A 144179-nucleotide genomic window follows, 5' to 3' on the forward strand; every position below is an offset into this window, starting at 1 on the left:
ACAGATAATTTTTTTTTAGGGATTAAAACTTAAAATTTAGAAATTTTATAGAGACCAAAAACATATTTAACCTATATTTTAAAAATAACACTGAAAAAAGAAACAAATCAATAAATATATCGTATTCAAGATAATTTACTTTTTCTTCATTTAAATTATATATAGAAAATATATATAATTAAAAGTACGAAGCTTCCTAGAAGCTGCACTACACAGATTCACATGCAACACACCAAAGACTTCCCCTTATAATAATAATCCATGTAACATGCCACATTGCAATTGTAACATATATCTTAGTGCCTCTTTTTTGTCGTATATTATTTCACAACAACACTACCAACATAGATTTTCATCTTCATCATTTGAAAAATGGATTCTCATCATCATGATTATGAGTTTGAAGCATGTTTCTTAGAGAATGGAGGAAACATTAAAGGAATTGTGAGCAAAGAAACTATGAAACATGGTAGAACAGCACATAACATGTCATCATCTTCATTGCGTAAGAAATCTGACCTAACTCTTGTCTCCAAAGTTCGCTATGGATTCCTTAGAAAAGTTTTGGCCAATTTCCAAGAGGTTATTCTTGGAACAAAACTTTCAATTCTGTTTCCAACCATTCCTTTTGCTATTATAGCTCAATGCTATGGATTTTCAAGAGTAAGTATACTATATACTTTTTGCATGTGTGTTATGATTTTAAATTCTAGTCGAGTTACGCTGCAAACTTTGATATTGCAATCGATGAGTAGAAATTGCAACTTTGATGTAATTTTTTAAAATTTTTAAATTTTTTATATTGTGATCGCAATTGTAGCTGAATTATGTGTGTTATATCGCCATCTAAGTTTTAAATTATGGTAGAAAATGCTGCAACATGTATCCAAGTTTCTGAATTATATAAGATTGTGGTAGCCCTGTTGGAATTGTATATAATTTCTTTTATTATTATCAAAGGTTTTAATGTAATCGTGATATAATGTTATTTGGAGGGAAAGCTCCGTGTAAATATTATAATAGATATTAAATATATTTTTTATCTAAAAAAATATATAAAATTTGACTTTTGTTTAGTAAGTATTTGTTTATTTTAGTCTTTGAAATATATAAAAATTTAAAATTGTGTACTTTCGTCCTTGAGTATCCTAAAAAACAAATTGTGTACTTTCGTCCTTAACTAGAAGCTAAAAATATAGTATTTTAAATAAATCTGGAGACTTTTTTTTAAAAGAATAAATCTGGAGACTTGATTAAAATATATTGAATTTTTATAAGAATTAAAATCAGATTATTTTTTCTAATTTTATAGCAATATAAACATAGTCAAAATCTTTTTATTATAGCTAATGATTTATTTTATTCCATACATGCAGCCTTGGGTTTTTGCATGGAGCTTACTTGGTCTTATCCCTCTGGCTGAACGAGTCAGTTTCTTAACAGAGTAAGCAGGGCCGTCCCTGAGAATTTAGAGGCTCGGCTCTGGGAATGAAAAGAGGCCAGTGATAAAATCAAAACGTTTTTTTTTTTAGAAGAGCGATATTCTATTTATATTTTTTAAAAGATAAATACAAGGTGCCGTATATATGCAGTGCACCCAGAGGTGAAAATGACTACCGTATACATGAGGAACCTCCACCTAACACCAAAATCAATCATGAGGAACCCCCACTCTTGAGGCCTATCCTTGAGGGAGGCCCAGCTCGTTTGAGCTGTTTGCACCCCCTCAGGAACGCCCCTGAGAGTAAGGACCATGACATTTATTATTATTTATTACTATACTATACTATTATTTTCTATTTTGAATGTTTTTTTTTTTTTTTTTTTTTTTTTTGTGACAAATAGTTTGAACTTTGAATGCTGATTCTATTTTTTTTTCTTCTTCTTTTGGTATAAAATTTGTGATGATTCAAATATTGCAGACAGATATCTTACTACACAGGTCCCACAGGTATGTGTATTAACCCCACAAATTACATCCCCTATATTGTTAATTATCAAGGTTTTAAATCACGGTCGCATCATTCCTAAAAAAAAATCACGGTCGCATCACGATCGTTAGTACCACAAAATATCGTGCTAAAATACAGCTGACGCGACTTTGATTGCAATCCGTGTGATTGCATTTACCGAGACATTAAAAACATTGATGTTGCAGTCCAAATTTCATTAAAAAAATGTTGATTATTCAGACTAAGCATATGATACATGTCAATTCATATTATTTGAAATAAAAGTTCTATATAAATTATAATTGCAAATTTTCTTAAACGCTAGCTTATGATACTAAAGTTTTTAATTGTAATATTTTGAATCATAGTGGGAGGACTTTTGAATGCAACATGTGGGAATGCTACAGAACTCATCATTGCAATATTTGCACTTAGCAATAACAAAATTGATGTGGTCAAGTATTCTCTCCTTGGTTCCATACTCTCCAACCTTCTTCTTGTTCTTGGAACCTCTCTATTATGTGGTGGCATTGCAAACCTAAGAGCAGAACAAAAATATGACAGAGTAATTCCCTGCATTCCCTTTGTTAAAATTTTATAATCCTTGTTACTACGGAAAATTGTGGATAAATGCAGTGCTCGTTTGGTTTTGCCGTAATGAAATTTGATTCTGATAGAATTGATTTTATGAAAAAAGATTTTGGTCGAAAATGAGTCAAATATAAAATGATTTATGTTTAGATACATTTATAATTATGCCACAGTTACGGTGGACCGCGGACTATGACTACGCCACTGTCTTGTTTATAGTAACTAGTGTTGAGGATTGAATGTTTTATAACTTTTTCTTGGTTGTTTAATTTGCAGAGACAGGCAGATATAAATTTGCTTATGCTTCTTGTGGCATTGTCTTGTCACTTAGTGCCATTGCTGTTCCAATATGGTGACGCTTCATTGGCTGTCAATGCAAACTCATCTCTGCAGTTTTCGCGAGCCGCTAGCATTGTGATGGTGATTGCATATTTTGCATACCTTTTCTTCCAACTATGGACTCACCGACAATTATTTGAAGCACAAGATGTATGTTTTTCTTTAATTTTGAAATGGTGAAGCTAATGTTGATTATATATATGTTTTTATTAGTAATAATCAATTGCATTAATTCATTGTAGGAAGATGATGAAGATTGTGAAAATGCTTCAGAAGAAGCAGTTATAGGATTTTGGAGTGGATTTGCTTGGCTTGTTATTATGACTGTGTTCATTGCTATTTTGTCTGAATATGTGGTTGACACTATTCAGGTAACTGATTTTTATTTTTAATGATGAAACTAAGGTTTTAAATCATATTACTGATGTCGCCATAACTGTGATCGTGATTTGGTCGCCAAGATGTAAAATATCTTAGCGTCATAGTCACAGACGCGGTCACTGACTTTTTTTTTTATGTGAATCTGAACAGGATGCATCAGATTCATGGGGTCTATCTGTCAGCTTCCTCAGCATAATCATGCTACCTATAGTTGGCAATGCAGCTGAACATGCAGGAGCAATCATATTTGCTTTCAAGAACAAACTGGTTTGAATTTTAAGTGTTTATTTTTCATATGATTTCCACAATTCCAATTTTCTAAGACAAGTTTCTTGAAACTAACTTATTGACATTATATTAGGATATATCTTTGGGTGTTGCTTTAGGTTCTGCAACTCAAATTGGAATGTTTGTGGTAAGAATTAATACATTATCCACATATAAAGATAAAAAATTGATTTATGAAAGCTTACATAAAGGACATTTAATTACAATATAGGTTCCCTTATGTGTGATTGTTGCTTGGATTCTTGGTATCAAAATGGACCTCAATTTCAACCTCCTAGAAACAGGTTCTCTTGCTTTGGCAATAATAACCACAGGCTTCACATTACAGGTATACTTAGTCTTCCTTTGGCAATTATTTCATCTTGAGAACTTCACATATTTGAACTTACCTATGTCCATAAGTTGTTTTCAGCTTATTTCCATAAGCTCTCCAGGATAGCTTTTACATGAAAACATTTTAACTTTATTTTATCTTTTGTTATATAAACAACTTATACATAAGAAATTTTGGGATAATCTCTTATGTTATAACTGCTTAACTAAGTTGATTTTCCAAACAAGGTCGTAGTACCTATCTCTTGATTTAATCTTTCAATGATATATAAGTCTTTTTTGGTACATATTTCTATAGGATGGAACTTCTCACTACTTGAAAGGCATTATTCTCTTGCTCTTGTACATTGTTATTGGTGCCTGCTTTTTTGTACAAAAAACAGCCTCCGGTAAGCATGATATGTAATAACATATTCAAATATAGATTCCGTGTGAAAGTACGCAATTGTCGTACCAGCAAATCAATTTTCTTAGATCAAGATAAGACAACTCATATTCAAATTGGTAATTTTAAATCATATTCACTAAAGTCAACACGTGAGGGGTCCGATCTTGATCCGACATTGTTGATTTGTTGATTGTGGCAACCAGGATTTGAAATAGAAGTTGTGGTAACAGTTGTGGTCGCCATCTTTGATGTTGAAGTGAATTGCGGTCAAATGGCAATAATGCAGCCTCATTCACGGCTGCATAACATCAAAACATGTTAAGTTGTTGTTTAGATCGCAACGGCAAACCTTTATTTTTAACTGTGATGACGACTGCTTTCATTTACAATCACATGGAATCCAAATCCAACATTCTCTTGGTGTTACGTAAATAATCAAAATCTACACATACGCACGTCATGAAATTATAATTTATATCTAATATGTGATCACCTTTTTTTTTCTCAGACCATGCTGATATTGCTAACATAATGCTTCTTCATTCACCAACTGATGCCAAATTTAGAGCTTAATAGGTAACTTCATGTTACCTATTAAGGCTATATGGAATGAACTGCATGAATATGCTTGCAGGCTTTGGCACATAATAATTTTCTTGCACTAAATTTAGAGCTTACTTACTATGGTCTTTTGGAGGTGAAACGTAGCTGCAGCAAGCAAACTAATATGATAATAATTACTGTATTTATTATTTTGTAACTTTTGTTCCATTAGTTATAGTCATCTCTAGAAAGATAACTAGTTTGTGTACATAGAACTTTTCAAAAGGCTCCTGTGAAAATATCTAACTCATTCAAAATATGAGTTTTTGTTTTTTGTAATTTGAGGTTGTGAGTTAGAATTATGTTTTTATTCATGATATTTGAACACAAGAAATTCCCTTAAACCAATTCAACACTTCATTTGTTAGATATTCATTAAATACATACAGTTTTTTTGCAACTAAAACTCCTTGATTTTTATACTTGGCCCAAAGGATCAAAGCTAAAAGGAGATGTCTGTTCATACCAATAAGTTGACACAAATCATTTAGTAAATTTGCATTACATTTATCTAATAAGTAAATTACAGCTAAAATACATTCAGGATAAAGATTCGAGCATTATAGTGCACCTAGAACAAACTTGTGTCCTACAAAATTTATAGTCCCCTTCTGAGATATCTCACTGCTAGCAAATTGGCTAAAGCAATTCCCACAAGTTCATTAATGGATAATTTTATTGCTAAAATAATTAATATGAATCCTAAGTTAACCATCATTGATTATGGGCATTTTGTTAGTTTGTTGCGGTTTTCCTCTGCAATTGTTTGAAACTCCTTCTCACTAGCAGCAATCAGGCGTTTGACAATGTCATATGTTGTAAGCCTGATGCTGCAAAAACACAAGGTAAACAATCACAATCTGCTTCAAAGTAATATAAATTACCATTATCAACTAAATATATCGTAGTTGTGTTGTGTGTTCTTAGTAAGTTGGGAATAGTAATCTTAAACAAAAAACCGATTTCAACAGGATTTTATCCACTTCGCAAATTTACTGGTCATCACAAGATGTTATTTATGTGTATCAGCAAAATTAGAAATTAAGGAGGCATGGTATGAAGATTAAAATTGAAATCGAGTAGAAATAAAAGATCACAAGTACCTGCTGTTTGGTAGGTTTTTTAAAGCATTGGGCACAAATCCTCGGTACAAGCCAATAACTCCATCTTGTGCCACAATACCTTCATCAATCAAAATATTAATGTGCAGTTATACGATAACACTCAAGCACTTATGCTTCAAATATTCTCCATCAATGTGTGCTTAAATATAAATATGCTCATAACTTATTGCTATAACAGCTAAAAGGAATATCGCAAGTTTTGCACAGATAAAGGGAATTAATCTTGTACATTTGTAACTGTGTCAACTATAATGCATGCACAAAAAATGATTCTAAAAGGAGAAGCTGAGCAATACCAACTAACCTGAAATGGCATCTAATACTGTCTTATAAGGTGTACCATTCAATTGCATCTGTCTTCGAACTGTGTCCAGAGGATAGCATGTAAGTGTGGCAAGAGATGCTGAAAGCACGGCGGTGACTAGAGATGTTTCAGTTCTCTTTTGATATTTCTCTGGCAACGACTTCTTTAGTCTATTACCCATACAAGGTTAGGATGTCTTAATTTCGATGTCAACATCCAAACAACAATGCACTTAAAAAGATAAAGAGAATACTAATGAACTCACAAGTCAAAAACACAAAAGTTAACTGCAATATATGGAGCTATTCCGATAAGAGAAGGACCAAGGCCGTAGTAGAAAGAAGCAAAACCTTCCTCTCTTACCATGCTCAAGGCGACCTATAAAAGCCACAATTCTGTTCATTAAAACGGGAAAGATATAAGGAAAATGCTTAAACTAGCCCCACATATACCTCTGTCATTGTTCGACACCCAGGTTCAACAGCTAATCGTAATCTCAGGACATCTAAAGGGTAAGTTACCTACATAGACTTAAACAAAGTAAGATACATTGACATCAAAGGTATGAGAAAAATATAAAAAGTCACTTTACAAAAAAAATTACTGGAAGTGTTAATAGAGTTAATATGAGCACTAAACTTTTCAATGAAAACATTAACATTATGAAAGTATTTGTAAACCATACAAGGATTGGTCTCATAATGAACTTTTACTTACAAAAGTTGATGTCATGCCTGCAAAAGCACCTGCTGCAAGTCTTCCCACAACAGAGAGCTCATCATTTTTTCCCTTGAATATTTTCTGAAAATTAGAAAGTATAACTTAGACCTGAACATGCAATGTTTGGTACAAGTAATTCTTGAAAGATAGTTAGCGGTTAACCTTATAAATTTCATAAGCAAAGAGCTGAACAGCACTATAAGGTATAACCCTAATCACCTGAAAAGAAACACTAAAACAAATAAAAAAGACTACTCAACATTATAAGAAGATATACACGCAAAAATACTAACCTGTGGTAGGTTACCCTTCCAGTAACCTCTAATGCCTTCTTCCTTCCCTATCATTGATATGGCCTGCAAATCTTGTCAATGTAAGCTCCAATAAATTTATAGGTAATGTTCTGATAAATCAGCAGAGAGCCAAATCCATCTAATATGGGTAAAAGTTATTGTCAAGGAGTTTGGGGAGGCCATTAACTTACACATTTAGTACCAAAAAAAAGTAAATATAAAATCCTTGACCAGGGGAGTTAATTAGTGACAAAAAGAAAACTACAGGAAAATTGATGGCTTATTTACCCTTTAGAGTGCAAACTGGATTACCAATTACAGAACTAAAACAATTACTAGTCAGAGGCAAGTTGTACATATAGAACTTAAACCATGGAACGCATGTTGTGCATGAGATACACAAATAACTTTTTAAGTTAAATAAAACATGGGAAAACCATATCTACAATATAAAACTTATATTTTTAATATAATATAGCTTTATACATGAGATATATGACTGATTAATATATTTACATTTTTTATCTTCAAAGAAGTTGCATCTACAAGATGTGAGCTAAATATTTTTTGTAAGGCAGAAGACATACTTTTGTTAACTTTAAAAAATAAAAAAGAAATCGCAAGACTTGTATTTCAACAAGTTGAGGGTTTAAAAGGATCTGGCTAAGACTCAATTGGAATATTTCAGCAAGTTGAAGAGATCATAATGGCATATTGCAAGTTCATCCGTCAGATAATAGCTGATCAATAAATTTCACAGTCTCTTGAGTGCGTAATATTCTAAAAGACACAATCACTGGATGTTAGGTTCCAAGAGAGAAGTAATGAATGTGTACACCAGACAGTTAAACTGGAGTTACAATAATACACAAGGGTCCGGTTGAGATAAATATAGACGTGGCTCTAGAAGGAGGAGAATGTTTGGAATCTATTCACAATAAATTGATATTTGAGTAGGGCCTATTCACAATTCCGTCACCAAAGCATGCTCTGAGTAATAAACAGTTTTAGCTCTTGTTGAGATTGTCTTCAAATTTGTGGCTTGGAAGAACAGGGAAATCGTGACACGATTTTGGTATCGTGACGCGATTTCGGATGCCGTGAGTTAGGGTTGCAGGGGTGCAAATCGTGTCACGATTTTGGGAAAATCGTGACACGATCAAGAAACTTGCTCGTTAAGTATCCTTGATAAGGACCGGTCGTTCCTTGGGACGGACGCAAATCGTGACACGATTGGACAAATCGTGACACGATTGGAACAGAGGAAGACTAGTACTTAAGTGTTCTTGTGCAGATTTGAAGAGAGAGGTTGGAAGAGAGAAACTTGGGAAATCAAAGGGGAAGCTCTAGGGTTTAGGGTTCTTTGATTAGAGTATCTCTTGGGTTGAAAACATGGGAAATACCTTGTAGAGAGAATCATTGAGTGTCTTGGTGAGATTGGGAAAGGGGTAGAAATTAGGGTTTGTTCATAGTGAACATTGTCAAGCTAATTTCTTGTAACCTCTTGTATTCCTTTTGTAAAGAACTCATTTGATAGTGGATTGGAGAGTACAAACTCTCCTCCAGAGTAGGTCAAGTTTGGACCGAACTGGGTGACCAATCTCTTTGTGTTTATTGTTTTCTTCTTCCCTCTCCTTGTTTATCTTGTGTTTTGGTTGCTTTGTTTCACACTTGGTTCCTAGATTAGATCTAGTGATGTTTTGTTGTCTCTTGCTTGCTCAATAAGCTTTGTTTGGTGGTTACCACTCTCCGTCGCTCCACACATCATTATTCTTTGTATTGGTGTGGTTCGATCCGGGTCTTGGAGGTCCGGGGATTCACAACAATTGGCGCCCACCGTGGGGCAACGGTAGTGATTTGGTTTAGTGTGTACCATGGGTTCAAAGTGGGATATTGAGAAGTTCACCGGGCTCAACGATTTTGGGTTGTGGAAGGTGAAGATGCAAGCGGTGTTGATTCAACAAAAGTGTGAGAAAGCTTTGAAGGGTGAAGGTGGTTTGCCGGACACCATGTCACAAGAGGAGAAGACCGAGATGGTGGACAAGGCGAGGAGTGCCATTGTCTTGTGCCTCGGGGACAAAGTTTTGAGGGATGTCGCGAAGGAACCAACCGCGGCATCGATATGGTCTAAGTTGGAATCGTTGTATATGACCAAGTCGTTGGCTCATAGGCAATTCCTTAAGCAACAACTCTACTCATTCAAGATGGTGGAGTCAAAGACCGTGATGGAGCAATTGGCGGAGTTCAACAAGATCCTCGACGATTTGGAGAACATTGAGGTGCAACTTGAGGACGAAGACAAGGCTATACTCTTGTTGTGCGCACTACCGAGGTCATTTGAATCCTTTAAGGATACCATGCTCTATGGCAAAGAAGGCACTGTCACCTTGGAAGAAGTTCAAGCGGCTTTAAGAACCAAGGAGTTGACCAAGTCCAAGGACTTGAGAGCGGATGAAAACAGTGAAGGCCTTAGTGTGTCAAAAGGAAATGGTGGAGGTAGAGGCAGCCGGGGAAGCTCAAAGAGCGGAAACAAGGATAAGTATAAGTGCTTTAAGTGTCACAAGTTGGGACACTTCAAGAGGGATTGTCCGGAGGAAGATGATAGCTCCGCGCAAGTTGTGTCCGAGGAGTATGGAGATGCGGGTGCTTTGATGGTGAGTTGTTGGGAGGAAGGAGAAGGTGAGGGGTCTCATCTTGGTATTGATTCCTTGTAGATGGTGTGGTTCGTCTGGAGAGACGTTAAACACTCAACGTCAGCCTGGAGAGGCGGTGGTGAGAATACTCGTGGTTAGTCTGGAGAGGCGGTGGTAACAATACTCATGATCAACCTTTGAGGTGGAGTGGCAAGGCGGAAGCATAGTGGAAGTACTCATTTGGAAGTTGAGGTAGAGAAAGCTCAACTTGAGGTGGAGTTGGTGACTCCGGGAATGGTACGGCTATGGAGGCTTTGGGAGTTTATGCTCTAGTGGTGAGCATGTGGATTCTTCATGAGGACGGATGGTATTCCGGGGTTTGAAGAATGTATGGAGTGGCTTGTGTGATTGCCTAAAAGGCCAAGGGTGATCGGATGCAAGGTGATCTTCAAGGAGGCGGGAGACGTTCCGTGGTTGAAGATGGTTTGGTGAAAAATGAAGACTTGTGGAGCAACTTGGTGTAGAGTTGGATGCAAGGGAAAAAGGAAGATTGGTGGTTGATGGTTAAAGTGGCATCATCACCAAATTAGAAGTCAAGGTGGAGAAATGTTGAGATTGTCTTCAAATTTGTGGCTTGGAAGAACAGGGAAATCGTGACACGATTTTGGTATCGTGACGCGATTTCGGATGCCGTGAGTTAGGGTTGCAGGGGTGCAAATCGTGTCACGATTTTGGGAAAATCGTGACACGATCAAGAAACTTGCTCGTTAAGTATCCTTGATAAGGACCGGTCGTTCCTTGGGACGGACGCAAATCGTGACACGATTGGACAAATCGTGACACGATTGGAACAGAGGAAGACTAGTACTTAAGTGTTCTTGTGCAGATTTGAAGAGAGAGGTTGGAAGAGAGAAACTTGGGAAATCAAAGGGGAAGCTCTAGGGTTTAGGGTTCTTTGATTAGAGTATCTCTTGGGTTGAAAACATGGGAAATACCTTGTAGAGAGAATCATTGAGTGTCTTGGTGAGATTGGGAAAGGGGTAGAAATTAGGGTTTGTTCATAGTGAACATTGTCAAGCTAATTTCTTGTAACCTCTTGTATTCCTTTTGTAAAGAACTCATTTGATAGTGGATTGGAGAGTACAAACTCTCCTCCAGAGTAGGTCAAGTTTGGACCGAACTGGGTGACCAATCTCTTTGTGTTTATTGTTTTCTTCTTCCCTCTCCTTGTTTATCTTGTGTTTTGGTTGCTTTGTTTCACACTTGGTTCCTAGATTAGATCTAGTGATGTTTTGTTGTCTCTTGCTTGCTCAATAAGCTTTGTTTGGTGGTTACCACTCTCCGTCGCTCCACACATCATTATTCTTTGTATTGGTGTGGTTCGATCCGGGTCTTGGAGGTCCGGGGATTCACAACAGCTCTCTTTCTTTCCAATTACTCAGGAATGCTCTGGCATAGGACCTATCACAGGATCAGTAGCTGCAGAGCTTGCAGAGGAATTCAAGACTTCATTTGATCAGTCTTTGAACAAGTTCCAGAGCTATTTGAGGAACTCTTGGATACATGATGTCAAAGATGGTAAAAAAAGCTGTACATGCCCATGATGAAAATGTTCTTTTTAACTTCTCTTAGCATTTAACATGAAACAAACAAATTGTACTCATGCATGACTTGCAATTGCAGATTTGTGTTCTAAAATGAATGTAATGGCAATATTTTAAAATCCACACTAGCATCATACTCATACTTAATCAAGATCAAGTAATGCATTTTGAAGAGGAAACACCGAAATGGTATAAACAAATTCCTCAACCAATTAACTACTAACGAGAAACAGTTGTTAAGCATTTACAAACAGATAACTCAACTTTGAGTAATGAACTTCACGTATAACCCAAGCACGGCATAACCGGCAGTGTAAAATAATCATTATTCACTTCCATTAAAGGAATATGTCAACTTATCGGTTTACTTCAATATGCGGTTACAATATACACCGTTAGTTTAATTTTTATAGACAGACAATGAAAAACTATTTTACACATGCAACCAATGATATGATATCATGTCAATTAAGGAATATGTCAACTCATCAGTTTTCAACCACATTAAATGATGCGGCATCACCTCATTATATGTATGTGTGAAAGTATTCTACACAAACAGTGTATACCAATTAAATTCTATTATATTATGAGTTTAATTTATATACAATGTCAGTGTACACAACTTTTACACATGGATCAATGTGTTGCCTCATCAATATATCAAGTCATGTGTAACTCTTTTACACCGACGGTGTATATCAATAAACTCTTATATTATGATACCTCAATAAAACCAATTGTCTTCTTGGCACTTTCTTGTCTAATTCGCACTCCATGAGTCTGCAAAAATCACAATGTCATTTTCATAAACATACGGACGGAGCCTAAAATCTCTCAAAACAGAAAGAGAAAAACAATGCCGTTACCTGCATGAGAAGCTTGATTCGATCGAGTGGAGCAGTAACGGTTTTAGCAGCAGCTCCGGCAACAGCACCGGCGAGAAACAATGCAGCATCTTTGGGAACAAGTGCGACGACGGCGATCGGGTGGTTAAGAAGCTGAGCCGGCGTAGGCGCGAATTCGTTGTTCGGTTTGGTTTGGGAGGCGGAGACGGTGGCGAATTTGGAAGGAATGGTGGTGGTTGCGTCGGTGAAAGTGAAGGTGGAGTTGTTGAAAAGGTGGTTGGGTGAAACGGCGTCGTCGGAGATGGTGGTTAAATTAGGGATGTTACGCCACGTGGCGACAGTTTTGTTCGTTGTGTCTGTCATAGGGATAAGTTTGATGGTTTTGGTATACTGCGTGTGTTTTGGTTATGCTCACATCAAGATTGAATTTTTACCAACTATATTTCAACAATTTTTTTTTTTTTTTGAGCAATTCAACAACTTTTATTTTTCATACACATTCTTATTAATTTTTTTTTTATCAGAAAAGAAAAAAAAAATAGTGATATTTGAACAACATCTAAGACAATTTTGGTACTTAATTATATTTTCCACTATAATATGATTAAAATGTTCCTTCTAAACCATGTCAAAGCTCAAGTATAATTTCCACATCTCAGCATGTAACACATTGTAGACTCCAGTTTTCATAGCATATCATTTGATAGGTCGCTTTGAAAATGTTCTCCTATCTTTGCAAGCACCATCTCCATTGAGCTTGATTCACCCCTCATGCGACCACTTCTAATCTATGTGGACAAAGTTTCAATTTAATCGCACCTATAACAATACAACTAGTTGTGAATGGGCAAAAATAAAATAAAATAAACGAATTAGTGGATTTTTTTCAATACAACTTAAACTTTAATGTTATTTGATTTTGGTTAACAAAAAAAAATTTATTTAATGACCGATTTTGGTAGTTTTTTTTTTTTTTAACAGAACCGATTTTGGTAGTTAATTACTTTAAAGTTTATTAGAGGGATAAGTTGAACAAATGACCACTTTACCATTCAAATGCTTACATTCAAACCACCAAACTAAGACTCCCATAAGGTTACAATATTTTTGTTTTGAAAGATAAGGTTACAATATTGAAAGCAACAACTAAACAACTAATGCTCACATACGTATTAATTGGATATCATGCAAAGATAAGTTTAGCATCTTTCTTAAATGTCATCATCTCTAGTCAACTCCAAGTCTTTCTTGTGCTTGGTGGAAGTTTCTTGTAATAGATAATATCCCATAATTTTAGTGTATATAATATATATGAGGTGATTATAGGATTCGGACCAAAACTGCACACAATATACATACATTTCTAAAAAATGAAGTTGGGTTTGATAATTAGTTCCCTTTTATATTTTGTGACATTGATGTTAATGCAAAATCAAGGATGTAAGGGATGCTTAGAGAAAGAGAGAATAGGGCTGTTGGAGATCAAGCACTACATCGTAGAAGGATATTCTTACCTTAGCACAAAAGGGTATTCTTACAATATCAAAGAATTGGATTCATGGGTTGATGATAGAGATAGCAATTGTTGTGTTTGGAATAGAGTCAAGTGCTTTTCTGGTCAAATAGTTGAATTATCCATCTATAGTTTAATAAATGATTTCCCTGATCCTATTATGTTAAATGTTTCATTGTTCCGTCCGTTTGAAGAGCTACGCCTCCTCAACTTATCCTCCAACCATATTCAAGGCTGGATTGGCAACGAAGGTACTACTTTGGTCCCTATATAAGAGTTCTTTAACAAATTTATACAAATTAGAAAAGTTGGTTAATTTTTATTTATTGTGTTAAATTTGTTAAAATTTTAATTTGGTCTCTAACATAGTCTCAGATACTATTTTTTTGTTGTTGTGCAATCTCATATATTAATTAATACTATGAAAGAGTTTTTAATTGTACCATGATTTTAATCCACTTGGGATGGTTTGGTGGTGTTGACTTAAGACTTTGGAGTATGCTCTTTAGCTTCATAAAAAAAATGACAATTTTATACATTCTTTAATTTTAGGATCGAACTCTGTAATTTTTTAGGCCAATTAAATGATTAAGTTTTCTATTTTGTTGTTCTCTTTCATTTGTTAATTTTTCTATTTCATGGTTCACTGTTTTTTTTGTTCTCTTTCATTTTTCATGACTTTTGTTTCCATATTGTAACAAATTTAAAAATAAACCATTGACATAAACATTTTTCATTAATCAAAAGATTGTGTAGAAAGTACTGGACGTCATCTTTCATAGCTAGCTTCCTCTGTTTCTTTGAAACTAACTTATTATGCTTCTTTTTATGCTTTTTTTGAAGGTTTTCCAGGACTTAAAAAGTTGGAGACACTAGACCTTTCAACCAACTATCTAAATAGTAGCATCTTGTCAAGTTTGAATGGATTAATGGCTCTAACAACTTTGAACCTCGGTTATAACATTTTAGATGATAACTTCTTCCCTCAAGGTACAATTTATTCCTATAATTTATTTATTTTTCAATACAAAAGATGAATATGACTGCTTGTTCAAATCATGTATGTTTTATCGATCAACAATGTTACCTTAGTACTTATTTATTAGACTTAGTTAACAAATTTAAAATTTTGTTAATTTTGATTTTTTTAGTTTTAAATATGCTAACATTTTTATATTAATTTTAAAAATTATAAATAATTGACGATATAAAAATAGATATCGGTATTTAGTATTTACAATAACTTGCATATGGATGAATGAAATATATGAATTCTTTTTATCTTTATAGTTATCTAGTATATCAATAGGTCTTATTAAATTTGGTGGGATTAGTATAAATTTTGACCAATACAAAAACAAGTGTTGTAAATAGTACCCTAAATGTTTTTTTTTGAAGGAAGTACAGTAAACGTTATGTCACTAGCATAATTAATACAAGAGAGATAATTTTAACGAGGCCTTTTATAAAGGGAGAAATATATAAATGTTTCCATAAATGTAACTTAATTGGTCAGAACATTGTAGTATGTTAGGGTCGGTGTTTGAATCCTTATTCTTCATTTATTTACTACATTGCAGTATCTCTCTTTCTTTTAATTAACATATTTCTTAATGTTTGTGTGTAAAAATATTAAACGAATTTTTTTTTTTTAAGAAACAAAAATGGAATATATTACTATGAACACCGTTATTGTTGAAGCACAAGACGTGCCATAACAATTATGAAAAGATCAAAATTCTGTCAAAATTACATCAAAGTCAATCGATACCCATACATAAAAGCGGGCTCGACCACCAATTATGTGTACCAAAATTAAAGACTTGTTGTGAATTCGTGACAAAAATCAAACCAATGAATAACAATGATGTGTGGAGCAAAGGAAGTGGTAATCAATGTGTAAAGTGTCTCCAAACAACAACAACAAAAACAGACCTAAATCTAAGTGTAGAACAACACCACAAACATAATCAAAACAATAGAGATAAGCAATGAAAGAAAGGAACAAACACACTGAGATTGTTGACCTAGTTCGGTCCAATATGACCTAATCTGGGGGAGAGAGCAGCTCTCCAACCCACTATGATGAAAGTGTTACAAAAAATTTACAAGAAAATAGCTTGCAAGCATACACAAGAACAAGACCTAATTTCTACTCATTTTGTGTCAGCCACTCTCAGAATATGAACCCTAAAGAGAAAACACAAAAGGAAGCTTATGATCCTTCCAATGGTGAAATCTCACTACCTAAGGTGTTTACAAAGTTTCCCAATCCAAGAGATCCTCACTACAAAGACACTCAACCCTAAAGTTACCTCCTCTGTAATCCAAGTTTCTCTTACTTCAAGCTCTCCTTCAAAATCTGCACAAGAACACTTATATAGCAGTCTTCAGTAGATAAAATCGTGTCACGTTTTCCAAATCGTGACACGATTGGTGCGCACAACCCAAGGTGCGACCAACCTTATCCTGAAAACGTACCCAACAAGTTTGAAAATCGTGTCACATTTTCACAAAATCGTGCCACGATTGGTCACCCTGCAAACCAGCTCACGACATTGCAAAATCGTGTCACGATTTCTCTGTTCTTCCAAACCACAAATTTGAAGCCAATTTTCAACATTTCTCCACCTTGACTACTAATTGGTGGTGATGTTAGTTTACCCATCAACCACCTTGCTGCTTTCTCCAAAAGGGAATTACTCTTCAACGAACTTGATCAATTTCAAGCAATGCTTGAACCTTGATCTAGGCAATGATTTGGTAAACACATCCGTCGGATTCTCTTTCGATGCCACCTTTACCACCACGATATCTTTTGATTTAACCATGTCTCTGACAAAGTGCAAGCGAATGTCAATGTGCTTTGTCCTCTCATGATACACTTGATCCGATAGAGATTTTCTTGTGTCCACATTACCCGCATAGTCCGCATCAACATACCCCCTCCAAAGCGTCTTCCTCTTGTGTACTTCAAACCGCCCTTCAAAGACCCATTCAAATACCTCAACACCCACTTCAAAGCTTGCCAATGCACAATACCCAGATTTGCCATAAACCGACTTACAATGCTAACCGCATAAGCTAAGTCTGGTCTACTACAAAACTTTCCATACATGATGCTTCCAGCCCCACTTGCACAGGGAGTACCTTCCATCAATTGTTTCTCATCCTCGCATTGAGGACATTGTTTTATGGACAACTTTGTGTGGTGGCCCAAGGGAGTGCTCACGGTTTTAGAGTTAGACATTCTAAACCGCTCCACCACCTTCTTCAAATAACTAAGTTGAGATAAGAAAAGTTCGCCTTTGTCACGATTCCTCAAGATATCAATTCCAAGAACTCTCTTTCCCGGACAAAGATCTTTCATCTCAAATTCACCATTTAACTTTTCTTTGAGCTTCTTAATCTCATCCTTCCTAGAGCTTGCCATCAAGATATCATCCACATATAAAAGAAGGTAGAGAATGACTTTCTCACCCTTCTTCAACATGTACACACAAGAATCTTATCCGCTTCTCACAAAACCGGGCTTCAAAAGAAATTCATCAAACTGATGATACCATTGCCCAGGGATTTGCTTCAACCCATACAAAGATTTCTTTAAAAGACATACCTTAGACTTGTCTTTCACAAAACCTTCCGGTTGCTCCATGTATTGTCTCTTCAAGGTCACCATGTAAGAAAGCAGTCTTCACATCCATTTGTTCAAACTCAAGATTGAATTGATTCACAATAACCATAAGTATCGTTATGGAACAATGTTTCACCACCGGTGAGAAGATCTCATTGTAGTCAATCCCCTCCACTTGAGTGAAACCCTTGGCCATAAGTATTGCTTTGTACCTTGGACCTTCAACACCCGGAATACCTTTCTTTTTCTTGAAGATCCACTTGCATCCAACTACCCTTTGGTGTTTAGGTAGCTTCACAAGTTTCCAAGTTCGGTTCTTTTCCAATGAATCCATCTCTTCATTCACCGCATTTAACCAATACTTACCCTCTTTGCTATCAAATGCCTCTTTGAAGTTTCTAGGCTCCGAGTCTTGCACATCTTCAGCCGCATTTAGAGCAAAACAAACCAAGTCCGCATAACCATATCTACTAGGAGCCGTAATGGTCCTCCTTTCTCTATCTCTAGCCAAGAGAGAATCAGGATCCACTACCGGTTGAGTTCCACTTGTATCTGATGTCGAAGCTTCATCTTCTACATCATCTTCTTCTTCACTTGGAAGCTCCACCTCAAACTGAGTTTCCTCCACCATTGTTTCCGGTACCAAAGTCTCTAGGTCTTTACACTTCATCCCTATACGGGTCTCATCAAAGGTAATATCCCTACTAATCAAGACTTTTGATCCTCCACTAGATTCCAATTTCCACAACTTGTAACCCTTCACACCTTCTGGATAACGAATAAAGACACATTTCAAAGCTCTAGTCTCAAGCTTGTCTTTCTTGATATGCGCATATGCCAAAGCTCCGAAAACCTTCAAAGATGAGTAGTCTGCCGGTTTCCCATTCCATACTTCCATAGGTGTCTTGAAGTCTATTGTCGTTGATGGACATCTATTGATCAAATAAGCAGTAGTTGTCACTAGTTCACCCCAGAAACTCTTAGGAAGCCCAACTCCTAGAATCATACACCTCACACGCTCCAAAAGGGTCATATTCATGCATTCAGCAAGACCATTTTGTTGCGGTGTTCTCGGTACGGTCATATGCCTCTTGATTCCTTTTAACGTGCAAAACTCATTAAATTGCTCTGAAATAAACTCCAAGCCATTGTCAGTTCTTAACCCTTTTAGATTAGTTCCCATTTGATTTTCTATAAGAGTGTGCCATTCCTTAAACTTCTCAAATGTGTCACTTTTGTTTTTCAAAACAAAGACCCAAACTCTTCTAGAATAATCATCAATGATGGAAAGAAAATAGGAACATCCCTCATGAGTAAGAGTCTTGGAAGGACCCCAAAGGTCCGAATGAACATACTCAAAAGGCCTACTAGAATGATGCATACCACTACCAAACTTTACTCTATGTTGCTTGCCTAGTATGCAATGCTCACAAAATTCTAACTTGTCCAATTTATCTTTTTTTAGCAAATCTTGTTTAGCTAGTTCAACTAAACCTCTTTCACTAACATGCCCCAATCTCAAATGCCACAATTCAGAATTATTGAGATACAACACTAGCCACCGATGCATTACCAATTACTATGGAACCATCTAAAATGTATAAACCATTCATTTTAGACCCTAACCGTAATCAATGCATCATGCTCAATTTTACAAACCCCATGCTCAATTCTAGTGCAATAACCTAGACTATCAAACATGCTTAGGGAAATTAAATTTTGCTTAAGTGCGGGAACCAACCTCACATCCCTTAAAAGGATTTCACGGCCATCAAACATCTTTATACGAACGTTGCTCGTGCCTTGGACTTTGCACACTTTGTTATTTCCGAGTCGAACAACTCCTCCTTAATTTAGAGCCAAATCAAAATATTCCTTCCTAGGACACATGCGATAAGAGCATCCTGAGTCCAAAAACCGACTCTTCTCCAGTTCCCAACTTGTGACCACTAGTGCACCCGCACTCTCATAACCATCTTCATTTGATGCCTCCGCAACTTGAACGGACGGACTACCATCACCCCCTTTATCCGGACAATCCTTCTTGAAGTGACCTTGCTTATGACAAAGAAAACACTTATACTTTTATTTGTCAAAGCCTTTGGACCTAGACCTGGACCTCGACTTCCCCTTGCCTTTTCCTCTATGCTCATTCCTTCCTCTTGCAACATTCAAGCCTTCACCACCTTCATCAACCTTCAAGTCCTTGAACTTGGTCAATTGTTTGGTTCTCAAAGCCGCTTGGACTTCCTCCAAAGTAGTAGTGCCCTCCTTACCATAAAGGATGGTATCCTTGAAATGCTCAAAAGACTTTGGTAATGAACAAAGTAACAACAAAGCCTTATCCTCATCTTCCATATTAACTTCAATGTTGGCCAAATCATCAAAAAATTTGTTAAATTCCGCCAATGTTGGCCGAAGTTTTTTTTTTTTTTAAGAAACAAAAATGGAATATATTACTATGAACACCGTTATTGTTGAAGCACAAGACGTGCCATAACAATCAAGAAAAGAACAAAACCCTGCCAAAATTACATCAGAGTCAATCGATACCCATACATAAAAGCGGACTCAACCACCAATTATGTGTACCAAAATTAAAGACTTGTTGTGAATTTATGACAAAAATCACACCAATGAATAACAATGATGTGTGGAGCAAAGGAAGTGGTAATCAATGTGTAAAGTGTCTCCAAGAAACAACAACAATAACAGACCTAAATCTAAGTGTAGAGCAACACCACAAACATAATCAAAACAATAGAGATAAGCAATGAAAGAAAGGAACAAACACACCGAGATTGTTGACCCAGTTCGGTCCAATATGACCTAATTTGGGGGAGGGAGCAGCTCTCCAGTCCATTATGATGAAAGTGTTACAAAATAGTTACAAGAAAATAGCTTGCAAGCTTACACAAGAACAAGGCCTAATTTCTACCCATTTTGTGTCACCCATTCTCACAATATGAACCCTAAAGAGAAAACACAAAAGGAAGCTTATGATCCTTCCAATGGTGAAATCTCATTATCCAATGTGTTTACAATGTTTCCCAACTCAAGAGATCCTTACTACAAAGACACTAAACCCTAAAGTTACCTCCTGTGTAATCCAAGTTTCTCTCATTTCAAGCTCTCCTTCAAAATCTGCACAAGAACACTTATATAGCAGTCTTAAACTGATAAGATCGTGTCACGTTTTGCAAATCGTGACACGATTGGTGCGTACGACCCAAGGTACGACCAACCTTATCCTGAAAACGTATCCAGTAAGTTTGAAAATCGTGTCAAGTTTTCACAAAATCGTGCCACGATTGGTCACCCTGCAAACTAGCTCACGACATTGCAAAATCGTGTCACGGTGATAAAATCGTGTCACGATTTCTCTATTCTTCCAAACCACAAATTTGAAGCCAATTTTCAACAAGACTACATTACTAGCTTTCAACCACCACAAGGTATGTGATTTTACTTTATCTAACAATAACTGTATAGAACTTTGACGGTTCCGAAATAACATGTCACTCCGTTCATTCCATAAAACCTAAACACATTGAAGCCAAATCAAATGAAATAAAGATCGACGGGATTTCAAGCCACCTGCATATTCAATAAATTGCACAGAATAATTTGAGATAGCCCTTCGACATCAAGCCATGCCCGCACCATAGGATTATTTTAAAATGAATGAGTATAAGTTTATCCTTCAAAAGAGAGAGTTTATTTAAGTTCCCATGATGATATCTTTGGGTGCCAACTGGAGTCAAAGATCTTAATTACGCAGCGTTAATCAAAAAGAAAGAGGTAGTACTTTAGTGGTAAATTGATAAAGAAATATTATTTAATGCACTTGAAAATCCAAAGATGGTCTTATAAAGAAAATGACAAGAATTTTTTTTCCAAATGGGATGTATATTTTTTACATAATTTAAATACTTGATAATCATTGTTTTCTCTGATATCTAATATTTTAGAAATCATCTCCATCATATCGAAATTTACACTAGTGTTTCAAATTGTAGACCACATTGCTTACAATATTACAGTTGTTACAGTGTAATGTAATCAACCACAACATACTAAAACCAGTATTCAAACTTGGTAACAAAGTGGGTACAAAAACCACATTAGACTGCAACAAACTATATAGTGATCAGGCAAATCATTTTGATATCTTCCTTTCTTTATGTAAAAGGGTTAGAGATATTTTAGGGTTCTATAGAGAGAATATGTGTAAATTAAAACCATAATTTCTATCACGTTGTTATTTATTTTTGACAAGTTCATCACATGTCATTACCCATAATACCAAGGGAATCTCTTTTTATATATTATTCTTCATAGGCCATAAATGTCTGAAGGTGCATAGACATTAAAATGGAAAAAAAGTTAATATTGAAACTTTTTGTCGGTTTAACTATATATAACTGTAATCATACTTGACTATGATTCAATATTGAAGGCAATTACACGTGTTTGTACAAGTGTTTAATTGCATGCATGATAAGTTTAGCATTTTTGTCAACTTTAAGTCATTCCATGTGCTTAATTAAAAAATTATTAATACAAGAGAGATAATTTTTTTTTTAAGATACAAGAGAGATAATTTTAACGAGGCCTTTTATAAAAGGAGAAATATATAAATGTTTCCATAAATGTAACTTAATTAGTCCGAACATTGCAGTATGTTAGAGTTGGTGTTTGAATCCCTATTCTTCATTTATTTATTATACGAGGTGAATTTAATAAATTACTTGATAAAAAAAAATTGTTAATATGTCACACGCACTTAGTCATTAATTTTTTTTTTTTTTGACAAATAGTCATTAAAATTCATGGAACCCACGTTCATGAATTTTTTTTTAAAGAGGTTCACCAGTTGATTTGGAGAATTTGAAGATATAAGTCTCATATAATAATATTATGTAGGCGTTAGACTATTTTTTTTTTTTTTAAGCAAAGGGAATGCAACCAGGGAGGAAGCAACCCTAAATATATTCAAAACAGAGAAATAAGAAACCAAAAAACAAGAGGAATGAGGGGGGACAAAAAACCAAAACCCTCAAAAGAGCTTAGCAAAACCTAAAATTAGGAAAACCTGTCTTATTCTTTACAAATTCAACATTAACCTGAGAAGGTACATTGTTGAACCAAGAATAAGAAGGCAAGGTTAAACCTAAGTTAGCAAGCTGATCTGCACAACTATTACCTTCTCTATATATGTGAGAAACATTAAAATTAAACATAGATAAAATGAATAGACAATTGTCCCACCTATTTCTTAGAGACCAAGGCACTATTTTAGAAGACTTGAACGCCAATAAAACTAGCATGGAATCCGTTTCCAACCATAGGTTGTGCCAGTTCTTAACATGAGCAATTTCAATTGCTACCATAGCTGCTATAAGTTCAGAGTGAAGAGCAGTAGAGACTCCCAAGTTAACGGAGAAAGCTCCTAGAAAATCTGCATCTGAGTTTCTAAAAATTCCTCCACAAGCTGCCAAGCCCGGATTACCCTGCGCTGCCCCGTCAGTGTTACACTTAACCCAATTAAAAATTGGAGGAGACCACATGACTTCTTTGATGATATGAGATTTTGGAGGATTGATTTTTACATCAAATTTTTTGAGAATAACAAATTCAGAGATAGAAGAACTAGCTGCTAGCGTGGAGCTGTTACCTGAGAGGTGAGTTCCTGCAATAATAAGATTGATAGCTGAGGCAACCTGGATTGTCTTATCATTAAACCTACTTTGGTTTCTGCAGTGCCAGATTATGTTGAAGCAATAGATGATGGCAGCCAGAATGACAAGTTTACAATGTGGGGACCAATTTCTTTCTGAGATTCTAATGATGTCCATGAAGGATGTTAAGTTACAATTTAAGTTGAGCAAGGAACCGAGCCAGTGCCAAACATCAGATGCGAAAGGGCATTCAATGAACAAGTGAATAGAAGTTTCCTGTGCAGCACCACAAAGATTACAAATGGAAGGTAACATACATCCTCTTTTAGAGAGATTGTCATCGGTTGGCAATTTGTCATGTAATAATCTCCACACTAAGAAAGATTTGGAAGGGGGAATAGCAGCATGCCAAATCATTTTGGTCCAGCTAAGAGTTTGAGGATGATTAGAAGCATGAAAAGTGTAAGCAGCTTTGAAAGATAGGGACCCATCATGTGAATTTTTCCAAATGAGTTTGTCATCTTTTGGAATCAAAGGAATGATAGTTGAAGAAAGTTTCTGTTTAAGGATGGGGTAAGCAGATATGAAAGCTTGAGGCACATTCCATTTGGAGTCCATGATATAAGTGTCAAGGTGAGATTGGAGAAGATGGTGGAGGTGTTGAGGGATGTTAAGGGCAGTGATTAAAGGATCTCCACACCAAGGGTCCGTCCAAAACTTGATAGTTTGACCATTACCTATTTTCCACAAAACATTGTCCATAAGAGTGTTAAATTTGTGCTTGGCACCACTCCAAATTGAAGATGAGATATGATGGTTGATGGGTTTGTTGTTTCTTAAAACCCTGCTTCTGATAAGTTGAGTCCATTGTAGCTCGGATTGAAGAATGTCCCAGCAATTTTTGAGGTTTCCTGCTTCATTAATGTAACTTAGCTTTCTCAAACCTAGACCTCCCTCCTTGAGTGGTGTACAAACTTTATGCCAGGCAACTGTTACTAACTTTCTTTGATTTACATCACCAAACCATATGAAGTTTCTCATCCATTTTTCCATATCCTTTAAAAGTTTAACTGGCCAAGAATAGATGGAAAGACTGTGAAGAAGCATACTTTGAATTACACTCTTTACTAATTGCACTCTACCAATAATGGATAGAAGAGATGCTTTCCAAGCTGAGAGCTTGCTTTTAACTTTATCAGCAAGAGGTTGAAAATAAGCATACTTTGCCCTGCCTTTGAAAATTGGAACACCTAAATAGGTAAATGGAAGAATTCCAACTTGAAAACCTATTTGATTAGCAATTTGATTCAATCTTGAAGCAGAAATAGAACCTGCATACATAAAGGATTTTTGAGGATTGACCATTTGCCCAGAAGCTTCAGCATAATCCATAAAGGCTTTCTTGAGAACCTTGATGTTTGAATTTGTTCCTTTACAAAATATCATCATATCATCAGCATAAAGAATGTGTGAAGGAATTTGAATATCTCTGGTACCATTGATAAGCTTGAGCTTTCCCTCCCTAACCAACTTGGTTAATCTCCTGCTTATAACTTCTTCTGCAAGGCAAAAGAGAAGAGGTGATAGAGGATCACCCTGTCTCACCCCTCTAGAACAACTAAAGTATCCATGAAGCTTACCATTGATTGAAACTGATAGTCTAGCAGATGAGAGAATGGAATGGATCCAGTTGCAAAATTTACTACAAAACCCAAAACTTTTTAGAACTTTGAGCAAGAAATGCCAGTCAAGAGTGTCAAAAGCTTTAGCAATATCTATCTTCATGGCCAAGTTTCCTCCAAAAGACTTTTTGTTCAGAACATTGATCGCTTCAGAGGTTAGGCAAATGCAGTCCTTGATGCTCCTTCCTTTGATGAACCCTCTTTGTTGTGTAGAGATGATAGCAGGCATGATTTTGGAGAGCCTATCTGCCAGAATCTTGGAAATGAGTTTGAATTTGAAGTTTGCAATGGCTATTGGCCTATAATCAGTCACCTTCTCTGCATGGTTAGTTTTTGGAATAAGAACAATATTATTTGAATTGAAATTTGGGAGAATCCATCCATTTTTAAAAAAATCCAGAACCACATTTAAAACATCAGTTTTGATGATTTCCCAAAAAGTTTGATAGAATAGAGCTCCAAATCCATCAGGACCTGGGGCACTATCCTTGTTCAAAGAAAAAACAGCACTATGGACTTCTTCCTGAGAAGGAATCATAGTGAGAATGTTGTTTATCCTGTCAGTGATAAGAGATGGAATTACATCTTCAATCATTCCATTGTCAGTGGTATTTGATGTTTGATTGAATAAATTTGAGAAATGAGTGACAAAATGATCTGAGATATCTGAGGGATTAGTTAAGAGTTCATCACCGTTGTGTATGGATGAGATAAGGTTAGAGGCGTTTCTGATTTTGGTTATTCTATGAAAATAGGCTGTGTTTCGGTCCCCTTGAGCATGCCACTGAATTTTGGATTTTTGTTGCCAGTAGGTTTCTTCAATGTTTAAAGCATGTTCCAATTCAATCTGTGCAGCTTTTTCTTGATCAAGAAGATCATCAGTAACCCCTAGAATGTCTAGTTGATCTTGAATAAAATCAACTTTTTGAGTAGCATTTTTGACATTAGCATGCACATCCCCAAAGGTATTTTTGTTCCAAGATTTTAGGGCTGTTTTGAGATGTTTGAGTTTTTGGTTAAGTATAAACATGGGGCAACCTACTACAGGGGTATTCCAACTATTCCTAACAAGGTCTATACAATCAGGGTGGGAGAGCCATATTTTGAGAAATTTAAATTGGGAAGTAAAAGAGCAGTCATCATTTTTAAATTCTAAAAGGATTGGAAAGTGGTCTGACCTAATTTTGGTTAAGGTGGAAGCAAGAACCAGGTTACAAGAAGCATACCATTCTTGGTTACAAATTGCTCTATCAAGCCTTCTTTGTATGTTGAATCTCCCTCTTCTTCCATTGGTCCATGTAAAGTCTGCACCTCTTGTGTGAATGTGAATGAGATTATTAGAGTCTGACCATTCTTGAAAATCTTTCATGGCACTATCAGGAACTCTATATCTGCTTCTTTGTTCATGGGCCCCCAAAATTGTATTGAAGTCTCCTAAACAGCACCATGGAGTATGGATAGAGTTTTGAACTGATTGCAGCTTCTCCCAAAGCTCTTTCCTTTTCAACTGACAATTTGAAGCATAAACTCCAGATAACGTAAAACACATGGCATTTAGGGTGATTTGAATAGTAATATGTTGATCATCCATATTAATAAGTGTAGGGGTTAAGGTTTTAGAGCAAAAGCACCACAGATTTGGTGTCAAATTTCCTCTATCATTAACACAGAAAACTTTCATTCCCAATCTATCCAACCAAAGCTTAGAAAAATTGTCAATATGCATCCAGGGCTCAGCAATAAAGCATAAATCAGGCCTATGCAAAATTAAAAGTTTTTTAAGTGCTAACTTAGTTGGGGAGTTAGCTAATCCCCTCAAATTCCAGAAGAGGCACTTCATTGGGAAGGTTTGGAGGTTCCAACCTTTGATCTGGTAATGTAACTGCTCTTGAGAGCTTTTTGCGCCTTCTTAGTGCCTTTTGAAATGACCTGCTGAAAACCATCATCATCCACATCTGTATTTATCAATAGCTGCATGTTCTTTGGAGATGTAACTTGATGATTCACGATTTCTAACACTGGATTATTCACTTGCAATTCAGTATGATTAGACTATTTTCTTCTTAAATTAACAATAACTAAAATTAATCTGTGAAATGAATTTTTTTTTAAGTCACGTTTGTTTTTTATTGACCAATTCGGTCTTTAAGATAGTTTCAGATATTGATTGATACTAGGAAGTATTTTTAATTTTATAATGATTTCATAAATTCTTTAATTTTAGGATCGACTTATGTAATTTTTTAGACAAATTGAGTGGTTTGTTTTTCTATTTCACATGGCTCACTGTATTTTCCCTTCATTTTTCGCGACTTTTATTTCTCTTTTGCAACAAGTGTTGAAATAAATTGTTAACAAGAAACTGTTTTCATTAATCATGTTTCTTTTGAAGGGTTTCCTAGACTTAAAAGATTGGAGACATTAGATCTTTCAGGGAACGATCTAAATAGTTGCATTTTGCCAAGTTTAAATGGATTGACTGCTCTAACAACTTTGAACCTCGGTGATAATGACATGGAAAACTTCTCTTCTCAAGGTACGTTTTGTTTCAATAATTTATTTATGGAGTTTATGTGATGAAGTGAATGAATTAGAAGACAATTATAAGATCCCAAAAAAATATTAATTATTAACGATAATAAGAGACTTTAAATAAAATGAAAAACTGGTTATAAATCATTGGTAGGAATTGAAATTAATTAACAAAAGCTTTTCATTATGTATATTGTTGAAGGATTTTTGAGATCAAAGGAGTTGGAGGTCTTAGACCTTTCCTATAATGGGCTGAACTGCAATATCATAACAAGTTTGCATGGATTCACATCATTAAGGAGTTTGATTCTGAGATACAACAACTTCAATTGTTCTCTCTCCACTTTAGGTACACATCTTCAATTCTTATATTATGATGAATGTTTTTATTTTCATTTTTTAAAAAGAACTATATTATGTCCTTTCAACAGATTTTGCTAAATTTAATCGGCTAGAACTATTGGACTTGGATGGTAATCAATTGATTGGTTCACTACATGTTGAAGGTACTTTTACTATTATTTTTATTTCAACTACTATTTATGGTTACAAAGAAACAAAATTTATTACCACTATTTATGGAAAAACATTTTATAGGAAAATTTATTCTGTTTGAGAAATTCAGAATAGGGTTATGCTCCCTAATTTTTGAGAATAGGGTTATGCTCCCTAATTTTGCTTTCTTGAACTTCAATTTCACCTTCCTCGTGGTTTTCCCCTTTCTCACTACTACAGAAATGACATTTCACATCAGTGGAAATCGACATTTCACATCGGGTCCCAACCGATGTAACTAAAGGTGAGGTTGTATGTCCGTAACATTTCACATCGGGTATGGGACCGATGTGAAAATCCATTTTCCACATCGGTCTTTGATTCAACTGAAGGGAAACCGCTTTTTTTACAAATCTGAAAATGTATTTCACAACGGCAGATTTGACATCCCCGAAGTGAAATGTACATATTCCACATCTGCTTTAATTGAACCCGATGTGAAATCCGTTTTTATTTAAAAAATTAAAAAATTTTATTCATTGACTTCATTTTCCTGATGCGACAAAATTCATATAACAAAATAACTTAAAAAATTCAATGAAAAACAAGAAAATTGTCTTATATACACTCTCACAAATGCAAACTCCTAAAGAGTTTTTGTTCAATAAAAAAAATCCTAATGAGTTCATATCACAAATGTCGGCAAATATCATAATTTTGAAATTCAAGTATTCTATTTCTATAGTTCCAATCTCTACAATAGAATAAGCAGGCACAACCTAATTTCCATTAACATGTTGGGAAACCAAAGAGGAACTATTTTTCCTCTTTTGACATTCTTTAATATCTTAATTAACACCGTTAACACGAAGCTTGGTCAAACACACCTTATCAGAGCCCTCACTCTTCCTCTCAATTGCAGGAATAATATTGAGATCCTTAAGTGCCGTCACTGACATCCCTGTCAACTATCATCTGAAATAAAACAGGAAGACAACTAATCAAACTCAACACTAAGGGCTACTAAAACCACCATTTATATAACTTCTAAAAAACAAGTACAACGACAACAAAAAGTTATATAAAAACATAAAACAAAACTTTTAAGTCAAGATCTGCAGTCAACAACAAAGACCATGTCTCTCCAAATTACGATTGCAAGACATTGTTCTTATTTACCGGTTCTAATTTGAGTTATCACAAACATAGGCACGCACATTCAAATTAAAATTGAGCCTCCAATTCAAAGACAACAATCTTAAGTCAAACACAAATATATATTGAAGTTCTAATAAAATCGATAATTGAAAAAGTCAGTTCCAATCTTAGAATTGAACTTCCGCTTCAAAGCATTATTACACATGATCAACATATTTTCAACTAAAAAAAAATCAAAGTGATTCAATCACAAACTAAAGAGTCTAGTTATTAACAAAGTGATTCTGACTTTAGATCTTTTATAAATAATAGTATTAATATTTTATTTAATTATTATAAATTAAATTAATATGTGTGTAGCAGTGTCGATGTGTTTGTATCGATGGCAACTTCTTTAATTGTGCAGTGGCAGCATCAACAAGGCCTTGCTCACTTCCACCTACAAAATAAAATGCATTCTAAATCCCTTTCATTCACACACAAAAATTAACTGATATATATATATATATATATGTATATGTATATGTATATATATATATATATGGGTTTGCTAGAACACACCCATTAGTTTTTATGTGAAAGTGTTTTAGCAAAGCTACACCTTAAGGTGTATTTAACCACTTTTTAGTTATTCACTTACTAAAATACTCCTTCTAAAAAATAAGTGGGTGTATTCTAGCAAAGGCCTATAGGATTTGCTAGAACACACCCATTTGTTTTTTTAGAAGGTGTGTTATAGCAACATACACCTTAAGGTGTATTTATTAATTTTTTAGTTATAACTTGCTAAAACACTCCCACATAAAAACTAGTGGATGTGTTCTAGCAAATCCCATATATATATATATATATATAATTTACATTTGCTACAACTTTCCTATGTTAATTAATATACACCTTTGTGTGTGTTAGTATCTGAATGTAAATTATAATTAACTGATAATATCGTATACTACAAGATGCTTTTCAAATATTACACTATGCAGTATCATATATTATCAAAATTGCAAAGAAATATGAGCATTAATGAAAATTCAAATTTACAGACAAAGTTAGTACTCTTATCTCTATGTAGAAATAGTGTGGCCAATCAGCCAAACAGAGAACTATAAGGTATAGAATCTTGAGATGGCAGCCGTAAAGGAAAAACACACCAGAAAGTTAACCACTAATATTGGCTGGAAGCATGCATAGCAGCTATAGGTTGAAAGATAAATAACTAAATAAATAAAAAGGCAGAAATAAATATCATATATACCTAGAGCGGTGGACCATAGACCAGCAAGTGGGTCAAGATATTTCTTCTCATTTATGTCATATACATAACTTCCCTGGATTCGTTAATCACGTAAATTACTTATATCAAAAAACAAATTAAATCCGGTAAGTTATACACGCAAAAACTGGTTATCTTGTGAATAAAAACAAAATGAAAATATAATTACTAACATATTTTATAATGAAGTAATTCAATAAAAATCAAAGAAACGTAGCATGGGAGTATACCTCAGACTTTTCAATAATCAAAGGATTCAACTCATTAGTCTGCCACCCAGCAGTGAAAGGGGCAAGCATATCATGGCTCTTGAACCTGAAATAGTCAAATATTTCTGCAGATTTACACATGGTAATCATATCAAGCTTAAACTTAGATTAATTTTAAATTCTTTTCTGTTTAAAAAACAAATAAACTTCATGCATGGGCCCTCCCCCAGAATTGTTTTTCCTTGACCTATGGTTACTTAAAGCTGTTACAAAACTCAATAGGAATCTAAAGAGAAGAGAAAGGAATCAGATTATGTATCCAACTACATTCGTGAATGAATCTGAATTACAAACACATGTTTAAAGAGGTGATTGTCCCGATCATTCAATTCCCCCATTAGATAGTAAAAGGGTTTTTACACCTCTGCCATAATACAATTAGTTTGTTGAAAATCTCAACATAAAAGGTGCCAAATTAGATAAGTACAAAATAGTGCTATGTTTAGTTCTTAAAAGCATACACACAAAAGTGGTAAACAGTTAGCACAGAAGAACCATATACCCTTAGCCAGTTTTCGCATCAGAAGTTGAACTATCCTTTGCCAAAGAAGATTGTGAACTACTTGTCCTCGACCATAAAGGAGCCTGAAGTAGAGTTTCCTGAAAACTTCTGGAAACTGCTGCAGATGCTAAAGCTGAAGCAGACTGTAAATAAGAAAAACATAACCATAGTAAGACAAAAAAAACTAGTGACAGATAGGGTTGCTTAACATATTCAAATTGCTTCTTTTTTAGCATTCGCAGATGCTCAATTTCTTGTATTTATGGAGAATGATACCACCGCAAAAAAGCCTAACATTTAGTGTCGAACACCATCTTTAAAAAAGCCTAACAGTAGATTCATATAGTGTGGTTAACTAAAGTTTGAATCCCGGCTAAAAGCCTAACATTTAGTGTTGAACACCATCTTTAAAAAAGCAAAGACCAGCCTCATCTCTGTGACGATGCGCCCATTTCATTATTTTTTCCCAAACCACTCATCCATTTTCCATTATTTTCCCAAACTACCATCTCTACTTTGCCTCTCTTACCTTATATACCCAAACCAACCTATCAGTGACCTCATTCTCACAAACCACTACATGTCCCACCCACTCTTAATCTATCAATGAAATGAACTACCATCACTTCATCTAATGCGTACAATTCTCCATTCTACATTTAGAATTCTCCTAACATAACACAAAGACTTAGTCTCTTTCTTTGAAAAAATGTGTTTTGCACAAACCTGTATTCTCATCCAAAGATGGTTATCGATTTTGTCTAGTCATTTTCTCTTTGACGCGATAGGTTGCCAACTTCAATGAGTAAATGCCATCTTTATCATATTCCCATACCAATTTGTCATCTAGGATTCTCCAAGAATTTGAGACTTCATCTTCTTGTTTTGTCATATGCACTCAAAAAAAACTTGAAATTTTTTAAATAGTCAAACATAATTTGTAAATTTTTTTGGGGAATAGTTCTTACAGATTTATTTATTGAAAATTATATCTCTAACTATGTACTCTCTTTTTTTTCTGCAGATGTTCAACATTTGAAAAACTTGAAAATGTTAACTTTAAGCTATAATCAAATGAACGGCTCAATTGAAGGTATGAATACTACCAAACACAAATAATTAATTCATAACTGCTTCACGGGATGGATTGTTACAATGAAGATAACTTTTTTATTGATTTTAAATTTTAAATAATTAACAAAAACAATGAAATAAGTTAATTAATGTATATATTGACGCCATTGGAAAAACTTTAAGATTTTTATGATAATGTCAATTTTTGTAAAGATGACAGGACATAGTTAATTATGACAGGACTATGCAATTTGAAGGATTTGGTAGAACTGGATATCAGCCAGAACATGTTTAGTGCTAAATTTCCTGAGTGTTTAAGCAACTTAACAAACCTCAGAGTTCTTGAACTTAGTAATAATCTGTTCAGTGGAAAGTTTCCATCTTTCATTAGCAATCTCACATCACTGGCATACTTATCCTTCTATGGAAATTACATGCAAGGATCATTTTCATTGAGCACTTTGGCTAATCATTCCAATCTTGAGGTTCTATATATTTCATCAAAAAACAATATTGGAGTAGACATTGAAACTGAAAAAACAAAGTGGTTTCCTAAATTTCAATTGAAGTCACTCATTCTTAGAAATTGCAACCTAAACAAGGACAAAGGAAGTGTCATTCCTACTTTTCTTTCTTATCAATACAATTTGATGTTGGTGGACCTTTCCGGAAACAAAATAGTTGGCTCATCCCCAAGTTGGTTGATACATAATCATAACATTAATTATTTGGATATATCAAACAACAATTTAAGTGGGTTGCTAACAAAAGATTTTGATTTATTCCTTCCAAGTGCTACACAGTTGAACTTTTCATGGAATAGCTTTGAAGGAAATATACCTTCATCAATTGGTAAGATAAAAAAACTTTTGCTCTTGGACCTCTCTCATAATCATTTCTCGGGTGAGTTACCAAAACAACTGGCCACAGATTCTGATAGTTTACTATACTTGTCCGTCTCCGACAACTTTCTAAGTGGTAATATTCCCAAATTTTGTAATTTAGGGATGAAAAATTTATTTCTTAATAATAACAACTTTAGTGGAACACTTGAAGATGTATTGGGAAACAATACAGAATTAGCATTTCTATCCATATCCAATAATTCATTCTCAGGCACAATTCCTAGTTCAATTGGGACGTTTTCTAACATGGAAGTCCTTATCATGTCTGAAAATCTATTAGAAGGTGAGATCCCTATTGAGTTTTCCAACATGTTCAGTCTTGAAATGTTGGATCTTTCTCAAAACAAGTTAAATGGATCAATCCCACCTTTAAGTAGTTTGACTTCTCTAAAGTTCTTGTATTTGCAAAAGAATGATCTCTCTGGATCTATACCAATTGAACTGTCTGAAAGCTCAAAACTACAACTTCTGGATTTGAGGGAGAACAAATTTTCAGGTAAAATTCCCAATTGGATTGATAATCTCTCAGAGTTGCGTGTTCTTTTACTAGGATGGAATAACTTGGAAGGAGATATTCCAATTCAATTGTGTCGATTAAAAAAGATCAACATGATGGACCTATCGCGGAACATGTTCAATGCTTCAATACCATCTTGCTTCCAAAATTTGACATTTGGTATAGGACAGTACAATGATGGACCTATTTTTGTAATCTCAATAAGTCTGACACAAGATATTCCAAATGGTGCACCTCCTTTATTTGAATTATCTCATGGCGAACTACACTTGGAAGTGGAGTTCAGAACAAAGCACAATGATTACTTTTACAAAGGTAAAGTCCTAGAGAAAATGACTGGATTGGATTTATCATGCAACAAGCTAACAGGTACTATCCCTTCTCAAATTGGGCACCTGCAACAAGTTTTAGCCTTGAACCTATCACATAATCACTTGTCGGGTCCTATTCCAATTACGTTTTCAAATCTTACCGAAATAGAGAGCCTTGACTTATCATACAATAACTTGAGTGGTAAGATACCTTATGAGCTAACCCAGTTGACCTTTTTATCAACCTTCAACGTGTCATACAACAACCTTTCTGGAACACCACCTAGTACAGGACAGTTTGCAACCTTCGTTGAGGACAGCTACAGAGGTAATCCCGGTCTTTGTGGATCACTCCTCGACCGAAAGTGTGAAGGTGTCAAGTCTTCACCATCATCACAATCCAATGACAATGAAGAAGAGGAAACAAATGTGGACATGATAACATTTTATTGGAGTTTCACAGCATCTTACATAACAATATTGTTGGCCTTCGTAACAGTGTTGTGTATCAATGCTCGTTGGCGTATGGCTTGGTTTTATTACATTAGTAAGTTTGCACGTATTTTTTTTCCAACTTTTCCATTGTACTGAAGAGTGTACGTAGTACCTGTTGAAACTTTACGTGGAGTCTCAAATATTTGGATATTGTAATTTTTATATTTATCGTTAATTTCAGACAGTTTGATGCTGGACATGATTTTAAGCTCTTTTTATTTTTTCATTGTTTTTTGTGTGATGTACTTGTCTGCAGTTGTTTGATTTGAAGCTATTGAATACATTATTATGTTTTTTTCTTTCTTCATATTAATGCTTATCTAATTACTCTGTTGTCAGACTCTAATAGCAATCAGAAGAAGAATTGTTGTTGTTTTTTTTATCTTCATATTAATGCATAATCAATTAGCTAACTGTATACATTTGTCATAGAATATCAAAATTATGCAGACTCAGAAATATTGAAGACTTCATTATGAACTTAATATCATGTTAATAGTCTCATTGAAATGTGGTTGTACTTGTACACTTGTACTAGTTAATTATGTTATCAATTATCTTAGTACTGGACCTCGACTAAGTATGAGAATGATGTTAGTTTATTGTAACACGTATTATTATCAAATCTCTTATTATTTGTGGTTTCTTTCATCCTTTTGTATTGAAACCATGTTGTTGAATCCAATAGCAGCGATTTCCGATTAAGTTGCATACAACTTCTGTTACCATCTTTGTCGTCATATCATATCCAAGAGTTCCTCAAATAGCTCTGAGACCTGTTTCAAAGATCCATCAAATGACGTTCTGCAGCCATTGACCCGGCAGCAGCCATTGATTCTGTGACAGGCCCTATGCTAGAGTATTATTGAAAAGATGAAAAGAAAACGAGCAAAAACTGTTTTTTACTCGAGAGCATGCTCTGTCGATGGAATCATTCCCTTCTAGAGAGCCTTGTGTACAATACTAACTCCAATGCCATTAATATTTGCCTTTAGTTTTCTTTTGTCATTAATTAATTCTTCAACCACCAAATCGGGTCATGTCTTTATAAGTCAATCTCAAATTAGTCTCTAACTCTATTAATATTTCAAATTAGTCTCTGTCTTTCTCAAAAGTTTCTAAACCACATTCCTCGACATGTGACAAAAACATAAAGACAAGGACCTAATTAACAAACTTTTAACAAAGTGCTTTTGTAAGTAATTCATTATGAGACCCTATGTTTTACGGTTTCTTTCATAATGTTATTGTTTTTCATTGAAAGGTTTAGCTCTCATATTTAACACTTTTGTTGTTTTTTGTAAAGTAACTTCTTATATTTTTCTAATACCTCGAATGTCAATGTATCTTACTAATTTGTTTATATCCATGAGATTACAATTAGTTGTTGAACCTTGTTTAAGCGTTTTCGTGAGATCTGTCTGATTTAATGAACAGAATGGCTTTTCCAGGTCGCATTGAGCATGGTATGAGAGGAAGGTTTTGCATCTTTCTACTATGGCCTTTGGCCGTCACTTATTGGAATAGCTTCATATATTCCAGTTAACTTTTGTGTTTTTGACTTGCGATCGAGTTTGAGTAATTGTTTTTGACTAACATTGAAATTAAAACATCATAACCATACCAGAGAAGTCGTCACCACCATGCTTTAAAAATTCAGCATCACTTGCAACACAATGATGGGAAATATTTGAAGCTCAAATGCTTCAGTGTTCACATATAACTGCCATATTAATATTATGGTCGATGCAGGTAATGGGAAACACATGAATCAAAATTGGCAAATGATCATATACTTGTTTTTTCATTGGAAGATCTTTCTTATGATCTGAATGGCAACTTTACCCATTCTAGCTATGGGTAATCAACGGTGCAAGGCTGCCCCTGATTGTCTTTCAAATTCAAACGAGAATGAAATGTAGAAAGAGTTTTTCATTTTTATACAAAAGAGCTTATTACGCAGTTGCTTGGTTGGAATTATTCACAAATAATATAAAATTTGTTTTGTCATTCTACTTATACTAGTTATTTTGCAAAAACATATTAAGAAATGTAATTAATATTGTATATGAAAGAGATATTATCAGTAGTTTTACACATTTGTCTTAAAATGATTGAAATTAATAAATAGGTAAGAGTATAATAGGAAAATTAACATTAATGTTACCGTAAAACAACTTATAATTTGGGACAACTTTTTTTTTTTTTTCTTTTTTTTTTTTCAAAATTATAATTTGAGATGGAGAGAGTATTAATTAAACTAGTAATGTTAACATACGTACGTATATTTAGTCTTGCAAGCAGCAAGATAACATTAGCATCTTTGTCAAATGTCATATTCTCTAGTCAACTCCAAGTCTTTCTTGTGCTTCAAGGAAGTTTCTTGGAATTGAAAAGTCCCATCTTTGTGTATACATGAATTTGGGGCAAGACTGAAAAGTCCCAACATAATGATTCTTGCCGGAAAGAAAGACACTTACAAAACTAAATGATATGTTATCATAATTTTCCGGTAACATTTTCCACTTCCTATTAGTTTAATTTATATGCACAGCCAATTTAAAGATTTTTTACACTTGCAATTGTCATATCATTGAAATCATTTAACTTCAATGATAACTACTTCTAAAGTTGTACATATAATTAATTGTGATTTGTTAATAATATAATTTTTTTTTTTTTAAATTGACGGTGTATATCAAAATTAACTATGGCTACATCAAGGTTTGTTATATCATAGTTTAAAAAGTGAATACTTTTTCCTCTCCTCACTGATTCCTTATATTTTTCAATGTAGGCAGGAACCGAAAGTTTTCAGTTTGATGAGAACATAGAACAGGAATGGAAAATTCAAATACAAAATTTAGGCAATGGCTAAAACAGCATTTTAAGTATAATAGATGGAAAAAAAAACTTATAATAGAAGGAAAAAATTAAGATTTATTGATACTGGAAAAAATTAAGATTTATTGATATTGCAAAATGATATATAAATTGGGAGAAAAAAAAAAGTAAATGGGAGAATTTTACTTCTTATAACTTTAAACTTATTTGACGCTGGTTAAACTATTTTTAATGACCGATGTTAGTATACTTAATTATTACTTACTATCCTATTTGTTTGAGGGAGAAGTTGAGCAAATGACCTCTTTACCACTCAAATACTTACATCCTTCCGTTAAACTACCAAACAAAGACCCCTATATGGTTACTATATTGAAAGCAACAACTAACTACTAATGTTCACATACATATTTAATATCATGCAAGATAAGTTTAGCATCTTTCTCAAATGTCATCATCTCTAGTCAACTCCAAGTCTTTCTTGTGCTTGGTGGAAGTTTCTTGTAATAGATAATATCCCATAATTTTAGTGTATATAATGTATATGAGGTGATTATAGGATTCGGACCAAAACTGCACACAATACCCATACATTTCTCAAAAATGAAGTTGGGTTTGATAATTAGTTCCCTTTTATATTTTGTGATTTTAATGTTAATTCAAAATCAAGGATGTAACGGATGCTTAGAGAAAGAGAGAATAGGGTTGTTGGAGATCAAGCACTACATCTTGTCACAAGACGAAGGATATTCTTACCATAGCACAGAAGAGTATTCTTATAATATCAAAGAATTGGGTTCATGGGTTGATGATAGAGATAGCAATTGTTGTTCTTGGAAAAGAGTCAAGTGCTCTAACACCTCTTCTGGTCACATAACTGAATTATCCCTTTACTTGTTACTATTTGAGACCCCTGATTCTAAGATGTTAAATGTTTCATTGTTCCGTCCATTTGAAGAGCTACGCCTCCTTGACTTGTCCTATAACTCCTTTCAAGGTTGGATTGGCAATGAAGGTACTACGTTGGCCCTTATATATAAAATTTCTTTATTAAACTTATACAAATTAAAAAAGTTCTTTAATTTTTATTTGTTGTGTTAAATTTGTTAACATTTTAATTTATATTAAAATTTCTTTATTAAACTTATACAAATTAAAAAAGTTCATTAATTTTTATTTGTTGTGTTAAATTTGTTAACATTTTAATTTATATTATCCCCGTGAGCTTAACTCAGTTGGTAGGGATATCGCATATTATATGCAGGGGCCGGGGTTCGAACCCCGACACTCCACTTCTCCACAATTTAATTGTGTGAGCTCTTGCCATTAGGCTACTTGCACTACAAGAAACATTGCATTTTGCCAGGGGCAAAATCCCTGAGAAAATGACAGAATCCCTGAGAAAAGGGACATTTATGAGGGAATTTGCCAGGGGCGGAAACCCTGGCAAAACAGCTCATCGCTAACATTTTGTGAGGGGTTACACCCCTGGAAAAAAAACGAGGGGCTAAACCCCTGACAAACTGCGTCACTTAAACCCTGTCTTATTCCCTGGCAAAATTCGTCACTTTTGTCTGCAACTATGCAGGTCTGCTCTGACTTGACTGCTGACTGACGGAATGTCAAATCAGCAGGGTAACTTAAGCCAAGGCCTTTGCGAGTGGTATAACCCCTGGCAAATGGTATATTAATTTTTTTAAAAAACTGGTTTTATTTTTTAAACTGATTTTTTAATTATTAATTAAATGTTTTTAAAATAATTTTAATTAATGAAATGTATTTAAATTAATTAAAAATTGATTTTTTTGTCAAAGTTGTTTTTGAAAAAAATGTATATTTAAAGTTGTTTTCATATTGGCATATAAGATCCTTCAAAAAAATATTGGCATAAAAGATATTTATAAATTTATTAATTAAATTGAGTTAATTTTATCCACATGTAAAAATTGTATTGTCTGGTTGTTAAAATGAACGAAATGTTAAGAAAATCATAAGGATTGATATAACACACATTTTAATATAACAACTACATTTACTATAGATTGAATTTTCGTTATTGAGTCTTAACAATTTTATTTTAAAAGATGGTTTTAGTATTATGTAGTCATTTTATGACAAAACACAATTGTTATCAATATTGGGCAAAGATAATAGACAACCGATTTTTTTCTTTCCAGATCTAAGAGCAACACTAAAAAGATCACACAACAATAAGACAAGAAAATGATTACAAAAAATGCCATGACCATCATCTTCCTTTTGAACCAGTAATCGCTATGAAGGTCATGCTTGTAATAGGAAAGAAAAAATGCAGCAATATAAAGAGAAGTTCATGGGTAAAAGTACTAGCTTGACACCCTAACTAGAAAGATCACGTGTAAAAGAAGGAGCATGAAGAAGGTGCTAAATTGAAAATAGAAAGAAAAACAAGAAGAAGCTTTCATGAGTAAAACAATGATTAATGGAAATAGAGTGTAAGAACTAAGAACCATAGCAGCAACGTCTTCATTAGCGGTTTCAGACTTCAGAGTGATTTTCAAATGGATATGATGCATATGGTGTGTTAGTGGTAATGGTCACCAAATGGATAAAAACATAAGTTGTGGACATATTTGGTGATATATAAAATTGAAGGTACACGGTTTGGCAATGGTGCAGGAATATGCCACGGCCGTACAGCAATATCCGAGGGGTAAAACCCCTGGCTTGCTGGCAGCACAGTTTTTGCAGCAGGTTTTGTCAAGTCAAAACAGCAGGTTTTGCAGGGAATCCCTTCTTTTGGCAAGTTTTTTTTTGAAAAAGCTGCACAACTAGATTTTTTGAATTTCAAGTTTGGCGCTCAAATTAAAGACAGGGGTTGTGTCTTTTTGCCCGGGGCAAACCCCTGTCTTATGGTAAGTGGTCCTCGCATTTCTTAAAGTCCATTTGTGAGGGGTTTCCTTGACATTTTTCATGGCAAATTTGCTAGGGGTTTTATGTCCCTGGCAAAATTCTTGGCAAATGGTCATTTTTCTTGTAGTGTTGACCAAAAAAAAATAAATAAATAAATAATTCATATTGTCATAATTAGCAATAATTGACCGGTGAGTTTAAGTTTTCTAAATAAGATTATTATTTTACAACATAAAAAATCAATGTACAAATCTCAATTAAGAGAGATGTCAGTACTTTCTATTTACAATATCTTATATACGAATCAAAAAAAATATATGAATTCTTTGTCAGATGGTCTTACTAAATTTGGTGGGATCAATATAAATTTCAACCAATACAAACATAAGTGTTGTAAATAGTACTCTCTCCGTCCCTATATGTAACCTCCTTTTGCATTTTTCATATTTTTTAATAAAGTTTTCGGTGTAATTAATATGTCTGTTTTGTGCGTTAATATTACTAAATTGTCATTTGTTTGTATGTGTATTAAATTTAATTTTTCATATTTCAATACAAGCTAGTAGTATTAATTAAGGGTATGTTTAGAAAAAAAAAAAAAAATGCATCTAGTAATATGAAAACGGGTTTACATTTAGAGACAAAAATAAAATCAAATTGGTGCTTAGATATAGGGACGGAGGAAGTATATCACTAGCATAATTAAAAGATGGTCTCATAGCTTTCTCTGTTTCTTTCAAACTAACTTACTATGCTTCTTTTGAAGGTTTTCAAGGAATTAAAATGGTGGAGACATTAGACCTTTCAAGGAACCATCTAAATAGTAGCATCTTATCAAGTTTGAATAATGGATTAACGGCTCTAACAACTTTGAACCTCGGTAATAACAAAATAGATAATAACTTCTTCGCTCAAGGTACAATTTGTTTGTATAATTTATTTACGGGAAATGTTAATAAGTGCCCTCAAGACATTTGATAAAAAGACTAAAGAAGAAATGTTATCTTGGAAATGGTGCATTCAATGTATTGAAATTTTAAAATATAATTTTTTCTACTTAAAATTCATCAATTATTTCTATTTATGTATTCTTAAAAAGTGTCCTGAGGCCATTTGTTAACAAGGATTTTTATTCATTTTTGTACTACATACGATGGATATGACTGCTTGTTTGAATCTTGTATGTTTTATCAATCAGCAATGCAACTTTAGTACTTATATATAAGACTTAGTTAACAAATTTAAAAAGTTTGTTAATTTTGATTTTTTTGTGTGTTAAATATGCTAACATTTTAATATTAATTTTAAAAAGTATAAATAATTGACAATATAAAAATAGATATCGGTAGAACACAAAAAAGAAAATAGATGTCTGTATTTAGTATTTACAATATCTTGCATATGGATGAATGAAAGAATTCTTTTTATATATGTGATTGAAATATATGAATTCTTTCTATCTCTATATTTATCTAGAATATCAATAGGTCTTATTAAATTTGGTGGGATTAGTATAAATTTTGACCAATACAAAAATAAGTGTTGTAAATAATACGGTAAATTCCTTAAAAAAAAGTAAATAATACGGTAAATGTTATGTCATTAGCATAATTAAAAAATAATTAATACAAGAGAGATAATTTTAACGAGGAGTTGCCCTCCGTCTGGCATGAAATTTCTCATTCTAAGATATAAGCTTGGAATTTAATTTCGAATCTTCCATTTTTTTTCTTTTTCTTTTTTCCCCGTAACATTGTAACACTATAAATTTTTTGGGTTAATAGGCTTTTACCCCCCTGCCATTTGGGCGTCTTTTGGTTTACCCCCCTACAAAAAAAAAACTTGGAGATTCCCCCTTGCAAAATGAAGATTCTTTGGTTTTGGACCCTGAGTCCATCTGACTGTGTAATTTAGTTGATGTGGCGTGCTGACTGTGTAACGATGGATGAAGTGGCACTGACACGTCATAATTTTTATTTTTTTATTTTTAAAATTATGTTAAAAATGTGAAATACCTAAAATACCCCTAATGATAAATTAAAAATTCCAAATCTTTTTCTCCCCTTCTTCTCCTCCAGCAGCGACCCTCTTCTTCTATTCTTCTCTACTTCATCATCTACATCAACACAACAAACACAACAACACAACAATTCAACACAACAACAACAAACATCTTCTTTTCAAACTCACAACAACACATCATCAACAACATCCCAAATCACAAATCACAAACATTCATCTTCTCACCCATAAAAGCAAAAGAGTCTCAAAATAGGTCTGAAAATTCTAACCCATAAATCCGAAGAAAAAAATCCGAAAAATGTTATTGATGTTGTTTATGGGTCGAAAAATGGGTTTGATAAAAAATGGATTGTTGTTGTTTGAATCTCAATATGTTGTATTTGTTTGTGTGTTATTGTTGTTTGATTGGATCCAAAAGTTGTTTTGATTTGTATTGTTTATGTTTTTGGCTATGTTTTTGCCCAGAGAAGAGAATAGGAAGGAGGAAATGGGAATGAGAGAGAAGGGAGTAAAAAGAAGAACATGGAGAGAAGGAAGAATGGGGACGAGAGAGAGAGAAGGAAGGAGGAAATGGAGGAGAAAAGAAAAAATATATTTTTTTTAATGTTTTTAATTTATAAAATTAAGTTTTTAATAAAAGAAATTCAAATAGAGAAAAAAATAATTGGAAAAGAAATAAAAAAAAAGCCACGTCAGCATGCCACCTCCTTAATTATGCACAATCAGCGTGCCACATCATCCCATTAATCCAGTCATATGGTTTGGGGGGCGTAAACCAAAGAATCTTCATTTTACAGGGGGGAATCTCCAAGTTTTTTTTTGATAGGGGGGTATACCAAAAAACTCCAAAATGGCAGGGGGGTAAAAGCCTATTAACCCAAATTTTTTTTGAGAAATATATAAATCTTTCCATAAACGTAGCTCAATTGATCGGAACATTGCAGTATGTTAGGGTCGGTGTTTGAATCCTTATTCTTCATTTATTTACCTCAAGATGTGAATTTATAGCTAATAAATTACTTGACAAAAAAAAGATAAATAAATTGTTAATATGTCACACGCACTTGGTCATTAAATTCTTTTTTTTTTTTTTTGACAAATAGTCATTAAAATTCATGGAACCCACGTTATGAAGTTTTTTTAAAGAGGTTCACAAGTTGATTTGGAGAATTTGAAGATATAAATCTCAAATATTAATATTATTTAGGCGTTAGACTATTTTCTTCTTAAATTAACAATAACTAAAATTAATTTGTGAAATGAACTTTTTTTTAAGTCACGTTTGTTTTTTATTGCCAATTCGGTCTTTAAGATAGTCTCAGATATTGATTGATACTATGAAAGTGTTTTTAATTTTATAATGATTTCATTAATTCTTTAATTTTATAATGATTTCATAAATTCTTTAATTTTAGGATCGACCTATGTAATTTTTTAGACAAACTGAGTGGTTTGTTTTTCTATTTCACATGACTCGCTGTTTTTTTTTTCCCCTTCATTTTTCGTGACTTTTATTTCTCTTTTGAAACAAGTGTAGAAATAAACTCTTAATTAACAAGAAACTGTTTTCATTAATCAAAGATTGTGTAGAAAGTAAATGGCATCACTATACAACATATTTGTTATCAAATGTAAACTTCTCATAGCTTAGTATGCTTGTTTTGAAGGTTTTCCAAGACTTGAAAAATTGGAGACATTAGACCTTTCAGACAACTATTATCTAAACAGTAGCATTTTGTCAAGTTTGAATGGATTGACTGCTCTAACAACTTTGAAGTTGGGTTCTAATTCAATGAAAAACTTCTCTGCTCAAGGTACATTTTGTTTCAATAATTTATTTGTGGAGTTTATGTGATGAAGTGAATGAATTAGAAGACAATTATAAGATCTCGAAGAAAATATTAATTTTTAACGATAATAAGAGACTTTAAATAAAATGAAAAACTGGTTATGAATCATTGGTAGGAATTGAAATTAATTAACAAAAGCTTTTCATTATGTATATTGTTGAAGGATTTTCGAGATCAAAGGAGTTGGAGGTCTTAGACCTTTCCCATAATGAGCTAAACTGCAATATCATAACAAGTTTGTATGGTTTCATATCATTAAGGAGTTTGATTTTGAGAGATAACAAGTTCAATTGTTCTCTCTCCACTTTAGGTACGCATCTTCAAATAATATATTATGGCAAATGTTTTTAGTTTCATTTAAAAAAAAAAGTATTATGTCCTTGCAACAGATTTTGCCAAATTTAGTCGGCTAGAACTATTGGACTTGGATGGTAATCAATTTATTGGTTCACTACATGTTGAAGGTACTTTTACTATTATTTTTGTTTCAACTACTATTTATGGTTACAAAGGAACACAAAATTTATTACCACTATTTATGGAAAAAGATTTTATAGGAAAATTTATTCTGTTTGAGAAATTCAGACATTGTTTAGGAGTTAGCAGTTTGTTTATAAATCATATTCTCAATAGAGGCTCTAAGTTAATGAGTTTACAATCTTTAATTAAATTCAATAAAATAATTCTAATTAAATATGTTTTGCCACTCTCCACATAATACTCTTTGCACACTCTAGCGCCTTAGCTTCTATTATCTCTTGGGAAAGAAGGAAGATAATAGAAGTTTCATAAATTTTTTTGTAATGAATGGTGAAGTTTCATAAGGTTGATCACCAATGTGATATTGGCTATTGTTGAAACCCAATGGTGAAATGAACCGGAGCTTTTGTATTTCCTAACATAGTATGCCGAGCTGAATGATTCCCATATACCAATTTGTCATCAAGGATTCTCCAAGAATTTGGTCTCCATGTCAATCAGCTCTGACACAAAGGCCTCTTCTTTAAATTTCTTAGTTCTTACAGATTTATTGAATATTATATCTCTAAATATGTACTTTTTTTTTTTTTTTCTTTTTTGCAGATGTTCAACACTTGAAAAAATTGAAAATGTTAAGTTTAAGCTATAATCAAATGAACGGCTCAATTGAAGGTATCAATACTATCAAACATAAATAATTAATTGGTTTGATTTGTAAATTAATATATATATATATATATATATATTGAGTCCATTGGAAAAACTTTAAGATTTTTATGATAATGTCAATTTTTGTAAAGATAACTGGACATAGTTAATTATGACAGGACTATGCAATTTGAAGGATTTGGTAGAACTGGATATCAGCAAAAACATGTTTGGGGCTAAACTTCCTGAGTGTTTAAGTAACTTAACAAACCTCAGAATTCTTGACCTTAGCCATAATCTATTCAGTGGAAATTTTCCATCCTTCATTAGTAATCTCACATCCTTGACATTCTTATCACTCTATGAAAATTACATGCAAGGATCATTTTCACTTATCATTTTGGCTAATCACTCCAATCTTCAGCATCTACATATTTCATCGAAAAACAGCACTGGAGTACACATTGAAACTGAAAAAACAAAGTGGTTTCCTAAATTTCAATTGAAGTCCCTCATTCTTAGAAATTGCAACCTAAACAAGGACAAAGGAAGTGTCATTCCTACTTTTCTTTCTTATCAATATAATTTGATACTGATGGACCTCTCTAGCAACAATATTGTTGGCTCACTCCCAAGTTGGTTGATAAATAATGATGCCATACAATATTTGGATCTATCAAACAACAATTTTAGTGGTTTGCTTCCAGAAGATATATTCCTTCCAAGTATTACCTATTTGAACTTTTCATGGAATAGCTTTGAAGGAAATATACCTTCATCAATTGGTAAGATGAAAAATCTTGAGTACTTTGACCTCTCTCATAATAATTTCTCAGGTGAGTTACCTAAACAACTGGCCACATATTGCGATAATTTACAATACTTGATTCTCTCCAACAACTCTCTACGTGGGAATATTCCTAAATTTGTGAGTATGGAAGTTTTATTACTGAATAATAACAACTTTAGTGGAACACTTGATGATGTATTGGGAAAGGGAAATAATACAAGAATACTAATGCTATCCATATCCAATAACTCGATCACAGGCAGAATTCCTAGTTCAATTGGGATGTTTTCTAACATGTATGTCCTTCTTATGTCTAAAAATCAATTAGAAGGTCAGATCCCTATTGAGATTTCCAACATGTCCAGTCTTTATATTTTGGATCTTTCTCAAAACAAGTTAATTGGAGCAATCCCAAAGTTCACAGCTGGATCTCTGAGATTCTTGTATTTACAACAGAATGATCTCTCTGGATTTATACCATTTGAACTCTCTGAAGGCTCAAAACTACAACTTCTAGATTTGAGGGAGAACAAACTTTCAGGTAAAATTCCCAACTGGATGGATAAGCTCTCAGAGTTGAGGGTTCTTTTATTAGGAGGGAACAATTTTGAAGGAGAAATTCCAATTCAATTTTGTTGGTTCAAAAAGATCGACATAATGGATCTATCACGGAACATGCTCAATGCTTCAATACCATCTTGCCTCCAAAATATGTCATTTGGAATGAGACAATATGTTCATAATGATGATGATGACGGTCCTATTTTTGAATTCTCAATGTACGGAGCTCCTACAGATATTTCCTTCAATGCTAGTTTGTTGATTCGACATCCATGGATTGGAAATTCGTTGAAAGAAGAACTACAATTTGAAGTGGAGTTCAGAACAAAGCACAATGAATACTCTTACAAGGGTATAGTTCTAGAGAATATGACTGGATTGGATTTATCATGCAATAAGCTAACAGGTGTCATCCCTTCTCAAATTGGAGACCTACAACAAATTAGAGCCTTGAATCTATCACATAATCACTTGTCTGGTCCCATTCCAATCACTTTTTCAAATCTTACCCAAATAGAGAGTCTTGACTTATCATACAATGACTTGAGTGGTAAGATACCCAATGAACTAACCCAGCTAAACTTTTTGTCAACCTTCAATGTGTCATACAACAACCTTTCTGGAACACCACCTAGTACAGGACAATTTGGAGGCTTTGTTGAGGAAAACTACATAGGTAATCCTGGTCTTTGTGGACCATTCGTCAATCGAAAGTGTGAACATGTCGAGTCTTCAGCATCATCACAATCCAATGACGACGGAGAAAAGGAAACCATGGTGGACATGATAACTTTTTATTGGAGTTTCACAGCATCTTACATAACAATATTGTTGGCCCTCATAACAGTTTTGTGCATCAATCCACGTTGGCGTATGGCCTGGTTTTATTATATCAGTAAGTTTATGCGTAGATTTTTTCCAACTTTTCCATTGTATTGAAGAGTGTCCATAGTTTAAACTTTATGTGGAGTCTCAAATATTTGGATATTGTAATTTTTACCTTTAGCTTTAATTTTCGAGATGTTGAGACTTGAGAAATTGAATGTTCAGTTCCTTTTGTCAACTTTATGATCATCGTGTTGTTTGTGTGATGTATTTATCTGGAGTGGTTTGGAGGCATTGTTATATATTATTGTATTATTTAGCATTTTGAACCTATGGGTCGTGCATGATGAAAACATTGCTTAGTCTATAAACAAAATGAACAATAAATATAGAGAACGCAACATTAGCAGAACCATATTTTTTTGGCCTTGGTATCCTTTCGTCGTCTCTGTATTTCCTTAAGGAACATTAAGTTTAATCCTAAATAGATTTTTTGTGAAAAACTACGTGCAATGTTTGATGTTCTTGTATGAAATTGAATGATTCTACAGCTAAGACCATAATTAATTTGACGATGCTTTATGAAATTTGGTACCTTGATCTTGTGGTTGTCACTTGTGGTTAATGTTTCTTTGAACCAATAGCAAACAACACAATTCATTCCAAATTCGCCTCCGCTTAACAAACCGAACAACGAACTTGCGACGACGGCTCAGCTTCTAAACCGAACAGCATTGTTCTTTTTGCCATTTATGAAACGACATTGCTTTTGGTAGATTCACGGAGTTGGAATTGGACAATGCTTAAAATTGAACATTTTAGGGACCAAATTAAGTATTGGCAGTTGAATTGAATTATGTAAATGCTTAATAAAATAGGTTTGTTTCTTGTCAGTGGTTAATAAGTTGTGATCACCCCTTATGCAGATCTTGTTATGTTAATAATCTCAATGAAATGGGGTTGTACACTTACTATTTATGCTTTCATAATACTGGACCTTGATTAATTTAAGTATGAGAATAATGATGTTAGTTTACTCAAATTGATGTTTTAATTTTAAAAGAATTTGCAAATACTTGCATTAAGTTGCATACAACTTAAGTATTTTCAGCCATGAACCCGGTAGCAGCCATTGATCCTGTGATAGACCCTATGCTCTGTCGAGGGAATCATTCCCATCTACAACTGAAAATCAGTCTATCGATTGTGAGTAAATATCCAGAACGTACCCCTCCTTCTCGAGCCACGTCTATTTATATCCCAAGTACACCCTTGTGTACAATAGTAACTCCAATTTAACTTACTAAAATGCAGGTCTTGCCAAACTTTTTTGAAAAAAGTTAACAGAAGAACAACTCTGCTTTACGAAAAAAATACTTTACTGTGACTTCTTTTGAAGATAAAAAATACATTATAGTCGAATTATTTGAATTATTAACAAATGTATAAGATTAATTAATACCCTTATTTGTGCAAAAACTGCAACATTCCTTTTAGTTGTTATAGTAATCAGTGGTAAGCACACACTGGGGAATAGAATAGTTTAAGTTTATATGCTTCAGTGTTCTTGTGTGAATACCATGTTAAGTTTTTGGTTGATGCAAGTATTGTGGCACAAGATGGAGCTATTGGCTTAAACCGAGGATTCATGCCCAAAACATTAAAAATCCGATTATGTTTCCTTAAATTCCGATTTTGTTGATATTTTATACTTAAATTACATCTTAAAAAATAAGCAGATAAAACTCTGTTTCAAACAAGAGATTGCTATTCTCATTCCATTAAGAACAAATACTCACAACAACAAGAGATTGTGATTAGTTACCTGGCCTATGTCTAATTTATTTTTCCGTACTACATATGACATTGTCAAATGTCTGATTGCAGCTAGTGAGAAAGAGTTTCAAACAATCGCTGAGGAAAACCGCAACAAACAAAAGAAAAACACATAGTCAATGATGGTGAACTTAAGAATGATTTTGTTTTTGCCATTTTTTACTGCTATTATTTGTGGGAGTTACTTTTGCCAAACTGCTACGAGTGATATATCTCAGAAGGGGCTGTAAAATTTGTAGGACACAAGTTTGTTCTAGGTGCACTATTCTCTTGAAAATCAAACAAATAATTGAGCATAGTTGTTAAAATCGTTCAGATACAACCCTCATTGTTAATACAAGACACATGGCTTGATTATTCATTGTACTACTAATATGACTCCATACCTATGAAGCATGGATATAGACGGACACGACACACAATGACGCACCAACATTGATAATATTTTGAGAAAATAACATAATTCAATGTAATAATATATGCGTGTCAATGTGTCCTACTTCATAATACACTTAATCCCATGAGTGTTTGTGCTTGATAGCTCTTTACATCTCTATGAATTAGAATATGTAGATAGCAAATGTCTTTTAAAGATAATGAACATGTTCGTACTATATATAATCTGAATCGGGAACAATTTGTTTGGAATATATAATACGAACGGGTTCAGCATTCATAAAAAAAATCAAATCAACTAATTTTTTTTATAAGGAATGAGATTTTACCTTGTGCTTGGTGTTTGAAAAAGCTTGAAATGGTATCTTTGGGTATAAGTTTACCCTTCAAAAGAGAGAGTTTATTTAAGTTCCCATGAGGATATCTTTGGGTGCCAACTGGAGTTAAAGATCTTAATTACGGAGCGTTAGTCAAAAAGAAAGAGGTAGTACTTTGGTGGTATATTGATAAAGAAATATTTAATACACTTGAAAATCCAAAGATGGTCTTATAAAGAAAATGACAAGAATTTTTTTCCAAATGGGATGTATATTTTTTACTTAATTTAAATACTTGATAATCTAATTGTTTTCTTTGATATCTAATATTTTAGAAATCATCTCCATCATATCGAAATTTACACTAGTGTTTCAAATTGTAGACCACATGTTCAAATTGAAAGCAACTACACTAAACTAATGTTCGTACAAGTGTTTAATTGCATACATGATATGTTTAGCATTTTGTTAATGTCAACTATAAGTCATTCCATGTAGCTTCGAGGAGGTTTCTTTGTAGTGAAAATTAATGTCTCATCTTTTAGTGTATATATAATAGGAGAATGTTAAGGTGCTCTTTAGGGCATTGGTTAACCAACCAAAACAAGTAATTTTTTCACATAAGATGTAAAAGAGGCTATAGATATTTTAGGGTTAGAGATATTTTAGGGTTTCATTCCATGATATCTTCCTTTCTTTATGTAAAAAGGTTAGAGATATTTTAGGGTTCTATAGAGAGAAGATGTGTAAATTAAAACCATAATTTCCATCACTTTGTTATTTATTTTTGACAGGTTCATCACATGTCATAACCCATAATACCAAGGGAATCTCTTTTTATATATTATTCTTCATAGGCCATAAATGTCTGAAGGTGCATAAACATTAAAATGGAAAAAAAGTTAATTATTGAAACTTTTTGTCGGTTTAACTATATATAACTGTAATCATACTTGACTATGATTCAATATTGAAGGCAATTACACGTGTTTGTACAAGTGTTTAATTGCATGCATGATAAGTTTAGCATTTTTGTCAACTGTAAGTCATTCCATGTGCTTTCGAGGAAGTTTCTTTGTAATGAAAATTAATTACTCGTATTTTAATGCTATATATAATAATATAGGGTTTTTATTGTATTGATTGTAGAAATTTGAGGTAAAACAAGTAACATAATATAAAAAAATGAAGTTGGGTTTGATATTCAGTTCCCTTTTATATTTTGTGATTTTAATGTTAATGCAAAATCAAGGATGTAAGGGATGCTTAGAGAAGGAGAGAATAGGGCTGTTGGAGATCAAGCACTACATCTTGTCACAACAAGACAAAGGAGATTCTTATAATAACAAAGAATTGGGTTCATGGATTGATGATAGAGATAGCAATTGTTGTGTTTGGAATAGAGTCAAGTGCTCTTTTGGTCACATAGTTGAATTATCCATCTATAGTTTACTATATTTGTTCCCTGATCCTAATATGTTAAATGTTTCATTGTTCCGTCCATTTGAAGAGTTACGTCTCCTCGACTTGTCCAAGAACAATATTCAAGGTTGGATTGACAACGAAGGTACTACTTTGGTCCTTATATAAGAGTTCTTTAACAAATTTATACAAATTAGAAAAGTTGGTTAATTTTTATTTATTGTGTTAAATTTGTTAAAATTTTAATTTGGTCTCTAACATAGTCTCAGATACTAATTTTTTATACATTCTTTAATTTTAGGATCGAGCTCTGTAATTTTTTAGGCCAATTGAGTGATTAATTTTTCTATTTTATTGTTCTCTTTCATTTATTAATTTTTCTATTTCACGATTCACTGTTTTTTTTTTCTCTTTCATTTTTCATGACTTTTGTTTCCATATTGTAACAAATTTAAAAATAAACCATTGACATAAACATTTTTCATTAATCAAAAGATTGTGTATTCTTATTTCCATATTGACATAAACATTTTACGATGATTTTATAAATTCAAAAGATTGACTTTTGTTTCCATATTGTCATCTTTCATAGCTAGCTTCCTCTGTTTCTTTGAAACTAACTTATTATGCTTCTTTTGAAGGTTTTCCAGGACTTAAAAGTTGGAGACATTAGACCTTTCAAATAACTATCTAAATAGTAGCATCTTATCAAATTTGAATGGATTAACGGCTCTAACAACTTTGAACCTCGGTTATAACAATATAGATAATAACTTCTTCTCTCAAGGTACAATTTGTTTCTATAATTTAGTACTTATTTATAAGACTTAGTTAACAAATTTAAAATTTTTGTTAATTTTGATTTTTTTGTTGTTTTAAATATGCTAGCATTTTAATATTAATTTTAAAAATTAGAATTAATTGACAATATAAAAATAGATACCGGTATCTAGTATATCAATAGGTCTTATTAAATTTGGTGGGATTAGTATAAATTTCGACCAATACAAAAACAAGTGTCGTAAATAGTACAGTAAATGTTTTTTTTTTAAGGAAGTACGGTAAATGTTATGTCACTAGCATAATTATAAAATAATTAATATAAGAGAGACAATTTTAATGAGGCCTTTTTTTTTTTGTCAAGTAGTCTAGTGTTAGAGCTCACACAATTTAATTGTGGAGAAGTGGAGTGTCCGGGGTTCGAACCCCGGCTCCTGCATATAATATGCAATATCCTTACCAACTGAGTTAAGTTCACGGGGATTTAATGAGGTCTTTTATAAAGGGAGAAATATATAAATGTTTCCATAAATGTAACTTAATTGATCGGAACATTGCAATATGTTATGGTCGGTGTTTGAATCCTTATTCTTCATTTATTTACTACAAGAGATGAATTTAATAAATTACTTGACAAAAAAATAAATAAATTGTTAATATGTCACACGCACTTAGTCATTAATTTTATTATTTTTGACAAATAGTCATTAAAACTCATGGAACCCACGTTCATGAAGTTTTTTTTTAAAGAGGTTCACTGGTTGATTTAGGTGTTAGACTATTTTCTTCTTAAATTAACAATAACTGAAATTAATCTGTGAAATGAATTTTTTTTTAAGTCACCATTGTTTTTTATTGACCAATTCGGTCTTTAAGATAGTCTCAGATATTGATTGATACAAGGAAAGTATTTTTAATTTTATAATGATTTCATAAATTCTTTAATTTTAGGATCGACTTATGTAATTTTTTTAGACAAATTGAGTGGTTTGTTTTTCTATTTCACATGGCTAACTGTATTTTCCCTTCATTTTTCGTGACTTTTATTTCTCTTTTGCAACAAGTGCTGAAATAAACTGTTAACAAGAAACTGTTTTCATTAATCATGTTTCTTTTGAAGGGTTTCCTAGACTTAAAAGATTGGAGACATTAGATCTTTCAGGGAACTATCTAAATAGTAGCATTTTGCCAAGTTTAAATGGATTGACTGCTCTAACAACTTTGAAGTTGGGTTCTAATTTGATGAAAAACTTCTCTGCTCAAGGTACGTTTTGTTTCAATAATTTATTTATGGAGTTTATGTGATGAAGTGAATGAATTAAGAAGACAATTATAAGATCCCCAAGAAAATATTAATTTTTAACGATAATAAGAAACTTTAAATAAAATGAAAAACTGGTTATGAATCATTGGTAGGAATTGAAATTAATTAACAAAAGCTTTTCATTAGGAGGAAAGAAATCGGAATAAAAAGTGAATGCAATACTTGTTTGCACACTTAAAACTACTCATCATTATGTATATTGTTCAAGGATTTTCGAGATCAAAGGAGTTGGAAGTCTTAGACCTTTCAGGAAATAGGCTGAATTGCAACATCATATCAAGTTTGCATGGATTCACATCATTAAGGAGTTTGATTCTAAGTGATAACAAGTTCAATTGTTCTTTCTCCACTTTCGGTACACATCTTCAATTCTTATATTATGATGAATGTTTTTATTTTCATTTTTTAAAAAGAACTATATTATGTCCTTGCTACAGATTTTGCCAAATTTAGTCGGCTAGAACTATTGGACTTGAGTATCAATGGATTTGGTGGTTCTCTACATGTGGAAGGTACCTGTACTATTATTATTGTTGTTTGTTATTTTTTTGGGCACAGCAGATATATAATGTCACTCTCCACACAATACTCTTTAGACACTGTGGAGCCTTGAGCTTCCATAAATTTTTCCACAAACCTGCATTCTCATCCAAAGGTGGTTATGGACTTTGACTAGCCATTTCCTCTTTGACGCGATAGGTTGCCGACTTCAATGAGTAAATGCCATCTTTATCATATTCCCATACCAATTTCTCATCTAGGATTCTCCAAGAATTTGAGATTTCATCTTCTTGTTTTGTCATATGCACCACTTCATTCCCAAATATATTCATTAAGATCCTAATGCATAATTTGGTTGGTAACCAATATGAGCAATGAATTCTCAGTGGAAACTAGTCTTCAACGCTATTCTCTAACTATGTACTCTCTTTTTTTCCTGCAGATGTTCAACATTTGAAAAACTTGAAAATGTTAAGTTTAAGAAATAATCAAATGAACGGCTCAATTGAAGGTATCAATACTACCAAACACAAATAATTAATTCATAATTGCTTCACGGGATGGTTTTGGGGATGGATTGTTACAATGAAGATAACTTTTATATTGATTTTAAATTTTAAATAATTAACAAAAAGAATGAAATAAGTTAATTAATGTATATATTGACGCCATTGGAAAAACTTTTAAGATTTTTATGATAATGTCAATTTTTGTATAGATGACAGGACATAGTTAATTAATTATGACAGGACTATGCAATTTGAAGGATTTGGTAGAATTGGATATCAGCTATAACATGTTTAGTGCTAAACTTCCAGAGTGTTTAAGCAACTTAACAAACCTTAGAGTTCTTGAACTTAGTAATAATCTGTTCAGTGGAAATTTTCCATCTTTCATTAGCAATCTCACATCACTGGCATACTTATCCTTCTATGGAAATTACATGCAAGGATCATTTTCATTGAGCACTTTGGCTAATCACTCAAATCTTCAGCATCTATATATTTCACCGGAAAACAGTGGAGTTCTCATTGAAACTGAAAAGACAAAGTGGTTTCCCAAATTTCAATTGAAGACACTCATTCTTAGAAATTGCAACCTAAACAAGGAGAAAGGAGGTGTCATTCCTACTTTTCTTTCATATCAATATAATTTGATATTCTTGGACCTCTCCAGAAACAATTTAGTTGGTTCATTCCCAAGTTGGTTGATAGATAATCATAACATGAATTATTTGGATATATCAAACAACAATTTGAGTGGTTTGCTTCCAAAAGATATTGGTATATTCCTTCCTAGTGTTAAGTATTTGAACTTTTCATGGAATAGCTTTGAAGGAAATATACCTTCATCAATTGGTAAGATGAAACAACTTGAGTACTTGGACCTCTCTCAGAATCATTTCTCAGGTGAGTTACCTAAACAACTGGCCACAGGTTGTGATAATTTACAATACTTGAAGCTCTCCAACAACTTTCTACATGGGAAGATTCCAAGATTTTCAGTGAATATGTTTGGGTTATTTCTTAATAATAACAACTTTAGTGGAACACTTGAAGATGTATTGGAAAACAATACAGGATTAGGAATGTTATTCATATCCAATTACTCAATCACAGGCAAAATTCCTAGTTCAATTGGGATGTTTTCTGATATGCAAGTCCTTCTTATGTCCGGAAATCTATTAGAAGGTGAGATCCCTATTGAGATTTCCAACATGGCCATTCTTCAAATGTTGGATCTTTCTCAAAACAAGTTAAATGGATCGATCCCAAAGTTCAGTAGTTTGACATCTCTAAGGTTCTTGTATTTGCAATAGAATGATCTCTCTGGATCAATACCATCTGAACTCTCTGAAGGCTCACAACTACAACTTCTAGATTTAAGGGACAACAAATTTTCAGGTAAAATTCCCAATTGGATGGATAAGCTCTCAGAGTTAAGGGTCCTTCTATTAGGAGGGAACAATTTTGAAGGAGATATTCCAATTCAATTGTGTCCTTCTAAAAAAGATCAACATAATGGACTTATCACGGAACATGCTCAATGCTTCAATACCATCTTGCTTTCAAAATATGTCATTTGGAATGAGACAATATGTTGATGCTCACGGTTTTGAATTCTCAATGTCCGAAGGTTTCACAGGTGAATTTATTCCAAATTTGAATTCTTTCTTCAATGCTAGTTTGTCTATTGGGCAGTTTTTTAATGAAAATTCGTTGGATGAAGATCTAGAATTTGAAGTGCAGTTTAGAACAAAGCACTATGATTACTTTTACAAGGGTATAGTTCTAAAGATCATGACTGGATTGGATTTATCATGCAATAAGCTAACAGGTGTCATCCCTTCTCAAATTGGAGACCTACAACAAATTAAAGCCTTGAATCTATCACATAATTACTTGTCTGGTCCTATTCCAATAACTTTTTCAAAACTTACCCAAATAGAGAGCCTTGACTTATCATACAATAACTTGAGTGGTAAGATTCCTTATGAACTAACCAAGTTGACCTCTTTAGAAATCTTCAATGTGTCATACAACAACCTTTCTGGAACACCACCTAGCACAAGACAATTTGCAAACTTTGATGAGTACAACTACAGAGGTAATCCCGGTCTTTGCGGACAACTCCTAAATCAAAAGTGTGAACGTGTCGAGTCTTCACCTTCATCACAATCCAATGACAATGGAGAAAAGCAAACCATGGTGGACATGATAACATTTTATTGGAGTTTCATAACATCTTATATTACAATACTATTGGCCTTCATAACTGTGTTGGGCATCAATCCACGTTGGCGTATGGCCTGGTTTTATTACATCAGTAAGTTTATGCGTAGATTCTTTCCATCTTTTCCATTATATTGATGAGTGTCCATAGTTCCTGTTGAAACTTTATGTGGAGTCTAAAATATTTGGATACTGTATTTTTTATATTTACCGTTAATTCCAGACAGTTTGAGACATTGGCTTTTAAGCTCCTCTTGTCAACTTTATGTTCATCATGTTGTTTGTGTGATGTACTTATCTGGAGAACTTTGAAGATATTGTGATATATTATTTTTGAAGATCCAAGAGTTCCTCAAATAGCTCTGAGACCTGTTTCAAAGATCCATCAAATGACGTTCTGCAGCCATTGACCCGGCAGCAGCCATTGATTCTGTGACAGGCCCTATGCTAGAGTATTATTGAAAAGACGAAAAGAAAACGAGCAAAAACTGTTTTTTACTCGAGAGCATGCTCTGTCGATGGAATCATTCCCTTCTAGAGAGCCTTGTGTACAATACTAACTCCAATGCCATTAATATTTGCCTTTAGTTTTCTTTTGTCAATAATAATTCTTCAAGCACCAAATCGGTCCATGTCTAAGCCACTCAAATTAATCACTAACTCTATTAATATTTCAAATTATTCATTTTTTTTATCAAAAGTTTCTGAACCAGATCCTTCGACATGTGACAAAAACATAAAGAAAAGGTTCTAATTGACAAACTTTTGACTAAGTGCTTTTGTAAGTAATTCATTATGAGACCCTACGTTTTACAGTTGCTTTCATAATGTTATTGTTTTTTCATTGAAAGGTTTAGCTCTCGTATTAACACTTTAGTTGTTTTCTATAAAAGTAACTTCTTATATTTTTCAAATAACTGGAATGTCAATGTAGGTTGAATCTGGGTGCAGAACTATGACAGAAGCGATATTACGAGTAGATTTACACATTTGTCTTAAAATGACCGAAATTAATAAATAGGTAAGAGTATAATAGAAAAATTAGCATTAATGTTTTATTGTTACTGTAAAACAATTATTTTTTTATTTGTCCTCGTGAGTTTAACTCAGTTGGTATAGATAATGTATAATATATGTAAGGTCCAGGTTCAAATCCCAGCCAAAAAAAAAAAAAAAAACAATTTCTTTTTTCTTTCCTGAATTATAATTTGAGATGGAGAGAGTATTAATTAAACTAGTAATGTTAACATACGTATTTAATCTTGCAAGATAACATTAGCATCTTTGTCAAATATCATCATCTCTAGTCAACTCCAAGTCTTTCCTGAGGTTCCAGGAAGTTTCTTGCAATTAAAAAGTCCCATCTTTTTTTTTTAGCAAAGACAAAATTAATGCATTTCATTCAAAAACAAAAAGTACAAAGTTGAAGGTACACTATAAAAAAGATGGGGGCTAAGATGAGATAAGGAAGCTCTAGCTATACTATGAGCAACCCTATTAGCTTGTCTCCTAATATACGACACTTTAAAGTCGGTATTTGTAAACAAGAGACCTCTACATTGAGAAATAATGTCTCCAACTTCATTGAGGTGAGCGGAGGTAGTGTGAATGGCATCAGCAAGGGTCATACAATCTGTTTCAAAGCGGACAGTTTGAAATCCCAAAGAGATTGCCAATTTTATCGCCTCCGACAATGCAGTAGCTTCAGCTTCTAAAACAGTCATCGAGGATGGAAAAAATGCAGATTTTGCAATTAAGAGTTTCCCCTCCGAATTTTGAAAACAGATTTCATATCCAACAATTGATTATGGTGGAAAATTGCTGCGTCAACGTTGCATTTTATCACACCGGAAGGCGGTTTAACCCAAGAGATGATGTGGTTTGAATTTTGAACCTGTAGTTTAGCTCTTTACATACAAGTCCATTCGTGGAGTGTATCCTTTGCTCGAGTAATAACAACAGTGGCTGGTGTATTGGAAGACTCCCAAAGTCCCATCTTTTAGTATAAGGTGAATACAGGAATTTGGGGCAAGACCGAAAAGTCCCAATATAATTGATTCTTGCAGGAAAGAAAGACACTTACAAAACTAAATGATATTCACCGTCAATTTACAGATTTTTTACACTCGCAATTGTCATATCATTAAAACCATTTAACTTCATTGATAACTACTTCTAAAATTACATAAATATGATTTGATTGTGATTTGTTAATAATATAATATTTTTAAATTGACAGTGTATATAAAAAATTAACTATGGCTACATCAAGGTTTATTATATCATAGTTTAAAAAGTGAATACTTTTTCCTCTCCTCACTGATTCCATTTTTTTTCTTCCGATGTAAGCATGAATCGAAAGTTTTCAGTTTGAAGAGAATAAGAATTTTGGGGAGTTCTCTGATTTTCCTTACCCTGTTAGCTCAATTTCACTGACTTAGAACATAGAAGAGGAATGGAAAATTCAAATACAAAATCTAGGCAATGGCCAGCATTTTAAGTATAATAGATGGGGAAAAAAAGTATTTAGAAGGAAATAATTAAGATTTATTGATATTGAAAAAAAAAATAAGATTTATTGATATTGTAAAATGATATGTAAAATGATATATATAGTTTCTAAACTAATTCATATAGTTACTATTATAGTATTTTTGAATCCTCATGAGGACATTATTGTTCTTCCTATCAATCAAGTTAAGAAATTAATTCATATTGTTTAAACTCAACACCCTCGAGACTAGGGTTTCTAGTGTCATAAAGAATTGACTGAAAAGAGAAATTTTATTTGGTTTAATCGAAAGACTCTATTAGGACAGTCATGATACTAATTTGCTTATTATAACTTTGTAGCTACATAAGATGGATGACAATACAGTGTTTCTTAATGACAACATTAATGATACAATATGGTGCAACTGAAGAAAACTTTCGTGTCAATTGATATAAAAGTAGATGATTTGCAAAATCATGTAATCCACTTATGAGTTAAGAAATTTGTCTCTTTAGTGTTACCATAAATTTTGATAAAGTAATTGTCTCATTTGGTTTTGAGATAATATTATGAAGAATTGTGGATTTAGTAAGCTCAGTGGGGGTAAACTTATATTTCTAGTTTAATGTGCCGGTTTTATTTTATTTAGTCAACTATGATATATGTTCGTTGTGTGAAACCAAGAAATCTCTAACAAAAGTTTGGTGATGAAAGATCTTAGGGACACCTCTTTTGTTTAAGCATTTTTGATACTTAGAGATACTTCTCAAGGTATCCTTCAGATGATGTCACAAAAGAATTATATCAATAAAGTTGAAAATGAAATGACATAATTTTTTGGATGATCTCAATCACCGAGAGAGACTTTTCAGTCTCAAATATTGCCCATTAAAAAATTTATGAATTCATAAATTTAAGTATTTTCCTACATTTTACCTATAGGATTTTTATGTATGATTTTATTATACACATTTGGAAATAGCGTATTTAATGAGATTGAAATATGAGAGGGGAAAGGAAAAGGTTAGAAGATGTAGGGTAAAACTGATTCTCATTGATTAACTACATTGATACATGGCATATATAGAGTCGTATGAAAAGTTAGTTGATAACAAACTAGCTTACTTGCCAAACAAGTAAGTCCATAACTAACTAACAGACTAATGAGAATAAAACAATGTTATATACCTAACAATCACTCCCCTTGTTTGAAAAATACTTCTAGCTTCAAAGGTTTAGTCTTGATGTCTGCTGGTTGATTAATGTTTGAACTATAATAAGCAAATTCCATAACTCCTTCTTTTGTTAAGACCCTACGAAAATATATGTGATATCTATGTGCTTACATCTTCCATGCATTGAAAGATTCTTTGACAATTTTCCTGATGAATATATGTACTACAGATCAGGGCTGGCCATGGACCTGTGCAAACAGTGCTACGACACAGGACTTCAAAGTTTTGAGGGCCTAAATTTTAAAGGTCAAAATTATGAGTTATGATCTTCTTCATTTTCCTTATTTATTACTATAGCTTTGAAGATTTTTAAAGTATATATTAAATAATAGAAAATGTTACGAATGTCCACGAAATATTCTTTAAAGTCTTTAAATTTGTGTATTCAATTATGGTTTGAAAATTAAAGTATTTTATTTTTCTAAGGAATAATTTCTTAATTTGATATTCTTAATGAGGACCTCGGAGACACTCGTTGGTCGTTAGTAGAACCTTTAAATAATTAAGGGCAAATTACACTCACCTCTCTTGAGGTCTCTTTAAACAACACATATACCCCCTCTAGTTTTCAAAAACACTCACCTCCCCTCTAAACTAACTCTGCTAGCCTAAAATGTTGATTCTTAACAACCCTGATTCATTCCATTACAGAAAAACTCCACTACAATGAAATCTTTATCTACCGTGTAAATTTATAGGTTCGTCACCGGTATTCATACATTCCACCGCTATGGGCAACTCCAAATCAATTTCACCATTCTCTAAACAATTCTTAAAAGTATATCACTTTTAAAAAAGCGTACCGCACTAGCTAGATGTACATAGAAAGCAAGAACCAATTTTTGACTTCAAGCAGGGCCCAAGTAAAAAGCAAAGCATTGAAATCATTGCAAGAGCAGAAACGACCCTGCCAACAATCAAGATTTAAAAATAATTGCTGTTTTCTTTAGTGATTAGTTACATAATGGAGTGTAGAATGGTTACAATAACATAGATTTTCAAATCACTTAGAATTTTATAATATAGTTTAGGCACGGTCATCACATACCTAATTAGTGATTTAAATTTGATTTTTTATAGTGAAAGAATCTATGTTTCTTATGATTTATAATTTTTTAACGAGTAAACAACAATTTTGTTATCTGAATATGTGACAAATTATCACCATAGTCTTTGATGTATCGAAATTACAAATGCATCTTCAAGTGTATCTTTAATTAATCATTATCATCTTCAAACATATTTCGTCGTTTATCATTTTAGTCCTTAAAATGTATCTTTAGTGATGATTTATTAATATTATAAAATGTGAAATAACTGGTACAAACTTTTTTACATCTCAATCAACCAACAAATCCGTCCAAAAGTTAGAATCTCTTCCATCTCTTATGACCTTTCTTAAATTTCCCTCAAATCACCCCGGTAATGATGATATAGACCTTAAATCCCTCCACCAAACTGAACCAATGTTTCTTACCAAATTCAAACTATCATCATATTTGGCGTTTGTCTTTTAGCCCTATTTTCTAAACAAACAAACAAACATAAATAAGTTGTAAAAAAGAGAGAATTGAACTTAAAATCTTAAGATGAGTGTACTTTATGATCTCAAATCAATACCACGAGACACACTCAAATGAGTTTCCACTTTCTATTTCTCATTGTTTCTAATCTATCCATCCATGAAGCACAATACTCCTCGGGTTAAGGGTGTGTCCCGGTGTGAAATATGTATCGTGTCCCACACCAACACCGACACCGACACATATCTCCGTGTCGTAACTGCATCTGAGTTTGTGCTTCACATCCTTCCATCAACATCAATTCTAAGAGTATTTTACAGATCCACATCCTATGCAAGAAATCACCCTTTCATTGACCTTGCGAGTGTATATCCCCTCAATTCTATCCCAAAGCTTTAAAACAATCAAGGAGCTCAATTATGCTTTGAGAAGACACTAACTAATAGTAACTAAGGTCATGGAAATGGGAAGTGAAGTCATTGAAACTCAACAAGACATCATTAAGTTGCTCCCACAATGAAATTGGATCAAATTCAAAACAATCTCCATCATGATCGTAATATGGAATTAAGGATGTGATTTTGTGATACAATTTTTTTTGTTTCTTTCTTCAAATTTACAGTAACTCTTTACAACTATTACACACATATTTAATAAAATTTTACAAGCTTGTTGAATTTCAAAATTCAGTTTTAAGATGAAAATCATACCCATGATATCAATAAAACTTCACTCCAATTCAAAATTAACTCGATATATACACTTTTGAAATATATAAAAAATAAATAAAAACATCTTATTGTAAACTTATTTTTGATTAAATCTTATAAGATTTTAACATAAAAAATCAATGTAAATAGTTATTCTAAAAATATCATATTATATCTAAAATTTATACTATATATAAAGAAAACTACCCCTTTCAGCATTTTAGGGTTGTATTTTTTCTTCCAAAAATACCCTAAATTTTCAAATACAAATAACACATGTAACAAACAAATAGATAAAAATAAATTTAATATTAAAACAAATATAACAAACACGATATGAATATATATATATCTTTGGTTTTTTTTCTTTTTCATTTAATAAGTGTAACAAACTAGATGAGGATATTTATACTTACTTTTACATTATTTCAATTAAATCCTCAAACAACTTTTTCTATAATAAATATTGTTATTGGTTTCATTAAAATAAAAGAATTTTAGATTATATTTTTTTTGTTATATTGTTGGTGTAATTGAAATAGATAATCATGGTTAGATTGCTTTGTTATAACTTGAAAATAACAAACATTTATATTTTTAATTTTAATCAAAATAAAATTTCATAAAAAACATCGTTCATAATTTTCAAATGTTAGCGCAATAAAAAGAGCGGAAAGACAGACAGGTGAGTGCCCGTCTTTTCGCTAGTCATCAATAATGTAAGTGTACTGAAGTTTTATCCATTCTCAAGTTATATCACTGCCACAAATTGTTCTAAACAATTGTTTCATTTAATTAAGAAATGTTAAATAAGTCCCTTAATAAAAAATGAGAATATTTAACTGAAAATTGATTGGCGGTTTCACTCGCTATCGGCATTTGGTGGAACACCTTAATCTTACTTATCGGTAGACCTTTCCGTGGTCCAATTCTTAATTAAAGTATCGATTATTAGGACTTAAGTCCATGAGAAGAGCCTCATGGTTTAAATGACGCATCAAGCACTTTGGTCTACTTGATTTGGGACTCCTAACATATTCTTTGCAGCTATAACAACGTTTCTTCGCAGCTTGATAAGATTTTGTGGCGGTAGTTTACGTGATTTTTTTCTTCGATATATTAAAACGGAAAACAAAGGTATCAGACACTACCTATACCTCTTTGCCATATCCATTTTTATGATTACTGATTGTATTTTTAGAACCTTGGCAACTACTACCTCTGTCGTAAATTATAAGTTGTTTTGGTCATTTCACACGTATTAAAAATTGAAATTAATTTGTATATGAAAGAGATATTATGAGTTGCTTTACACAATTATCTTAATAAATAGTATCAGAAAAATAAATTAAAGAATTGAAATGAGTAATATTAATAAATAGTTAAGAGTATAATAGAAAAATTATTACTAATGTTTTTATTGTTATTGTAAAACAATTTATAATTTGAGACAACTTTTTTTCCATACTTATAATTTGAGACAGAGAGAGTATTAAACTAATAATGTTCACATACGTATTTAGTCTTGCAAGATAACATTAGCATTTGTCATATGTAATCTTCTCTAGTCAACTTCAAATCTTTCTTGTGCTTCGAGGAAATTTTTTGCAATTGAAAAGTCCCATCTTTTAGTATAATAATATAAAGTGAATACAGGAATTTGGGGCAAGACTGAAAAGTCCCAATATAATGATTCTTGCTTGAAAAAAAAGACACTTACAAAACTGAATGATATGTTATCATATTTTTCGGGTAACATCTTGCAATTTTTACGAGTTTAATTTATATGTGCCATCAATTTAAAGACTTTTTTATGATAACTACTTCTAAAATTATAGATATGATTGAATGTGATTTGTTAATAATTTAACTTTTTTTACATTGACGATGTATATCAAAATTAACTATGGCTATATCAAGGTTTATTATATCATAGTTTAAAAAGTGAATACTTTTTCCTCTCCTCACTGATTCCTTATTTTGTCCGATGTAGGAAGGTCCCGAAAGTTTTCAGTTTGAAGAGAACAAGAATTTTTGGGAGTTCTGATTTTCCTTTCCCTATTAGCTCAGGAATGGAAAATTCATATAAAAAATCTAGGCAATGGCTAAAACAGCATTTTAAGTATAATAGATGAGGAAAAAAAGCATAATAGAAGAAAAAAAATTAAGATTTATTGATATTGGAAAAAATTAAGATTTATTGATATTGTAAAATGATATATAAATGGGAGAAAAAAAGTAAATTGGGAGAATTTTACTTCTTATAACTTTAATAATCTTATTTTAAACTGGTTAAACTTTTCTTAATGACCGACGTTAGTATAGTTAATTACTTACCATACTATTTGTTAGAGGGAGGAGTTGAATAAATGACCTCTTTACCACTCAATCCTTATTGAAAGTAATACGTATTTAAATATCATGTAAGATAAGTTTAGCATCTTTCTTAAATGTCATCATCTCTAGTCAACTCCAAGTCTTTCTTTTGCTTGGAGGAAGTTTCTTGTAATAGAAAATATCCCATAATTTTAGTATATATAATATAATAATATGAGATGATTATATGAGGTCGGGAAGAACTGCTCACATTCCTAAAAAAATGAAGCTGGGTTTGATAAATAGTTTCCTTTTATATTTTGTGACATTGATGTTAATGCTAACTCAAGGATGTAACGGTTGCTTAGAGAAAGAGAGAATATCATTGTTGGAGATCAAACACTACTTCTTGTCACAAACAGGAGATCCTTACAATAAATTGGGTTCATGGGTTGATGATAGAGATAGCAATTGTTGTTCTTGGAACAATGTCAAGTGCTCTAACATCTCTTCGGGTCACATAATTGAATTATCCATCCGAAAGTTACTATTCGATATACCCTTTGATATGAAGTTAAATGTTTCACTATTCCGTCCATTTAAAGAGCTACGGCTCCTCGACTTGTCCTACAACTCCTTTCTAGGCTGGATTGGCAACGAAGGTACTACGTTCGTCCTTATATATAAAATTTCTTTAATAAACTTATACAAATTAAAAAAGTTCATTAATTTTTATTTGTTGTGTTAAATTTATTAACATTTTAATTTATATTGTCATAATTAGCAATAATTGACGGGTGAGTTTAAGTTTTCTAAAAAAGATTGTTATTTTACAACATGAAAATTCAATGTTCAAATCTCAATTAAGAGAGATGTCAGTACTTTCTATTTATTACAATATCTTATATACGAATTAAAAATCAATGATCTTATAAAATTTGGTGGGATCAATATAAATTTCAACCAATACAAACATAAGTGTTGTAAATAGTATATCACTAGCATAATTAAAAAATACATAATACAAGAGAGAATTTTTCTTATAGGTACAAGAGAGATATTTTTACTGAAGCCTTTTATAGTGTTGTAAAAAGTGTGGTAAATAGTGTGTTACTAGCATAATTAAAAAAATATTGTTATATTTGTCGTTGTATCCATCAATTTGGTCTCTCTAAGATAGTCTCAGATACTAATTAAAACTATGAAAGTGTTTATAATTTTACGATGATTTTATAAATTCTTTAATTTTAGGATCGAGCTCTGTAATTTTTTAGGCCAATTGAGGGATTAATTTTTCTATTTTATTGTTCTCTTTCATTTATTAATTTTTCTATTTCATGGTTCACTGTTTTTTTGTTCTCTTTCATTTTTCATGACTTTTGTTTCCATATTGTAACAAATTTAAAAATAAACCATTGACATAAACATTTTTCATTAATCACTGTATTTTCCCTTCATTTTTCGTGACTTTTATTTCTCTTTTGCAACAAATGCTGAAATAAACTATTAACAAGAAACTGTTTTCATTAATCATGTTTCTTTTGAAGGGTTTCCTAGACTTAAAAGATTGGAGACATTAGATCTTTCAGGGAACTATCTAAATAGTAGCATTTTGCCAAGTTTGAAAGGATTGACTGCTCTGACAACTTTGAAGTTGGTTTCCAATTCGATGGAAAACTTCTCTGCTCAAGGTACATTTTGTTTCAATAATTTATTTATGGAGTTTATGTGATGAAGTGAATGAATTAGAATACAATTATAAGATCCCCAAGAAAATATAATTTTTAACGATAATAAGAGACTTTAAATAAAATGAAAAAGTGGTTATGAATCATCGGTAGGAATTGAAATTAATTAACAAAAGCTTTTCATTATGTATATATATTGTTGAAGGATTTTCGAGATCAAAGGAGTTGGAAGTCTTAGACCTTTCAGGAAATAGGCTAAATTGCAACATAATAACAAGTTTGCATGGATTCACATCATTAAGGAGTTTGATTCTGAGTTACAACAACTTCAATTGTTCTCTCTCCACTTTAGGTAAACATCTTCAATTCTTATATTATGACGAATGATTTTATTATCATTTATTAAAAAGAAATAAATTATGTCCTTGCAACAGATTTTGCCAAATTTAGTCGGCTAGAACTATTGGACTTGGGTGGTAATCAATTTACTGGTTCTCTACATGTTGAAGGTACTTTTACTGTTATTGTTGTTTCAAATATTACAAAGAAACACAAAATTTATTATTACTATTTATGGCAAAACAATTTATATATAGGAAAATTTCTTCTATTTGAGAAATTCAGACTTTGTTTAGGAATTTAAAATCCACATTATAAATCATATTCTCAATAGAAACTCTAAGTTAATGAGTTTACAATCTCTAATTAAATTCAATAAAATAATTCTCCACACAATTCGCCACATTATAAATCATATTCTCAATAGAGGCTTCCATAAATATTTCCACAAACCTGCATTCTCATCCAAAGGTGGTTATGGACTTTGTCTAGCCATTTCCTCTTTGACGCGATAGTATGCCGACTTCAATGAGTAAATGCCATCGTTATGCAAAATTAAGTTCAGGAAAAACGTGAGTAATTTTGGCAGAATAAAAATAACAAAGACATCAAGCCTCAATTCTATCAATAATATAACCTTATCGTTTAATGCTAATACTTTGACACCAAGTCAAACATAATCTGTTCTTCAAAAATAATAGTCAAACATAATTTGAATTTTTTTTTGGGGAATAGTTCTTACCGATTTATTTATTGAAAATTATATCTCTAACTATGTACTCTCTTTTTTTTTCTTCTGCAGATGTTCAACATTTGAAAAATTTGAAAATGTTAAGTTTAAACGATAATCAAATGAACGGCTCAATTGAAGGTATCAATACTACCAAACACAAATAATTAATTCATAATTGCTTCACGGGATGGTTTTGGGGATCGATTGTTACAATGAAGATAACTTTTTTTTTTATTTTAAATTTTAAATAATTAACAAAAACAACGAAATAAGTTAATTAATGTATATATTGACGCCATTGGAAAAACTTTTAAGATTTTTATGATAATGTCAATTTTTGTAAAGATGACAGGACATAGTTAATTATGACAGGACTATGCAATTTTAAGGATTTGGTAGAACTGGATATCAGCAAAAACATGTTTAGTGCTAAACTTCCAGATTGTTTAAGCAACTTAACAAACCTCAGAGTTCTTGAACTTAGTAATAATCTGTTCAGTGGAAATTTTCCATCTTTCATTAGCAATCTCACATCACTGGCATACTTATCCTTCTATGGAAATTACATGCAAGGATCATTTTCATTGAGCACTTTGGCTAATCATTCCAATCTTGAGGTTCTATATATTTCATCAAAAAACAATATTGGAGTAGACATTGAAACTGAAAAAACAAAGTGGTTTCCTAAATTTCAATTGAAGTCACTTATTGTTAGAAATTGCAACCTAAACAAGGACGAAGGAAGTGTCATTCCTACTTTTCTTTCATATCAATATAATTTGGTATACTTGGTCCTCTCCAGCAACAATATAAATGGCTCACTCCCAAGTAATTGGTTGATACATAATGATGACATGATATATTTGGATATATCAAACAACAATTTGAGTGGTTTGCTTCCAAAAGATATCGGTATATTCCTTCCTAATGTTACCTATTTGAACTTTTCATGGAATAGCTTTGAAGGAAATATACCTTCATCAATTGGTAAGATGAAACAACTTCAACTCTTGGACTTCTCTCAAAATCATTTCTCAGGTGAGTTACCTAAACAACTGGCCACAGGTTGTGATAATTTACAATACTTGAAGCTCTCCAACAACTTTCTACATGGGAACATTCCAAGATTTTGTAATTCAGTGAATATGTTTGGGTTATTTCTTAATAATAACAACTTTAGTGGAACACTTGAAGATGTATTAGGAAATAATACAAGATTAGAAACGCTGTCCATATCCAATAATTCATTCTCAGGCACAATTCCTAGTTCAATTGGGATGTTTTCTAACATGTGGGCCCTTCTTATGTCTAAAAATCAATTAGAAGGTGAGATCCCTATTGAGATTTCCAGCATATGGCGGCTTCAAATTTTAGATCTTTCTCAAAACAAGTTAAATGGATCAATCCCACCTTTAAGTGGTTTGACTCTTCTAAGGTTCTTGTATTTGCAAGAGAATGGTCTCTCTGGATCAATCCCATATGAACTCTATGAAGGCTTCCAACTACAACTTCTAGATTTGAGGGAGAACAAATTTTCAGGAAAAATTCCCAACTGGATGGATAAGTTCTCAGAATTAAGGGTCCTTTTATTAGGAGGGAACAATTTTGAAGGAGAAATTCCAATGCAGTTGTGTCGGTTAAAAAAGATCAACATAATGGACTTATCACGAAACATGCTCAATGCTTCCATACCATCTTGCTTTCGAAATATGTTATTTGGAATGAGACAATATGTTGATGCTGTTTTTGACCTCTCATCCATCTTATATGGCCAACATATACAAGACACACATTATTTCTTCGATTCTAGTTTGTCGATTGATCTTCCATTGGAAAAAGATCAATTGATTGAAGATCTACTACATTTGGAAGTGGAGTTCAGAACAAAGCACTATGAATACTTTTACAAGGGTAAAGTTCTAGAGAATATGACTGGATTGGATTTATCATGCAATAAGCTAACAGGTGTCATCCCTTCTCAAATTGGAGACCTACAACAAATTAGAGCCTTGAATCTATCACATAATCACTTGTCAGGTCCCATTCCAATCACTTTTTCAAATCTTACCCAAATAGAGAGTCTTGACTTATCATACAATGACTTGAGTGGTAAGATACCCAATGAACTAACCCAGCTAAACTTTTTGTCAACCTTCAATGTGTCATACAACAACCTTTCTGGAACACCACCTAGTATAGGCCAGTTTGCAAACTTTGATGAGGATAACTACAGAGGTAATCCCAGTCTTTGTGGACCACTCCTCAGTCGAAAGTGTGAACGTGTCGAGCCTCCACCATCATCCCAATCCAATGACAATGAAGAAGAGGAAACTGGTGTGGACATGATAACATTTTATTGGAGTTTCACAGCATCTTACATAACAATACTATTGGCCTTCATAACAGTGTTGTGCATCAATCCACGTTGGCGCATGGCCTGGTTTTATTACATCAGTAAGTTTATGCGTAGATTCTTTCCAACTTTTCCATTGTATTGAAGAGTGGCCATAGTTCCTGTTGAAACATTATGTGGAGTCTCAAATATTTGCATATTGTAATTTTTATATTTACCTTTAATTTCAGACAATTTGATGTTCGTTTCCTTTTGTGTTATGTACTTATCTGGAGTGCTTTGAAGCTATTGTTATAAATTATTGTTGTTTTTCCAACATATTGAATCTATCACAGAATACCTTCCTTACAAGTTATGCTTGCAGGGTGTGAAACAGAGGCGCTGTGATAAAAGGAAACATATATCATTTGTCTCTAATTATAAAGCACTCGTTGGAAAAATAATTTCTCATTAGGAAGAAGTTTTCACGACCTCTTTGCAAGATTCATACAGTCACGGTTTAAAATAACGGTTAAGTCGTGTTAGGATTTTGCGATTTTGATTGTTACGTGTAAGGGTTTGCACAATTGAGAATGTGATAGATGTCTAATCTCAAATTAATTATGAAATCAAAGGTAGAAGTGATAGATGAAAACCTAATTAAAATTGGTCTTTTTAGTACATAAAGAAAAAGATAAAAGAAGAAAGGAGAGATTTAAGTCATTACTCTACATGAGAGTACTAAAGAGAGAGGAGAGATTTCAACAATTTTCTTTATACCTATTATTGATCACCATTTTCCTACTTATGTGCGAGAGTTAACTTAAAATCAAGATCTGCAGGAATCATGACATGATTGCTGGGCAACGTGGCACGATTGGAGATTTCAAGTTTGAGGCAAAGCTCTGGAAAAATCGTGGCACGATGGGATCACATCGTGGCACGATGGTGCGCTGGCAGCGAAAAACAGAAACATATTTTTGAGTGCAGATTTGTTCCAAATTTTAAGCGATACTTTTACTATAAATATAGACCTTGTATCAGAGCAAACTTTGAGATAGAGGGGGCTGAAACAAGGGTTTAGAAAGGCAACAACAAAACTAGGATTTGTATAGAGTTTGTCTCTTTGGAACAAACACTAGGTTTTGAGGGTTGATTCACTTTGGGAAACACTATTAGGATTGAGTCTTTTGGTTACGGGAAGAGATTGGGGCTTTGTGTAGAATTAGGCGGGAGACTTATTCTTGTAACCCATTGATTTCTCTTTTGTAACGATACTCATCATATAGTGGATTGGAGGGCTGCTCTCTCCCCCAGACTAGGTCAATTTGGACCGAACTGTGTCAACAAATTCTTTTGTGTTCTTCTCGCCGTTGTTTTTCTACTTTTGGCTTGTATTTAATTGTTCCATACACTTTGTTTTGGTTGCTTGATTATCCATTGCTCCACACATCAAGTTATTATTGGTGTGATTTTCATCGAATTCACAACATTATGCATAATCCAAGCTTCCATGATTTTTTAATCACTAGCCACATGTCCATTTGCCTCAACCAATTATGTTATGCCGAGTGTATTTTCTCATGTTATTTTCAATCATAACATTGCACAAATATTATTAAAATTATTTATATTATCATATAATGTATAATAACTTAATTTCTCATTGTTTCTTCATAATTTCATTACTATAATTCTTTTCATAATTTTGTAATGAATTTTTTTCTTATATAAACAAAATTAACCTCTAATAAATTAGGTTGTAATGTTTTAGAAGAGACAAGACCACAAAAATTAAATGAGACAATAAATGTATGTTCCCTACCGTTCGTTGCAGCCGTAACGACGTTTCGTCGTCGCATAATAAAATTTTTCTTTCGTTGTTTATTTGATTTTTGTTCGCTATTGTTATCGCGATTTTCGGGTGTCAAGTCATTAATTAGGCTTGAACCTTTCAATCTTTGATATTCTCTATTTTTTCTTGGGAAGGGCAAAATTGAGAAAAAACCCTTGGATTCTAAGTTCGGGGGTCGTTTTCACTACGGGAAGGTGTTAGGCACCCGCGGTGACTATAGTACTCTATAGGAGCTGTTTTCTTAGTTTATGTCTACGCTTTATTTTTAATGCTGTTTATGAAAAAGGAAATTTATTTATGTTAAGAATGGGGGGAGAAAGTGTTTGAGGTTTTATTTTAGTGGACTTGGAGAGGTTTTGACCTCATGCCTACATACCCATTTAAGGGATCAAACTCCATGTAGTTCTCTTTCAAAAATGTTTTTTGTGTGTTTGGTTGATTTTAGTTTTTGTTGGAAAATGGTTTTGAAGAAGAGAAAGAGGCCTTAAAGGCATAAGAGAAGAAAATGGTGAATGGTTGGTTCAATTGTTATTAAAAAAGTCTAAGTAGGAATTAGGATTCATTTGGATTTGGTTAAGAAAATAAAGGAAAAAATTCAATGGAGTTTTGACTCCAAGGTTTGTTTGAAAAAAAATTGAGTGATGGAATTTATTATTATTTTTTTGAAATTGGCATTTGTCTAAAAATCGCGTTTCCTAAGCATACATCTAAACGGTAAACATGCAACGTGTGTGCGTGTCGGTGCTTGTGTCGGTGTACATCATTAGAGTCCATTGTCCTTTACACTTTGCCCTAGTTTACATGCTATGGTCTTGCGAGTAATTAAAAGAAAGCTAATCTACCTAAAATTATTACAAACCCATTTGATATAGAAATGAATAGAAAAAAAAAAGCCTAAACTATGAGATGGATGAAATATGAAATGAAATGGTTAGTATCATAAGGCATAAAAAATGGTAAAAAGGGTAAACAAAATTGAATAGAATAGCAAAAAAGAAAAGAGCAATGAAATGAAATAAAATGACAAAATATACCTAGAATTAGGTATAACACTTAGACATGCATATGGCTTATAATTCCCTCATCATAGCCATTTTTAAAAGAGATTTGATTTTAAGCTACAATGTGAGGATCATAAGAACACACACAAGCAAAGCATCATACCATATTCCTAGAGATATTTTTACACATTATTTAACATGTAAAAAAAACAAAAATATCACAAAATATCAAAAAATGCACCAAGAACAAATAGGAATTTAATGAGCAAGAATTGAAAAGAACAAATGAAGAAAATAAATGCAAAAAATAAGCAAGTAAATTCTAACATTTAGAAAAAAATTAAAATGATAGGGAAACATTTTTAGAAAAATTTTAGGAGCATAAAATGCCAAGAAAGTGTAAAAAAAGTATTTAAAACACAATAAAAAAGCAATTAAAAAAAAACTCAGCAGGTTATAATCTGGACCGTTGGATGAATCCAGAGGTCCAGATCTAACTCCCAAGATCTCATCACAGCCACTGGATCAAAGATCCAAGGGTTAAAAAAAACACAAAAAGATAGTGTAAAATTGCAGGAAGCACAATGACCGTTAGATCAAAGATCTAACGGTTCAAACACAAGATATACCATATTTCACACAGAAGATCACACACATGATTCAAGATCAAAACACACAGCAGCCATCAGATCTTGGAACGATCCAGATCTGATGGTTCACAATACGAGGGAGCACAGCAAGAGCACGCATGCGCGCGCGTGCGAACAGAGGAGTATAAAAAGGAGTTTCAACAAAAAAAAAAACAAAGTTCTCAAAAATCCTCTCTCTTCTTTGGATTCTAGAGAGAGAGAGTCTGACCTCTCTCTAGAATCCGGTCATCTTCTCCGGCGTAACCAGCTTCTCCGGCGCGGTGGCCGGCCACCGGAAATTTTTTTTTGGCTCCGATTCAAATTTTTTTTACATTTTTAAACATCCTTTTTTCTCCTATGCATGAATCTGAGCTTAGTTTTTTGAAAAAGAATTTCAACCGGAGTAGATCTGAGTTTGAAGTCGCGGTTTTGAAAAAAAATTTTAGGTTTGAAATTTTCTTGACTCAAATCCTTTTTATCTTTCTCGATCTGTAACGATTCACTTGCGTTGATGCTTTTCGAGAAAGAAAGATGAAGTTTACGTGTTTACCTCTGGTTTAGTTGGAGATTTCGAACTGAGATCTTTGAGAAACTTGAATCTTGGTGCTGCTTGTTGATTTTTGTGTGAAAACCGAAAATAAATCGGTGTTCTTGCTGGTTTGATTCTTTCTTCTTCTTCACCGGTTCAGATTCCTGTTTCTTTCCTTCTTCTTCTTCACTGATTCTCTGTGATCGGTGCTTGAGTTTCCCAATGGCGAATTCGCGCCTTGAATTGCAGAGAATCCGGTTCAATGATGATGATTGTTTGAAGAATCACTGAGAACTGAACGAATTTAGTTGAAATTGTTGATGAATTGTGATTCTGGAATTCTAGGGTTCATGAATGTTCTTCATGTTCTTGATAGTTTCTGAGTTTTTGATCTAACTGAATGGAGAGAGAAACTGTGATTCTGTTTGTTGAGGTGGCGTGAATTGTGTGGATTCCTCTGGAAATTCTGACACTGTGTTGTATTTATAGCTGACATGTGTACTTGAGATCTAATGAAATGGTGACATCTGTCTTTTGTGAAGAAGGCTCGGCCTTGGACTGAATTTTTGACTTAGGGACCTTTCTGCAAAAAGAAAAATTAAAAGGACTAATCTGCAATTATGAAAAAAGGACTTTAAAATGCAATTTGGAAAAGTATTGGACTAAAATGCAATTTTAGAAACTGTTTCAGGGACTAAAATGCAATAATAATAAAAAAAATAAAATTGGACTAAAATTGGTAAATTGGACAAAACGTAAAGTGAAACCAAAAAATAAAATCAACAAAAGGACTAAAATGAACCAGCTACAAAAATGAGGTATTTTAAAATACCTCTCTGCCGAAGTTTTGACAGGAAAAGACCAAAATGCCCCTAGGGACTAAACTGACTCAAACTGACTCAGATGCAATTTTTGAAATGATTTTTAAACAAAGACTCAACAATGATTTGTACAGACAAATTGAAAAGACTCAGAGGCAAACACAGGGACTAAAATGGGTTCCAATGTAGGAAATGACCAAAATACCCTTTTGTATGATTTTTGAAATAAAATGCAAGAAAAGTAACGCGACGTTTCAGAGAGTTCTTAAATGACTTGTAATGTCAGAAAAGACAGAGGCAGTAAAATACGTTTAAAAAGAGAGTAAAGATTCAGAGTAAAATAACAGAGAATTGACAAATATCAGTGTTAAAAAAGAAATTTGAACGAGTATTTTTAGGTCCAAAATCAGGGTATAACAGCTATGTTAAAACGGAGAAAGGTATCAGACACAACCTGTACCTTTTTGCGGCGGCCATTTTCACAGCACAATCTCACATCCTTGACATACTTGAAACTCTGAAAATCACACGCAAGGACCATTTTCAGTAAGCACTTTGGCTAATCACTTCACGCTTCAGGATCTATATATTTCCTCAGAAAGCATTGGAGAACACATTGAAACTTAAAAAACAAAGGAAGAGTCATTCCTAGTTTTCTTTCATATAATATAATTGGTTAAAATATGGTTTTGGTCCCTGCAAATATGCCTCGTTTTGGTTTTAGTCCCTGTAAAAAAAAATTTGTTGTTTTTGGTCCGTGCAAAATATTTTGTTTTTGGAAATAGTCCCTGGGACTATTTCCAAAAACAAAATATTTTACAGGGACCTTTTTCAAAATCAAAAGATTTTGCAGGGACTATTTCTCTAATAAATGGGTTCAGTCATCATGTGTCACATGTGCAAATCATCACAAAAGTGGAGCCAGAGACCAAAACCAAAATGAGGCATATTTGCAGGGACCAAAAACAACAAAAATAATTTGCAAGGACTAAAACCAAAACAAGACATATTTGCAGACCTTACCAGAAACAAAATAGTTGGCTCATTCCCAAGTTGGTTGATACATAATGATGATATACAATATTTGGATATAACAAATAATATTTTAGGTGGTTTCCTTCCTTGGTTTATCTATTTGAAGTAGTCGTGGAATAGCTTCGAAGGAGAATGATCTCGCTGGATCTATACCATTTGAACTGTCTGGAAGTTCACAGCTGAAACTTTTAGACTTGAGGAGAACAAATTTTCAGGTAACATTCCCAACTGGATGGATAATCTTTCAGTGCTCAATGCAAAAATTATCAACATGATGGACCTATCACGGAACATGCTCAATGCTTCACTTGGAACGAGACAACATGATGTCGAGTACAGTCCTATGGCAGAATGATATACATTTGGAAGTAGAGTTCAGAACAAAGCACAATCAATGATTACTTTTACAAAGGTAAAGTCCTAGAAGATCTAATTTACTCTATTTGAGTATACATTTGTCATAGAAGATCACAAGGCGTGCAGACTTAGCAATATTAAACACTGCTTATGAACTTAATATCAGACATATCTTTATGCATATAAACATATTTTTATTCGTATAGTCCTAATGTAAGGAAAAATGTGTATGTAATGTTTATTAAAATTCTGATCGTGTTTCTAAGTTTAAACACCATAATTCGTGCCATATATATAGTTTGCACATTGATTCCCCTCTCTAAGAGTGTGAGAAACCGTTACATTGATTTGTTGAAGCATTTGTTTTATGTCTTGTATGATAACAGCATAGATATGGAACCTCTCAATGGGGCCATATATAAGGTTGATGCAAGCAAGAGAATCAGAATAGCAAGAAAGTTCTGCATATCCCAAATCCTTTGCCATGATCAGCCCGTGATAGATAGCAGAAAGATCACCTAGCAAGATGTCATCTGAACCTGGAATCCAACTAGAGAAGCCTGAAAGGAATATACCTGCATGAGTACGCAAGACTCCACCAAACCCGGTTTTGATAGGAGAACCGTGGCAACTTCCATCCACATTAAGAATAGCACCTGAAAAATTGTTATTATTTCCATCTAATGTACCTGTTAGTTGTAAAAGCAGAAGCAGAAGGTGAATAGTTGATTACAATGCTTTCAATCGAATTTTTGATCTTACAAGCCAGGCGATGTAAAGACCAAGTTTCACCACCCAAACACATAAGGTTTCGATGTCGCCAAGACCACCAAACTCCGACATAAAAAGTGATAGCATGGGAACCCTTAGTTCCCCCTTTTAGTTGTTAATGTTAAATGAGTTTGAATTTCATCCCAAAAGTTATCTTAAAGATAAAGTGTTAAAAAATTCACTTTTAAGATGTGAACTTAAGTTATGTTTGAAATTTGATTTCTTCGGTTGTGGGAGTTTGACTTTCATTTAGGTGTTGAATTTGGTTTTAGTGGTTAGCTTTCTTATTGGTGTCGGTGATAGCAATCAGTTAGGGGTGTTTATATTTGTGTTTTTATAATTTTATTTTAGGTGTTCAACCTAGATATGACAACATAGTTTTATTGTTTATGTTTAGTCGATTTTTGTTCATCTTGTGCAATACCGATTGCACCAACTAAAATACTCACAATCATAGCGGCCGTAGCAACAATTTAAAATCATAATTTACATCACATTGTCATTTATTTTTGACAAGTCCATCACATTATCATAACACCAATAAAATAAATATTTATGTACTATTCTTTGGTACACCATAAACACGTGAAGGTACAAAAATATTAAACTGGAAAAAAATGAATATTGAAACTTTCCAACGGTTTAGATATAAATGTAACGTTATTTGACTATGAATAAATGTTGAAAGCAACTATATTAAACTAATATGTTCAAACAAGTGATTAATTGCATGCAAGATAAGTTTACCATTTTTGTCAAATATCAATTCTATGTCTTTCTTGTGCTTCGTGGAAGTTTCTTTAGAATAAAAACATGTCTCATCTGTTAGTGCTATATATAATAATATAAGGGGATTGATTGATTACACAATATACATACATTTCTAAAAAATGAAGTTGGGTTTGATAATTAGTTCCCTTTTTTATTTTATGACATTGATGTTAATACAAAATGAAGGATGTAACGGTTGTGTAGAGAATGAGAGAATGGGGTTGTTAGAGATCAAGAAGTACATAGTGTCACAAGTAGAATATTATAATAAAGAATTGAGTTCATGGGTTGATGATAGAGATCATAGCAATTGTTGTTCTTGGAAAAGAGTCAAGTGCTCTAACTTTTCTTCTGGTCACATAACTAAACTATCCATTCAAGGATTACTATTTGCGACCCCTCATCCAAATATGTTAAATATTTCACTGTTCCGTCCATTTGAAGAGTTACGTCTTCTCGATTTGTCCTTGAACGGGTTTCGAGGTTGGATTGGCAACAAAGGTACTATAAAAGTTGGTTAATTTTGATTTCTTGCGTTAAATCTATTTTCATTAGCTAGTATTTATGATATCTTGCATCCGAGTTCAAACTTCTCATAGCTTACTTTGCATTTTTTTTAAAGGTTTTCCTAGACTAAAAAAGTTGGAGACATTAGACCTTACAAACAACAATCTAAAAGGCAGCATCTTGTCAAGTTTGAATGGATTAACTGCTCTAAAAACTTTGAAGCTCAGTTATAATTCGATATATAATAACTACCCCACTCAAGGTACGTTAAGTTTTTGTAATTTGTTTAGGCTTAATTGCACTTTTCCTCCCTATCTTTTGTTAATTTGGCGATTTTGCACCCCATCTTTTGCCAATTTTATTTTGTTCAAAATCATCATTAAAAGAGAGGAAAATGGGCTAAAGATAGGGTGCAAAATCGCTCAGAAAAAAAGAGGGAGTGCAAAATCGCACAATTAGCAAAAAGATAGGGGGAAGAAGTGCAATTGAACACAAAGATGGGGTGCAAAATCAGAAAGGGGGCAAAAAGATAGGGTGCAAAATCGCACAATTAAAAAAGATAAGGGGGAAAAGTGCAATTAAGCCATTTGTTTATGTGTCCGTATTAGAGACTATATTTATCTCATTGATTAGTTAGTGATATTTAACCATAGTTAGACATTAGTTTAGAGATAGTGTTAGTATACAATTACTGATTCTTCTTCTGTTATAACCATGTTTGGTTAAACTCATGTATATATACTTTGTTTCTAATCAATGAAAGTAAGCTCATTTTCTATCATTCACATCGCCACTCTAGGATGACCTTGAGTATTCTTCCCACCGTCTTTCCAAGCTGATGTTGAGTGTTTACTGTCTATCAGACTACCACCGATCTACAAGGAATCATTACCTAGGTGAGAAACGTCACCTTCCTCATCCCCCTAACATGACACCATCAGATCACCCGCATCCTCATAATGCTCAAAGACAACTTGCGTAGAGTTTTTATTGTTCTCCGTCCAATCCCTCTTGAAGTGACCCATCTTGTGACACTTATAGCACTTATACTTTGTCTTGTTACCACTGTTTTAGCTTCCTCAGTTACCTCTACCTCCGTCATTCCCTCTTGAAACGCTTAGGCCTTCACTATTTTTCATTCGCTCTCAAGTCCTTGGACTTGGTCAACTTCTTGGTTCTTAAAGCTGCTTGGACTTCCTCCAAGGTGATAGTGTCTTCTTTTCCATAGAGGATGGTATCCTGGAAGGATTCAAATGATCTTGGTAGAGCACACAACAAGAGTATAGCCTTGTCTTCATCCTTAAGATGCACCTCAATGTTCTCTAAATCATAAAGGATTTTGTTGAACGTCGTTAGTTGCTCCATTACGGTCTTTAACCTCACTATCTTAAATGAGTAGATTTGTTGATTTAGGATTTGTCTATGAGCCAAAGACTTTGTCATATACAAAGACTCCAACTTTGACCATGCCGATGTTGCGGTACGTTCCTTCACAACATCCCTCAACACTTTATCCCCGAGGCACAATACAATAGCACTCATTCCTTTGTCCACCATCTCGGCCTTCTCCTCTTGTGACATGGTGATCGGTAACGCTCTTTCGCCCTTCAAAGTTTTCTCACACTTTTGTTCTATCAAAACCGCTTGCATCATCACCTTCATGTTGCGGTACGTTCCTTCACAACATCCCTCAACACTTTATCCATGAGGCACAATACAATAGCACTCTTTGCTTTATCCACTATCTCGGTCTTCTCCACTTATGACATTGTGTCCAGTAATGCACCTTCACCCTTCAAAGCTTTCTCACACTTATGTTGTATCAAAACTGCTTGCATCTTCAATTTCCATAACTCAAAATCGTTACTTCCAGTGAACTTCTGAATATCTTACTTTGAACCCATGGTACTCACTTAACCAATTCACTACTTTGCGCCCCAATGGGCGCCAATTGTTGTTAATGCAGACTCAAAATCACACCAATATAAATATGGTGTGTGGAGCAAAGGAAAGTAGTAATTGATATCAAAGTAACCTCAAGCAACAACAATATCAAACCTAGATCTAATTTAGGAATCAAGTGAAAAGCACAAAACCACATGCAACAGATAAATAGAGAAGAGAAACAAATACACACCAATAAATGTTTACCCAATTCAGTCCAAATTGACCTACTCTGGGAGAGAGATTGATCTTTCCAATCCACTATCAATGAGTTCTTACAAATAGATATACAAGGGTTGCAATAAATTAGCTTCAACAAGTTCACAAAGAACAAACCCTAATTTCTACCCTTTTTCCAATCACTCCAATGAACAAGTCACTAAATGATTTTCACTCACCCAAGGTGTTTACAAATGTTTCCCAATCCAAGAGAACCCTCACCAAAGACCCGCAACCCTATAGTTACCTCCTTTGATTTTCCAAATTTCTCTCTCTTCACTTTTCACAAATTTCATTTTTTAGTCAAAATTGCTACACATTTGTTCAAAACTAGTTTCAAATAGTTTGCTAAAGAGCAATGATATTTGTACATCCATTCCATGACAACTTTAGTGACAACCTTGTTTTTCTCTCTTCTTATTGGTCAAAAACAATGGAGAGAGAAAAAGGAAGAGAGAGGATAAAATCATAATGTGAGTATGAGAGAGAAAGTTGTACAAAAGTTGTCACAAATTGGTTGTACAAATATCATTTCTCTTTGCTAAAAAATTCACATGTATTGTCTCTCACATGGAGTGGTACAATATGTGTATGAAAAAAAGTGTGTACATAAAACATTATCCTTTTATAAATCACAATACATAAAGCAATATGCCTTTTATCCTTCATTGAAACTTGGGAGTCACCCTTTGATATCAATTCAATATTAGTCATATTCATGTTTGAAGGAAAAGTACCAGTCGAAAGCCATACACAACATTGAGAAATTTTTTTTTGACCACATATAAGCCACTCAAACCTTCTACCACCAAGAGTAAAAGAAATAGAGTCAAGGGATCCACTTGTTTAAGATCCTTTGTATGGACACTTTTTCGTTCAGAACTAGTTAACAAGGACCAAAATATTTGTCGCAAAACCCAAATCTCTTCAACATGTAGTTTAAGAAACACCAACTAACAAAATCATTCTTTTTCTCAAAGTCGACCTTAAAAATCCAGCACCCCCTTCTTTGATCTATTGGTTAAGTAATTTATGTTTTTCCTTTTTTTTTAATAGTAGATTTATGTTTTTTTTTCCTAAAACTCTAAAAATTAAATGCAATCTATCTACTATCAACATGCAAGGGCTGAAGATCAGGCTGCCTTTTATTATTGAAAAAAAGGGATCAAATATCCATTGAAGTTAAATATTTTTATTTGATAGTACGAGATTAAAAATATATCTAATACTAATTTTTATAGAATTTAAAAACCGTTTGATACTTTTGAAGGTTTTCCTAGACTTAAAAAGTTGGAGACATTAGACCTTTCATGGAATGGTATAGAAAGTAGCATCTTACCAAGTTTGAATGGATTAGCTGCTCTCAAAACTCTGAATCTCAGTTATAATTCTATGCGAAACTTCTCCCCTCAAGGTATGTTCGTTTTCTATAATTTATTTACTACATTATCTGTTGATGGAAATTTTGTATGTTTAGTTGTAGTTTTGATGTCTTATATTACTCATGGATTCAATGTATATTTTCAAAATTGTACCGATTGACTGATGTGTTTTGGTTGTTTACTTTAATCAAAGAGACTACTTTTTCCATCATTAGAGGAATTAGTATTTAAATCTGAACTAAGAGAGAGAGGTGTCCATCAAAACTATTTCTCCATTCAAACAAAAAAAGAAGAGAAGTGTCCGTATTTAATACTGTTCAGGACTGCTCAAAGGACTTGCTTTAAGCAGTCTAAGAGAGAGAGAGGTGTCCATCAAAACTATTTCTCACATCACTAGGGAGGTGTTCTTGCAAGCATGCCACCAACATGCTCACAGGACGTTGTTCTTCTGATTAGGTAAGATTAGTGGCCCTGTATGTGGAAATTTAGATTTCCCCATCTTTTTATTTTTAAATAAAGATTCTCGAAATGTCCTAATCAGAGCATAATACTAGACTCCAAGCAACAAGAAAAATCGAGGAAGCGCCACGTTAAGCCTTGGGTAGTCACGCTGTCTCAAGCGTCCTAATCATGTATGTCTACACCATTTTTCAATGGCGAGGCGGTCAACCAAACAATCATTGGGGGTAAGATAACGTCCAAGTGTACAAATATCACCAAGCAATTATATCAAGTTCACAACATCACATCAATTCACATAAATCACCAAGGTCACATAATCAATTATGAGACATTTCACATGATTCATATGCATGTAATTTTCTAGACACGACTCTTCATGCATGTGGTACCATTTGGATATCAGATTTATTTTACCAATTGATCCGCTATCGACAATAATCATCACCAATTTTCCATCAACAATAGCCATCAACAATAGGACTTGATCATGTATGCATGAACATATGACTTAACATCGCATATATTCATAAACTATAAAGCAAGTCATCAACCATCAACAATTTTCCTCTTAAAAAAAAAAAACCATCAACAATATTCATCACTGATTTTCATCAACCATATTCATCAACAATATATACATATATACATCACTAAATCATACATATGCATACACACCATCATGAACTTATTATCATTAAGAAATCATCTTCAGCAAAATTATCATCACCATTTATCACAACAAGAACAACGATCACTCAATTAGCAATTATCTCATTCTATACGAACAACCAATTTCTCCAAGTTAACTCACTTTTCATGAATACATGTCATCACTAAAACGATCATAAAAAATCACCTAGATAGTAATTCATAATCATTTACATGTTAGCTTGGTATAATTCATCAGTTGCCAAAGCCCGTCTAGTCATACTTTTATCAAAGTTCGTCTATTTTTCACCATTTCGTACATACAATCAATTTCAATCCAAAGCCAAGTTAAATCAAGCTTAGGTACTTAACTATACATCAATTCATTAGGTTTAGGTGTTTGGGATCTATTAAAATGCGTTTCGACCTTAAAAATACACAAGATTTGGAGTTCTAGGACCCTGCAGAGGCCGCACGGTCGTGCCCTCTACACGCACGGTCGTGCTGACCAAGTGCCAGAGAGACGCACAATCATGCACGACTATACCAGCACAAGATTTTCTATAAAAGTTGTTTCATGTGCAGGACTTTGTTTTCAAAACCGTTTTTCGATCCATTTCGCGTCAAACAACCACAATCACTTAAACTACTCATGTCCTACTTTATAACATAATTTTCATCTCAAAACAACTTAAGTTTAATTACCAAAACATCACTTATTTCACATAAGTACTTAAAACGATTTTTGACTTAAAAACCCACTTTTATTCAATTCAATTCCACATATATCAGTTTTCACAACCAACAACATACTCATAATGCATGTAGTTATGAAGTTACAATCAATCGTTCTTTTGAATCAAACTTCTATGCCTTTTCCTTAAACTCTTTTAGAAACTATTTAAAGATCATTTTTGAATCTTTATATCTTGTAGTCTTTAATGAATCAATGAAAAAATTGGTTAAAGGTTCATTATCAATATGATTTACCTGAGAACAGAGATGGTCGAGATTAGTATCATAAAACTGGAGGAATAGAATCAATGAACAATGTATTGTTCAAAATAAAGTTTTAGTTGAATATGATTCATATGAAGAAAAAAAAAATTAATTAATTCTTTCAAAAAAACAAGAACAAGAAGTTATGTAACAAGATACTCAAGGTATGTAACAAAACTCAATTTGTGTTTTGTCACATGACTTTAAGAGTTATGTTGTGTACCTTTCAACTACTAATCTTTTCTTCCTCGAATCTTTAAGACTTTGTTGAAAACCACAGTTCATCTTCTTGTTGAATCTTCAATCTACACTCTTTTGATTCAATTAAATTTTTTCTATATCTTCTTTGAGTTTGTGATGCTACTATTTTGGTATTCTTCCACAAAGTATATATATGCACTTGTAAGAGACTTTTTTCTGGTTTACTTATGTGAAAAGACTTAAGTGCAAACATCAGTAGATCATTATTCATAAAACTTAGCGTTTATTCCGTAATGTTTGTTATCATTAAAACATTCATAAAAAAAAAATTTGCTTCAATAACTCATTCTTACAAAACCGGATTGTAAGGTGAGGATTGTCTATTCTTTATAAACTCTTATTAAGAGTCTTACCTATCTGATGTGAAACTAAATCCACTACTCCATCAAAACCAACCCAAGGCAGCTTAAATTTCGCAATTAGGCGACTAGAGGCGGACCACAGTAATGACGGAATTTCCTACTAAATCAGAAGATTGTTTTTGAAGCTAGGCTGAGACCATAGAGGATGAATCTAGCTCAATACATAAGTTAAGTCAATGATTAACAGATGCCGGTTCAATAGCTCTCAACTCCAGGAAGTCTAGCATGAAAAGAAGACGTGACACCAAGATTGGATTATTCTTAAAAGCCCCATCAATTATTTTATTTTTTTAAGGGGAGCCCTATCGATATTACTTCTTTGATAATAGGAGCTTTAGAATGATGAATATCAACTTTTAAGCTTTCGAGAATGAGGAAGTCACTGATAGAGTTGGTTGAATCCTTAGTTTTATTTCCTAAAGGGAATCATTTGGAATGAAGGGAGAAATTGTTGATTTCCTAGGAATAACTCTATTGTTAAATCTAGCTTGATTTGTGGAAAACCAAATAGAGTTGATGATGTTTATTAGAGCAATTTTCTTTTTTAAAGGAATTTATTATAGCAGTTGTGATCTCAGTTTATTGAAAACTATATCTCTAACATACATTTGTTTTTCTTTTTTACCGCAGATGTTCAACATTTGAGAAACTTGAAAATGCTAAGTTTATGCAACAATCAAATGAACGGCTCACTTGAAGGTATTAATATTACCAAACACAAATAATGAAATTATTGGTTTGATTTGTAAAATATATTCTTTCATGTACACAATAAATATCAAGGTGTTCTATACCACATACAATTTTTGAGTCTTTTTTATTGAGATTTGTGGTCTAATGTTATATTATTTATTTATCGAAATATTTTAACATATTTTTTTTAAAAAGAATCAAAATATTTTAACATTGAATGTGAACAAAAAATTATTAATTACAAACGGTGACAGTTCGACAATTTATATAGATATGTGTTTATTTAGACTTAAATCTAAAATTATAGGATCCATATTCAATATCTAAAATTAAGAAATTCTAAATCCAAGGAAAAAAGAAGAAAAAAACAAAATAAACAAACTGCAGGAAAAGCCGCAGGAAATGACTTTAGAAAAACCGCAGTAAAATCCGCAGCAATACCTGTGGAATTTCCTAAGGAAACGTTCAAATAATATTCGTCAATGGTTCTGCAGATAGAAGTTACCTGCAGATTTTCCTGCGGTATCTGGATTCGCAGGAAATTTGATATGACTAACGTTATCCGCAGCAAAATCCTCAGGTATTCCTGCGGATTTGTTACCGCATGAAAAGCCGCAGGAAACTGGACAAAATAATAGCATGATTTCATAATTGCTTCAGGGAATACTGGGAAGAATAAATTATTACAATAAATATACATAGCTTTCTAACTTATTTTAACTTTTAAGTAAGATACAAATCAAACAAATCAAATCTCCACAACTTTGCATTCATAGAAGTATATATATGCTTTACAATAACAATATATATGCTTAAACATATGACAGGACTATGCAAATTGAAGGATTTGGTAGAGCTAGATATCAGCTATAACATGTTTAGCGCGCAACTTCCCGAGTGTTTAAGCAACTTAACAAACCTGAATGTTCTTGAACTTAGCTATAATTTGTTCAGTGGAAATTTTCCATCCTTCATTAGTAATCTCACATCACTGGCATACTTATCCCTCTTTGGAAATTACATGCAAGGATCATTTTCATTGAGCACTTTGGCTAATCACTCCAATCTCCAGCATCTATATATTTCATCACAAAGCATTGGTGCAAACATTGAAACTGAAAAGACAAAGTGGTTACCCAAATTTCAATTGAAGACACTCATTCTTAGAAATTGCAACTTAAACAAGGACAAAGGAAGTGTCATTCCTACTTTTCTTTCATATCAATATAGTTTGATATTGATGGACCTATCCAGCAACAAATTGGTTGGTTTATTCCCAAGATGGTTCATACATTCTTCTATGAAATATTTGGATATATCAATCAACAGTTTAAGTGGTTTTCTTCCAAAAGATATTGGTATATTCCTTCCTAGTGTTACCTATATGAATTTTTCATCAAATAACTTTGAAGGAAATATACCTTCATCAATTGGTAAGATGAAAAAACTTGAGTCCTTGGACCTCTCTCATAATCATTTCTCAGGTGAGTTACCTAAACAACTGGCCACAGGTTGTGATAATTTACAATACTTGAAGCTCTCCAACAACTTTCTACATGGGAACATTCCTAAATTTTATAATTCCATGAATGTGGAATTTTTATTTCTCAATAATAACAACTTTAGTGGAACACTTGAAGATGTATTGGGAAATAATACAGGATTAGTATTTCTATCCATATCCAATAATTCATTCTCAGGAACAATTCCTAGCTCAATTGGGACATTTTCTTACATCTGGGTCCTTCTTATGTCTCAAAATATATTAGAAGGTGAGATCCCTATTGAGATTTCCAACATGTCAAGTCTTAAAATTCTGGATCTTTCTCAAAACAAGTTAATTGGATCAATCCCAAAGTTAAGTGGTTTGACAGTTCTTAGGTTCTTGTATTTGCAAAAGAATAATCTCTCTGGCTCGATACCATCTGAACTCTCTGAAGGCTCACAACTACAACTTCTAGATTTGAGGGAGAACAAATTTTCAGGTAAAATTCCCCACTGGATGGATAAGCTATCAGAGTTACGTGTTCTTTTACTAGGAGGGAACAAATTGGAAGGAGATATTCCAATTCAATTGTGTCGGTTAAAAAAGATAGACATAATGGACCTATCACGGAACATGCTCAATGCTTCAATACCATCTTGCTTCCGAAATATGTCATTTGGAATGAGGCAATACGTTGATGATGATGACGGTCCTACTTTTGAATTCTCAATATCCGGATATCTTCCAACGATTTCCTTCAATGCTAGTTTGTCGATTCAACCTCCATGGAGTTTGTTTAATGAAGATCTACAATTTGAGGTGGAGTTCAGAACAAAGCACTATGAATACTTTTACAAGGGTAAAGTTCTAGAGAATATGACTGGATTGGATTTATCATGGAATAACCTAACAGGTCTCATCCCTTCTCAAATTGGTCACCTTCAACAAGTTAGAGCCTTGAACCTATCACATAATCACTTGTCTGGTCCTATTCCAATTACTTTTTCAAATCTTACCCAAATAGAGAGCCTTGACTTATCATACAATAACTTGAGTGGTAAGATACCAAATGAACTAACCCAGTTGAACTTTTTATCAACCTTCAATGTATCATACAACAACTTTTCTGGAACACCACCTAGTACAGGACAGTTTGGAGGTTTTGATGAGGACAGTTACAGAGGTAATCCCGGTCTTTGTGGACCACTCCTCTATCAAAAGTGTGAACGTGTCGAGTCTTCACCTTCATCACAATCCAATGACAATGGAGAAAAGGAAACCATGGTGGACATGATAACATTTTATTGGAGTTTCACAGCATCTTACATAACAATACTATTGGCCTTCATAACAGTGTTGTGCGTCAATCCACGTTGGCGTATGGCCTGGTTTTATTACATCAGTAAGTTTATGCGTAAAATTTTTCCAACGTTTCCATTGTATTGAAGAGTGTCTGTTATTCCTGTTGAAACTTCAAGTGAAGTCTCAAATATTTGGATATTGTAATTTTTATATTTACCTTTAATTTCAGACAGTTTGATGCCAGAGACATTGGATGTTGTAATTTTTATATATACCTTTAATTACAATACTATCAAATATGTTATTATAATTTTCTGTTTTTTCCTTCATATTAAAGCTTTATATATAATTTAATCTTATGTTGTTAGTCTGTAATAGCAATCAAAAGAAGAATTCTGTCATTTGTCATAGAAGATCAAAAGTATGCAGACTTAGCAATATTGGAGGCTTCATATGAACTTAATATCAAAGATATTTTTATTCATATAGTTCTATTAATGTAATAGGAAAAATGTGTATGTCATGTTTATTAAAATTCTAATCATGTTCCTATGTTTAAACTCCATAATTCTTGCCACTTTCTCTTACATGTCACACAAAGAACCAAAATGTGACCAAGAAAAAAAAACAGAGAGAGCAGGCTAGAGAGAACATTTATTTTAACTAATCCTAATTGCATTAAGTGGCAATATTCTTTAAGGGAGTGTTGGAGAGTAGAGATGAATTCTCCTCAATTTTCATGGTGATCACTGAGTCTGTAGTTCTGTTGTTTAGAAAATTTGAGTACCAAACAGAAGAAAGTTTAGGTTGCCTCCTCAAGGTTGGATCTTCCAAATCTATGTAATATAAGCCATAACTTGCTTCATATCCACCTAGTAACTCAAACACATCCAAAAAGGCCCATACAAAGTAACCTCTTATATTCAACCCATTCCTGTAGATGTTCCAACAAAACCAGAAAAACATTATGGAGGGGGAAAGTAAAAGAAAACCAAAAACAAAAACTCCATTACTCCATTAGCATTCATTAATAAATGTTGGAAAGTTACCTCAACATGTCAAGCAGGCTCCCTATATATTCATGCATATACTTCACCCTTGTCCAGTCATCTAATGATGAATTCCTACGTGTTTGTTGACCTGAGAAGTTCAAAGATTCATCTTAGTCAATGAAGATTTTGGTGATGTTAATAAAGAAATAGAAATAGAATAGTTTGGACCAAATTTTCTAAAGGCTAAACATTGAGTATTAAAATGAATGATATAAAGTGCCAAAATAATAAGTTATTCAACGAATGTCGACGTAAAAAAGTTTTACACCAACGGTGTATACCCTTTAATCTCTTTTTTTAAACACTTGACCTACCTGTAAACCTATATGAAAGTCTATTATGTAATCAAGTCTTTAATTAAGTCATAAGACTATTGCTATACAAGCTTACAGGCTCAACTCTATATGTGAGCTAACATGCTTAGTATATGACTTTAAGATATAACAAGAAACCATAATAATAACTACAGTAACAACAAAATATATTATTATATTTACTTAATCATGTTTAAGTCTGACTTGACTTAAACATGATGCAGGTTAGGCCATAGGCTCGTGACAACAAATTTGGCGTATTTGCATCCCTTACATATAAAGGCTCATGAAGCTTTCAAAAACATTATCCAAGGGAGACATACCATTTTCATGAATGTAAATCGGAAAATTGCCATAAATGTCCTTCAATGAATGAAGGAGCCCTTCCAAAGTCCAGGGTATAACTGGAATCTAAACAAACAAACAGCTAGTAAGTGGAAGAGAGTGTAGGCTACAATCAGGAAAAAAGGAACAACAAAATTCATGCTTAACTTTTACCTCATCTGTAGATGTACCATTTACAGTGTAGGCTACAATCAGGAAAAAATAATAATTATACGTGTAATCAAAATATACAATTGGTTATGTAATCAAAATTGGTATAAATGAAATAGAAATAATTATACGTGTAAGCTCCACAGCCATATCTGCAGTGTAATCTCTATTCTTTTGCTGCAGGCTTTTCGCGTTGTTCTTAACATAAAATGAGTAGTAAAAATTGATTCCAAGGAAGTCAAGTGATCCCTTCACCATATTCGCTTCCCTACTGGTGAAAAAAGGAAGCCTTGAGCCAACGTTCTTTTTCATGGTGGCAGGATATTCTCCAAAAATGAAGGGATTCAGAAACCTGTCACAACAAAGAAAAGATAAAATTAAGTTTGGTAATTCATTATTGTACAAAGAAATATCTACGACTAGTAAAATATTGATTGAATTGGCAAATTGGTCCTCGAAATCGTAAGCATCAGTGGAGATAATCCTTCATTTTTGCAAATTGACAAATACATCTCCGAAACTGTAAAATGATCCCTCTGTTAGCTTCTAGTGTTAGAGGCTATGACATGACACATTAACCGGATATGCCACATTACAAAATGATCTCATATCAATATCAACTCATTAGGGACTAATTCGCACATAAAATTTAAAAAATTTCATGGACATATTTGTCAATAATTGCAACTTTGAATGGATTAATTATGGGGAAATTAATCCTTAAGAGACCTAAATTTCATAAGCAAATCAGTCCCCAAGTGGTGGCATTGATGTGGGATTAACATGGACGGGCCACATGTTTGGTTAACATGTCATATCACAGTCTCTAACAGTAAGAACTAATAGAGGGACTATTTTGATGAACACTTTAAATTAGGGATGTATTAGCCAATTCATAAAAGTAGGGAACTATTTTGTTTGATGTTTACAATTTCGAAGATCAGCCTGCATAATGAAAAATGGTCAAATTAAATTACAATGACAACATATTTTAGAGATAGATACCACAGTCAAAACGTTACGTACCACCCAAGATAGAAATCCTGTGCTCTTTGAGCGGCAATTATGTCTTCACTAGTATTTGTTAGTGGAACAAAACCAAAAACAAGGAGATTAAACCCAATAAATCCTTGTTGCTTGACCTGCCATAGGTTGCAATTTTAAATAAATTAAGTTCCTTTGATTATCATAGTAAAAATGATGCCATAACTATCACCTTATATAATATCCTCCATAATTATGCAATGTTTTCAAATAGAGGCGCAATAGGCCTATAATGGTATAGCATAATGGAATTTGAACAAATCACTATAGTTTTGTAATATGCTATTTAGAACAATGTGTCAAATAGAAATTATAGCGTTGTATCTAGTATTTAAAACTCGGCTTGGACCGACATATTAGACCGGAAACCAGCTATGTGACCGGTCCAACCAGCTAATCGAATAAAAATGCATCTAACCCACAGGAATATGTTTGATTCAGCCAGTGAAAAAATTGGCAACCGGTGGTTTGACCAGTTATCCAGTACCCTAATCGGGTGATGAAAAGTTTGAGTGTTAGAACACTTGTTCTAGGCTGCAGCAAAGTGGAGTTTGAACTTTGAACAAAACTATGTAGCTGAAAGAAAAAGTAAAGAGGTGCATGTGCCATACATTGGTTTACCTTATACATTTTCCTGTACAGTCTTGTAGCTGATGCATGTGCTAACAACATATGATGAGTAACCAAATATGGCTCAGTTGAAGAATTTCCTTTGGAGCAGTTAAATATAGGGGATGAAGAACACCTTTGAGGAGGTAAAAATCCTGCATCATAGCCCCCCATTGAACACACATTCCCCTCATTTACTGTGGTCCAATGTTTAACTCTATCCCCAAACTCTCTAAAGCATACATCTGCATATGCTGTGAAATCTTTTCTGCAATAAATCATAAAACAAATATGAAAGTGTTGATCACAGAAAGATTGTTTTTCTTATTGTGTTAGATATAGGGCCTGTTGAGATTGACTTATTTGAATTTATCTAATGGCATAAACATTTTTTGAGGCTGTTTGGGAGAGCTTACGATATATACATAATCTGTTTTTAGCTTATTTTTTTAAGCTCTTGAAGATAGTTTGTGAAAATAGCTTATTATTTATATGAAAATAGTTTAACTTTATTTTATCTTTTATTATAGAGATAGCATATACATGAGCACTTATATGATAATCAATTATGTTATAAGTTCTTAATTATGTTGTTTATCTAAACAGGACCATAGTTTATTTGAAATTTGAACGCCTATATAACACAAGATAATCATGTTGACAAGAAATATTAGTTTGGGAACCATACATAACTCTTCGACTAACCCATCCTCCATATTCATCTTCAAGTGCTTGTGGTAGATCCCAGTGATTTAAAGTAACATGTGGTTGGATTCCTACAAATGAAGGGGAAAAACTATATAATTCGGAAGGACTTATCTATTAGAGATAATTGAATTCAGTGTTGTCAATAACAGTTATAGCATCAACGTGTTATCAAACTGCAGATACAGTAACCTATAGCAGTGTAGCGTATTTTTCGAAATTTTAACAAACTTTCAGTTTTTGCAATTTACGATTGACAACACTAATTGAACTTGACAAGGAAAAAGTAGTTTGCAAAAGAACCTTGGTTTGTTAGTTCATTGATGAGGTTGTTGTAATACTGCAATCCCTTAGGATTTATTGGCCCATTCCCATCTGTATTAAAATGAGATCAAGGTCAAAATAACAAACAGTTGATGCAAGAAATTAGTCTTGATTCTGATGCTAGAATAATTACTTCTCTTACTCCATGATCACATAAAAAGAAATATCATTTGTAACCTTTTGTGAGATCATACCTGGAATAAGTCTTGACCATGATATGGAAAATCTATAGGCATCTAAGCCCATTTTAGACATTAGTTGGACATCATCCTACAAGAAATGAAAGAATATGTAAACATAATTTTAGGTAAAGATGACAAACTTAATAGCAGTCTCTTGATATGTCAAGGAATATATAAGATGTTTCTAGTGTATCAAAAGATATACATATCTACTGACCTTATATTTGTGATATTGATCACATGCAATGTCACCATTTCCCTTGTATAGCCCTCCTGTAAATTTAATTTAAATGAACAATTTCAATGTTGTAAGATGATTAATTGTAATAGAAAACTAATTAATCACATAGCATCAACTTATATTGCGTTAAGAGTCACACATAGGATGACATCATGCTTGAAATTAAAATTTTATGTAGAAGACATCGACCCTCACTCTACAAGCCGGTTTTGTAGGGTTGAGTTAGGCTCCACCCAAACTTCATCATGAAAGTTTTATCTGGTTAAGATAAATGACTTTTTTTCAATATGATTTTATACTTAATCTTCACAAAAATTTGAGACAAATAAATAAGAAAGAGTACCATTGCCAGCATGTGCAAAGGTATCCCATATGCTTGCCTTCCTGCCATCTTCATTTGCTGCACCTTCTACCTTTCATATCATCCAAATTAAATAAAAATAATAATACAAAACCATCTTTAGATTGAGAATATCTATATAGTAAATAGTGATTTCACAAAGAAGCAAAATTGTTTAATATATTAATCATCTACATACTAATTTTTTGTAAACATTAAATCAATCCAAATTAAATTTTGAAACTACCTAAAAGATACACAGCACAAACATCTATAAATAGTATTCTCTAAGAACCTTAAACTCCATCAATCCAAATTCCAAAAGATACACAGTTTTTGCTAAGTGCACAAAAACCTCAATACAAACATCTATAAATAATGCACAGCACAAGCACCATTTGATATCATGCACACCAGAACTTGATCATAAAGTGGGTGGAACAATAAATTCGAGACTAAAAATTAACTTCAAACATCAGAACATCTAAATATGTCATAATCAATTTTCTACTTCTAGAATCAAATTTGATCCATGCATAGTGAATTGATATGAGAGAAAAAGAGAGAGGGGGAACCTGATAAGCAGAAGTTGAAGCACCAAACAAGAAGTGAGGAGGGAAGTCATTTCTTGTGAATGCATTAGCTACACAGACCACTGATACCAGTACAACTGCAGCTAACGAATGCATCACAGCAAAGGAATTTATCATCATTATTTTATTCTTCTTAGTCTTCTGTTTTTGGAGCAAGGTAAGAGAATACTAGGACTAATACTAGGTAAGGTTCTTTAAAGACAAAAAAAATGCATAGTATATTATTATGTGGACGAGAAACTGCAACCTCTCTTGTTCAGCCGTCTCTGGTCTTTGATACCATCTATGCAAATGGAACTTTGCTTTGTCCATTGATTTTAATAATAATATACTTTTTTCTACTTTTGACTTTAATTGTTTCTCCCATCTCAAATGTTCCAAGTTTCTCCATCGACCATCATGCATTTCATTTCTTCTTTTAAATAGATATTTTATTATTTATTGACAAATTGGTTCTGCTATAACGTCATACAGTACAATGGAAGATGCTATAAAACAAGAAAGGTGACATGATGCTATGTGAAACAAGAAAGGTGACAAAGACAGTACAAACACTTGTATTAGTGTCTAACATTATATAAAAGAAATACATTCTTTTGGTTGAATTTTTTCTTTTACATTTATCCTTCATTTAAACTATTTTATCATCATGTTTATAATATAGTTTAAATTATCAATTAAAAAATAGTTAAATTTCATTAAATTACATACAATCCGCAACAATAGGAACAATGTTGTAGACTACTCCCTCCGTCTCAATTTATAAGCAAAAAAATATAAATTCACACTTATTAAGAAAACTAATACATAGTAATTTGAGTTATAATTTTTTGTGTTCTTCTTGAAATAAGTTTCATAAAAAAATGTAAAAACAATTCTTATTGGATAATGATTATAGGAAAAATAAAAAGGAGAACAAATTCAATGCAATTTGCATTTAATTTTACTTTGGAAAAAATGATTTTTTTTTTTTAAAAAAACATAATAATAGTATAAAAGTTGGTCTTTTTTACTTATATTTTAGGACAAAGAAAATGAGATTTTTTTACTTATAATTTAGAACAGAGAGAGTATAAAATAAAATAAAGATTATTTAGACCATATATAAAAAAATATTGTGTATTGGTGCAACATCTTTTTCTTTCAATGAAAGCAGAAGGACGGATTCGTTAGTGCCCGTCTTGACATTAATATACCATCAAAAATATTACTAAGAGTTGAAGTGTTAAAACAATACATTATTAGGCTCGTTATTAGCCAATAAAATATACATATAATTATTTAATTTTTCTTTCTACCCTTGAATTTAATTTAAAAGATTAATACAACAAGATGTGACCTGCATTTCTCTTCCCATAATCTTCCACACATTCTACTCCTAGCTAGTCCCTCATTTCAAAAGAATGTCTAAAATTGCAGGTTCACCGGCGCAATTAATTACTTTTTGAACAAACCAGCCACTTCACCTTTCTCATTCATGGAGGTTAATATATCACAACCACCAACAAGTTCACCATTCAAAAATATCTGAGGGAATGTAGGCCAATTGCTATACTTTTTAAGTGTCTCCCTCAACCCATAGTTGTAATCTTCATCCAATACATCTACACTCTCATAATCTACTCCTTCCTTTTCAAGAATGCCTATTACCTTCTGAGAGAATCCACATAACGGCGCACTTCTGGATCCCTTGATGAATGCAACCACCTTATTCTCTTTTACCAACTTGTCGACAAGCTCTTCAAGAGGGACAGTTAGCTGCACGTGACGACCAGGTGTTAATCGAAGATCGGCCTTCTTCTTAGGTTGTGGTCTTACCCAAGTGGCGTTTCCGGATTCATTTCCAGGTGGAACTTTCCCAGTGATCTTTATGTGTTCTTCCATCCAAGACTTCCATGCTTGGGTCAAAGATTCTCTGTCAGGTTCATCCACTACCCCAACCTATAGCAGACAATTTCACAATGAATAAATCATCATAAGGAAAGTAATATTTGGAGATTTAGAGCATGGTGATCTTGATCAGAATAAAAAACAATGCAAGAAAAAATTTCTGAGAAAAAGCAATACTTTTTAGCAGATCATGTCACTTCCAAATACTGTTTGTTACTATATTACATATGTAAATGTTTTCAATAATTTTAGAATATCGAAAAAATACATTTGGCTTGTGACGTGTTATACTTGGTACATGTTTGATTTCACATTTGAAAAGTCTCAAATCATGATCTAGATAAAAGCATGTCGCTTTTAGCTTTTGCACAAACCATTGTTTGGGAATTTCAAACACAACCAATCACGGCAACTCTTGGATAGATTCAAGTGTGGAAAGACACAGCTAAAAAGCAATTCCGGGTTACAGCAGCACACTCTTTCAACACTCTATTTCATTGGGTTCTGACGGAACTAAATTGTGCCCACTTATTGCATTGAAGTCTCCTTTGGCATTTGACAAACCATACAAAAAAGCAACTCCACAAACAAATCAATCACAGCAGTTTAACAGCACAAAACTCTCAATCAGGTAAAGATCCCTAGAACCGCTACACCAGAAATATTCGACCGTGGAAAATGAGACTGCCACGACAGAACTGGAAACACGGTGAAAACTTACTCCCAGCACCGACTGCAAAACAGAATTACACTGACAAACCTCCAACGTGCAGATAGAATTAAGCCAAGCCCCTGCTAACATCGCACCATCTCGCCCATAACCCAGACATCAACAAGCAAACAAGCAGGGACACAACCAACACCCGGCCAAGCAATACCAGAACACACAAGGGCTTAACTCACTGCTCCAAAGCAAATCCATAGGGTTTAAATGCCACCGGTTAAGCAAAAAGCTAAAACCTTTAAGCTTGCTCTAGAAAATCCTCCAAGCTAAAATTTTGGCTTCCTCCACCAACTTCTCACAACTAAAATCTTCATGCCTAAAACCATTGCATTCCTAGTTTTCCAAATAGTCGTGACATTGGAGAACAAAATTAAAGCCAACTTTTCACACCTTCTGACCTCGCACTAAGATTGTCCTTAGTTGGAAGCCTATTTTGGATTAATCGTGGAATAATCGTGTTCCAGACGTCGTCGGCCCACTCCATAACCACTTCATCTTCATTCCTCAGAAAAAGGTATGCCTCTTTAACTGTGTATCTCAGGTCTCTCCCTTCTCCCCACTGGGTCTATCATTCTCCCCCTCCACTTTTTAACACCTACAGCTACCGCTTGACATACCTCCTTCAACTCTTCTTCCCAATGAAATAGCCTCCTCCTCCAATTCCAATTCACCACTCTTGATCCATTCTTCTCTGCAGCCATGTCTTCAGAAGAGATCCCCCTATCCAATGATATATCATAAAGTCTCCTAATTTATTAAATAAAGTATCGCCATCAATCAACATAACCGTCCAAAACATAGTATCTCTCCTATCTCTTATGACCTTCTAAAATTCTCCTCGAACCACCCTGTACCACCAGGTCCCGGTATCAACGATATAGACCTTAAACCCCTCCACCAAACCGAACCAGTGTTTCTTACCACCTTCAAACTATCACCGTATCTATTAGTTAGAACCAAATTTTGGCATTTGTCTTTTAGCCTTATTTTCTAAACAAACAGACATAAATAAGTGTCAATACACAACTTTGCTTCTATTTCCTAGTACTTGAAACCATGTTTCAATTACTATTCCTGTTTGAAATAACATTTTTAAGAACTTCCAGTTTCATCCATCAAGAATAACATAGTAAAAAGAATCATTTGTTTCTCTTTTATTTTGACTATACTATGTTCCTAAAACCACCGACATATTCTTTCCTTTCCTTATGAAATACTATATAAGAAAGAGTGCCTAATAATATCCTTTACATTACCCTTGTAGAGAAGTAAAGGCAGAAGCCAATTCCACTTCAGCATGTTGCTTTCCCTTATTACTAAAGGCGCCTTAAATACTCTCTTAGCCTAGTTGCACTGGGAACCATAATGTGGCTGATAGCCTTCATCATAGAAAATGAACTTAAATCACTGCCCATTTTCTTATAATAAGCAGAGCTCCTGTTTCTCTTTTCCTTCCATCTATGAAGCACAGATACTCCATAGATTAGGCGTGTCCCGGGGTCCGATATGTATCGTGTCCGACACCAACACGACACCGACACATATTATTGCATTGAATTATGTCATTATCTCAAATTATAATATGTGTCAACATGTCCATGTCCATGTCCATGTCCGTGTCCGTGTCATGTCCGTATCTGAGTTTGTGCTTCATAGCCTTCCATCAACATCTACTCTAAGAGGATTTTACAGATGCACATCCTATGCAAGAAACCGCCCTTTCTTTAACCCTGAGAGTGTATATCCCCTCAATTCTATAAACAAATCAAGGGGCTCAATTATTCTTTGAGAAGACACTAACTAATAGTAACTAAGTTCGTATAAATGGGAAGTGAAGTCATTGAAACTAAAAAAGACATCATCATTAAGCTGCTCCCACAATGAAATTGGATCAAAGTCAAAACAATCTCTATCATGACCAAACTCCGAAATTAAGGATGTGATTTTATGATGCAATTTTTTTAATTTTTTCTCTTCCAATTTACAATTGAGTAACCAACTCTTTAAGACTATTATACACCTACTGCAATAAAATTTACAAACTTGTGTATTTCAAAATTCAGGTTTCAATATGTATAAAAGTTTACACCAATTCAAAATTAACTCAATATATAAACTTTTGAAATATGTAAAAAATAAATAAAACATCTTATCATAAACTTATTTTTGTTTAAATCTTATAAGATTTTAAAATAATAAATCAATATAAATAGTTATTCAAATCAACAAAAATCACATTTCATCTCTAAAAAAAATCACATTATATCTAAAATTATCAACAATGTAAGTGCATCTATCCTCAAGCTACATTAATGCCATAAATTGTTCTAAACAATTATTTCATTTAATTTAGAATAAATAAATAAAATGAGAATAAATAACTGAAAATTTATCGATAACACTTCAATTCAAAACTGAGAATCTTACCTTAAAGGAACCACAAAGCTCTGGCACCGATTTCCGGTGTGCCAAAACAGTAGCAGCAATATTACGCGACAATCCGATGAACTGAAGCTCGCCGTTTTTGTCATAAACGGCGTAAACTCCGGCACCAGACGGGAGTTCTTCTCCGGTGAGTCCATCGTTTTCCGGTGACACAGTCACCGGTGAAGTATCGGCGAGGTTTTTCACTGCCATGGCGACGAGCCATGACTGAGGCTTTCGGGGATGGTAGGGTTTGAGGGAAATTGGGCGTAGGTTTGTGGAGGAGTTGGGGTGGAAATTGAGTGAAAGGGTAGGGGTATTTTGGGGAGAAAAAGATGGGAAATGATGATAAGAGAGGAGTTGTGTTGAAGAAAGGTTGATGATGGTAGCCATTGATGAATGGTCAGTTGAGTGAGTTAGAAGAAGTGAGAAGCATAACATAAGTCAAGTGTCGTATAAGATTATAGGAAACTAATTTTTGTTAAAAAAAAATTAAAAAGTAGAGCAATGTCGTTTAGTCATTTAATATTAAAAAACAGAAAAACAAGTTAAGTAATTCATTATCTAATCCAACTCAATTCAAAAATTGGTGGGTTTGCTTAAACCGACCAATTCTCAGTTGGTATGAATTCTGGCCACCACCAAAAAATCCGATAGTATAATGGGTGGTTATTTTACCTCACTTAAACCGGAGTAATCCTAAATGGTTTGGGTTTCGGGTTTGACCAAACCGGCCCACGTATACCACTACTTATGATAGTATTTTCTTCGTCAAATGCATCTACAGATCCTTTAAGTTTTTCGTTTTTTCCAAAGTGGTCATTTAAGTCTCAAACAAGTCTTTTTGGAGGAAGATTGTGATGATTCAGATGATAGCAACGAAGAGCATTATCCACCATTTGTCATGCCTAAAAAGATGACTAATTTTAAGTGGATACTAGGAGCCAGATTTGGTACCAAAAATGAGTTCAAGGAAGCAATTACCAACTATGCTATCTACAATAGGACTTGTTTGAAACGATTCAAAAACTAAAATGACTTGTTTGGGACTTTTGAAACTTAAAGAACCACTTTGGAAAAAACGAAAAACTTAAAGGACCTTTAGATGCATTTGACCTATTTTTTTTTTCTTTTTGTTATGGGGTGTGACAATTTTCTTTGTAGTTGCTTGCTTGTAAGGTCTGATTAATTATAACTTTTTTCAGAGGCTGAGTAATTATAATTGTGTATGTATTAAGTACAAATGCTAAAAATATATTCTAGTTTTTATGGACTACAAAGTATGTGGATTCTATGGTGAAGGTTCAATTAAGTCTCTCATCGATGGATCATAAACAAAATACCGTTTGATTTAATTAATGGCTCGGATTTACTAAAACAAAAATGAGAACAATTTTAGATTTCTACACACAATCATGTCCCTTTCCGTTTCTCGTCCCCATCACATTCCTCTCTAACCAAAAATTCTGCAAAAAAATGGCTGCCACCATAAATTCTTTTGACCAAGACACACTAAAACAAACATAATGCATTAAGCCTTAATTGATGATGGTCATGTGAAACGTGAATCTGAACTTGCACCTCTTTTTCTTTTATTAATGAGTATTTTATATGCTTCTTGAAACAGTGCCAAAAAAATTTCAATAAACCAATTTGAGTTAGAATTTGTTGCACGTAACCACCTCCTTGATTTCATTCAATGCATACATATTTGATATTTAAAAGAATTGAACTTTTCATCTTCATAATTTCAAAAAAAAGATGAAATCTTGAATGTGTTCTTCGTAGCATCGGATGGAATTGGAACAACAAATTTAATATTTTAGTTGAAAATAATATTTCACGAGATATAATGTTGGTCTAACACTCAAGAGTGAGAGGAAATATGCCGATATAAAGTAGAAGGGAGGGCTTGTGCAAAACCTGGAACTAAGAGGATGGGAACGGGTGAGAAGATGGGAGAGGAGACAAAAAGATCTGATGCATAGAGTGCATAATAGAATTTGTGTGCTTGATTGATCCAACTCTTAATTATTGTTTATAATGGTTCACCGGTGATGGATTTAATTGAACACTCACCCTAAAATTCACCCTATAAAGTATTGAGACTTGGAGAAGGTTTACACAACAACAAGAGTAACCTCTTACGCACTATGGAGTGATATATGTTGTATATTCAATTATATATAATCATTCCCTGTGGCATTTAGTTTGTAATTGGCTCGGTTTCTCGCCAGCTGAGCCAAAAGTTATTTCGGCTCATCTCATTCAGTTTGGCAACATAGCGGGTGGAACAAGATCAAGGCACGTTTTTATGGTTATGATTTGACTCGCTTGTCTTTGGGTTATTTAGAACAAAAGAAACAACGTGATTTTTAATAACAACGAAAGCTCAAGTATTCAGCAGTTAGATAATGTTAAGTTGTTTTGCTACCGTGACTAAAGACAATTTACTCATATTGTTTTTGGTTATCATGACGGATGGTGTAGCCCTCTTATGTGATTGGACATTGGTTAATTCATGTTGTTTTTTTGTTTGATTTTATGATGTGAATTTTGTAACTTTGTATTTTGTGCATTTTTCCTTATTACATCTTGTGCTCGGGTGAATGCTCTTTCGTAGGAATATATCTCATTTTTTCTTCTTAAAAAAATTATATATAATCATTGTGGTATATTTTATTATGTTAGGTTCTCAAATATCTTCTAAAACTATTTCCTGAAAAGTAATTAAATGCATAGAAAATGTTTTTACACCTATAATGCATAAAAAATTGAACTCATAATAAAATGACAAACCATACTACATATATTAATCAAGTACTATAATTTGAAGATGGTAAAGTAACTCCCACACAGCCATGGTCAGTAGTAAAGAACACACAACTACTTCAGTAATAATAACAAGAATAAAATTTCCACTTTCCATCACATGTTATGCTTTCAAATACAATCACACTATCAAATTATGTATCTCACCAACTTTCAGTCAAGTAAACAATTCAATCTTTTCACAACCTATTTTTCTTATTTATTATATAATTAAAAGAAGCATATAACGGTTGGATTAGTGTATAGTTTCCACTAATGAAGCTAACACAAAGCCAAAGATGTTGTTAATCTTTCAAAGTCTTATCTTAATTCTTAACCACAAAAGATGTTAATCTTTCAAGTCTTGTCTTAACTCTTAACTACCATCATTGGCATAGTTTAATCACAACCAATGAACCAAACATATATACTATATATGCTTTAACTTCACTCCTACTCAAAAAATAAAAAAATAAAATCATTAAACCCTCTCAACAATTTTATCATCATTTTGTTTCTCAATGCATTAATTCATACTCTTTCTTCACATCTTTAATCTTCTTCCATTCCTCATGAACCCTTCAGAAACAATGAAGCTTCTTAGGAAAAAGCTTTCTCTTCCAATCATTATTACCACAATCTGCATTCTTCTCTTCTCTATAGTTTTGTTTGCTGAGAGGCTCAGTTTCATTTCTTCCACTTCTATTTTCAAGTTCAAAACATGCCCTAGAAAGCACATCAAATCAAAATCTAGTAAGTTACTTTACTCCATTCTTTTTATGTCAGTTTCAAAGTTTAGTACAATATTATCTATTGTTCTATCAATAATAACCTTAATTATTTATTGGAAAGTGAAACATGTTAAAAATAATATAATAAATAATTAAGGATATAATAGCAGAAAAATGAATAATTTCTTCAAAAATAACAAAACTTGTTCGTTTTCTTAATATGTGTAAATAACCTTAAAACGTAGATTAAAAAAGAGGGGAGTGCGTAATTAGCTTCGCAAATGCACCAAAACTATCTCATCATATTCTCATTCTACTTTCCTTTTTTTTCTTTTTGCTTTACCAATTTGACTCTTGATAATGTAATTTTTCAACAGATGACAGAAAAATTGAGGATGTGGTTTTAAATGCCTCATGGATTGATGATAGGTTTGATTTTGATCCAGAAGAATGCAATGTTGCTAATGGAAAATGGATATTTAACAGTTCAATAAAGCCTTTATACTCAGATAAAAGCTGTCCATACATAGATAAACAATTTTCTTGTGTCAAGAATGGAAGGAATGATTCTGATTATCTTCATTGGGAGTGGCAGCCAGAAGATTGTACCTTGCCACAGTAAGTTTTCACACACTCTAACTCATGTTCATTTTATTCATCTTCTATATGTCGCACCAATACTTTGGAGTTCGGACCAAAGGTGTATCTTGTATCTGACACGTAACATGTGGTTACATTCAATTAGTTATATTTTCTCAAATTTTTAATGGTATCGACATGTAAGTGTTGTGTCCGGTGGCTGTGTCAGTGGTGCATAACTCAACTTCCACTTTTGACATAAATTAAGCCACATTCTCATAGACTACTACATATTTGGTAGATTTAATCCAGAGATAGCCCTCAAAAAGCTTGAAGGAAAGAGGTTGCTATTTGTAGGAGATTCACTTCAAAGAAACCAATGGGAATCATTTGTTTGTTTGGTTCAAGGTATTATACCGGAAAAGGAGAAGTCAATGAAACGAGGGCGCGTTCGTTCGGTCTTCAAAGCCAAGGTAATTCGAATTTAGCTTCCATGTAGTAGAAAATAGTCACATTGTCGTAGTCATGCAATTCAGACTTTTTGATCGAAATTGGACGGCCCGTATTCAATCTTGGAATATGAGTTGTTCAATCTTGATCAGATAACTTATAATGCATGACTATGACAACTACATTTACAATACGAGCCTTTTGATTCATATCAAATGGCTCGAATTGCATGGCTATAGCCTTTCTATACTGCAGGCAATCCGGATCCAATGTCAAACATGTAGATTCAAGCATCTACAATTCTAAATGAAACTCTTATATCTATAAATTATGTAAATACAAAAGTAAACACAAGAATACTACTAGGAATTCCTTGTAATTGAACAATGAAAGCTAAATCTATTTTTTAAATGTGTTTTTCATTTGATATAGGAATATAATGCTACTATAGAATTCTATTGGGCACCATTTCTTGTGGAGTCCAATACTGATATTCATATAATAGGGGATCCAAAGAAGAGGATAATAAAAGTTGATGAAATTACTGAGCGTGCCAAAAATTGGACAGGAGCTGATATCCTTGTTTTCAATACCTATGTTTGGTGGATGAGTGGTCTTAGAGTTAAAGCATTGTAAGTCCTCTTTTTACCTACCTACCTATCTATTTTACTTGTACGAAACTACTTGATCTTTTTTCTTCATGGTCATTTTCATTCATCAACATTTTATCTTTAGATGAATGTAATAGTCATTATTTTATGTGAAAATCACAATCTTGAAATGTAGGTGGGGCTCATTTAGCAATGGAGAAGAAGGGTACGAAGAACTTGATACATCAATTGCTTACAACTTAGGTTTGAGGACATGGGCAAATTGGGTGGACTCAACTATCAATCCAAACAAAACTAGAGTCTTCTTCACAACTATGTCCCCTGCACATACAAAGTATCTTTCTCTCTCAAACTTTGTCTTTATATAACATTTCTATTTCATATTTTGTGTTTCAATGAAGCAGTGTTGTCAATCCTTGATCACAAAAAAATAATAATAGCGATTAGTTCAAATTCCACTATTGAATAGTGTTATAGGGTCGCTATATATAGCTGCTACTAAATAACATTTCGTACTAAATAAAGAATCATGGGACAATAACATTTTATTCTAATTTCACTATGCTATAGTGCTATAGACCATAGTGCCGCTATCAGTGGCATCTTGAGTTTTTTTGTTTCGGGTGCCAAATATTTATGGAATATATATTAAACAGTTTCAAAACATTAACGAAATTATTAATATGTGTAGTGGTTCATTTGCTTGAATATAACATGGTGGATCAAACCCACGCCCAATAAGAGATAAAGAGAATAACCATCCACTGCGCCAACCAGAAACTATGCGAAATAATACGCATAACATGGTATTTATAGAAAAGTTAGGGGGTGCAGTGGCTCCTATGGGTCTCCAAGGAGATCCGCCATTGGCCGCTATAACTGCTATTTAACAACATTGCATTGAAGCGACAAATTTAGTAAACACTTGAACTAACGATGATGTAACATGTTTTTCAGAAGTGCTGATTGGGGAAACAAGAATGGTACAAAATGTTTCAATGAAACAAGACCAGTGAAAAAGAAGAATCATTGGGGAAGTGGTTCAAATAAAGGTATGATGAGTGTTGTAGCCAAAGTTATCAAGAAAATGAAAGTTCCAGTAACAGTCATCAATATTACACAAATTTCTGAGTATAGAATTGATGGTCATTCCTCAGTTTATACTGAAACTGGTGGCAAATTGTTAAATGAAGAGGAAAGGACTAATCCATTGAATGCTGATTGTATACATTGGTGTTTGCCTGGTGTTCCTGATACTTGGAATCAAATATTCTTTGCAATGTTGTGACAAATTAAGATTTTAAGACCCTTTTTTGTGACATGAAGATGTCAATTATGTAAAACTATGTGTTACATGTGTCACAAATGTCTAAATGGAGAAATTGCACATATAAGATGGTCATTGGGGGGTCATAATTTTAAACTTTTGTTAAATCTAGAAAGAGATTGCAAAGTATTTTTTTGACCAAACAAAATTAAGCTATTTCATCAACAATAAAAAAAAAATTATTGGTAGTATTTTCACTACAATTTTTAATGGTAGCCATATATGTGTCCACCCCTACTAAGGTACGTTTCAAATAAATGGGTTTCCTTCCTAAAAAAATCTACCAAAGGGAGCGCACATTATTACTACTAATAATTTGAGAGTGGAAAGATCAATAAGGTTATTATTGTAAATTTTTATCAAATAAAAAGAAAAGAGGAGTGCTTGCTCGAGAAGAATATATTCATGAGAATTGAGAAGCATCCCGATGCATTATAGCACATGCATTCTCATACAAAGTGGGGTGAGTTGAAAAACCAACCCAACTTACCATGCAAGGAGTCAATTAAAATTGAACATAAGTTGTTCGTGATTTTTCGTTGAGTTGTGTTATTTGAACATCTATTTATGTAACAACTTTTGAAACAATCAAAATTTTACAAAGAGTTGTGTTGAAAGCTCTTATGGTCATCGGGGATGTTTGAAAGTGGTGCAACACAATACGAAAAGATGTTGTGGTGAAAGCTCATGTGAACTCTATCAGTGTGAATACTATGTTAAATTGTTTGTGTTTTTTCATAGTTGCAAAATTAAGGAATAGATATCGTAAACAAAAATTGTTGTTATTCAAATATAATTTGTATTTGCTGGCAATTTGTGGATGCCACTTTTGAGTCATCAAGTAATTCCATGATTTTGATGTTGGCATGTCAATTTCTTTTCTTTTACTATCAAATTTGCCATAAATGTATGGCATTTGTAGCTAAAATATACTTCCTCCGTCTCAATTTATAAGCAAAAAAAACACAATTTCATATTTATTAAGAAAGCTAAAATATTGTAATTTGAGGTATAATTTTGTGTTATTGTAAAAACAATTATTATTGGTTAATTATTATGGAGAAAATAAAAAGGAGAATAAATTGAATGCAATTTACATTTAATTTTATTTTAAAAAGATAATTTTTTTTGAAAAAACATAATAATAGCATAAAAGTTTGTCTGAGAGGCTATTAGTTGAGAATGAGACGGTGTCTCCAATCCATGTATCAAAGAAGTTTCAACTTTACAATGTAACTGACAAGTCTGATGCAGCATTTGTGATGAAATGCATAAATTCTAATTTGTGCTACCATCAAATTCCTGTTTCCCCTGTAGTGTGATGTTGGCATAGTTTAAAATATGAGTAGTGATATTTGAACAACCATTTGATACAACTTTTGTGACAATTTTTTTTTTCTCTCTTTTTATTGGTCAAAAACAATGGAGAGAAAAAAAAGAAAAGAGAGAATAAGAGAATAATATGAGTATGAGAGAGAAAGTTATCACAAAGTGATTGTACAAATATCATTTCTCTTAAAATATTATACTAATCTGTAGATCAAAAAGTTAGTCTTTATTTAGTTTGGAATTTATCATTTCAGATGTGCTAATTTTCTCATACCCCCTTTGTAGCTAGTTGGACTTAACCTTCTGATCTGTTTCAATATTGAGTAAGCTTCTATATATCTCGTGTCAATGTAAAGTATCAGGAAGTTGCAATTTTGCCTCCATAATAAAATAAAATATAATTCAGCCCCTAAGTACTGCCCCCTTTTGCAGTTTTGGCCTAGGGTTGGATTGTATTTTATTTTGTTAGGGAAAAATTGTAACTTCTTAATATTTAGAGGGCCAAAACTGCTATTAAACCTTTCAAATAACTAAAGCCTTTTGGGGACTTTCTTGGTTACTTGTTTATCGGTCTTAACAAAAGGATCAAAGTTACATTATCCTTTTTATCTTTAAATTAGCTTAATTGCAATTTTACTACCCTAATTTCATCTATTTTGACTCATTGATTGACGAATTCAAAAAGTTTAATCCCACCATTTAAATTAGAGTTGAATGAATTAGCTCACTAAAATTGGCATTCAAGAAATCAAACTTAAAATCTTAAGAGCATTACACTTGTCTCAATCCAACACGGCTAAACCAATCTAAATGGATTGACAATAGTGCTAAAATAATTTTGGCAAAAGAAGACGGGAAAGTAAAATAGGAGTATAGTATAAGACAAAAAGTTGAGCACATTAGGAAAACGAAACAAACTCTTCTCTCAACAAAAAAAAAAAGTTGATTTGGTTATGTTATATGTTTGACTTTGCGCTATGTATCCAAGAGAGAGAGAAAAAACAAAGAGAGTATATGAATTGAACACAGGTGAAGTTTAGCATGGGAAAGGCTAATTTTTCCCACCATGGGAAAGTTAGTTTTTAACCATTAGATCAAACCAAGAACACATCCTTATCATACTCACTCATCACTAGATTTTGTAATTTTATTATTTTAAAACCATTTTTTAAAAATAAAAAATATATTTCAAAATTAAAATAAACATATAAAAATAAAAAATTAATTTAAAAATATGGAAATTAATTTTCCAAAATTTTAAAAAATATAAATAAACTTTTTGAAATAAACTTGTTTTCAAAAAATTTAATTATGATTTTCGAAGATTTAATTAAGTTTTTTGAAAAAAACTTGCTCAAAAAAAAAAATTGGAAAATTAATTTCCAAAATTAAGTTTATTTTTTATTTTTAAATGTTTATTTTAATTTCGAAATATATTTTTTGTTTTTAAAAAATGGTTTTAAAATAATAAAATTACAAAATCTAGTGATGAGGGAGTATGGTAAGGATGTGTTCTTGGTTTGATCTAATGGTTAAAAACTAACTTTCCTATGGTAGGAAAAATTAGTTTTTCCCATGCTAAACTTCACCTTGAACACAGTAATCTCAAAGCAAGAATTGTGAAACAAGTTTTGAACCATACATACATGACTTTGACTGAATATGAATTTGGCTATGCTTACTTCAGCTTCAAACTACCTCCTTCCAATTTATATAGAAATCAAGTTTTGAACCATCATAGGTTTCTAGAGATAAGTTTTTAATCTCTGAAAGGAAGAAAAAATAAAAGGTAACGGAGTGAATCGTTATTTGAAATTAAATTAAAGATATGAGAGCAATTATCATTAATTATAATTAAACTAACTAATTAATTGATAAATATATCCGTAATAATGAAATGGTTTAAATATGCAAAAGTCTCGTAACTTCACGTGTTTTTACAATTCGTTCCTATAATTTCTTTTTCTTTCTCAAAACCATCCTTGTAAGTTGTTAACCGTTTGTAATTAGTCCCTCCTATTACAAAAACGTTGTGGTGGTAGATGGAGACACACGTGGCGAATGGTGAGTTGGCAAAAGCAGAATTATGTGTCAAGAGAGATGATGAGTGGCTAGAAAGGAGGGACCAAGACCAAAAACGCAAAATTGCAAAGGGATGAAATTAAAAAAAAAATGTTTGTTCATTCCTCTCCCTTTGTTTTTTCTTCTTCATCTCCAACCCTAATTTCTTCATCACCTTCAACAACAAATCCAATTCACATTTAACCACAAACTCAATTCATTCATCTTCATAAACAGTAATGTTGAATGAAGATGTTGTTTACTCATGTTGTTTAATTGATGCTTCATTTAATTAAAAGGGGAAAATGGGTTTAACACTAAATGGGGAAAGTTTATTTCTATTCATGTTGTGGTTTAATATGTGAGTGATGCTAAAATATGCTAATGCTTAAGATGGTATAGTTTTAATTGGGGTTGGAGATAGAAGAAAAAACAGGGGGAGAGGAATGAACAAAATTTACTTTTTTTAATTTCATCCCTCTATAATTTTGTGTTTTTGGTTTTGGTCCCTCCTTTCTAGCCACTCGTCATCTCTCTTGACACATAATTATGTTTTTGTCACGTGTGTCTCCTTCTACCACCACAATGTTTCTGTAATGGGAGGGACTATTTGTAAACGGTTAACAACTTACTATGATGATTTTAAAAGAAGAAGAAAAAAAGATACAGGGATGAATTACAAAAACACGTATTACAGAATGATATTGATGATAGCAAAATCACTTGAATTGTTATTAGTTGCTGGACAAGTAACTTAGCTTAGGATATTGTTTCTCTATAGTTAGATCATTGTAGCTTACCATACTACTAGTTATTAGTATATATACTTGTTGTAAGCTCTATTCTTAGTAATGAGAATTCATATCATTCCCTTTCTTTGTATTTCTGATATGGTATCAGAAGCTCTTTCCAAAGAGGAAGAGTTTGTTACGATCCATTACGGTTTGTAACCGTTTTTCCGCTGCATCTTCTTCTTCAATTGATCTTCTTTTGATCAATTTTTCTGGTTTTTGTGTGTTAAATCTTCACGATTTCACACCTTGAGTCTTCTTTCTCATTCTCGTTTTCTTGTTTTGATTGATTTTCTTCAATCATTGTTATACTCTGTTCTTGATCTTCTCGCATTGCATCCATGGCGCCAAGAAATGTTGTTCAACCTGATACTGAATCAGTGTTCTTCGTTCATCCCAGTGAAGATCCCAATTCTCTTTCCATTACTCCTAAATTCAACGGTTCCAATTATATCGCTTGGAGTCGCACTGTTGAACGCTCGTTGGGAACGAAGAACAAGCTTGGTTTCATCAATGGTTCCATTCCTATGCCTGATGAAGATGATTTGAACCGCACAGCATGGGAACGCTGTAATCATTTGGTTCAATCTTGGCTTATCAACTCTGTTTCTGAGTCCATTGCTCAAACTATTGTTTTTTGTGATTCTGCACTTGAGGTTTGGCTTGATTTGAAAGAACGATTCTCCAAAATTGATCGTATTCGCATTGCAAATTTACGTTCTAACATCAATAATTTGAAACAAGGATTAAAATCTGTTTTGGATTATTTCACTGAAATGAAGTCCTTATGGGAGGAATTATCTTCACATAGACATATCCCTAATTGTTCTTGTGTTCATCCTTGTCGTTGTGCTGCATCTAAAGTTGCTAAGATTCATAGAAATGAGGATCAGATTATGCAATTTCTTACAGGATTGAATGATCAATTTTCTGTTGTTAGAACTCAAGTTCTTCTCCTTGATCCTCTTCCTTCTATGAACAAAGTTTATTCTTTAGTTGTTCAGGAAGAAAGTAATCATGCTTCTATTACTTCTTTGAGTGTATCTACTGATACCTCCATTCAAATCAATGCTACTGATAATAGAAAACCTCAAGGTCGTGGCAAAAGCTTCTCTTCAAATAAGCCTACTAGACTCTGTACTTTCTGTAATCGTACAAATCATACTGTGAATTTTTGTTACTTGAAACATGGTTATTACAATGTTAACAAACCTTCACCAAGTGTGAATGCTGCTTCTCAAGAAGATTCTGAAAATGGTGCAATGTCTTCTTCTGGATTGGGTACTTCTGCAAGCTCTCCTTCTGCTGGTTTTTCTCAAGAGCAATTAGCTCAACTTGTGTCCATGTTACAACAATCAAATTTGGTTGTTTCAGCACCTTCTCCTTCACAAGCTACCTCCAATCACATTGCATCTGCCAGCATTTCCACTCCAGATTCTTCTAAAGGTATACTTGCTTCTGTTTCTTCTTTAACAAGTAAACCTCCTTTTTGGCTAATTGATTATGGTGCTAATGAACATATATGTTGTGATATTGCTTCATTTAGTTCCTTTTATAGAATAAAACTTGTTTATGTTTCCTTACCCAATGGTAACTCTGTGTTAGCTCATTTTGCTGGTAATGTCTCTTTCAATTCCAAGTTTCATTTGAGTCATGTTCTTTATTCACCTCATTTTACCCTCAATCTCATCTCTGTAGCAAAATGTTGTGATTCATTAACTTGTTTCTTTCATTTTTCTCTTGAAAAATGTCTTATACAGGACCAACAATCTTTGAAGATGATTGGTTTGGCTAAACAGAAAGATGGTTTATACAAGTTTTATCCATCATGCAAATCTTCTAATTTTGAGTTTTCTGCTTTATCTCAAAGTTCTTGTAATGTTGTTTCTATTTCCAATTGTAATAAGAATAGTCAATATGTACCTGACAATGCCTTATGGCACTTTAGACTTGGTCATTTGTCTCATCAAAGACTTCATATGATGTCTAGCTTGTATCCTGATATTACTCTTAATAATAATAAAGATGCTTGTGATCTTTGCCATTTTGCCAAGCACAAACATTTACCTTTCAATTCTAGTTCCTCATATGCTGCTACTAAATTTGAACTTCTCCATTTAGATATTTGGGGTCCTCTTTCAGTTGCTTCAGTTCATGGTCATAGATATTTTCTCACCATTTTAGATGACCACACCAGATTTCTCTGGGTCATTCTTCTTAAAACCAAAGCTGAAGTGTCTTCACATGTTAAGAATTTTATTACTATGATTCAGAATCATTTTCACACCACCCCTAAATTCATTAGAACTGATAATGGCCCTGAATTCATGTTACCTTCTTTTTATGCTTCACATGGCATTATTCACCAGAAATCTTGTGTAGAAACTCCCCAACAAAATGGTAGAGTTGAAAGAAAACATCAACACATTTTAAATGTTGGTAGAGCTTTGCTTTATCAGTCTAAACTTCCTCCTTCCTTTTGGTCTTATGCTATACATCATGCTGTTTTCCTCATAAATAGAGTTCCTACACCATTACTTCATAACCAATCACCTTACTTCCTTCTTCATCATAAACTCCCTGATATTGCCCTTTTCAAAGTTTTTGGTTGTTTATGTTATGCTTCCACTTTACATTCTCATAGAACCAAACTGCAACCTAGAGCTAGAAAGTCTCTATTCTTAGGTTACAAGTCTGGTTATAAGGGTTTTACTCTCTATGATCTTCAATCTAGAGAGATTTTTGTGTCAAGACATGTTACTTTTCATGAAAACCATCTCCCTTACCCTCATTCTCCATCCTCTACTTCTCCTGATTGGGAATATTTTTCTCATTTTCCCTCTTTATCTGATACTGATACTTCTATCCCTTCCTGTCAACCTCCAATCATTGATGATATTACTACTTCTTCTTCATCAACTTTACCTCTTACTCCTCCTTCTTCACCTGTTCCACCTATTATTCCCAGACATTCTACCAGAAACACCACTACTCCATCTTACCTCCAAGATTATATTTGTAACAATCTTCAAGCTTCGACATATCATATTTCTCATTTTCTTTCCCATAATAATATTTCTAACAATCATTCTTCTTTTGTTATGTCTTTACATTCACAACCTGAGCCTAAATCCTATGCTGAAGCAAGTAAACATGAGTGTTGGATGCATGCTATGCAAGTTGAACTTCAAGCTCTTGAGAAAACTGGTACTTGGAAACTTGTGGATTTACCACCAAATGTTAAGCCTATTGGATGTAGATGGATTTACAAAGTCAAATTTCATGTTGATGGCACTATTGAGAGATATAAAGCAAGATTGGTTGCCAAAGGTTACAATCAAATTGAGGGCTTGGATTATTTTGATACATATTCTCCAGTTGCTAAACTCACAACAGTCAGACTTGTGATTGCTTTATCTTCCATTCATAATTTGCATTTACATCAACTTGATGTCAATAATGCCTTTCTTCATGGTGAACTTCAGGAAGATGTGTACATGCTGATTCCTCCTGGCATCAAACCAATCAAACAAAATCAAGTTTGCAAGCTTCAAAAGTCTCTCTATGGACTTAAACAGACTAGTAGAAAGTGGTATGAGAAATTGACTTCTACTCTTTTGGCTCAAGACTATTTACAAGCTGCATCTGATCATTCCTTGTTTGTCAAGAAAACTGAATCATTATTCACAGTTCTTCTGGTGTATGTTGATGATATCATTCTTGCTGGAGATTCTATAAGTGAATTTGATCATATCAAGTCTATTTTGGATTCTCTATTCAAAATCAAAGACTTAGGTCAATTGAAATACTTCTTAGGTATTGAGGTTGCTCATTCCAAATTGGGGATTTCTTTGTGTCAAAGGAAATATTGTCTAGACTTACTTCTTGATTCAGGAACTGTAGGTTCCAAACCAGTTTCTACTCCATCTGATTTCTCCATAAAGTTGCATCATGATTTAAGTCCTCCTTTTGAAGATGTTGCTGCCTACAGAAGACTTGTGGGTAGACTTCTTTACCTAAACACTACCAGACCTGATATCACTTTCATCACTCAACAATAGAGTCAATTCTTGTCTAAACCTACACAGACTCATCATCATGCTGCCTTAAGAATTTTGAAGTACCTCAAAGGTTGTCCAGGAAGAGGCTTATTTTTTCCACGAGATTCTTCTCTCACTTTACAAGGATTTTCAGATGCTGGCTGGGCTGGCTGTCTAGATACTAGAAAATCTGTTTCAGGTCAATGTTTCTTCTTAGGTAACTCTATGATCTCTTGGAGAACAAAGAAACAAATCACAGTATCTAGATCTTCCTCTGAAGCTGAATATAGGGCATTGGCTTCAGCTACTTGTGAACTACAATGGATTCTATACCTTCTCAGAGATTTACATGTTTCATGCTCCAAGTTGCCTGTTTTATACTGTGATAATCAAAGTGCAATACACATTGCTTCTAACCCTGTTTTTCATGAGCGCACTAAACACTTGGAAATTGACTGTCACTTAATTAGAGAAAAGTTACAAAGTGGGACTCTCAAGTTGCTTCCTGTTTCTTCTCAAGACCAAGTAGCTGATTTCTTTACCAAGGCTTTGCTTCCTAAGACTTTTAACATTCTTCTATCCAAGTTGGGTTTGATAAACATTTATCAATCTCCACCTTATGGGGGGATATTACAGAATGATATTGATGATAGCAAAATCACTTGAATTGTTATTAGTTGTTGGACAAGTAACTTAGCTTAGGATATTGTTTCTCTATAGTTAGATCATTGTAGCTTACAATACTACTAGTTATTAGTATATATACTTGTTGTAAGCTCTATTCTTAGTAATGAGAATTCATATCATTCCCTTTCTTTTGATTTCTGATAACACGTGTTTTGCATTTTTAAGCCTAATGAAATTAATTGATCCTACTTTTGACAATAACAAGCTTTAATTAATTAATGATCCTACTTTCGAATCATTCTATAGCAGCTCAAATGGGATGTTATTCTTATGTAACATTGGGCTACTTAAATGTTGTTCCATTAGTATTATATGATATGGTATTATGGTTAACTAAACCCTACAGCTTAGACGACAAACAAAGTGATTATATCAATCTTTCAACGGTTAATTTCAAAATATATGTATTCTAAATCATCTATTCAACTTAAACAATGTTCAATGATTTAGAATATTACACATATTTTGGTATCATCTCTTAACTAAATATTACAAAAACAACTTGTGAACTATTATCCTTGATTTGTAACCTCTATTAAACATGTTTAAATGTCTCCACAATGAAACCATTAAATTACAACAGCTGAAACATGTTAAATATTTTCTCTACAACTTTAATCAAATCATGCATCAAAAACAAAGTAAAAAGTGCAATTGCATTGTGAGAGAACCGCAACCATGAAAATTCACTAAGCTCTAGACCTCGTACGTGTCATTGATATAGTTCCAAAAACATGCGTGTCTTGTTTCTAAATTAGCCGCGTCTGTAATCCACGTGTCAGTTCATAACCACTCTTACTGTTCCTTTTTTACCTTGTTGTCATCTTCTCAAATATTTACCACTCTAAAAATATTATCATGTCATGCAACATTATTTATTTAATTTATTTGTCACATTTTGATATCTATATAAACCCCTTAACCATTTATTTTAACCACAGCTTCGAGTACTTACTGATCAAGAAAGTGACACTACATAGCATAATCAACCAATCCAAATTTGAGAAAAAACAATGGCATCTAAACAACAAAACCGACAAGAGCTTGAGGAGAAGGCAAAGCAAGGAGAGACTGTTGTTCCTGGTGGCACTGGTGGCAAGAGCCTTGAGGCTCAGGAACATCTTGCTGAAGGTTATACATTAGTTTATGATTAATGCATATTATTATATACTTAAAATTTGATACTAATTTTTGGTGTTTAATTAAAGGAAGGAGCAAGGGAGGGCAGACAAGGAAGGAGCAACTAGGGACAGAAGGGTATCAGGAGATGGGACGTAAAGGAGGACTGAGCACTATGGAGAAGTCAGGAGGAGAACGTGCTGAAGAGGAAGGTATTGATATTGATGAGTCCAAGTTCAAGACTGGTGGTGGTGGTGGTAGGAGCCAGAACAAGTGATCCATCATCATCACCTCTTATGTGCTAGCTAACTTTAATGTGTGTCAAAAACTAGTTTGTTTTAGGTCATGCTGTTAGTTGGTTATATATATAGCTAACCAATGATCAAAGTGTGTGTTGTGTGTGTTTTAGTTTTTCTAATAAATAGCTAGCATGTGGTAGTCAATGTTTGTGTCTTAGGTTTGTTTATTTTCCATATAATGTCTTGTTATGACTTTCTTTGGTGGTAGTAAAGTTAAGAGTTTAGTTATCTTAAAACGCGTTGTGTTGATGTTATGCGTTCTTCTTATTTATTATTTTCCTGCTTTCAAATTTTAATGCTGATAATGAGTAAATTGTTTAATTCGGGCATAGATGTTCTTGAACAAATTCAAGACATGGGTTTTTTATTAATTAAACTCTTCCAAAAAATAAAATGGAGAATGAAAGTAGGAAGAATCAACACAATTAGTGTAATATCTTCGTTTTGAGGGTGTTTGGAATAGTTGGAATTTAAAATAGAAAATTGTTATGCTCTAGAGATATTCTTAAGGATCATAAGTATTTATAAAAATGAATGTAAATAATGCAATGGAAATCAAGTATATAACTTTCCTTTTAAGTTTCACGTTTCTTTTAGATAAGTCCTTTAAATTTTTAAAGTTTTAGATAGGTCCTTTTTTAGATAAGTCCTTTAAATTTTTAAAGTTTTAGATAGGTCCTTTAAATTTTAAGTTTGTTTTGGATATATCTTTTAAATTTCTAAGGTTTCAGATAAGTCCTTATTTTGATAGAAATGATTTATCTAAAATAAATCGAAATTTAAAGGATCTATCTGAAATCTTAAAAGACCTATTTTAAATCTTAAAAATTTAAAGGATTTATTCGAAATACATGAAACTTAAAAGAGATCATCCGGGAGGTATTTGATTACTTTTTTTAAAGAAAAGTTATTTTGAGTGTTGTGGGGCAAGATCTTTTAAAAAAGAATTCAAAGTGTGTTACAAAGTGAGCTCTGCATGTTTCCTGAGTGCGTTAACTCTTATGCTAGCAAACTTCAATGTCTCAAAACTAGATTGTCGTAGGAATATTGGTAACCAATGATAGAAGTGTGTCTTGTTGTGTTGTGTGTTTCAGTTTTTTGTAATAAATGGCTAGGAGGTTTTGTCTTTATGTATGTTTTTTGGACAGATTTTATTTTGACTGAATGTTTTTTTGGACAGATTGAATGAGCAATTAATTTTCGCTCGACATTTTTCAGCGGCACTGACATTTTTAAGATTGGTTCAATCGCTTTTAAGTCAGTTCAACCGATCTTATAAATGACAACAACAGTTAACTGCCTCTGATATAAGGGAATGAATAATTTCACAAGTGAGAAGAGTAATTTTCTCAAAATAATACTTGCAGCAGTTAATCATGTTTAGCTCAATCCTATGCATCAGGTCCACACTAAAAAAGACCAATTTTCATTTTACTTTTTTGGAAATTGGTCATTAATCTTTCGTGCAAAACAATCCAAATAAAAAACTTGAATCTTTCTTGCAGCCGCAACCTCCAAATTTGATTCCAAATCTCATTATTATTGATGAAATTGGTACTATACGGTAACTGGTAAGCTGCAGAAACTATGACTTCACCTTTCATATCACCCGGCCAACATCTCAAATCGTCCTCTCCATTTCGACTAGGCGGCACCAATGTTCTGAGGCAACCAATCATTCATAATATGCAAATTCTACTCTCCATTAGCATCAACTAGATCAACAACTCTAGCATTGCTCAAAACATTCGGAATACTAACCTCAAATCAGCGACACAAAGATTGGTATCAATCCAATTGCTAGTCCACGCATTAACCCTTTTCACCATTGCCAACAATCGAAACTTCAAACTTTTAGAGTCAGGCCAAAACATAACCAAGGATCTCCAAAGACTTGAATCAGTAGGTTTAGCATCAGCACATTCCCATCCTTGTTTCCCCTTTCATACTTATCTCTTAGCACAGCACACCATAACTTAGCATCATTGCTCGGGACTCCCACCCAAGCTTCAAAAGACAAGAGTCATTTTTAACCTCCAACTTTCTCAACCCAAGACCCCTGAATTTCTTAGGTTTCATCACTTGCATCCAATTCACAGCATGAAATTTCCTTCCAGCTTCCGAATCACCCAAAATAAAAGAGCGTTGAATTCTTTGAATCTCGTTTAAACAAGCTTTTTGGATTGCCATAGTCAACATGGGATAAATAGGGCTTGCAGTATGAACTTGCTAAGGTCACTCTCCCGACAAAAGACAATTGATTCGTCTTCCAAGATGCAAGCTTATTTCAAATATGATCTATCAAATATTGCAAATCTGACCTCTTTAGTCTCCCTAAAACCAGATAATTGCACCAAAGAAGCTCTTATGTCTCTAGCTACGTTCTTGGAGAAAAATATTCATTACTGACTTTCACTGCATTTGTCATGTCCAAATAGCAACAAAATAACAAATCATCTGCAAACATAAGGTGAGAAATAATGGGACCATTTATACCAGCCTTGGGAGCTTTCCACACACTATCATCAATAGCTTCACAAACGAGATGAGAAAGTTTATCTCACAGCCACTTTTTTCTGTTGAAAGAATCTGAAATTCATAGCCTCTTGTATTTTTCTTAAAATGTCAGCAGTATTCAAAAGCTCAGATAAACGGACAACTGATGTAGCAAGTCATGCTCGATGATTTGTAAAAGGAGAAAAGCGGTATAGAGCAAAGCTCAAATTGGCTAAATTCGTATCAAAATAACCAGTTCATTTTGATTAGAAATACAAGTTAATCGAAAAAATATCACGTATTAATCCAAACAAACAAGAGTTTATCGTCATTTTTCATATTTCATTTAAATAGTTTTATCACAACAAAACTCTAGTAAAAAGAAACCATAGCAATACTTCACAACCCTTTTAGTTTTATTCAAAGTTCGAAGATCAAATCATTACATGTTGGTCATTTAAATGATCAAATGAATTGAGACAACTTTTAATTCCACAACAAGCCATGTTTTTTCGGCATTCTAATTTCGAAGATCGTAAAACAGTCTCTCACATCTACGAACAAGTACTGAAGTACACAATAAAATAAATAAAATTTCTTACAAGATCCATCTGCTTCCAACTAACAAGCATTAGGAATCAAAATTGTGAGAGAATCTCCCCCTTCAAAGGATTATATTGACTTTTATTTCTAACATCCACATGCATTAACAATTGCTGCAATTATTACCAACCCTCATCTTTAACTCTAGCCTAAATTAAAGAAGCACCTTCTCAAGCTCTATTGCTCAAGCTCAATGATATTCAGCTGTAAACCTTGCTCAGTGATCTTCAGTTATTATTTATATTATATATCTGGTTCATATCACTGACCCACTGTAATAACATCTTCAGCCTAAGGATATCTCTTGATGTTGAATGGGTTTTGAAGAATTCACTTTCTCCCTATACAAGTGAACAACACACATTCAGTCAACTTTGGAACAGATCGAGAATCGTCAAATTGCAATATGAAAACAGCCAAAATCTGCAGGTCACACACTATGAAAAAGGAAGAACAGGAAGTAAGGAAGTAGAACCTATGACACAGCCTCCATTGCGCATGTATGAAACACAGACCTCTGCCACATTATTTCTCTATTTCGTAAGGAATAATGAATTTTCCCAAATAAACCTGTTGCATCTCCTCTCTCCAAATCTGCAAAGACAGCAATTCGTTGTGTTATTCCCCTTATCAACACTCAAGAAATCTATTTAAAAGTTCACATTAGATTTTGGCTCCTTAGTACTAACTTCTTTTTTTAGAATCTAGTTTCTACCATTAAAATATTGGTTCGTATATTTTTACACTCATTCAGAATTTAGTACTTAATAGTTTCTGTCAATCAAAGTTATAATTGTCTGTTTTACAAGGATCGGCCCTTACAGTTTAACATATTATTGCATTGGTGCTTGAGGGACTGTTAGAAGGATGTTACTCTTAATAGGGACCAAAACATTAATAGTAAGAATTGTGAACCTATAAGGACCTCAATAGAATGGAAGGAAACTATAGTAATAAAACACAAATAAAGGAGGCATCATAATTTCTTCAAATAATTTAGCTAATTTAATGAAAGGTAATAATTTTATTTTCCAATAATACCTTGGCAGTCCTAACTTGTTTACATAGCATATTTAACTCGTACATATAAATTAATCAAGCATAGTTTATTAAATTCAGTGTTACATGAGAAATTAACAACAAAGAAAAACCTATATAATAGTGTAAGCATTAATTAATTCATACCGTGTCACGGAATTCCAACCGAATGTGAGGAACGTTTGTTCTGTGAATGTCATTTCCATTTGGCCCTCTCTTGTAGTATTCCTTACCAATCCAATGTGACTGAAACAAGAAAATTATCAGTTGAGAACAATGCAGTAAACTTCACAACTATAACTTTTAAATAGCATAAGATTCACATTTCTATAAAGATATACCATCATAATCATTACAGCATTTCATGTTATGCTAGCACTCCAATGGAAACATGATTCATGCAATAACTCGGTGTGGATTCAGAAACTATTGTTTCATTTTAATCACATACAAGTGAAAGTCCAAGTTGACCCCTCCAGCTTAGGGTTGTGCCGTTGTGTGCACTTAGGCTCTTCAGAAACTGAAGTGTGCATTTTGATACTTCCATATAATTTTCCACCAGACTAACATAAATTGTCATATTTTTTAGTTTCTTGAAACTAGAAACTAAATTCAATACGGCCTAAAGTAGTAAATTGAACTTTCTCCATCAACAATGTTATACAAAGGATGACCTCTTGATCAGGGCATCAGAAGATTTTGTTAATTTTGAAAAAAAATTCATTGGAACGACCAACATTTTAGAAAGTTTAGGGGTAGTGGTCTATATTTTTCAGCTCTGGACCAATTTGCACATCACCTTCAATTTGAGGGGGTGAAAATTGGATAGTGAACTATAGTTGAAGTTGTAACGCTTCATACGGCAAATAAAAGAAGGGGTTATAAGTTTGCCTTGTTTGTTGGCAGTGGTGGAAGAGTTGGGTCCCTACCCCAAAATAAATATTGAACATTAATGGAATTAAATTATTTTAAGATAATCATACTAAATATTGACATTGTGAATTAGGTCATACTCATCAAACATAAAGAATGTCATGGTGGCAAGGAATTTCCTTCACATGAGTCGGAATAAGAAATGTACCTTTAAAGCATGCGAGAAACCTGATTGATAAACTGAATTACGCGCAATCTCGCATAAATCACATGAGCTCAACTTCCACACCTGTAAAGGAAAAATGTGCCTAAAACGTAAGAATTGTCTATTGAAAGAACACAAAAGTGCCGGTACAGAGACAGAGAGATCTTACAGAAGCAGCTATACTATACTCTTCAACCAACGGTTCCTTTGTTAGGTGGATTTGGAGTGGATCATCAGTAGAAAGTGATACATTCAATCCCCTTAAGAAGAACACAGGTAGAGGATTTCGATGGTAGTCTAAAAATAGAGAGTTATTGCTCAGGGGAGACATTGCAAGTCCAATCTGTAAAAAAGTACCCACCAAAATTAAGTAGTTGTTTTATTTATCATAGCCAAGTAATAATCGATTAATAGAAGAGCCATACCTGGGCCAAATAATATAAATATTGAAGCACGGGTGATTTTCTCAAGTTAATTCCATGCGCGATGTTATGAGCAGTAAGGAAGGTAGCAGCAAGGTGGTCAATATCACCAGCCTAGAGTCAATATGAAGGATCAGATTACCATACCAAAATTAATTGACGTAGAAAATATAGTCCAATATATATACCTCTCCAGCATGAGGACGGAATTTGATTGTAGTCATTCCCTTTGATTCACGAAGCTGAGAAATATTTATATTAGGACAAGTTCAGTGTGTCAAAACAAAAAAAATGTTCAAATATTCAAGAAGTTATAGGCATAAAAATCTTAAAATACATATTTAAGGTAGTTTAGTACTTAATGGTTCCTACGGGGAAAAATGCATGGACTATATTAACAGTCAAATCAAAATGACTGCTATCATAAGTTAGTATGACCGAGGGTATATGCAAGTGCAGCTTAAACAACCAAAACTCTGGCAGCAATTTAGAGCCATGCTGGTGAAAAATTACATACCTTGTTTAAGGTGTACAGATTTGCGTAACAGTAATACACATAGTATGAAAATGCCGGATTGAATACATTCGTCCATTGAGCAGGTGTAGGCATGTGTTTTGTTGGTCGTCTTTCAGGTTTGCTTTCATCATCCACCAAATCCAAGCCAACAACCTTAAAAATGAAAGCAAATAACAGCTAGATGTTTAATACTTCACAAGCCTGCTAGATGACAGTAATTGATACTGCATAAGAAAACTTATTTACCCACAGCATAGTTGTAGTTATTTACACTCTTTTAGATATTTCATAAGTGTAGATAATAAAACAGTTCTACAATTAGCAGTCAATACAATTAGCCATAAAGACAGAATTTATACAGTATAAACTAAAGAGAAATGATATTTGTGCAACCATTTTATGACAACATTTGTGACAACTTTCTCTCTCATACTCACATTATGTTTTTACTTTCTCTCTCTATTGTTTTGGTTTTCGTGTCAATACCTATCTACTTTTCTTACTAAATATATGGTTGCCCCATAAGTTGTCCAACAAATGGTTGTTCAAATAACACAACTCTAAACTAAAACATAGAGTCAACACTATTTCATTACTTCAAAAATTGTGTTATTAGTTTGATCCTCGAAAGATAAAAACAACAAAATGGGCCTTCATTTTCAACCTTTTGCATCAAAATATCAAACTGATCAACATCAAATTGATCCCTATCGGAGCATTATCTTTGATGCAAAGAATGAAATGATGGGTCATTTCAAAATATTTATTGTTGGGGAGCCAAACTGCCGACACACTATAGAGCAAACAAAATGGAAGTTAACTGAAAAATATGTAGATGAATACCAGACCTGTTTCAAGAAAACATGCAGCTGAGGATGTGAATCAGGGTCAACAGTAACCTCAAAAAGTGGAATGAAGATATTGTCAAGCATGTTCTGGAATGAGGTCACAATTCCCATGTCTTTGTATATATTATACAATCTTGGAAGCTGCAAGACAGATTTTATAAGAACTAGCATCAATTGTCAAAGCTATAAAATCTTGTGAACAAACTAAACCATAAATGGAAAAAAGTTCCTGAAATACTACCAGATACTTCTACTATTAAAAGGAACATCAACAGAATGATTTATGGAATCGGATTAATGTTTAACCTTAAAATCTTAAACAAAACGTGAGCAGAAATCCACCGATTGTAATATGAAGCTAAAAACTGTGAAATTGACAACTATAGAGATTACTAATTTATGCAAGTGTGAAATTGACGATAAACTTATTATACCAATATAACAAATAAAACTAATCACTAACTTTTTTTTTTATCAATAACTAATCACTAATTTAAGAAAATAATTAGAGAATACCTGAATCAACCAAACAACATTCTCACTGTACAAATCATTATTCACTATCCAACTGGCTAGCTGGTCCCACTCACTTTGCTTCCTACCATATATTGATATTCTATATTCAGCCATCTGTGAATGAATTAGGTACAAAATACATGAGTAAATAACAATCTAGTTATAAGTATACAAAAATTAATGTCAATATATGGTAAAATACTATTCACAAAAACCAAGATTTGTACCATTAGAAAGGGAAGTGGGAAATGTTTTAGATAGATACACACATAAATGAATGCCAAATTCAATCCTTTATAGTTGTACAAACAAAGCAAAAGATGAATATGAACTTAAAAAACAATTTCAAATGTTTCGGAGTCTATCTAAAGAATATTGTAACAAGTGTTATGAGCACAAATGCTGATGCTAAAGAAAGGTATCGCCAATAACAATTCAAAAAAAAAAAAAAAAAAAACAGTCAATTTTAGTAGGTATTTCTGTAATGGAATTTAATGAAAAGTGTGTTTTAAAATTAATAGACACCCACAAATAAAATTATACGACCATTTGCCTTGAATTGAATTTAAATAAAGAATGCATGCATCTGGCGTCACAACCACAAACAAGTTGGAGGCATTAACTCGAGTAAAATATTAATGATAAACTAGTCCATGTTTATGGTTAATGCCAAAAGCTAAGAAGCACACATACAGAAGATCATGACATAAAAAGGAGAGATGGGAAAAAAAAGTGTTCTATTTACTTGAGTAAAATAGCAATAACATTATATTTTCTGAAATGATTAAAAAAGGTATAGATAGTGATTTTGTATATCACCTGATATTTACTGGCTTCAAGATCAGAAAATACTTGCTTTGTAAGCTCACCAAGGAAACGACCTATCAATGTGAGCGAAATTGAAAAGGTTAACATAACTGGACACAGTAATCTCCAAAATTAGCACTAATACATTTATATAATAGATAGCTCTGTTTTTCAAGTCTTTCCCACATCTGCTTCATCTTCTAATTCATTAACCGGTAATAATACCCAGGACCTCCAACTCCTTTTCCCTTGGCTCAAACCAGTTGAGCTACCCAAACTCCCCACAAAAATCACCCATTTATCAGACTACAGATACAAACCACTGGTCTACAAACCCTAATAAATTAATCCTAATCTCCACCCTCAAACCAACTAGTGTTAATCATGTTCTCTTTCCAACAATGACCATACTTGTGGCTTTTTCTTACCAGTAAGTCATATATCAAAACATTTGGGACCAAAATCACTGATTTAACAGACTACAAACAATTAAGCCGATTTATTTTCATCTATTTCATGTCAACAAGTGGAAACATAGGGTTTGAACTTTGAAACTTTAAGAAAATAAAAAAAAAACTATTACAAGACGACACACAAGTTGTCCAATCTACCTCATGACACAACTCCAAAGAAAGAGAGGAAGGGAAGTGTTTTTGTAAGTCGGCAAGTGAAACATTAACTATTGTTGTCTGCAAACTTTGAAACTATGTTGTCCATTGTAAGAAAATAAAATTACAAAATAGAAAATTTTGCGAGAAATCATGGCCGGGTTTGTTCTATCCTATGACCATTTCTAAATCAAACATAGACCAGAATTTTGTACTGCTCAATCCTTTATTTTAGAAAATCAAACAATCCCAACAAGTCTAGTACAAGTATATATAGCAATCACTTTTTTGTATTTTGTAGCACATCCAACACAACATCAAGTACATCCTATTATAGGGTAACTAATCTCTGTTATCTCCCTTTCTTCTTCTAAACCCAAGTCTATAATTTTGACTATAAAAAATGGCGATTGTCTACAAATATAATGCAACCCAAGATGTTATGATATTGATGAAGGCTACATTATGAAAATGCCTCCAAATTGGGTCATGCGAAACATAAATTCAATAAATTCCGATACTCCTGATACATCGTCAACATGCTCTTGACACACTGTCAAAAAGTTTGATGTTTATTCTTCATGACTTTTTGCAACTCAAATACACGTTTTAGGTTGAAAGTTGAATCTATCACTTATTAATTGCATCAAATAAAACTTATATAACCATTTCACTCACTCAGCTATTAATCCCTGGTATCTCAATAACATATGAGTGCAACAAATGCAACTTCTATCACTAGTTCACCATTTCATGACACATACAAACTTCCATCATATTTTCGGTCATCATCACTGAACTGCAACAATATATTTACTATACTTTATGTGATTTTTTTTATTTGTGCGACATTATTTTTGCCACATTGGTTGTAGTAAAAAGCAAGCACGCAATTGTCAATTGTGATGACTTCATATGTGTCATTACGAAAGAAAAAAAAAATTACCTTGAATGAGATTATCCTGCTTCAAGAATATCTCCCTAAGCCTACTTTGACCACAGGGATTGTATTTAAGATTGAACTTATCAAAGCGGTGAAATGTACTCTTGTCAGCGTGAACGTCCAAAAGGTCAACGTTGAGATCGTAGCTGTTAAAAGAAATTCAAAAACAAGATTAATAATGAAATTTATTTCCAACAAATTTCAATCACAATTATATCAACAACTTAAATTATAGAAGTCCGTTACCCAGTTAAATCTAGACTCTCAAAAACCTCTCTCAACGTCAGATATGTTCCGTCTCGAAATATTACAACCTGAAGAATGTTAAAATATACATTAGTATTCAATTCATGTCAGTTCCTAAGACATTGTTCAAGTAATCTGTAACATAAAGATCATAGAGCACTGCATATCATATTTACTTTTTCACTTAAACATAGGATGTAATCATTTTGAGTGTGTATTTATGCATCTTACAAAACAAGTGATTTGTGATAAATAAAAAAAGTTGCTGCTAAGTATGGTATAGCACAGGGACAAGGAGTTTTAAACAATCACCTCATCGGGCTCTTTCCTCAGCTTTGACTTTATGAATCTCAAAAGATGTTTCTGATTCATGCATGCTGAGTGGTGGACATGTGTATCCACTTTTCTAACATTATAGAAGTCTCGATGTGGAGCACTTTTCTGGGCGAGAAATTCCCTATCCGCATTGAGCATCAAATGAAGATTGAATTTCTGAATACACACACAAGTTCATCTGTAACTCGAACACAAAGATAGGCTGCAGAGTAATTCTTATATTCATTAATTTAGACATGTATTTACTTGTTCTAGAAGATTTAGCCTGTGGTGGCATAAAGTTCTGATATTTCCTGCTGCTATAACTCGAAGTATCTGATGAAGGTCGGTGAAAAATGTAGTTGCATCGGCAACAGGAAAAAGCTCTTCATTGGCTGCAAGTAATAGGCAAACATGCATAAAAAACCCAGCTACAAGGGTAACTTCAAAATTAAGAAACTCGATCTACATTAACTTACAGTTTTTGTTTGGATATACATGAATAACTCCATCCTGCATTTCAAAATAATGCTGTGGCGCAACAGAAATAATACTCGTTTAGTTACAGGAAAAATAAAATGAGGAGATTAAACTTTTACCAGGTGAAAATATAAAAATATATAAATAAAAATAACTCACATCAGACTTTCCTTCAGGTGCGTAAAAGAATGGCTCTAGGTTAGGTTTTGGAGTACTGGGATCAGATATAACTTCTTTCTCCCACGGAGCAACTGCTTCTTTAAAAATATATCTTTTCCTCATTTCAAGGCATTCTTGAAGAATCACATAGGATTCAATTTCATCGGGTGATGGAGCCTCTGAACAGAAAATATTAAAATTAGTGTTTGCTAAATGATTTTTCTAGAATTGCAAATGTTTTTAGCAAATAATTGTTCGGAGGAAGTGGATTTCAAGAGAATGACTATTATCTGACAGTTCATACCCATAGGAGTAATTCTCAATCGAGCAAAAATTTCTTGTTCTGGCTCTTTCCTCAGAATGTCAGCTGCTATTGGATCAGGCTGCACACCATGCAGATCACCAGAAATACTATGAGAACGGATCATACTTGAAGCAGTGATTGCCATCTGCTCTCCATTAGTATTGACATGATTGGGCAAAGTCTCGTATGGATTTTTACCTTCTCCACCCTGCACACAGGTGATTTCAAATTCAATATCAAAGATAATTCAAATTGTACACTTCCACGAATAGATAAAATTGCATTATGTGATTATCGAAGCATGGCTAAATATTAAGAGAAAAATGCTAAAATTGCAAGCCTAGGGGAGGAGGAAGGGCAGGGGAGGCATTCAAAAAGATGGGAGAAAGAAAGATTGTAACAGTTGCTTATCATATCACGAGTAAGCTTTCTTTAAATATAGAATATCAAATGAATGGTAAACATCATTCATTTAACGGGTGAATTACAGACTTACTACATTTCCATTTGTATGCAGATATGTTGTATCATGTTTGGTGTCTGTCAAATTATCTTCATCGTCTGATCCCTCTACACTTTCAAAGGCACTGGCACTTGCAACAGGAGACTTGGGAGAAGTTGGTCTTATAATATTTCTCTTAAATGAACCATTGTTTGCAGATTTTCCTGTAACATACATATCTTAGTCAGGACAAGTACTGAGATTAGCACTTTCAGTAAGACAGCTCATACATTTACACAGAAATTGTATCCAGTAAAGATGCATAGTATAAGGCAAAGGTGGCAGTAATCTAACAAACATGTTTTTCAATCCTTCTCCCACCCTTTATTCCATAACCATATGTTGATGCTACTCTACTACATTTTTATCCTACCACCCTCACAGTTAAAACACAAAAAAATTAGGCGTATATTTTAATTCTACGGACATTGAGGCATAGCGTAAAAACCATAGTGTGCTAAAAGAAAACAATGATCTATCCAATAGCCGTATAGTTGAATTCCAGCTGGATTGGCAGAGAAATGTGGTCCAGAAAGATTGATCCACCAAGAGAAATTATTGAAATGGAATAATCTTTTTCAGTCTTATGATTATTCTGATGTTTCAGTTTATTCCCAATTACTTTCTTCTCTCTAAGACATCCATTTTCCACTATCAACTAAATATATGAATTCAAATTAGTGTTTATAATCTTTTCCAATATCATGTAAATTTTTCAGACAATACTTATTTTATAACACACACTAATGTACTATAATATCATGTGTACTTGCGTGTATGCGAGGAAAAAAAACACAATCAAGGGAGCAACAATCCCTTCCAATTCACTGAGAATTGACTTCAAAAAGGTCTGTGACCGCAATCTGAGCTCGCGGCAAGATAATGCAAACCATAAGATGACCTTGATTGAGGCAGCATCGACTTTAATTAACCATGATTATCCACAATATCAATTAAACACAATCAAAGCTGCATAAACTCATCAAGAATCAAAGCTACTGAAACTGATCAAGAACAGATTAACACACTATTAAACCATTAAACACCAATAAATAACCAAATCATAGCTAAACTCAATTAATCAACAACACAACACATTTCATCACCCAAAAAAAATCCCAAACAATACCTTCACGGAGTGTTTGCAACCTTGGCAACCCAACCGGAATCCCTTCATCATGCATCAATCCATTTCCCTCAACACCACCAGCAATCGCCGTAACATCCGGCAACGAACCTGAACCACGCCGATAACCACCACCACCACCGTTCCTTCTCTTAGAACCACCGCGCCGCCTCTCACCACCATCGGAGTCGCCTTCAGGCTCAACCGTACGCGCGAACTCAAGTAACTCTGTCAACGTCTTGCGGTGCATGTAGTACGCCGATACGGCGACGATTGAAGCTCCGAACAGTGCCGCCATAGCCAAATGCACTGCGTGTGCGTCCATTTTCTCTCTCTAGAAAGGTCTCTCTCTCTATAACTGAATTTAGAGAGAGAAGAGGGGATAGAGAAAAACCCTACTGAAAAATGAAGAACGAGTTGTTGACTCAGTGAAAGTATTGTTGCTGGGTGAGTGAGAGCGAGTTGGCTCTGTGTTAAATGGAAGCAATCTTGTTGCATACGAGGTATTTATACAAAAAAACCACGTTGTTGTTGAGATGGTATCTTTGCGTCTAACTACGAATATTAATCCTTTAAATCGATTTAACATTTAGACGGTAAAATTCTTTAAGAAATTTGACATTGTTTTATTTTATGGCTAAATTAAAGTTCATAATATTTGATTAAGTTGAAAGATGATTTTTAATATTTGATTGCGTTGCTCTTTGTATAAATGATGGTAAAAATGATGATTTCATTGATGTATATGAGTTTTCAATGGTAATTATAATTTTATCTATCTATAAAATAAATACGACAATTATATCTCACTCACTTTTTAGATTGAATAATGTGTATGTGGATTCGAACCGCAACTCTTTCTTCAATGCATATGAGTTTCTAATAATAATTAAAATTTTGTCTATCCATACAAAAAAATGTTAATTATATCGCTCTTGCTTTTTATTTATTTTAGGCTCTATAGAATGTCATTGTTATACGTAATATTGGGTGATATAGAGATTATACTCACTTTTTATTGAGATATACTATATGCTTAAATAGCATATACTTTTTTCTATTTCAGAAATTCAATTATCACAATATTATTGCACATACTACTATAATTGTTAAAAGATATTATTATCAATAACTTTAAAAAACTGACATGTTTTCCTTGTCTTATCAAATTTCACTGTCATGTTATGCATGTGTGATTGGGAAGTCGGTGAGTGGAGACAAAAGCATCTATATCCATGAATATATGGGTATTACTCATAATAATGTATTGGATGGTAAATAAATAAATAAAGTTAAATAACTCTTTTTTATCAATGTAAATATAGAGAAATTTGTTTTTAGTCCAAAAAAAAAGCCATGTTTATGACCCTACAAAAATTTCGGCATGCTCTTTTAATTCCTGTTAATTTAAATTTGTTTAATTATTTTTAAAATTTTAAATTTTTAAACAATTTTTTTCAAACATGTTTAAAACATTTTAAAAAAAATCACTTATAAAAGATTATAATTTGTTAACATTGAATGAACTAAATACTAGTATGTTTAATAGTCAAGAGTTTAAGATAAAAAGAATAAAAATTTAGACCTAAAATTCAAATTTTAAACTCATTTTTGTGCAAGTAAACAATGTTTGAAAAAAAAAAATTCGAAATTTTAAAAGATTAAGAACAATTAAATAATTTTGAATTTAGTTAGTCTGCCTTTGTTAAAAATAGACAAATACTTGATGGAATTCTGATTGCGAATGAGGTTGTTGATGAAACTCATAAGACTAAGAAAGAGTTGATGTTGTTTAAGGTAGAGTTTGAGAAAACATATGATTCAGTTGACTGGGAGTATCTTGATTCGGTGATGGATAAAATGTGTTTTCCGACTTTATGGAGAAAGTGGATCAAGGAATGTGTAACGATGGCTACAACTTCTGTTCTTGTTAATGGTAGCCATACAGATGAATTTCCTCTAGGTAGAGGGTTGCGTCAAGGTGATCCGCTTTCACCCTTTTTGTTTTTAATAGCAGCCGAGGTTGAACATTATGATGAAGGCAATGGTTGGGTCAGCTTTGTTTCGTGGTTATAGTGTGGGGTCGAGTAATTTGGTGGTTGTATCTCACCTTCAGTTTGCAGCTGATACGTTACTTTTAAGTGAAAAGAGTTGAGCTAACGCTCGTGCATTGCGGGCTATTCTAGTCCTTTTTTAGGTGGTGTTTGGGTTAAAAGTAAATTTTCATAAAAGCATGTTGGTGGGTGTTAATATCTCTGATTCGTGGTTGACTGAGGCGGCGTCGCTTTTGAATTGTAAAATGGGAAAAGTGTCTTTCTTCTATTTGGGATTGCCTATTGGTGGAAACTCGGCGTAAGTTGTCTTTTTGGGATCCTGTTTTTAACCATATAAAATCTAGACTGTCGGTAGGGGTGGGAATAGGCTAGGTCAGGCCAGGCTTTGATAGACCTGAGCCTGGCCTACAAAATTTTTTACAAGCCTGAGCCTGGCCAAGCCTATTTAAAAGCCTGGAACGACCTGAAAGCCTACTTACAGACCTACTTTACATTAAGGTCATCAAATAGTGCATTTGGCCTACTAAATAGGCTAAACAAGCCTTAAAGCCTACTTAAAAACTTATTTCAATACAGGTAAATTTTAACTAGATTAAAGCCTACTTAAAAGCCTATAACAACAAAGTCTATTAAGGGACTAATAGATAGAGAAAAATGTGCTTATATTTTTAATGTAAGCAATTATTTTAATATAAAAAAAAACATTTTTTAATAAATAAGTATTAATAGGCCAACCTATTAGGTTTGACAAGCTTTTCTGAAAGCCTAACTCGCCATATTTGCAGGGACCAAAAACATATTTTAGCCTTGGGAATAATAACCGTCTTGGTTGATAGTTGTGAGGTTGAAAACAAAAGAAGAAAATCTAGTGATGAAGGAGTATGATAAAGATGTGTTCTTGATTTGATCTAATGGTCGAAAACTAACTTTCCCATGATGAAAAAAAAGTAGTTTTCTCATGCTAAACCTCACCTGAAAATTTTTCATAGAGACAACATCAGTAATTTTGTCCTTGTTATGACCGAATGGTTTTCATCTTTTTGTTTGATGGATGTAGTAGATGAAGCTTGTGGTTTCTTACTTCCCTTGTCTTGTCTTGGATGCATAATCTTTATTTAAAACATGTTGAATTTTTGTTTGATTCTAAACGAGTTGTTGATATTTTTCAATTTTCACAATTGAAAAGGAGTCTGTCGTAAGTTCAATCTCATATTAGATTATTGTAAAAAGCTTTTCTCCTCCCATTTAATAATTTCATGTTGAGTTTGTTAGACAAACTAATGAGGATTATGAAATTGCAATTATTTCATGTTGAGTTTGTCAGACAATTCATGCACTAAGGCAATGTATTTACTATGGCTAATGTCAATTTGTTTATTGACATATATCCCATAATTCAACATATTATTATAAATCGAATTCTATAAGCCTTTCTTTGTAAAAGAAAATGACATAAACTTTTTTTTTTCATTATTTCATATTTTTCCAGTAGATTTTTCGTATGTTTCCAGTATTATTTTTTCTAGTAGATTTATTTGACGAAATATAACAAGGTTAATATAATATATATATTTTTATATTCCTTTTAAAAGAATGTTCTTCTATTATATATTTTTTAGGGGCTTATATAATATTTTTTATTTTATAAAAAATTTTAAATTTCATATATATCAATAAATATTTGCAATCTGATTAAAAAATATATTTGCAATCGTCAAAAACCAAATAAATTAATTTTGTCAAAAAAAAACCAAATAAATAAATATTCGCTATCATATAAATACTTATAGGAAAAAATAGCACAATTAGTCCCTTAACTTTATTTTAGGTAACATTTTCGTCCTTTATCTTTTTTTGTCACGATTTAGTCCTTTATGTTATAAAATGACAATATCTTATCATTTTTTATGAGATTTTTTTCAAAGAAATTTGATTTTCTATGCTTGTATGATGAAGATTTACGTCTGCCTATGAGTTTGATGATTTTTTTTTGGAGATTTTGATTATTTTTTTCATGAAAAAGGATAACTATGTTGTTATTTTATAACATAAATGATTAAATCATGACAAAACAAAGATAAAGGACGAAAATGTTACCTAAAATAAAGTTAAAAGACTAATTATGTAATTTTGCCATACTTATAGATATAGACAAGTTTCTATGAAAAATATAGCCTTTACATCAAAGAAAGCATTGTCCAATTCAGCATAGCAATCCATCATCATCCCTTCTTGTTTGAGATATTGATGACAAAAGCAACGAAGAAAAAGGTGACCTACCATGAGAGAAATCTATTCATTTTTTTTTCCTATGACAACTTTCATTGACTTTTAAGTTATACATTTTAGAGCAAAATGAAAATTATCTGAGGGTAGAAAATTGATATATGGAAGAGATACAGGACACAGAAAACAACGATTTCAAAATATTATTTTGATATAATTTGTATTAATTCATAATCCGTGTAAAAAAATTACAATTAATTCAATCAATTAATCATACACATATAACCATATAAATATTTGCAAATATATTTTCTCATAAAGCACCTTATCTTTTTTTTTTACTCATAAGGGGTAAAAAAATATGTGGTTGTTACTAGGGAGCCAAAAGAAATTAGGATGGACTACAAAATTTATGAGTTAGGATCTCTCCATTTTTAACTTTTTCCATTTGTTCTATTTAAAGAGATAAAAATACATAAAAAGTAAAAATTAATTAATGAGGATGGAACTCATTTAGTGATAGCACCCACTACTAATTTTTTGTGTCTATCTCTTTCTAAATTGCATCTTCCATTTACTTTTATAAATGGAGATGATTTTTACCCAAAATTTATACGGTAATAAATATAAGCATAAAAATATCATAAAAAATTAAAATTATATGACATAAAAATTTAAAATAATTCTATGATTCAAATTAGGGGTGTTCAAAACCGAACCAACCCAATAGAAAAACTGCATACCAAACCAATCCAAACCGAAACCGCAAAAAATCGCACTTGATTCGGATGAATTCAGATGACTTTTGCACTGAACCGCGCGGTTCGGTTCGGTTTGCGGTTTGCATCTCAGAAATCGAACCAAATCAAACCAAACTGCAAGAATAATTTTTACTGGTTCTTAAATGTTATTTTGGTTCTGATGTTATTTTGGATAGATAACTTTTATTGGTATTGTAATGTTATTTTGGAACTTCAAGTTCTTTTTTTGGATATTTAAAATTGCTTAGTGGTAAAAAATATGTTATGCTATATAGATATCTAAAATTGTTTGGTATTGAAATGTTATTTTTGGATGATGGAGCTACTCATATAACTTTGGAGGTATATTCTGCCAGTTTATGACACAGGTAATACATGACTATATTAAAGCAGAACAATATATTGTTGGTATTGAAAATAAAAGTTTAGATCTATGCAATTCATGTATAATTGTATAGTCATATTTTATCATGTAAACAACAAAATAAAATGTCCAATGTTTATTTTTTAACAAGTTGGCAATATTAGAGTTAATGTAATATTTTTAATCTCGCGATAAACCGCATCAACCGAACCAATCCAAGCTAAATTGGTTTGGTTTGGATGACTTTTTAAAAATCAACTGAACTAAACCAAACCGCATGCTTTTTTATCTTGCGGTTTGGATGACTTTTATGCTCAAAACCGAATCAAACCGCATCGCGAACACCCGTAATTCAAATGGCTTGGAGTCAGCAATAATAGACCCAAAACTAATAGTTGTACTAATATATTCTCCTTTCAATGTATCACCAACCAAAGCTGAATTAATTTGAATGAGTTCAGAAACAAAGAGTGAGAAGAAGGAAGTGTGGGCACATACATAAAGAGGGACAAGAAGACAATGGGTTGGATGGGCCAGCATAAAATTTGTTTTAAAATCAGAGATATTTTTGTCATTTATCTGTAGAAAAAAAAATTCCTTTTGAATGGGATGAGTCGTGGTCAACCCGTGCCTTTGTAATGCTTCGCTATTGCTCTTCTCTCTTCTCAAGCGTCCTCTAATATTCTAAAAATACTCTCCTTCTGATTATATAATTTAAACTTTTATTTAAAGACTTTTAGACTATATAATCTGAAACCTTCTTGTAAATAAGTCTAACCGAGAAACTCCTTCGTTTTCATAGTTAGGTTACTTCACAAAAATTGTTCTTTCACCATCCAAAATCAAAATTGTGTGATTCTTGAAGGGTTTTTTTTTCTCCAAAACATCATATTTTTCAAGCCCTTTCAAATATAAAAAATAAGGTGAGGTCGCACTCCTTTGATTTATTGTTTTTTTTTTATTTATACCTTTTGTTGTTGTTACTTTCCTTACTTACCATTCTCTCTTCTCACGCACATTGTAGAAGAAAAGATAAGGAGAGAATGTGGGATGTAAAGATAATTTGTGAATGATGGGTGGATATTTATAGGAGGGATTTGTGGAGGAAGTTGCATTAAGTGTAACAACCCACTAATTAGGGTAAAAAAAGTGTTAAAATTGGTCTTACTAGTCAAGGGACCCAAAGAAAAGCATGTTGAATGAGTTAGTATTGATGAGCAAGCCAACATGCATACTCTGAACTGGTTCAAGCAGTTTATATGATCCAAATTGGTTTAAGATACTATTAAAACTCGTGCTTTGTAGTATGACAAATAGTTCAAATGATATAATTTGAACCGATCAATTATAGGATTTTTCTATGGTCCACATTGCACTGACAGATTATGTGGTCCACGATGCACAAAACTTCTATAAATTGGTGCGGTTGTTCATATGTTGTAAACCCCGCCAAATAATCATTGACACTTCAATAATTGATCTGAACACCAAATTATTTCTCGTTTACTACAACAAGGGAAAATCTAATCTGCTTAGGGTTCGAAATGATGTCATACTTTTTGGGTTGAAGGATCAGCCAGACCAAATCAACCATCGACTTAACAACAAAGACACAAGGAGGGTGGATAATGTTGAATATCGACATCCATCGACTGAATCAGATGTAAATGTCCATTTTACCTAGATAAAAGTCATGAACGACAACGATGTGAGAACCATGTACTCAATATTTGGTCGGTTTGATACTAAATGACTAAGAGAACCATGTACTCAATATTTGGTCAGTTCGATACTAAATGACTAATCGAGTTAGACGTTTCGCTGGTATGATTTTTCAAAGATATTTGAAAATATTTGATTCAGCCCAAGATATACGAAGAAATTAGAGCTTGCATGGAGGAACTATATGAAGTTAGTTTGATTGATCTCTGATATGTTATGTTGTGTTTTATGTTGTTGAATTATGTCGTTTAATATTTGAAATAAAACACAACAAAGAACTATGAAAAAATTATTCGGAAAATATGAACACCAAGAGGCTGTGATGAACTTGATATTGTTGTCCTGACGAAAGAAATATGTCAGTTGGAGGGCATCATGATCAAATTAGAAAGAAAAAAAAACTATTGGAACACTCTCCCTTTCATCACCACTTATCTTATTATGTTGTTATACGCTTTTGAATTATGCCGTTTAATTTTTTCATGTGTTATGCACCATGCAAAATCCTCCAAAACTCAAGTTTTAACACATTCTTAGATAGTTCGGATTATATAATCATAATGTTGTTATGAAGATTTTGGATTATATAATCAGGACCATCCTAAAATGTGGTATGTGGTGTTACATCAAAGGTTTGGACGGTTTGTGGTGTGATAATTGCATTTTTGTTAACATTTCCTTTGACTGTATTTACAATCTAGGAACATTTCATGGCTATAAATAGACTTGCATCTTTTAACATTTTCATTCGTTCTTCACTTCTCTTCCATTCTAAAATTTTCTCTCGTTTTTAATTATGAGTGGTTTATGATATCATGATCATTGCTGATCATTCATACGATCCCTGCAATTGTTCTGCAGTTTTTGAGGGGATCGTACGATGGTTGACAAAGACCTTCGACATCAATTACATAACCATTTATGGATTTCAATATGTTTTAAATTGTATAATCCAAAATCCCTCTATAGAAGTTCGAATTATATAATCCAAACAAATGGTATTTTGAAGAAAAAAATAGAACGCATAAAAAATACAGAGTGAGAAAAATAAAACCCTTTATTTTATGATATGAGGTGAATACATGATGTTCGAACTCATTTATGGAGTTGTTCTTAACTCTATTTATTGATCCAACTGAACAAGGATCTCCCTCATGGCCTAATAAATACCACTTTTGCATGTTATTCTGTAATATCTCCCAATGAACTCATTCAATTAAATGTTTAATCTCGTAGTTAACTCAAATTGTCTAAATTATGGGATACATTGAGACACATACCAGAGACATGCACACACATATAGATACACACAAAACAACAATTAAATCCATAAATTAAAATTTCTTTTATTACAAAATCCATGGAATCAATTAAAAGTTGGAAGTGGGGAATATCCAAAGGAGTACCCAAAAAAAACCTAAACAAAAGTGAGTGCTATATAGCTAAGATGAGTGGATTGGTGGGAGTCATTTTCATTATCCTATTGAGGAAGTACAAAACAAAAACATGCCAAAATGACTCAACACTACACACCACATATTCAATGCATGGTGGATTTTTCATTAATTAATATCTAATAGTATATGGACCCATATTGTATTATCATTGTGGACATTGATTGAAATGAGACACGATATAGTGACACCTATAAGATAGATAGACCCAAATATATTTTGATGTTTTCGTGTATATTTTGAAGTATCATGATAAAAAATACGATAATCCCCTAAAAAAAATACGATAAGACCCCAATATCTTTTTTTAATATATAAGTCATTGTGATTCATAAGCGATACATCATATCAACCAAAAATAAAAAGTCCTCGTGGATTGTGTTTAGTTCAAGCCAATTAGTTGGTTATTTTTTATTTTTTTTAACAGGTTAAAATAAAATATATTTATTTGTTTTAAAAAATAATATTAATCAAAAAACTCTTTCTTTTTTTTTAATTTTTTGAGCAACAAAAAACTCTTTCAACATAAGACATATCTAGACTCCAATAAGTTTTTTTTGCACAAAGACTCCAATAAGTTGAGATTAAGCCTTCAATAACTAAAGTTAAAATTAAACATAACATATTTCGGTTTCAACCATTAAAATGAAAGAAATTTAACTTTTTCACCTAAAGAATGTAATTCTTCTTTCTTAGATTGAAAGATGCACCGATTTTTCTCTTTTCATATGATCCACACATCTGAAAACCAAATAATGTTAAACTTTAAATAAACAAGTTTTGAAAAGCCTCCTAACCCAATATATTTTGTATGATTTTTTTACAACCGAACCTCAGACTTTGTCTACATGTAATTCACTATATTTTTTATGATTCAATTATAAGCTAAATCAGCCACCGATCAAATGTGAGCTTGTCATTATAATCCATTTCATATGAGTTCGACTTTGCTTCATTAATCTACCCTTTATTTATTTTGTCATTTACTAGAGATAAACAAAGTGAAGGATTAATGAGATTCTCATCAATAATCACCACTAATTTTAGTAAGTGAACCTCATCAATGAGCACCACTAATTTTCCACTTCAGATCTATCTATTTCATAAATTAACAGTAAATAGAGTTAGATAAATAGAACAAAGACATACTCATTTCATAGGGTGGTAGGGACATATATTTGACTTGTCAATTCATTTTTCAACCTTATATTTACGTCTCAAAATCAAATGCTTACGGTCTATAGATAAGAAATAAAAAACAAAGTAAATAAGACAAGATGCAGAGGTATTATTTTTTCAAGAAAAGAAGCACTAAATAGGTATATGATATCATTAATTAAAATATGGTTACTAAACTACGATCATGCCACTAAAAAAAGTATAAGCATCCATATTCATTTCTCGCTTAATAAACTTCACCTTAAAACTAAAATGCAAAGACAATTAAGAAATAATACATGAAATTATGGCTCAAAATTCAAACACTCCACCTCTAGGGGAAGGACGTAATCTAACAAAGCATGCAAATTAGTCTCAAAAATCACATTCTTCCACCTTTTATTGATAGCCATAGGGATTCCTTCTAATAGCGAATATCACATCCACATTACATTTAATCCACGTGTTGGTACTTTAAGGAAAAAAAAATATGTTCATACGGCAAACATAAAAAATCATATGTTTTTTGAAAAATCTCCAAAAATAATATCTACATTATTTAATATTAAAATCACTATTTTTACAATTTAAAGCAAAAAAAAAACAATCGTTTGAAGTAATATATTAACAAATTTATTAGAGAAGAATCTTACTACTAGAATTTTCTTTTGTCCTAAAGTAATAGATATTGGATCGGTTAGATATTTTTTATTTTTACAGAAAGGCCTGATATCTCATTTCTGTGTGTGAATAAAGGCCTGATATCTCTCGTGTGCTTCTTAATTTTGACAAAACAAATACTTATTATAAAAAAATTGCACGAAAACAAGCATGGAAAGTGACATAATTGTATTTGTTGATGCAATTGAAAACAACAATTTTTCCATACGGGCATAGAGTACAACTAAAAGGGAGATATGGGAATCCAATGATTTTTTTATATATACACATTTTTGATATTGTTATATATATATATTTTTAAAAATGGGTCTTTGGTTCAAGAACCGATTAATCTGTGGGATTTAATTCCACCGTTCACTTGCGTGACCTCATTTAAAGCTAGATCATGACTGTGTATGGACTTAATCCATTGAAATTAACATCAGAGACAATCGAATTTGAAACTTTAAAAGAAATATACTCTAAGATCCTGAACCCAAATAGGTTTTTATATTGTTATATTATTTCCTGTGATAGACCAAGTGGTATTAAAAAATTGGCACATGACAAAAACACGACAAACCATTTTTTGTTCAATTAATTTTCTCAAATCACGTTTAAAGAAAAAAAAAAAAATTTTATAATAAAATAAGCTTCATTCATTAAAATGCTAAAATATGGATAATACAATCAAAATGGTAATGAGTTGGGGTGTTTCTCATCCATCTTTGGATATAAGTATTAGTGATTAAGATAACCAAATAAACGCTAACTATACATGTAGATATTTCAGGAGCCAATAAGGTGTATACAAGCAAAAATCGTAATCCTAACAATCAAACTAATTTCTCCTACATATTACTAAACATCAATGATAAAGTGAAATTCAGTCTTATAATACCATCCATCTACGAAAATAGATATTTGCTAGTGTTCACTCAATTAAACTATATGTGATTTTTGACATGTCCAACTCAACCACATATTGACAAGTTATTGTGAGGCTGAGAGATAGTCGTCATAAGCCTCATTCTCAATATACAATATTGATAAAACGAGTTCTTCTGAAGCATTTCAGCAAATACACGAGGTACATATTTAAAAAAAACTAAGAATAACAAAACTCAACCAAAGAAACATGACAAGGAAATAATAAAAAAAACACCAACAAAGACAACAAATCTAATACTGTGTAACGATGGATTAGCCAAATCACATCGTTACAATGGTGGCTTTCGAGGGGGGCACTCAGAAGATGTTTCAACATTTGATGAGGCAACTGTAAAGTCAGATAAAATGGTGATGGATGAGGTGGAGGACGATCCATCAGAGAAAGAATTGTAGAAAGAAACTCTGACTAAAGGATGGTTCTCATCTGCTTCTCTATTGGCAACAACTTTAGCATGCAATGGTAAAATCTTGAACACATAAAGATACATCTCAAAGATGCAGAGGTAGAACATATTAAAGAAAGGGAACCACGAGAACTTGGAAAATTTGCTGCAAGACATAAGACGACAACATAAACACGAGAAGTATGACGAAGAACACGAGGAAATGAGAACATAGAAACATGAGAACAACAAAACAAATAAACACGAGATGAAAGACGACAACAATTTGACGACGTTGAAACCCTATTTAAGGTGAGGTAAAACAAAAACATGTAACGCTTAGTGAAAATCAGAAGAAGAGATCGAGTTGGACTTCAAGATACAGAGGCCACAAATGATCATGGAAAATTATCGCAGGAACAACCAAATTGTTGATCGTAGGAAAACCTGAAAAATCGTAGGGAAGCAAGTGAAAACGAAAGGAACAAAGACGACAGAACGGGACTCACATTAAGTTTTACAAATTAAGGTATTCTTGTAAACATTTTTTTATGGGAATGAGCACAATTGTTAGATTGTTCCTTACCATTTGATTTTATAAGGATATTGTTGTTAATTGGCTTCAAATTTGTGGTTTGGAAGAACAGAGAAATCGTGACAGGATTTTCAGGCAGCGAGCATGGTTTTTCAGGGTGCTCAATCGTGTCACGATTTTGGGAAAACGTGACACGATTTTCAAACTTGTTGGGTACGTTTTCAGGATAAGGTTGGTCGTACCTTGGGTCGTACGCACCAATCGTGTCACGATTTGGACAAACGTGACACGATTTTAACAGCTGAAGACTGCTATATAAGTGTTCTTGTGCAGATTTTGAAGGAGAGCTTGAAGAGAGAGAAACTTGGATTACAAAGGAGGTAACTTTAGGGTTGAGTGTCTTTGTAGTGAGGATCTCTTGGGTTGGGAAACATTGTAAACACCTTGGATAGTGAGATTTCACCATTGGAAGGATCAAAAAGCTTCCTTTTGTGTTTTCTCTTAGGATTCATTATTGAGAGTGTGGGTGACACACAATGGGTAGAAATTAGGTCTTGTTCTTGTGTAAGCTTATAAGCTAATTTCTTGTAACACTTTCATCATAGTGGATTGGAGGGCTGCTCTCTCCCCCAGATTAGGTCATATTGGACCGAACTAGGTCAACAATCTTGTTGTGTTTGTTCCTTTCTTTCATTTCTTATATTTATTGCTTTGATTATGCTTGTGGTGTTGCTCTACACTTAGATCTAGGTATATTTTTGTTGTTGTTGTTGCTTGGAGACACTTTATCCATTGATTACCACTTCCTTTGCTCCACACATCTTTGTTATTTATTAGTGTAATTTTTGTCCGAATTCACAACAGATATATTAGGCCCAATACAAAACTATACATGATTTAATACTCATTTGTTCTAGCAAAGTAATTTCAATTAAGGTCCCAATGGAAATCCTTAATTTTTGTGGAGTAGCCTGACAAGTTTAAATATTTAGGTACCATTTTTGGTGGAAGGAGGAATCCCATTCGAATTTCCCATCAATGAAATGAACTACAACGTGGGGAGTAGTTTACAGGATGGTTTTGAAGAATTATTCTTTTTCTTTAGGGAAAAATGCTTTTTATGGCAATATATATGCTTGATATGTAGTTTTCGATTATTTAAGTAGAACATACTAGTCAACTTGGTAATGATTTTTAGAACTAATAAAGAGAGGAAATCATTCCAAGGAACTTTGAAATTAGGTTGGATCTTACAGAATATTATTTGCGTGATGATGAAATCAATAACAAAAAAGACTAAAATCCCTTTAAAAGAACTTATCCAAATGAAAAAGTTATTGTACTAAAAGTAACTTTGATACTTCCCACTACATATCGTGCCAGAATGTTCAATGCTCAAAAATGAAAATTATTTTTCTCACATTTAAAGTTTCTTGAAAACACATGGAAACAAAAAAACTTTAGTGGTAGTTAACTATAACTGATTTTCTTTTTTAAAATCGGCTGTAGTTAACCACTATTAAAAGTTTTTAATCATTTTCAAATATCTTTTGAGAAACTAATTTAAATGTGAGAAAAACAACTTTCTCCAAAAATTTGGGTTTTAGTCTTTTCTTTCTTTCTTCTTCTTTCTTTCTTGTAAACTCTCCACTCCACTACCTATATATAAACACTGTTTGTTTGATTGAAACCTTCCCACCTTTCTTAATTTTTCTCAACTTTTCATATTCTATCTTGGCTAATCTAATCTAATATAATAATTGTTGGAACATTGATGTGATGTTGGATGAAAAATTGGAAGATTAAACACCAAGTAATTATACTTTGATCTAATGTTGTGTGAATTGAAAAAATAGAATGTGGGGTCCCACATAAAATAGAACACACACATTAGTAGTATTTAAATTGTGGTATTTAATTTTAAATACTTTGATAATGATAAAAATAATAGTAGTTATTATTTTATTCTCGAATATCACTTTCCATAAATTTAGCTTATGGTGGTTGTGATAAGAAAAATAATTTAATTATTATTATATTTCCTTCATTCAAATCCAATAGTTTGTTTCCTCCACTTTTGTGGATTTGTTTCTTTTGATCTTATCCACAAGTGTTGTTGAACTGATTAATGGATAAACTCCATTTTAATCTTATCCATTAGAGTAACTGTTGTCGCAATTTTTGCTAAAACAGTTACAGAATCTCTATATAAATAGAGGACTCCACTTAGTTCAAAAACACACCGAAATTCACAGTTGATGCTTCCTGTGTTTTTCTTCTCTTCTCCCTCCTTCGACTTGTGTTGACAAGTCCTTCTCCTTTTTCTACTCCTTTCTGTCCCTTCGGAAATAAGAGTGTTCTTAAGACCATAGTCCCTTTTCGGTTTAATGTCCCTTCGGAATTAAGAATGGTCTTAAAAACATAGTCCCTTCGATAAATGTCCCTTCAGAATAAAGAGTACTTTTAAGATCATAGTCCCTATTTGGAATAACAATGTCCCGTCGGAATTAAGAATGATCTTAACAGTATATATAAAAAGTATTTCAATATTTTTCTATTTGTGGAGAAATGGTGGTATCACCATATTTGAGTGGTCGTAGTGCCATATTGAAGTTTTGGAGAAATTAAAGTTAGAATGGTGGCAACACCATATTTGAGTGGTCTGAACACCATAACAGAGTGGTTACAATACCATAGGTGGTTTCAGTATTAAAGAGTGGTCTTAGCACCATATTTGGAGGTGTAATTCTCGAACGATTTTCTACAGTGCAATAGTGAATCAAACAGTTGTAGTTGGACTTGTTTTATCCTGGAGGCGGCGTGGTTGATAGTCTGTCTTGCACAATTTTGGGCAGTGCCACGAAACGTCTTAAAGAGAGCGACCTGGTCGTGACTCAACCTAGTAACAACTTCGGTAGATAATAGAATTTGGAAATTCAAATAACAGTTTGGAAATCCAAAAACAACAATAATTATAATATTAACTAGTTACAAACCCGTGCTTCGCACGGGTTCAATAACGTATTCGATAAAAAAATTCTTTGAAAGAAGAGATGTTAAAA

General features: G+C 32.9%; 12 protein-coding genes across 16 annotated transcripts; 7 read left to right on the plus strand and 5 right to left on the minus strand.

The window, feature by feature from the left end:
• The first annotated feature begins 284 nt into the window (after positions 1 to 284).
• Positions 285 to 5223, plus strand: LOC11422478 (vacuolar cation/proton exchanger 3). The gene is made up of 11 exons (XM_003604655.3): positions 285 to 663; positions 1377 to 1444; positions 1923 to 1951; positions 2321 to 2517; positions 2820 to 3032; positions 3125 to 3253; positions 3414 to 3530; positions 3625 to 3678; positions 3763 to 3879; positions 4183 to 4273; positions 4781 to 5223. Exons 1-11 carry the CDS (start codon positions 373 to 375, stop codon positions 4843 to 4845), a joined length of 1371 nt encoding a protein of 456 aa, XP_003604703.1. The 5' UTR covers positions 285 to 372; the 3' UTR covers positions 4846 to 5223.
• Positions 5224 to 5348: 125 nt separating this feature from the next.
• Positions 5349 to 12824, minus strand: LOC11415300 (probable envelope ADP,ATP carrier protein, chloroplastic). Its single transcript, XM_039833395.1, has 10 exons — positions 12423 to 12824; positions 12280 to 12336; positions 7317 to 7379; positions 7186 to 7242; positions 7021 to 7104; positions 6756 to 6824; positions 6569 to 6681; positions 6304 to 6473; positions 5979 to 6057; positions 5349 to 5705 (listed from the first exon to the last, which is right to left on the minus strand). Exons 1-10 carry the CDS (start codon positions 12762 to 12764, stop codon positions 5597 to 5599), a joined length of 1143 nt encoding a protein of 380 aa, XP_039689329.1. The 5' UTR covers positions 12765 to 12824; the 3' UTR covers positions 5349 to 5596.
• A 799-nt stretch (positions 12825 to 13623) lies between these two features.
• On the plus strand, positions 13624 to 34671 carry LOC11420412 (receptor-like protein 13). Of its 2 annotated transcripts, none has more exons than XM_024781018.2 (7): positions 13624 to 14165; positions 14758 to 14904; positions 27304 to 27447; positions 27646 to 27792; positions 27875 to 27949; positions 32168 to 32236; positions 32458 to 34671. In XM_024781018.2, exons 1-7 carry the CDS (start codon positions 13772 to 13774, stop codon positions 34539 to 34541), a joined length of 3060 nt encoding a protein of 1019 aa, XP_024636786.2. In that variant the 5' UTR covers positions 13624 to 13771; the 3' UTR covers positions 34542 to 34671. The 2 variants fall into 2 exon arrangements, with proteins under 2 accessions (XP_024636786.2, XP_039688929.1); XM_039832995.1 differs by having other exon boundaries at positions 14767 to 14904.
• Positions 28532 to 31432, minus strand: LOC120580051 (probable gamma-aminobutyrate transaminase 3, mitochondrial). Of its 2 annotated transcripts, none has more exons than XR_005645685.1 (4): positions 31144 to 31320; positions 30603 to 30687; positions 30355 to 30427; positions 28532 to 29535 (listed from the first exon to the last, which is right to left on the minus strand). XR_005645685.1 is itself a non-coding variant. In XM_039832997.1 (4 exons), the coding sequence occupies exons 1-4, from the start codon at positions 31160 to 31162 to the stop codon at positions 29423 to 29425; spliced, it is 309 nt and encodes a 102-aa protein (XP_039688931.1). In that variant the 5' UTR covers positions 31163 to 31432; the 3' UTR covers positions 28532 to 29422. The 2 variants fall into 2 exon arrangements, 1 of the variants encoding a protein (XP_039688931.1); XM_039832997.1 differs by having other exon boundaries at positions 30603 to 30706; positions 31144 to 31432.
• A 3050-nt stretch (positions 34672 to 37721) lies between the features above and the next one.
• On the plus strand, positions 37722 to 41393 carry LOC11409218 (receptor-like protein 14). Its single transcript, XM_039832571.1, has 3 exons — positions 37722 to 38304; positions 40948 to 41097; positions 41380 to 41393. Exons 1-3 carry the CDS (start codon positions 37893 to 37895, stop codon positions 41391 to 41393), a joined length of 576 nt encoding a protein of 191 aa, XP_039688505.1. The 5' UTR covers positions 37722 to 37892.
• Positions 41394 to 43976: 2583 nt separating this feature from the next.
• Positions 43977 to 85279, plus strand: LOC11418179 (receptor-like protein 15). 2 transcript variants are annotated; one of them, XM_039832996.1, is made up of 4 exons: positions 43977 to 44363; positions 67066 to 67140; positions 67773 to 67841; positions 68076 to 70305. In XM_039832996.1, exons 1-4 carry the CDS (start codon positions 44201 to 44203, stop codon positions 70199 to 70201), a joined length of 2433 nt encoding a protein of 810 aa, XP_039688930.1. In that variant the 5' UTR covers positions 43977 to 44200; the 3' UTR covers positions 70202 to 70305. The 2 variants fall into 2 exon arrangements, 1 of the variants encoding a protein (XP_039688930.1); XR_005645684.1 differs by lacking the exons at positions 43977 to 44363; positions 67773 to 67841; positions 68076 to 70305 and adding exons at positions 66802 to 66983; positions 85219 to 85279.
• Positions 85280 to 86101: 822 nt separating this feature from the next.
• On the plus strand, positions 86102 to 88213 carry LOC11412592 (receptor-like protein 9a). The gene has a single exon (XM_003604671.3). The coding sequence runs from the start codon at positions 86102 to 86104 to the stop codon at positions 88211 to 88213; it is 2112 nt and encodes a 703-aa protein (XP_003604719.1).
• Positions 88214 to 88523: 310 nt separating this feature from the next.
• Positions 88524 to 94361, minus strand: LOC11419234 (beta-glucosidase 11). Of its 2 annotated transcripts, none has more exons than XM_039833217.1 (13): positions 93951 to 94361; positions 93379 to 93448; positions 93012 to 93067; positions 92807 to 92882; positions 92592 to 92663; positions 92272 to 92359; positions 91596 to 91851; positions 90957 to 91072; positions 90062 to 90282; positions 89934 to 89965; positions 89759 to 89846; positions 89119 to 89230; positions 88524 to 89003 (listed from the first exon to the last, which is right to left on the minus strand). In XM_039833217.1, exons 1-13 carry the CDS (start codon positions 94086 to 94088, stop codon positions 88748 to 88750), a joined length of 1581 nt encoding a protein of 526 aa, XP_039689151.1. In that variant the 5' UTR covers positions 94089 to 94361; the 3' UTR covers positions 88524 to 88747. The 2 variants fall into 2 exon arrangements, with proteins under 2 accessions (XP_039689151.1, XP_003604720.1); XM_003604672.4 differs by having other exon boundaries at positions 89119 to 89209; positions 93951 to 94349.
• A 754-nt stretch (positions 94362 to 95115) lies between these two features.
• On the minus strand, positions 95116 to 99473 carry LOC11414269 (bifunctional monothiol glutaredoxin-S16, chloroplastic). Its single transcript, XM_003604673.4, has 2 exons — positions 99010 to 99473; positions 95116 to 95909 (listed from the first exon to the last, which is right to left on the minus strand). The coding sequence occupies exons 1-2, from the start codon at positions 99445 to 99447 to the stop codon at positions 95406 to 95408; spliced, it is 942 nt and encodes a 313-aa protein (XP_003604721.3). The 5' UTR covers positions 99448 to 99473; the 3' UTR covers positions 95116 to 95405.
• A 2816-nt stretch (positions 99474 to 102289) lies between these two features.
• Positions 102290 to 105590, plus strand: LOC11411568 (protein trichome birefringence-like 3). The gene is made up of 6 exons (XM_003604674.4): positions 102290 to 102570; positions 102926 to 103166; positions 103429 to 103600; positions 104010 to 104209; positions 104364 to 104522; positions 105146 to 105590. The coding sequence occupies exons 1-6, from the start codon at positions 102390 to 102392 to the stop codon at positions 105474 to 105476; spliced, it is 1284 nt and encodes a 427-aa protein (XP_003604722.2). The 5' UTR covers positions 102290 to 102389; the 3' UTR covers positions 105477 to 105590.
• Positions 105591 to 115349: 9759 nt separating this feature from the next.
• On the plus strand, positions 115350 to 116095 carry LOC11409219 (protein SLE2). The gene is made up of 2 exons (XM_003604675.3): positions 115350 to 115554; positions 115632 to 116095. The coding sequence occupies exons 1-2, from the start codon at positions 115437 to 115439 to the stop codon at positions 115817 to 115819; spliced, it is 306 nt and encodes a 101-aa protein (XP_003604723.1). The 5' UTR covers positions 115350 to 115436; the 3' UTR covers positions 115820 to 116095.
• A 2637-nt stretch (positions 116096 to 118732) lies between these two features.
• On the minus strand, positions 118733 to 129174 carry LOC11411569 (AMP deaminase). Its single transcript, XM_003604676.3, has 20 exons — positions 128853 to 129174; positions 127718 to 127887; positions 127222 to 127429; positions 126918 to 127096; positions 126758 to 126809; positions 126546 to 126673; positions 126276 to 126455; positions 125964 to 126031; positions 125721 to 125863; positions 124179 to 124240; positions 123360 to 123473; positions 122844 to 122984; positions 121996 to 122148; positions 121667 to 121720; positions 121482 to 121592; positions 121226 to 121399; positions 121060 to 121140; positions 120126 to 120224; positions 119416 to 119534; positions 118733 to 119281 (listed from the first exon to the last, which is right to left on the minus strand). Exons 1-19 carry the CDS (start codon positions 129172 to 129174, stop codon positions 119466 to 119468), a joined length of 2508 nt encoding a protein of 835 aa, XP_003604724.1. The 3' UTR covers positions 118733 to 119281; positions 119416 to 119465.
• Between the last annotated feature and the right edge of the window lie 15005 nt (positions 129175 to 144179).

This window comes from Medicago truncatula, chromosome 4 (genome assembly GCF_003473485.1).
Source record: "Medicago truncatula cultivar Jemalong A17 chromosome 4, MtrunA17r5.0-ANR, whole genome shotgun sequence".
NCBI lineage: Eukaryota > Viridiplantae > Streptophyta > Magnoliopsida > Fabales > Fabaceae > Medicago > Medicago truncatula.

What these genes read in the sequence shown, in the direction of transcription:
- LOC11422478 (XM_003604655.3), top strand. Translation starts at nt 373, where the DNA reads ATGGATTCTCATCATCATGATTATGAGTTTGAAGCATGTTTCTTAGAG. An exon ending in AATGCTATGGATTTTCAAGA is followed by an intron (nt 664 to 1,376) that starts GTAAGTATACTA and finishes CCATACATGCAG; the next exon opens with CCTTGGGTTTTTGCATGGAG. An exon ending in CAGAACAAAAATATGACAGA is followed by an intron (nt 2,518 to 2,819) that starts GTAATTCCCTGC and finishes TTTAATTTGCAG; the next exon opens with AGACAGGCAGATATAAATTT.
- LOC11415300 (XM_039833395.1), bottom strand. Translation starts at nt 12,764, where the DNA reads ATGACAGACACAACGAACAAAACTGTCGCCACGTGGCGTAACATCCCT. An exon ending in TTGCTTATGAAATTTATAAG is followed by an intron (nt 7,105 to 7,185) that starts GTTAACCGCTAA and finishes TCTAATTTTCAG; the next exon opens with AAAATATTCAAGGGAAAAAA. An exon ending in CAGGCATGACATCAACTTTT is followed by an intron (nt 6,825 to 7,020) that starts GTAAGTAAAAGT and finishes AAGTCTATGTAG; the next exon opens with GTAACTTACCCTTTAGATGT.
- LOC11420412 (XM_024781018.2), top strand. Translation starts at nt 13,772, where the DNA reads ATGAAGTTGGGTTTGATAATTAGTTCCCTTTTATATTTTGTGACATTG. An exon ending in TTGTTCTCTCTCCACTTTAG is followed by an intron (nt 27,793 to 27,874) that starts GTACACATCTTC and finishes TCCTTTCAACAG; the next exon opens with ATTTTGCTAAATTTAATCGG. An exon ending in TGGTTCACTACATGTTGAAG is followed by an intron (nt 27,950 to 32,167) that starts GTACTTTTACTA and finishes TTTTTTCTGCAG; the next exon opens with ATGTTCAACATTTGAAAAAC.
- LOC120580051 (XM_039832997.1), bottom strand. An exon ending in TGATTATTGAAAAGTCTGAG is followed by an intron (nt 30,428 to 30,602) that starts GTATACTCCCAT and finishes TAACGAATCCAG; the next exon opens with GGAAGTTATGTATATGACAT. An exon ending in TCTATGGTCCACCGCTCTAG is followed by an intron (nt 29,536 to 30,354) that starts GTATATATGATA and finishes TTTATTTTGTAG; the next exon opens with GTGGAAGTGAGCAAGGCCTT.
- LOC11409218 (XM_039832571.1), top strand. Translation starts at nt 37,893, where the DNA reads ATGAAGTTGGGTTTGATAATTAGTTCCCTTTTATATTTTGTGATTTTA. An exon ending in AGGTTGGATTGGCAATGAAG is followed by an intron (nt 38,305 to 40,947) that starts GTACTACGTTGG and finishes CTTCTTTTGAAG; the next exon opens with GTTTTCAAGGAATTAAAATG.
- LOC11418179 (XM_039832996.1), top strand. Translation starts at nt 44,201, where the DNA reads ATGTATATTGTTGAAGGATTTTCGAGATCAAAGGAGTTGGAGGTCTTA. An exon ending in TGGTTCTCTACATGTTGAAG is followed by an intron (nt 67,141 to 67,772) that starts GTACTTTTACTG and finishes TTTCTTCTGCAG; the next exon opens with ATGTTCAACATTTGAAAAAT. An exon ending in AATGAACGGCTCAATTGAAG is followed by an intron (nt 67,842 to 68,075) that starts GTATCAATACTA and finishes TAATTATGACAG; the next exon opens with GACTATGCAATTTTAAGGAT.
- LOC11412592 (XM_003604671.3), top strand. Translation starts at nt 86,102, where the DNA reads ATGACAGGACTATGCAAATTGAAGGATTTGGTAGAGCTAGATATCAGC.
- LOC11419234 (XM_039833217.1), bottom strand. Translation starts at nt 94,088, where the DNA reads ATGATGATAAATTCCTTTGCTGTGATGCATTCGTTAGCTGCAGTTGTA. An exon ending in TGTACAGGAAAATGTATAAG is followed by an intron (nt 91,073 to 91,595) that starts GTAAACCAATGT and finishes AACCTATGGCAG; the next exon opens with GTCAAGCAACAAGGATTTAT. An exon ending in CAGGATTTCTATCTTGGGTG is followed by an intron (nt 90,283 to 90,956) that starts GTACGTAACGTT and finishes TTGTTGTGACAG; the next exon opens with GTTTCTGAATCCCTTCATTT.
- LOC11414269 (XM_003604673.4), bottom strand. Translation starts at nt 99,447, where the DNA reads ATGTTATGCTTCTCACTTCTTCTAACTCACTCAACTGACCATTCATCA. An exon ending in AGCTTTGTGGTTCCTTTAAG is followed by an intron (nt 95,910 to 99,009) that starts GTAAGATTCTCA and finishes TGTCTGCTATAG; the next exon opens with GTTGGGGTAGTGGATGAACC.
- LOC11411568 (XM_003604674.4), top strand. Translation starts at nt 102,390, where the DNA reads ATGAACCCTTCAGAAACAATGAAGCTTCTTAGGAAAAAGCTTTCTCTT. An exon ending in GAAGATTGTACCTTGCCACA is followed by an intron (nt 103,167 to 103,428) that starts GTAAGTTTTCAC and finishes CATATTTGGTAG; the next exon opens with ATTTAATCCAGAGATAGCCC. An exon ending in ATGTCCCCTGCACATACAAA is followed by an intron (nt 104,523 to 105,145) that starts GTATCTTTCTCT and finishes CATGTTTTTCAG; the next exon opens with AAGTGCTGATTGGGGAAACA.
- LOC11409219 (XM_003604675.3), top strand. Translation starts at nt 115,437, where the DNA reads ATGGCATCTAAACAACAAAACCGACAAGAGCTTGAGGAGAAGGCAAAG. An exon ending in TCAGGAACATCTTGCTGAAG is followed by an intron (nt 115,555 to 115,631) that starts GTTATACATTAG and finishes GTTTAATTAAAG; the next exon opens with GAAGGAGCAAGGGAGGGCAG.
- LOC11411569 (XM_003604676.3), bottom strand. Translation starts at nt 129,174, where the DNA reads ATGGACGCACACGCAGTGCATTTGGCTATGGCGGCACTGTTCGGAGCT. An exon ending in TGCATACAAATGGAAATGTA is followed by an intron (nt 127,430 to 127,717) that starts GTAAGTCTGTAA and finishes ACCTGTGTGCAG; the next exon opens with GGTGGAGAAGGTAAAAATCC. An exon ending in GGTTGGAATTCCGTGACACG is followed by an intron (nt 119,535 to 120,125) that starts GTATGAATTAAT and finishes CTGTCTTTGCAG; the next exon opens with ATTTGGAGAGAGGAGATGCA.